General features: G+C 43.8%; 14 protein-coding genes and 1 pseudogene across 29 annotated transcripts in view; 9 read left to right on the top strand and 6 right to left on the bottom strand.

Moving 5' to 3' along the window:
- Positions 1-1,967: 1,967 nt before the first annotated feature.
- Positions 1,968-3,560, top strand: LOC122878798 (olfactory receptor 10J4-like). The gene has a single exon (XM_044202172.1). It carries the CDS (start codon positions 2,269-2,271, stop codon positions 3,193-3,195), a length of 927 nt encoding a protein of 308 aa, XP_044058107.1. The 5' UTR covers positions 1,968-2,268; the 3' UTR covers positions 3,196-3,560.
- Positions 3,561-15,414: 11,854 nt separating this feature from the next.
- Positions 15,415-16,913, top strand: LOC122878796 (putative gustatory receptor clone PTE01). Its single transcript, XM_044202169.1, has one exon. It carries the CDS (start codon positions 15,688-15,690, stop codon positions 16,612-16,614), a length of 927 nt encoding a protein of 308 aa, XP_044058104.1. The 5' UTR covers positions 15,415-15,687; the 3' UTR covers positions 16,615-16,913.
- Positions 16,914-23,966: 7,053 nt separating this feature from the next.
- Positions 23,967-25,908, bottom strand: LOC122878920 (olfactory receptor 6N1-like). Its single transcript, XM_044202437.1, is given in 3 exon segments — positions 23,967-24,920; positions 24,923-25,437; positions 25,440-25,908. Coding segments are annotated over 3 exon segments (927 nt in total). The 5' UTR covers positions 25,615-25,908; the 3' UTR covers positions 23,967-24,683.
- Positions 25,909-29,280: 3,372 nt separating this feature from the next.
- Positions 29,281-30,765, top strand: LOC122879494 (putative gustatory receptor clone PTE01). The gene has a single exon (XM_044203649.1). The coding sequence runs from the start codon at positions 29,540-29,542 to the stop codon at positions 30,464-30,466; it is 927 nt and encodes a 308-aa protein (XP_044059584.1). The 5' UTR covers positions 29,281-29,539; the 3' UTR covers positions 30,467-30,765.
- A 6,672-nt stretch (positions 30,766-37,437) lies between these two features.
- Positions 37,438-39,940, bottom strand: LOC122879411 (annotated as a pseudogene).
- Positions 39,941-41,450: 1,510 nt separating this feature from the next.
- Positions 41,451-43,331, bottom strand: or64g2 (odorant receptor, family 64, subfamily G, member 2). The gene has a single exon (XM_044203476.1). It carries the CDS (start codon positions 42,343-42,345, stop codon positions 41,470-41,472), a length of 876 nt encoding a protein of 291 aa, XP_044059411.1. The 5' UTR covers positions 42,346-43,331; the 3' UTR covers positions 41,451-41,469.
- Positions 43,332-46,060: 2,729 nt separating this feature from the next.
- LOC122878921 (olfactory receptor 11A1-like) lies at positions 46,061-47,579 on the top strand. Its single transcript, XM_044202438.1, has one exon. It carries the CDS (start codon positions 46,566-46,568, stop codon positions 47,553-47,555), a length of 990 nt encoding a protein of 329 aa, XP_044058373.1. The 5' UTR covers positions 46,061-46,565; the 3' UTR covers positions 47,556-47,579.
- Positions 47,580-51,853: 4,274 nt separating this feature from the next.
- Positions 51,854-53,630, top strand: LOC122878922 (olfactory receptor 11A1-like). The gene has a single exon (XM_044202440.1). It carries the CDS (start codon positions 52,028-52,030, stop codon positions 53,015-53,017), a length of 990 nt encoding a protein of 329 aa, XP_044058375.1. The 5' UTR covers positions 51,854-52,027; the 3' UTR covers positions 53,018-53,630.
- A 5,130-nt stretch (positions 53,631-58,760) lies between these two features.
- On the bottom strand, positions 58,761-61,725 carry LOC122878935 (olfactory receptor 10A3-like). Its single transcript, XM_044202473.1, has one exon. The coding sequence runs from the start codon at positions 60,478-60,480 to the stop codon at positions 59,530-59,532; it is 951 nt and encodes a 316-aa protein (XP_044058408.1). The 5' UTR covers positions 60,481-61,725; the 3' UTR covers positions 58,761-59,529.
- A 4,992-nt stretch (positions 61,726-66,717) lies between these two features.
- On the bottom strand, positions 66,718-79,919 carry pgm2l1 (phosphoglucomutase 2-like 1). 2 transcript variants are annotated; one of them, XM_044201732.1, is made up of 14 exons: positions 79,423-79,917; positions 76,320-76,487; positions 75,013-75,119; positions 74,744-74,828; positions 74,544-74,627; positions 74,002-74,198; positions 72,043-72,232; positions 71,850-71,947; positions 71,572-71,752; positions 71,309-71,402; positions 70,409-70,538; positions 69,733-69,922; positions 68,414-68,547; positions 66,718-67,754 (listed from the first exon to the last, which is right to left on the bottom strand). In XM_044201732.1, the coding sequence occupies exons 1-14, from the start codon at positions 79,522-79,524 to the stop codon at positions 67,652-67,654; spliced, it is 1,863 nt and encodes a 620-aa protein (XP_044057667.1). In that variant the 5' UTR covers positions 79,525-79,917; the 3' UTR covers positions 66,718-67,651. The 2 variants fall into 2 exon arrangements, with proteins under 2 accessions (XP_044057667.1, XP_044057669.1); XM_044201734.1 differs by lacking the exon at positions 76,320-76,487 and having other exon boundaries at positions 79,423-79,919.
- A 1,307-nt stretch (positions 79,920-81,226) lies between these two features.
- lipt2 (lipoyl(octanoyl) transferase 2) lies at positions 81,227-86,348 on the bottom strand. Of its 3 annotated transcripts, none has more exons than XM_044201736.1 (4): positions 86,234-86,348; positions 83,748-84,087; positions 83,491-83,674; positions 81,227-82,070 (listed from the first exon to the last, which is right to left on the bottom strand). In XM_044201736.1, the coding sequence occupies exons 2-4, from the start codon at positions 84,054-84,056 to the stop codon at positions 81,811-81,813; spliced, it is 753 nt and encodes a 250-aa protein (XP_044057671.1). In that variant the 5' UTR covers positions 84,057-84,087; positions 86,234-86,348; the 3' UTR covers positions 81,227-81,810. The 3 variants fall into 3 exon arrangements, with proteins under 3 accessions (XP_044057671.1, XP_044057670.1, XP_044057672.1); XM_044201735.1 differs by lacking the exon at positions 86,234-86,348 and adding an exon at positions 84,586-84,713; XM_044201737.1 differs by lacking the exon at positions 86,234-86,348 and adding an exon at positions 84,586-84,713 and having other exon boundaries at positions 83,548-83,674.
- On the top strand, positions 85,466-91,752 carry rnf169 (ring finger protein 169). Of its 9 annotated transcripts, none has more exons than XM_044201728.1 (8): positions 85,466-85,949; positions 86,857-86,927; positions 87,009-87,095; positions 87,249-87,349; positions 87,451-87,541; positions 88,432-89,609; positions 89,706-90,108; positions 90,161-91,752. In XM_044201728.1, exons 1-6 carry the CDS (start codon positions 85,535-85,537, stop codon positions 89,563-89,565), a joined length of 1,899 nt encoding a protein of 632 aa, XP_044057663.1. In that variant the 5' UTR covers positions 85,466-85,534; the 3' UTR covers positions 89,566-89,609; positions 89,706-90,108; positions 90,161-91,752. The 9 variants fall into 9 exon arrangements, with proteins under 9 accessions (XP_044057663.1, XP_044057662.1, XP_044057664.1 ...); XM_044201727.1 differs by having other exon boundaries at positions 85,467-85,949; positions 88,432-90,108; positions 90,161-90,290; positions 90,342-91,752; XM_044201729.1 differs by having other exon boundaries at positions 85,467-85,949; positions 88,432-89,896; positions 90,431-91,752.
- A 3,996-nt stretch (positions 91,753-95,748) lies between these two features.
- spcs2 (signal peptidase complex subunit 2) lies at positions 95,749-99,923 on the top strand. Of its 2 annotated transcripts, XR_006378596.1 has the most exons (6): positions 95,749-95,920; positions 96,940-97,023; positions 97,129-97,289; positions 97,486-97,620; positions 97,776-98,662; positions 98,694-99,923. XR_006378596.1 is itself a non-coding variant. In XM_044202553.1 (5 exons), exons 1-5 carry the CDS (start codon positions 95,879-95,881, stop codon positions 97,960-97,962), a joined length of 609 nt encoding a protein of 202 aa, XP_044058488.1. In that variant the 5' UTR covers positions 95,749-95,878; the 3' UTR covers positions 97,963-99,923. The 2 variants fall into 2 exon arrangements, 1 of the variants encoding a protein (XP_044058488.1); XM_044202553.1 differs by having other exon boundaries at positions 97,776-99,923.
- Positions 99,924-101,378: 1,455 nt separating this feature from the next.
- On the top strand, positions 101,379-129,314 carry abcg1 (ATP-binding cassette, sub-family G (WHITE), member 1). The gene is made up of 15 exons (XM_044202552.1): positions 101,379-101,524; positions 109,068-109,314; positions 116,154-116,271; positions 119,306-119,438; positions 119,657-119,707; positions 119,798-119,943; positions 120,830-120,953; positions 121,575-121,689; positions 122,305-122,450; positions 123,255-123,356; positions 123,471-123,639; positions 125,656-125,756; positions 126,922-127,080; positions 127,167-127,285; positions 128,479-129,314. Exons 1-15 carry the CDS (start codon positions 101,462-101,464, stop codon positions 128,705-128,707), a joined length of 2,022 nt encoding a protein of 673 aa, XP_044058487.1. The 5' UTR covers positions 101,379-101,461; the 3' UTR covers positions 128,708-129,314.
- Positions 129,315-130,896: 1,582 nt separating this feature from the next.
- Positions 130,897-140,301, top strand: part of LOC122878924 (olfactory receptor 52K1-like) — a 58,176-nt gene continuing 48,771 nt past the window's right edge. The window contains exons 1-3 of one of the 4 annotated variants that reach the window (XM_044202452.1): positions 130,909-131,045; positions 131,213-131,265; positions 133,491-133,552. The gene's annotated coding sequence lies outside the window, so the exon portion shown is untranslated. Of the gene's footprint in view, positions 131,266-131,463; positions 131,902-133,490; positions 133,553-140,301 lie in introns of those variants that run through there. The other 3 variants (XM_044202451.1, XM_044202447.1, XM_044202448.1) reach the window with 3 other exon arrangements.

Here is a 140,301-nt window from a genome sequence, read left to right as displayed (position 1 = left end):
ACAAACGGAGCAGCACGTCAAAGCAACCTCTTTATTGCCTTCACGGACTGGTAATGTAACTGGGCATTATAAAGCTTCACATAGCTTAACACTGTACTTGACTAAGCACAGGACTGTTTAGTTTTCGTCAGTGTACATGTTTTGATTTGTTGAGGTTTTATTGTTGTGATCTTCTCCATGGTTAACGTGAGGTTATTATTGTAACCATAGTTCTTAGCCACCGCTAAGTTGATGTTAGTTTATGTTATGCTCCACACATAGTCTTTGCATGCTAACTAACTCCTTTTAACTTTGCACCATTATCTTATAGTACACATACACATACACCTTAATTTGGCCTACACAATCGCACATAGTGGAGAGTTAAACACACAAAGAAAGCTGGAATGGGAGACAGAGGAGCCGGCTTAATGGTCTGGTTAGGTTTTCCGGTCATTTGACATTTGATTTAACTAGAAACATCCCTTGTCACACGAGGCCAAAAAAAAACCCTGAGAATATCGTCGTACATCTTACGGACCCCCAAATGTCCTGAATGATCATGCAATGTTCTCAGCACCTCTTCCCAGGATTTGGACTTGACAACCTGAAAAACTGGATTACCCATGCAACTGGTCTTGCAGCAGATAACCATTCGCGGCACTCTTACCAACAACATTTGAAAGCACTCTGTCAAACAGCTCACCAAGCGTATGGATCAGCCCGTTGCTCTGCCACCAAAACAGACAAGAGAGAGACGGGTATAGACACAGAAAGCCCCACTCTCCTCTGTGCTACTCTGCTCAAATTCAGGTTCTGCCTTCCCATGGCACATAGCCTGTGCAACTGCAGAAGCTGTGAAAACACCAGGAAAACGCTGCACACTCTTCATCCGGTATCTCTGTAACAGATGGGGAGAAGATGTTACTACAGGAGGGGGCCGACCATCAGCCCACACATGGCTACCAGCCAGGTCATTCCCTAGAATGACATCCATGCCCCAGATCGGCAGTGCAGGGCGCCCATAGCCACCTCACCCTGAAACAAACCACAGTTAAGCTCCGATGTATGCACTGGAACAGGCAACACATTAAACCCATTCCCTGCATCAGAATGTAATCCCCGGTATCAGACCCCTTTATCTGCTGGTTTTATTTAATTAAAAACGTAAACATTATACAAGTTATATACAAGTGTGTGTGTGTACACACACATATATATATATATATATATATATATATATATATACCCCGAGGTCAAAGTGGGAAACACCTCCAAAGGTGGTAGAGAATGACCGAGCCAAGATCCTGTGGGACTTCCAGATTCAGACTGACAGAATGGTAATGGCGAACCAGCCTGACATCGTGGTGGTGGACAAACAGCAGAGGAAAGCCGTTGTGGTTGACATGACAATACCAAGTGATGGCAACATCAGGAAAAAGGAACATGAGAAACTAGAGAAGTACCAAGGGCTCAGAGAAGAGCTGGAGAAGGCCTGGAAGGTGAAGGCAACAGTGGTGCCCGTGGTCATCGGAGCACTCGGGCAGTGACCCCCAAACTGGAGTAGTGGCTACAGCAGATCCCTGGAAGAACACCAGACATCTCGGTCCAGAAGAGTGCGGTACTGGGAACAGCAAAGATACTGCGCAGAACCCTCAAGCTCCCAGGCCTCTGGTAGAGGACCCGAGCTCGAAGGATGAGACCACCCGCGGACGGTGAAGGACAAAGTTTTATCAGAAATATGTGCTGTATTCATATATGTTCTTAACAGACAAATGCCAGCTATTTAGAAACATATCATACGGAAATATGACGGTGTAGTCCCTCATTCGTCCAGGAGTGTTCCATCGTAGAAAAGGTTTCAGTCGTAGTCATCTGGACAAAGTATTTATTCAAATATAACTTTTCTGACATCAATTAGATGAATGAGGTCACACTACTGCTGTGGGCGTATGCTGACTTTAAATGGTTTAAAGAAGCAGAAGCAGAGTTTAAGCTCAGTTTCAGCTCAGTTAGGAGGGACTCACAGTATGACTACAGCAGGTAAACAGATAAACGTCAGGATTCACACAATGTCACAAACTGTTTTCTGTATTGTCTTACCTTTTATATAGACTTGATGAATTTATTTACTGTGCTGAATACTATTAGTGTGTTTAATATTTAGCTACACATAGTCCCAAACAAGCGCAGAGCTTATAGTTAGTTTTACTAAAACAAAATGTAACAGTGGAATTGATTCATCCTATGTACAGTGTTATGACTTCTTTATGAGACAAAAGGAGGATCATGATAAATTCTACACAGGTTTCATATTTCACACTTGCTGCCTATTTTGAAACTGGGCTTTTTAAATACTTGTATTTAATGGTTATTATGTCTTTATATATGTTAATTGTTTGTGCAAATGTTTTGCTCATCGTGGTTATCTGTATGAACAGAAGCTTACATGAACCTATGTACCTTTTTCTGTGCAGCCTGTTTGTAAATGAGCTGTATGGTAGTACAGGGTTGTTTCCTTTCCTTCTGGTTCAGATTCTCTCTGACGTTCACACTGTTTCTGCTCCATTTTGTTTCCTGCAGATTTTCTGCTTGTATACATATGGAAGTGTGGAATTTTTCAACTTAGCCATCATGGCTTATGACAGATACCTTGCTATCTGTTGTCCTCTACAATATAACACCCAAATGACATCTAAAAAAATTGCCATGCTTATTGCTGTAACATGGTTTTGCTCTTTTCTACTATCTCTTGTGATGATATCCTTGAGTAACTCTTTACAGCTGTGTGGGACCACTATTAAGAAAGTGTACTGTGACAACTACTCCATTGTGAAAATGGCATGTTCTGACATCACGATCAATAATATCTATGGACTCTTTATCACTTCAATCTCAATCTTTTGTCCTCTAATTCTAATTTTTTACACTTACATTAAGATTCTTAAAGTTTGTTTTTCTGGTTCCAAACAGACGAGACAAAAAGCTGTCAGTACCTGCACACCTCACCTTGCTTCCCTCCTGAACTTTTCTTTCGGGGCCTGCTTTGAAATATTACAGAGCAGGTTTAATATGAACAATCTACCCAATATTTTGAGAATTGTTTTATCATTATACTGGCTTATGTGCCAGCCGCTTTTCAACCCTTTACTGTATGGTCTAAATATGTCCAAAATCCGCATCCTATGTAAAAGTCTTGTCTTTGCTGAAATGTAGGCCACTTATGTAATGACCATCCAACAGATTTCTGTGTTTCCTAGACATTGAAAATGCATTTGTGGTTGTTTAAGGTCTAAAGTATGACACTTGAAATTCTAAAGCTGCCCTGATTAGATAAATTAGCTTGCCATGTCGATTTTAAATTAATGTACATTTTCTCATCATACTGTGTTTTGAAATGCATTTCCACAAAGATGGATGAACAAAAATAACAAATTAAAAGAAGAAATGTTTTTTATTGAAAGCAAAGTGGTTTTGATAAGCTGTAAATAAATCATACATGGAAAACATTGACATTTGCAGTTGTTGCTGCTAAGGGTGGCCCAACCAGTTATTAGGTTTAGGGGGGAATCACTTTTTCACACAGGGCCATGTAGGTTTGGATTTTGTTTTCCCTTAATAACAACCTTCATTTAAAAACTGCAATTTGTGTTTACTTGTGTTATCTTTGACTAATATTTAAATTTGTTTGATGATCTGAAACATTTAAGTGTGACAAACAATAAGAAATCAGGAAGGGGGCAAACACTTTTTCACACCACTGTACATGTAACTTGTAGGATCTCTGTTTTCAGTGTCTTTGTTCAGACCAAACATTTGAAGAATGTTTTCTACTGTGGCTTTTCAGCTACTTGGCTCAGTTCACCTTTCTCTTTGCAAAGTAACTTGTTTGCTGCTTCCAATTTATCTATGCATCCATCTTTCACGTTGCATGCAAATATATCTTCATTAAGCAGATTTAGCTGCAGTTGCAGTTTCTGTTTCTTCTGTAATTACTGAGCAAATCAGAATTCTTGATGGATATCCTCTTCATCTCTCATGTCCATGGCGGTCGCCTGGTCAACAAGACTGATCTATCCTTATTATCTTCCTTGGCAGCATAACCCAATCATTAAAGTTTAATACAACTTTCCTTCACTTTCTTAAGTGATCAATACTGCCAAATCATTATTTTAGCCACATTTCAAGCAAGTTTTGTTGGAGCTTGGTGTTCTCGTTGAGGCATGCTTAGTTTTATTAGTGACTTAGTAATCAAATATGTCCTGTTTCTCAATATATATGTGGCTAGATCTATTTGGTCTGTATGCAAATTGTAGTGGGTCCAGTGAGTCAGGGAGGGAGGAGGTGATGAATGTTTTAACTAACCGCTCGGAGCACTTAATGATGGTGGAGTTGAGTGCTACTGGGCGGTAGTTTTTCAGGCAGAGGGTTTTGGTCTTTTTGGGGACAGGCACAATGGTGGTCTCCTTGAAACATGGGGACTACAGACTGGAGCACTGACATGTTGAAAATGTCTGTGTAGACATTTGCCAGTTGATCTGCATGCACATTGAGAGCCAGGGATACCATCTGGTCCAGGTGCCTTGCGTGGATTAATCCTTTTGAAGGCTTTGCACACATCTGCCCTGGACATTACAAGTGGGCAGAGGTCCTGGGCCTTTTGTACCTCCTCCCTTTTGTAGTCTGTGATCGTTCTTAGTCCAGACCACATGTTACTGGTGTTGGAGCCCTGGTAGTTAGACTCCACTTTGTCCCGGTATTGTCTCTTAGCATTGCTAATAGCTCTCCGGAGAGCGTACCGTTGATCCAGGGCTTCTGATTCAGGAAAGTTCTGTTCAGTAATACTCGGTACAACGTCATTGATGCATTTGCCGATGTAGCCAATGGCCACGTGTATGTGTCAATGTTCTGAAATACATACCACTTTGTAGTGCTGAAGCAGTGACGTAAAGCCGAATCTGATAGGTTGGACCACTGCTGAATGGTCCACGTCATCGGTTTGCCCTGTTTAAGTTTCTGCCTATAGGCAGGCAGAAGTACAACTGAGACGCGATCTAATTTGCCGAAGGAGTGACGAGGGAGGGCCTTATATCTGTGAAAAAGTGTTGTCCACCAACGATCTAATGTGCAAATGTTGTTCTCTGTCATAACAAAATAAAATAAATAAAACAAGAAAACAAAGTTGAGGAGGAGCTTGAGACACAGCAGCCGTCCCCGGCGCCATCTTCTTCATAACATTTTTAATTACATATATTGGAATAGAGGATTTTATTCATATTACCCATTCAACTATAATACGGACAGCAGTAAGGACTCAGCCTTGATACGTGGTGCACGCTGTACCAGGTGAACTACCGGGGCACCGGTTGTGTCAATCTTAAATTTTCCCTGTATTTACAAAAGTGTTTCAACAAAACAAAAAAACAATAACCCAGACTTTTACAGTTTTTCCTTTTGAACGCTGGCAGCTGCTGAAGTTTTTTTTTCCTGATAGACAAAGAAGGTGTCAGGGAGCCAACACAGACACCACCAGCTCCCTCCCTCCCTGCTGCCCTCGAGGAACTCCGTGGGGCTTGCATTTTCACTAAGCTGGATCTGAGAAGTGCCTACAACCTCGTTCGAATCAGGGAGGGGGACGAACGGAAGACGCCGTTCATCACCCCTTCGGGCCACTACGAATACCTTGTTATGCCATACGGACTGTCCAACGCTCCAGCCGTCTTCCAGGGCTTCATGAACGAGGTGTTCCGGGAGTATCTCCATCACTTCGTGATCGTCTACATCGATGATATCCTCATTTAGTCCCGGGACTTGGCTGACCATCGCCAGGGGAAGATCCAAGCCATCCAAAACTGGCCACTTCCTCAAACAGTAAAGGAGCTCCAATGTTTCCTCAGATTTTCAAACTTCTATCGCAGATTCATTAAGAGCTTCAGTTTCAGGTCCTCTCCTCTCACCTCCCTGCTCCGTCGTAAACCCAAGTCACTGTCCTGGAACCCCAAAGCTTGAGCCGCGTTCGAAGAGTTAAAGAGAGCCTTCTGCACTGCTCCCGTTCTCACCCATCCAAACCAGATCTCCCCTTCGTGGTGGAAGTGGACGCCTCCACCACCGGTGCAGGAGCAGTGCTATCCCAACACCACGGAGAGCCTCCTCAACTCCATCCTTGTGCCTTCTCCAAGAAGCTGTCCCCGGCGGAGCGGAATTATGACATCGGCAACCGGGAGCTGCTTGCAATAAAGTTGGCACTGGAAGAGTGGAGGCATTGGCTGGAAGGAGCTAATCACCCGTTCTCTGTCATCACCGACCATAAGAACCTGGAATACCTCCATACTGCCAAAAGACTTAACCCACGCCAGGCCCGCTGGGCTCTCTTCTTCACCCGTTACCACTTCACCATCACTTATAGACCCGGAGACAAGAACATAAAAGCAGACTCCCTCTCCAGAATCCATGCACCAGAGGAATCCCCCACACCAGAACCCATCCTCCCTCCAGCCATACTTGTCAGCCCTATCCAATGGGACCTGGATGACCAAATACGGGCCGCCACAGTTTCTGAACCCGCTCCACCGGGAGGCCCAGAGGGTAAGGTTTACGTCCCGACCAGCCTACGTAAAGACCTTCTGGGCTCAGTGCATGCTTCCCCGGGCTCTGGACACCTAGGCAGCCAGCGTACTCTCTCGCTCCTCCAGGCTCGTTACTGGTGGCCCAGTATGGTCCGGGGTGTCTCCCAATTCGTGGAAGGATGCTCAGTCTGCGCCATCTCCCGCACTCCACATCAACTTCCTGTTGGCAAACTGGTACCCCTTCCTATACCACGTAGACCCTGGTCCCACGTCGGAGTCGATTTCGTCACTGACTTACCCAAATCAGATGGTTTCACCTGCATACTCGTAGCGGTGGACCATTTCTCCAAGGCCTGCAGGCTCATTCCCTTGCGGGGTCTACCTACCACTCTAGAAACCGCAGAGGCCCTTTTCACCTACCGGCTCCAGCTCCCCCCGAGATACCGCATTCACCCCTCATTTCATGTCTCACTCCTAAAACCTGTGTCTCCATCTTCCACAGAACCCGAGGAGCTACCCATACCTCCTCCTTCAGACGTGATCGAAGAACCCCTAATCTACCGGGTGGAGACCATTCTGGATTCCAGGCGACAGGGCGGCCGACTTGAGTACCTGGTAGACTGGGAAGGATACGGGCCCGAAGAAAGATCCTGGGTTCTGCGAGATGACATCCTCGACCCTGCTCTACTGTTGGACTTTCATCGGGCTCATCCAGATTGTCCCGCACCCAGAGGCCGACTCCGTCGCCGTCAGCGGGCGTCAGGAGCCGCCCCTGGAGGAGGGGGTACTGTCAGGGAGCCAACACAGACACCATCGGCTCCACCCACTGAGTACTCACCTGAGTACTGATCACACACCTGCCACCAATCACCAACCCCACACTATAAAGCCACACTCCCCCGGTTCACTCACTGTCTGGTCTCAAACATACTATGAGATTCAACCCGACCGCATCACCTCCAGAAGATTCCCCTTGGACTTTGGACTCCCCTCAGCCTATGTGTTTGTCTTCGTCTCCTGGCTCTCCTGCTTCTCATCTCCTTCAAAGGACTGAACTAACTACCCCTAACCAGATAAGACTCTTAGACTTTCCTAGCTCCAGCCATTCGTATCCAATGCACGTTACTTTACATATACTACTGTCTTGTATTACAATAAACTCCTTCGTCACTGTACTTACCTCTGTCTCCCGTGTCTGCCTGCTGACAGAAGTTTTGGCTGCTTTGTTAAATGTATTCATTAGTGTCTCTGGATTTTCATCTCTTTGCACAGACCACAATCATCTGATGAGCTTTTTCTGACAAGAGTTTGCATTCTTCTAGAACAGGACAAGTAAGGACTGTACAAATACAGAGGCACTAAGGTGCTTACCTCTGCCAGACACACCAGCACAACGTTTGTGCCACCTGGGACGGTGCAAAGGCTTTACTGGAAAGACTGCCGTGACGGGAAACTGGGAGAGCAAAACAAACGGTGCACACACCTGGGCCAAGTCTCGTCTTACCTGGAATTCATATCAGAAAAGTAAATCAACATATTCAACCACAACCACATATGACCACAATCTACTGGCCTGTTTAAAAATAGTTTTCTAATGAGTACAAAGTATCCAGAAACAAGATGGGCATTATGCTTATTTATTGATTGATTGATTGATTGATCTTATTTTGGTGCTCGTAAAATTTGGGGGTCTTGATCTATTTTTGTAGTAACAGTTCACACATTCACAACATAAAGAAAGTAGACGTGTTGTGTGATTGGCTGCCCATGGGGATTACCCTTCACTAGGTGCACAACTTGTACCTGTATAAAATAAAGTCACTTTAATTTAAACAACAGATATAAATAGATGGGAGTGTACTGGTGCAGGGGCAGTGAGTCCATGGGACCCACAGGTCCCCAATAAAATGGTTGTTTCTTTGACAAATTATAGTGTTAAACTAGTGTTTGGGGTATCATTAGGATTTTATCGTTACTACTACTCTAATCTATACTCTTATCGGTTCTTTTTTCTTACTAAATAATTGATATGCCTATTTAGTAATAAATCAGAAAATGATTGGAATTTAATATTTTAAAGACAGCTAAGTGTTTCTAGAGCAGCAACAGTAAAGTTTACAACAGTAAAGTCACTATATAAACTCAAATATCTCACTGGAAACAAATGTAAAATGTCAATAAAATAAATCACATTCCTGACATTAAAATACGGAGTGAAGTCTGTTCTTCATTGTTTCTGAACATCAGTCAGTGTCAGTCCCTCCTCCTGCCCTCTGTCCGCCTCCCTCTGCTGCTGCTGTGACTCACTGCAGGTAAGTTACCTGGCAGAGGGGGGAGGGGCTGCTTTGTCTCAGCCAGCAGGAAGTTTACAAGAATTTGCCAAATTTTAAGGTATGTGGCAAACTAAGCTAAACAGTTAGACATACATACAGACAGCTTTGTTTTAGCTTGTTTGTAACAATTCGCTATTAGCCGAGCTAGCTCGCTGTGCTTGTGTAAACACAGCGCCGCTGGATCAGACTGCGGACAGAGCAAATAAAATAACACTTTCTACATGTTCACCTGTTTTCGCTTGTTGAACAGGTGTATTGATAAAGTATTGGCTTTTAACTAACGAAAGGTTTTATTGCACTTAATTACAGTAACGAGTGTAGTCAACTCGACTCAGTGTGTGTGTGTGTGCACTCAGCCGACACAGAGAGCAGCCTGATAATAAATTACACCAAGTTTTTTGACAGCTAGGTTTCTTTATTTATATGATTTAAACACGTATTTGTTGTTCGCAATGTAGCATTTTCAGATTTTAGAGACACAGGACGCGTACCTAGCAACATCACTGCAGGGGTAAAGTTCTGATCCATCCATCAGAGCTGAGACCTCGGTGTTGCTACCACAATTCAAAAAATCCCCCTTCACAAACTAAACAAAACAAAGTATCAAAAACAAAGTATTGTTTTGACTGCAGGAGGAGTCACTGCACAACTTATTGCTAATCTTACCTTTGAAAACAGAAACAACAAATCTAATTAATATGGATTATAAATGAAATTCAATTTGCCCAAAGTGCAGTCAGTTATAACAAGGATGAAACCTGTGTAGGACTCTCATGTGCGCTCACATGCAACATCTGTTCTGAATTAAGACTTGTGCATAAGGGAAGACTACCACACGTTTTCTAACATATTTTCTAGAGTAATGTTAAAGACTTGTTCAAGAAACTGTTCAATCTTCTGTAAAGAAATATAGTAAAAGTAAAATAAATAGTAAAACAAAACTGTACATAAAAATGTACATAAGTGCTTAAACAGCGACAAAATAATGATTCACAATATAAAGATTATAGCAATGAGTGAAAAGGTGTACGCTGAAGCCATAGCCTATAAGCCCTCCTCACATCCAGAATTTTAGAGAAAAACGTATGTATAAATTTGTTAGACGACAGATGACATACAGTAAGTATTCTACATCATTTTACCAAAAGCAAGACTTTTGCATATGATGCGGATTTTGGACATGTTCAGTCCATACAGTACAGGGGTGAAGAGCGGCTGGCATGTAAGCCAGTATAATGATAAAAAAATGCGCAACATAATGGGTAAACTGCTCATATTGAATCTGCTCTGCACTATTTCAAAGAAGGCCCCAAAAGAGAAGTTGAGCAGGGAAGCAAGGTGAGGTGTGCAGGTACTGATAGCTTTTTGTCTCGTCTGTTTGGAACCAGAAAAACAAACTTTGAGAATGTAAGTGTAAAGGATTAAAATTAGAAGAGCAAAGATTACTGTAAACATGTAAACAATTCCATAAATGTTGTTGACTGTGGTGTCAGAGCATGCCAGTTTAACGATGGAGTAGTTGTCACAGTACACTTTTTGAATCGTGTTCCCACACAGCTGTAAAGGGACACTCAAAGACATAATGACAACAGTTGTAAGTACACTGTATAACCATACGAACACAGTAAGGATTGCAACCTTGCTGGATGTCATACGTGTGTTATATTGTAGAGGATAACAGATAGCAAGGTATCTGTCATAAGACATGACGGCTAAGGTGAAATATTGTACACTCCCATAACAATGTACACAGAAAATCTGCAGGAAACAAAAGGAAGCGGAAACAGTGTGAACTTTAGAGAGAATCTGAACCAGGAGCAAAGGAAACAACCCTGTACTACCATACAGCTCATTTACAAACAGGCTGCACAGAAAAAGGTACATAGGCTCATGTAAGCTTCTGTTCATACAGATAACCACGATGAGCAAAACATTTGCACAAACAGTTAAAATATATAGAGACATGACAATCATGAAATAAAAGTATTTAAAAACCCCAGTGTCAAAATAGGCAACAAGTGCAAAATATGAAACCTGAGTAGAGTTTACCATAATCCTTCATTTGGTTCATTAAGCAATCATAACATTATGAAGTAGATAAAATATTAATTGTGACAAATTTGTTATAGATTTGTAAAGCTAAAGCATTAATCACACACACAACAGAATTAATGGCAATAACAGTAGATCAATTCATCATTATGAAAACAAATAAGACAAATTACCTTAACTTAACATTCCCCTATATAAAATCTAAACGATACAAAGATATACAGTTTGACATTGTGTGAATCCTGACATTGATCTGCTACCCTGCTGTAGACACACTGAGTCCCTCCTAACTGAGCCGACACTCTTTTCAACTCTGACGCCCAAAGCAGCAATGGGACCTCGTTATCAAAGGAACCACTGACTGTTGATGATTCCTGATTTCTGGTAAAATAGCAAACTCTCCTTTGTGTCGATAGATCTAGACATATAAATAGATAACTTACTTAAAATGATGTCAAAATAACTGATATTAATTATCGTCCCGAGCAAATCAAACTTTTGAAAGGAAATTGTAGTTATTGTATATATTATGCATCTTAAAGCGGTTCACCCCAAATAAAAATATATATTTTTCCTCTTACCTGTAGTGCTATTTTTATCCATCTAGATTGTTTTGGTGTGAGTTGCTGAGTTTTTACATTAAAGCATTTTTATTTAACTTTGAATATGTCAATGAAGAAAGAGTTTAATTTTGATACAAACATTATCAACCATGTTTTTTAAAAAACAAAACAGAATCCTTTTTCATCAACAAAATGAACTTTGACTCCTTGACGGCACAAATACTTTTAAGACTTGAACACCAATCTCTTAATTTAATTCATGTATGTATTTAATTTCATTTTAAAGCACAATTTCAAGAATTGATGCTCGACACAATTTCATAAGTCCATCGTAGAGGTGGTGGCAATGCCTTTACTGATTGAACATTAGCCAATCAAGAGGTGTGAGTCGAGCAGCACGGTGCATTAGCTCTGGTTCAGAAATTACACCAATTATCTTTTGCCATGAATAGTAAATGCATTTAGGTTTCTCCGGCCACACAAATATATTCTTCTAACCTTTCTGGATCATGCAATTGATTTGTATCTCATCTCCATGAATCACCACGATCTGGCCAACATATGGCTTGCCATCATATTGCACAATCACAAATTTCCCTTCTGTGCACTTATCTTCTTCCTCAAAGGAGTCATCCAATTTAAGTTGGTGCTGAGTGGCAGCATTATCTCCAATCTTTGAAACACTTCCAAAATCCTTGGTTTGTGGCAAGAGCATACTTTGGGATATGTACAGAAAGAAGTCAGTTGGCTTTCTCCAGTAAACCGATTTTTAAAACTTCATGTAAACGAGAAAGCGTGCTTTCTGTAATGGCGAAGATGATTATAGAAATCTGATTTCCGCAGGTAGACTTCTCCTGGAGATTGCAGATTTCTCTGCCATGTATACGAGAAACCACATTTCTAAGAATCTTAGATTAGATTAGATTATTAATCTTAATGGGCAGAGTCGCTCAGTATGACAACCAGAAGGCAAGGCAGATGGGTGGAGTTGTTCTGGAGGGCGACCACATGGAAGAGGACGTACTGGAGACGGGACCGCTGTGGAGTTCAGCGATGTAAACGGAACTGCTCTGGAGGTCGTGATTTCTTGGGTGGTGGCCAACGGCTATGGCTCAGGGCAGGCAGGTGACTGAACAGCAGACAAGGCCAACTAAAGATCTAAAAGATCTGGCTGGGCACCAGTCACAGCGCTGGGCAGTGGAGGCTCTGTGGCACTGGACAGCGGTGGTAGGGTACCCGAGGCTGGCTGGCTGACTGGGATGTCGAGGAGGCTAGATTGATGGTCAAGTTCTCTGCCAATCCGGGTTGCAACTTCACAGATTGGAAGACACTTTCTGGAGTGCGAGTGACAGAATTGGCAGGCAGGAAGTTAAGATCAAGGGTCAGGTTCAGGTGGCTGGTGTTGAGACCACCGAGACTCCACAGATGAATTTGTTCATTTGTCTGACTTTAATTTAACTTTTATTATGAAACTGAGCCATTGAAGTCAGTTTCTCAAAATCTTCCAGGAATTCACACCTGTGTATGAAGTCTGGTCAGGTTGACCTGTGACCCGTGATGTCACCAGCTCAATAAAAGGATCAGCTGGCCATTGTTCTCTCTCTATTCTCCTGGCTGCGATAGCAGCAGCTGCCACCGCTGTGTAATCTGCTCGGAGCAGAAACACACCAAACTCTCTGATCTTACAGCAGCGCTGCAAGAGCCTGCTGGATCCCTGCAAAAGTTTAGTTAGCGTGAGTGGCTACGACCCAAAGTCTGCCAGCTAACTTTACCAAGCAACAAAGAGTAACGAAGTAGCTTAGCGCCAAGCGGCTCACTGAGGACAGAGAGACCGGTTCCATCATCTGCATATTCGGAACACGGCACAGCAAAATAATTTTCCACAACGGAACCACAATTCTTCCCTGCCTGGCTGATCGACTACAGAACTGCCAACAAACGGAGCAGCACGTCAAAGCAACCTCTTTATTGCCTTTACGGACTGGTAATGTAACTGGGCATTATAAAGCTTCACATAGCTTAACACTGTACTTGACTAAGCACAGGACTGTTTAGTTTTCGTCAGTGTACATGTTTTGATTTGTTGAGGTTTTATTGTTGTGATCTTCTCCATGGTTAACGTGAGGTTATTATTGTAACCATAGTTCTTAGCCACTGCTAAGTTGATGTTAGTTTATGTTATGCTCCACACAGAGTCTTTGCATGCTAACTAACTCCTTTTAACTTTGCACCATTATGTTATAGTACACATACACATACACCTTAATTTGGCCTACACAATCGCACATAGTGGAGAGTTAAACACACAAAGAAAGCTGGAATGGGAGACAGAGGAGCCGGCTTAATGGTCTGGTTAGGTTTTCCGGTCATTTGACATTTGATTTAACTAGAAACATCCCTTGTCACACAAGGCCAAAAAAAATACCTGAGAATATCGTCGTACATCTTACGGACCCCCAAATGTCCTGAATGATCATGCGACGTTCTCAGCACCTCTTCCCAGGATTTGGACTTGACAACATGAAAAACTGGATTACCCATGCAACTGGTCTTGAAGCAGATAAATATTCGCGGCACTCTTACCAACAACATTTGAAAGCACTCTGTCAAACAGCTCACTAAGCGTATGGATCAGCCCGTTGCTGTGCCACCGAAACAGACAAGAGAGAGACGGGTATAGACACAGAAGGCCCCACTCTCCTCTGTGCTACTCTGCTCAAATTCAGGTTCTGCCTTCCCATGGCACATAGCCTGTGCAACTGCAGAAGCTGTGAAAACACCAGGAAAACGCTGCACACTCTTCATCCGGTATCTCTGTAACAGATGGGGAGAAGATGTTACTACAGGAGGGGGCCGACCATCAGCCCACACATGGCTACCAGCCAGGTCATTCCCTAGAATGACATCCATGCCCCAGATCGGCAGTGCAGGGCGCCCATAGCCACCTCACCCTGAAACAAACCACAGTTAAGCTCCGATGTATGCACTGGAACAGGCAACACATTAAACCCATTCCCTGCATCAGAATGTAATCCCCGGTATCAGACCCCTTTATCTGCTGGTTTTTATTTAATTAAAAAACGTAAACATTATACAAGTTATATACAAGTGTGTGTGTGTACACATATATATATATATATATATATATATATATATACCCCGAGGTCAAAGTGGGAAACACCTCCAAAGGTGGTAGAGAATGACCAAGCCAAGATCCTGTGGGACTTCCAGATTCAGACTGACAGAATGGTAATGGCGAACCAGCCTGACATCGTGGTGGTGGACAAACAGCAGAGGAAAGCCGTTGTGGTTGACGTGACAATACCAAGTGATGGCAACATCAGGAAAAAGGAACATGAGAAACTAGAGAAGTACCAAGGGCTCAGAGAAGAGCTGGAGAAGGCCTGGAAGGTGAAGGCAACAGTGGTGCCCGTGGTCATCGGAGCACTCGGGCAGTGACCCCCAAACTGGAGGAGTGGCTACAGCAGATCCCTGGAAGAACACCAGACATCTCGGTCCAGAAGAGTGCGGTACTGGGAACAGCAAAGATACTGCGCAGAACCCTCAAGCTCCCAGGCCTCTGGTAGCTTGAGCTCGAAGGATGAGACCACCCGCGGACGGTGAAGGACAAAGTTTTATCAGAAATATGTGCTGTATTCATATATGTTCTTAACAGACAAATGCCAGCTATTTAGAAACATATCATACGGAAATATGACGGTGTAGTCCCTCATTCATCTAGGAGTGTTCCATCGTAGAAAAGGTTTCAGTCGTAGTCATCTGGACAAAGTATTTATTCAAATATAACTTTTCTGACATCAATGAGATGAATGAGGTCACACTACTGCTGTGGGCGTATGCTGACTTTAAATGGTTTAAAGAAGCAGAAGCAGAGTTTAAGCTCAGTTTCAGCTCAGTTAGGAGGGACTCACAGTATGACTACAGCAGGTAAACAGATAAACGTCAGGATTCACACAATGTCACAAACTGTTTTCTGTATTGTCTTACCTTTTATATAGACTTGATGAATTTATTTACTGTGCTGAATACTATTAGTGTGTTTAATATTTAGCTACACATAGTCCCAAACAAGCGCAGAGCTTATAGTTAGTTTTACTAAAACAAAATGTAACAGTGGAATTGATTCATCCTATGTACAGTGTTATGACTTCTTTATGAGACAAAAGGAGGATCATGATAAATTCTACACAGGTTTCATATTTCACACTTGCTGCCTATTTTGAAACTGGGCTTTTTAAATACTTGTATTTAATGGTTATTATGTCTTTATATATGTTAATTGTTTGTGCAAATGTTTTGCTCATCGTGGTTATCTGCATGAACAGAAGCTTACATGAACCTATGTACATTTTTCTGTGCAGCCTGTTTGTAAATGAGCTGTATGGTAGTACAGGGTTGTTTCCTTTCCTTCTGGTTCAGATTCTCTCTGACGTTCACACTGTTTCTGCTCCATTTTGTTTCCTGCAGATTTTCTGTTTATTCTCTTATGGAGGTGTAGAATATTTAAACTTAGCCATCATGGCTTATGACAGATACCTTGCTATCTGTTGTCCTCTACAATATAACACCCAAATGACATCTAAAAAAATTACCATGCTTATTGCTGTAACATGGTTTTACCCTTTACTACTGTCTCTTGTGATGATATCCTTGAGTAACTCTTTACAGCTGTGTGGGACCACTATTAAGAAAGTGTACTGTGACAACTACTCCATTGTGAAAATGGCATGTTCTGACATCACGATCAATAATATCTATGGACTCTTTGTCACTTCAATCTCAATCTTTTGTCCTCTAATTCTAATTTTTTACACTTACATTAAAATTCTTAAAATTTGTTTTTCTGGTTCCAAACAGACGAGACAAAAAGCTGTCAGTACCTGCACACCTCACCTTGCTTCCCTCCTGAACTTTTCTTTTGGGGCCTGCTTTGAAATATTACAGAGCAGGTTTAATATGAACTATCTACCCAATATTTCGAGAATTGTTTTATCATTATACTGGCTTACGTGCCAGCCGCTTTTCAACCCTTTACTGTATGGTCTAAATATGTCCAAAATCCGCATCCTATGTAAAAGTCTTGTCTTTGCTGAAATGTAGGCCACTTTTGTAATGACCATCCGACAGATTTCTGTGTTTCCTAGACATTGAAAATGCATTTGTGGTTGTTTAAGGTCTAAAGTATGACACTTGAAATTCTAAAGCTGCCCTGATTAGATTAATTAGCTTGCCATGTCGATTTTGAATGAATGTACATTTTCTTATCATACTGTGTTTTGAAATGCATTTCCACAAAGATGGATGAACAAAAATAACAAATTGAAAGAAGAAATGTTTTTTTTATTGAGAGCAAAGTGGTTTTGATAAGCTGTAAATAAATCATACATGGAAAACATTGACATTTGCTCAACCTGAATAATAATAATAAACTTTATTTGTATAGCTCCTTTCATACAAGATATGCAGCTCAAAGTGCTTTACAACAAAGAAAATACATGCATGCGTGCTTCACATAAAAACAGAATGAACATAAATAAAATGCCATTGTTAATGTAAAATAAAGTAAAAATAAGATGAGAATAGAGTACATGCATCATGCAACATGAATGATAGAATGCCATACTTATTGTAAAATAATAATGAGGAATGCATAACATAAGATGGGAAATAAAACCCACTAAGTAATAATAATAAAGTTTCAGTTAGAGGCGTCATTTGGGAAGGCTGGTTTGGGAGCGCTGCAGGCTGGATTACAACAATTCTGCAAAGATGACTGGGCCAATATTCCTCCACAGCGCTGTAAAAGACTCATTGCAAGTTATCGCAAACGCTTGGTTGCAGTTGTTGCTGCTAAGGGTGGCCCAACCAGTTATTAGGTTTAGGGGGCAATCACTTTTTCACACAGGTCCATGTAGGTTTGGATATTGTTTTCCCTTAATAATAACAACCTTCATTTAAAAACTGCATTTTGTGTTTACTTGTGTTATCTTTGACTAATATTTAAATTTGTTTGATGATCTGAAACATTTAAGTGACAAACATGCAACAAATAAGAAATCAGGAAGGGAGCAAACACATTTTGCACACCGCTGTACATGTAACTTGTAGGATTTCTGTTTTCAGTGTTTTTTTTTCAGACCAAACATTTGAAGAATGTTTTCTACTGTGGCTTTCCAGCTACTTGGCCTCAGTTCACCTTTCTCTTTGCAAAGTAACTTGTTTGCTGCTTCCAATTTATCTATGCATCCATCTTTCATGTTGCATGCAAATATATCTTCATTAAGGGGACTTAGCTGCAGTTGCAGTTTCTTCTGTAATTACTGAGCGAATCAGAATTCTTGATATCCTCTTCATCTCTCATGTCCATGGCGGTCGCCTGGTCAACAAGACTGATCTATCCTTATTATCTTCCTTGGCAGCATAACCCAATCATTAACGTTTAATACAACTTTCCTTCACTTTCTTAAGTGATTAATACTGCCAAATCATTTTAGCCACATTTCAAGCACTTAATGATGGTGGAGGTGAGTGCTACTGGGCGTTAGTTTTTCAGGCAGAGGGTTTTGGTCTTTTTGGGGACAGGCACAATGGTGGTCTCCTTGAAACATGGGGACTACAGACTGGAGCACTGACATGTTGAAAATGTCTGTGTAGACATTTGCCAGTTGATCTGCATGCACATTGAGAGCCAGGGATACCATCTGGTCCAGGTGCCTTGCGTGGATTAATCCTTTTGAAGGATTTGGACACATCTGCCCTGGACATTACAAGTGGGCAGAGGTTCTGGGCCTTTTTTACCTCCTCAGCCAGGAAGTTGTTCTTCTCAAAGCTTGCATAGAAGATGTGCAGCTCATCTGGGAGAGATGCAGACATTATCTCAGCACTGCTGGTTTCCCTTTTGTAGTCTGTGATCGTTCTTAGTCCAGACCACATGTTACTGGTGTTGGAGCCCTGGTAGTTAGACTCCACTTTGTCCCGGTATTGTCTCTTAGCATTGCTAAGTTTCTGCCTATAGGCAGGCAGAAGTAGAACTGAGACGCGATCTAATTTGCTGAAGTAGTGACGAGGGAGGGCCTTATATCTGTGAAAAAGTGTTGTCCACCCACGAACTAATGTGCAAATGTTGTTCTCTGTCATAACAAAATAAAATAAATAAAACAAGAAAACAAAGTTGAGGAGGAGCTTGAGACACAGCAGCCGTCCCCGGCGCCATCTTCTTCATTACATTTTTAATTACATATATTGGAATAGAGGATTTCATTCATATTGCCCTTTCAACTATAATACGGACAGCAGTAACATAGTATACTCAATTTGTCCGCTGTGGTAAGGACTCAGCCTTGATACGTGGTGCACGCTGTACCAGGTGAACTACCAGGGCACCGGTTGTGTCAATCTTAAATTTTCCCTGTATTTACAAAAGTGTTTCAACAAAACAAAAACCCAGACTTTTACAGTTTTTCCTTTTGAACGCTGGCAGCTGCTGAAGTTTTTTTTCCCTGATAGACAAAGAAGGTGTCAGGGAGCCAACACAGACACCACCAGCTCCACCCACTGCAATCAACAGATCTCACTCACCTGAGTACTGATCACTGAACCCCCCATTCTGTCGTTGCAGTACGGCCCATTGACCTGCTGCCTGGGGCAACACCGCCTAAAGGACGTGTGTATTCTCTGTCCATCCCGGAGCGCAAGGCTATGGAGGATTACATCGAGGAGGCTCTCCGCCAGAACTTCATTCGAGTTTCCACCTCACCTACGGCCTCAGCTTCTTCTTCGTGGGTAAGAAGGACGGTGGCCCTGCATCGACTACCGGACCCTCAACAGCCAAACTGTCAAGCTCCCCTATCCTCTTCCTCTGGTCCCTGCTGCCTTCGAGGAACTCCGTGGGGCTCGCATTTTCACTAAGCTGGATCTGAGAAGTGCCTACAACCTCGTTCGAATCAGGGAGGGGGACGAATAGAAGACGCCGTTCATCACCCCTTCGGGCCACTACGAATACCTCGTTATGCCATACGGACTGTCCAACGCTCCAGCCGTCTTCCAGGGCTTCATGAACGAGGTGTTCCGGGAGTATCTCCATCACTTCGTGATCGTCTACATCGATGATATCCTCATTTAATCCCGGGACTTGGCTGAACATCGCCACCACGTCACGCTGGTCCTCCAACAGCTCAGGAAACATCAGCTCTATCTAAAACTTGAGAAGTGCGAGTTCCATCGCCCCACGGTCCAGTTCCTCGGGTACATCGTCAGCGCAGAGGGCATCCATATGGACCAGGGGAAGATCCAAGCCATCCAAAACTGGCCACTTCCTCAAACAGTAAAGGAGCTCCAACGTTTCCTCGGGTTCTCAAACTTCTATCGCAGATTCATTAAGAGCTTCAGTTTCAGGTCCTCTCCTCTCACCTCCCTGCTCCGTCATCAACCCAAGTCACTGTCCTGGAACCCCGAAGCTTGAGCCGCGTTCGAAGAGTTAAAGAGAGCCTTCTGCACTGCTCCCGTTCTGACCCATCCAAACCCAGATCTCCCCTTCGTGGTGGAAGTGGACGCCTCCACCACCGGCGCGGGAGCAATGCTATCTCAACGCCACGGAGAGCCTCCTCAACTCCATCCTTGTGCCTTCTTCTCCAAGAAGCTGTCCCCGGCGGAGCGGAATTATGACATCGGCAACCGGGAGCTGCTGGCGATAAAGTTGGCACTGGAAGAGTGCAGGCATTGGCTGGAGGGAGCTAATCACCCGTTCTCTGTCATCACCGACCATAAGAACCTGGAATACCTCCGTACGCCAAAAGACCCGCGCCAGGCCCACTGGGCTCTCTTCTTCACCCGTTTCCACTTCACCATCACCTATAGACCCGGAGACAAGAACAGAAAAGCAGACTCCCTCTCCAGAATCCATGCTCCCAAGGAATCCCCACACCAGAACCCATCCTCCCTCCAGCCATACTTGTCAGCCCTATCCAATGGGACCTGGATGACCAAATACGGGCCGCCACAGTTTCCGAACCCGCTCCACCGGGAGGCCCAGAGGGTAAGGTTTACGTCCCAACCAGCCCACGTAAGGACCTTCTGGGCTCAGCGCATGCTTCCCGGGCTCTGGACACCCAGGCAGCCAGCGTACTCTCTCGCTCCTCCAGGCTCGTTACTGGTGGCCCAGTATGGTCCGGGATGTCTCCCAATTTGTGGAAGGATGCTCAGTCTGCGCCATCTCCCGCACTCCACGTCAACTTCCTGTTGGCAAACTGGTACCCCTTCCTATACCACGTAGACCCTGGTCCCACTTCGGAGTCGATTTCGTCACTGACTTACCCAAATCAGATGGTTTCACCTGCATACTCGTAGTGGTGGACCATTTCTCCAAGGCCTGCAGGCTCATTCCCTTGCGGGGTCTACCTACCGCTCTAGAAACCGCAGAGGCCCTTTTCCACCATGTGTTCCGCAACTTTGGTACCCCGGAAGAAATTGTCTCCGACCGTGGACCACAGTTCACCTCACGTGTGGAAGGCCTTCTTCAAACTCCTCCAAGTAGCAGTCAAGCTCTTCTCCGGTTATTACCCTCAGACCAACGGCCAGACTGAGCGGAAGATACAGGAGATAGGGAGATATCTTAGCACCTACTGTCACGACAACCAAACCAGCCGGAACCGCTTCCTCCCTTGGGCTGAGTACGCACAGAACTCCCTAAAACAGAACACCACGGGTCTCTCCCCTTCCAGTGTGTACTCGGTTATCAACTCCCGTTGTTCCCTGGACTGAGGAACCATTGGAAGTCCCAGCTATTGACCACTGGGTTCGAGCGAGCGAGAGAGTGTGGGACTCAGCCCATATCCACCTGCAGCATGCTGCACGGAGACACAAGCATTCGCAGATGCCCGACGATCCCCTACCCTGGTCTATCATCCGGGGGATCACGTCTGGCTTTCCACTCGGGATCTGCGTCTCCGTCAGCCCTGCCGTAAGCTGAGTCCCCGCTACATAGGTCCCTTCACCATCGAGAGGCAGATTAATGACGTCACCTACCGGCTCCAGCTCCCCCCGAGGTACCGCATTCACCCCTCATTTCATGTCTCACTCCTAAAACCTGTGTCTCCGTCTTCCACAGAACCCGAGGAGCTACCCATACCTCCTCCTCCAGATGTGATTAAAGAACCCCTTATCTACCGGGTGGAGACCATTCTGGATTCCAGGCGACGGGATGGCCGACTCGAGTACCTGGTAGACTGGGAAGGATACGGGCCCGAAGAAAGATCCTGGGTTCTGTGAGATGACATCCTCCTGCTCTACTGTCAGACTTTCATCGGGCTCATCCAGATTGTCCCGCACCCAGAGGCAGAGGCCGACCCCGTCTCCGTCAGCGGGCGTCAGGAGCCGCCCCTGGAGGAGGGGGTACTGTCAGGGAGCCAACACAGACACCACCAGCTCCACCCACTGCAATCAACAGATCTCTCTCACCTGAGTACTGATCACACACCTGCCACCAATCACCAACCCCACACTGTAAAGCCACACGCCCTCTGTTCACTCACTGTCTGGTCTCAAACATACTATGAGATTCAACCCGACCGCATCACCTCCAGAAGATTCCCCTTGGACTTTGGACTCCCCTCAGCCTATGTGTGTGTCTTCGTCTCCTGGCTCTCCTGCTCCTCATCTCCTTCAAAGTACTGAACTAACTACCCCTAACCAGATAAGACTCTTAGACTTTCCTAGCTCCAGCCATTCATATCCACTGCACTTTACTTTACATATACTACTGACTTGTATTACAATAAACTCCTTCGTCACTGTACTTACCTCTGTCTCCCGTGTCTGCCTGCTGACAGAAGTTTTGGCTGCTTTGTTAAATGTATTCATTAGTGTCTCTGGATTTTCATCTCTTTGCACAGACCACAATCATCTGGTGAGCTTTTTCTGACAAGAGTTTGCATTCTTCTAGAACAGGACAAGTAAGGACTGTACAAATACAGAGGCACTAAGGTGCTTACCTCTGCCAGACACACCAGCACAACGTTTGTGCCACCTGGGACGGCAGAAAGGCTTTACTGGAAAGACTGCCGTGACGGGAAACTGGGAGAGCAAAACAAACGGTGCACACACCTGGGCCGAGTCCCGTCTTACCTGGAATTCATATCAGAAAAGTAAATCAACATATTCAACCTCTGTTATGATGGACACTGTAATCAAAACTCCCCAGGAGCTGCACTGCTGAATGGACAGCGGCTGGCCAAAGCTCCAGGCTGATTAATGAGATATATGACCACAGTCTACTGGCCTGTTTAAAAATAGTTTTCAAATGACTACAAAGTATCCATAAATAAGATGGGTATTATGCTTATTTATTTATTTAATTAATCTTATTTTGGTGCTCACAAAATTAGGGGGAGGGGGTCTTGATCTATTTTTGTAGTAACAGTTCACACATTCACAACATAAAGAAAGTAGACGTGTTGTGTGATTGGCTGCCCATGGGGATTACCCTTCACTAGGTGCACAACTTGTACCTGTATAAATGGCAGATAAAGTCACTTTAACTTAAACAACAGATATAAATAGTGTACTGGTGCAGGGGCAGTGAGTCCATGGGACCCACAGGTCCCCAATAAAATGGTTGTTTTTTGACAAATTATAGTGTTAAACTAGTGTTTGGGGTATCATTAGGATTTTATCGTTACTACTACTCTAATCTATACTCTTATTGGTTCTTTTTTCTCACAAAATAATTGATATGCCTATTTAGTAATAAATCAGAAAATGATTAGAATTTAATATTTTAAAGACAGCTAAGTGTTTCTAGAGCAGCAACAGTAAAGTCACTATATAAACTCAAATATCTCACTGGAAACAAATGTAAAATGTCAATGAAATAAATCACATTCCTGACATTAAAATACGGAGTGAAGTCTGTTCTTCATTGTTTCTAAACATCAGTCAGTGTCAGTCCCTCCTCCTGCCCCCTGTCCGCCTCCCTCTGCTGCTGCTGTGACTCACTGCAGGTAAGTTACCTGGCAGAGGGGGGAGGGGCTGCTTTGTCTCAGCCAGCAGGAAGTTTACAAGAATTTGCCAAATTTTAAGGTATGTGGCAAACTAAGCTAAACAGTTAGACATACATACAGACAGCTTTGTTTTAGCTTGTTTGTAACAATTAGCTATTAGCCGAGCTAGCTCGCTGTGCTTGTGTAAACACAGCGCTGCTGGATCAGACTGCGGACAGAGCAGATTCAAATAAAATAACACTTTCTACATGTTCACCTGTTTTCGCTTGTTTAACAGGTGTATTGATAAAGTATTGGCTTTTAACTAACGAAAGGTTTTATTGCACTTAATTACAGTAACGAGTGTAGTCAACTTGTCTCATAGTGTGTGTGTTTGTGTGTGCACTCAGCCGACACAGAGAGCAGGTGAGAGGCTGCAGCCTGATAATAAATTACACCAAGTTTTTTTGACAGCTAGGTTTCTTTATTTATATGATTTAAACACGTATTTGTTCGCAATGTAGCATTTTCAGATTTTAGAGACACAGGACGCGTACCTAGCAACATCACTGCAGGGGTAAAGTTCTGATCCATCCATCAGAGCTGAGACCTCGGTGTTGCTACCACAATTCAAAAAATCCCCCTTCACAAACTAAACAAAACAAAGTATCAAAAACAAAGTATTGTTTTGACTGCAGGAGGAGTCACTGCACAACTTATTGCTAATCTTACCTTTGAAAACAGAAACAACAAATCTAATTAATATGGATTATAAATGAAATTCAATTTGCCCAAAGTGCAGTCAGTTATAACAAGGATGAAACCTGTGTAGGACTCTCATGTGCGCTCACATGCAACATCTGTTCTGAATTAAGACTTGTGCATAAGGGAAGACTACCACACGTTTTCTAACATATTTTCTAGAGTAATGTTAAAGACTTGTTCAAGAAACTGTTCAATCTTCTGTAAAGAAATATAGTAAAAGTAAAATAAATAGTATAACAAAACTGTACATAAAAATGTACATAAGTGCTTAAACAGCGACAAAATAATGATTCACAATATAAAGATTATAGCAATGAGTGAAAAGGTGTACGCTGAAGCCATAGCCTATAAGCCCTCCTCACATCCAGAATTTTAGAGAAAAACGTATGTATAAATTTGTTAGACGACAGATGACATACAGTAAGTATTCTACATCATTTTACCAAAAGCAAGACTTTTGCATATGATGCGGATTTTGGACATGTTCAGTCCATACAGTACAGGGGTGAAGAGCGGCTGGCATGTAAGCCAGTATAATGATAAAAAAATGCGCAACATAATGGGTAAACTGCTCATATTGAATCTGCTCTGCACTATTTCAAAGAAGGCCCCAAAAGAGAAGTTGAGCAGGGAAGCAAGGTGAGGTGTGCAGGTACTGACAGCTTTTTTTGTCTCGTCTGTTTGGAACCAGAAAAACAAACTTTGAGAATCTTAATGTAAGTGTAAAGGATTAAAATTAGAAGAGCAAAGATTACTGTAAACATGTAAACAATTCCATAAATGTTGTTGACTGTGGTGTCAGAGCATGCCAGTTTAACGATGGAGTAGTTGTCACAGTACACTTTTTGAATCGTGTTCCCACACAGCTGTAAAGGGACACTCAAAGACATAATGACAACAGTTGTAAGTACACTGTATAACCATACGAACACAGTAAGGATTGCAACCTTGCTGGATGTCATACGTGTGTTATATTGTAGAGGATAACAGATAGCAAGGTATCTGTCATAAGACATGACGGCTAAGGTGAAAAATTGTACATGTGCATAACAATGTACACAGAAAATCTGCAGGAAACAAAAGGAAGCGGAAACAGTGTGAACTTTAGAGAGAATCTGAACCAGGAGCAAAGGAAACAACCCTGTACTACCATACAGCTCATTTACAAACAGGCTGCACAGAAAAGGTACATAGGCTCATGTAAGCTTCTGTTCATACAGATAACCACGATGAGCAAAACATTTGCACAAACAGTTAAAATATATAGAGACATGACAATCATGAAATAAAAGTATTTAAAAACCCCAGTGTCAAAATAGGCAACAAGTGCAAAATATGAAACCTGAGTAGAGTTTACCATAATCCTTCATTTGGTTCATTAAGCAATCATAACATTATGAAGTAGATAAAATATTAATTGTGACAAATTTGTTATAGATTTGTAAAGCTAAAGCATTAATCACACACACAACAGAATTAATGGCAATAACAGTAGATCAATTCATCATTATGAAAACAAATAAGACAAATTACCTTAACTTAACATTCCCCTATATAAAATCTAAACGATACAAAGATATACAGTTTGACATTGTGTGAATCCTGACATTGATCTGCTACCCTGCTGTAGACACGCTGAGTCCCTCCTAACTGAGCCAACACTCTTTTCAACTCTGACGCCCAAAGCAGCAATGGGACCTCGTTATCAAAGGAACCACTGACTGTTGATGATTCCTGATTTCTGGTAAAATAGCAAACTCTCCTTTGTGTCGATAGATCTAGACATATAAATAGATAACTCACTTAAAATGATGTCAAAATAACTGATATTAATTATCGTCCCGAGCAAATCAAACTTTTTGAAAGGAAATTGTAGTTATTGTATATATTATGCATCTTAAAGCGGTTCACCCCCAAATAAAAAATATATATTTTTCCTCTTACCTGTAGTGCTATTTTTATCCATCTAGATTGTTTTGGTGTGAGTTGCTGAGTTTTTACATTAAAGCATTTTTATTTAACTTTGAATATGTCAATGAAGAAAGAGTTTAATTTTGATACAAACATTATCAACCATGTTTTTTAAAAAACAAAACAGAATCCTTTTTCATCAACAAAATGAACTTTGACTCCTTGACGGCACAAATACTTTTAAGACTTGAACACCAATCTCTTAATTTAATTCATGTATGTATTTAATTTCATTTTAAAGCACAATTTCAAGAATTGATGCTCGACACAATTTCATAAGTCCATCGTAGAGGTGGTGGCAATGCCTTTACTGATTGAACATTAGCCAATCAAGAGGTGTGAGTCGAGCAGCACGGTGCATTAGCTCTGGTTCAGAAATTACACCAATTATCTTTTGCCATGAATAGTAAATGCATTTAGGTTTCTCCGGCCACACAAATATATTCTTCTAACCTTTCTGGATCATGCAATTGATTTGTATCTCATCTCCATGAATCACCACGATCTGGCCAACATATGGCTTGCCATCATATTGCACAATCACAAATTTCCCTTCTGTGCACTTATCTTCTTCCTCAAAGGAGTCATCCAATTTAAGTTGGTGCTGAGTGGCAGCATTATCTCCAATCTTTGAAACACTTCCAAAATCCTTGGTTTGTGGCAAGAGCATACTTTGGGATATGTACAGAAAGAAGTCAGTTGGCTTTCTCCAGTAAACCGATTTTTTAAAACTTCATGTAAACGAGAAACGTGCTTTCTGTAATGGCGAAGATGATTATAGAAATCTGATTTCCGCAGGTAGACTTCTCCTGGAGATTGCAGATTTCTCTGCCATGTATACGAGAAACCACATTTCTAAGAATCTTAGATTAGATTAGATTATTAATCTTAATGGGCAGAGTCGCTCAGTATGACAACCAGAAGGCAAGGCAGATGGGTGGAGTTGTTCTGGAGGGCGACCACATGGAAGAGGACGTACTGGAGACGGGACCGCTGTGGAGTTCAGCGATGTAAACGGAACTGCTCTGGAGGTCGTGATTTCTTGGGTGGTGGCCAACGGCTATGGCTCAGGGCAGGCAGGTGACTGAACAGCAGACAAGGCCAACTAAAGATCTAAAAGATCTGGCTGGGCACCAGTCACAGCGCTGGGCAGTGGAGGCTCTGTGGCGCTGGACAGCGGTGGTAGGGTACCCGAGGCTGGCTGGCTGACTGGGATGTCGAGGAGGCTAGATTGATGGTCAAGTTCTCTGCCAATCCGGGTTGCAACTTCACAGATTGGAAGACACTTTCTGGAGTGCGAGTGACAGAATTGGCAGGCAGGAAGTTAAGATCAAGGGTCAGGTTCAGGTGGCTGGTGTTGAGACCACCGAGACTCCACAGATGAATTTGTTCATTTGTCTGACTTTAATTTAACTTTTATTATGAAACTGAGCCATTGAAGTCAGTTTCTCAAAATCTTCCAGGAATTCACACCTGTGTATGAAGTCTGGTCAGGTTGACCTGTGACCCGTGATGTCACCAGCTCAATAAAAGGATCAGCTGGCCATTGTTCTCTCTCTATTCTCCTGGCTGCGATAGCAGCAGCTGCCACCGCTGTGTAATCTGCTCGGAGCAGAAACACACCAAACTCTCTGATCTTACAGCAGCGCTGCAAGAGCCTGCTGGATCCCTGCAAAAAGTTTAGTTAGCGTGAGTGGCTACGACCCAAAGTCTGCCAGCTAACTTTACCAAGCAACAAGAGTAACGAAGTAGCTTAGCGCCAAGCGGCTCACTGAGGACAGAGAGACCGGTTCCATCATCTGCATATTCGGAACACGGCACAGCAAAATAATTTTCCACAACGGAACCACAATTCTTCCCTGCCTGGCTGATCGACTACAGAACTGCCAACAAACGGAGCAGCACGTCAAAGCAACCTCTTTATTGCCTTTACGGACTGGTAATGTAACTGGGCATTATAAAGCTTCACATAGCTTAATACTGTACTTGACTAAGCACAGGACTGTTTAGTTTTCGTCAGTGTACATGTTTTGATTTGTTGAGGTTTTATTGTTGTGATCTTCTCCATGGTTAACGTGAGGTTATTATTGTAACCATAGTTCTTAGCCACTGCTAAGTTGATGTTAGTTTATGTTATGCTCCACACATAGTCTTTGCATGCTAACTAACTCCTTTTAACTTTGCACCATTATCTTATAGTACACATACACATACACCTTAATTTGGCCTACACAATCGCACATAGTGGAGAGTTAAACACACAAAGAAAGCTGGAATGGGAGACAGAGGAGCCGGCTTAATGGTCTGGTTAGGTTTTCTGGTCATTTGACATTTGATTTAACTAGACACATCCCTTGTCACACAAGGCCAAAAAAAATACGTGAGAATATCATTGTACATCTTACGGACCCCCAAATGTCGTGGATGTCATTCCCCAGAATCAGCCCACACATGGCTACCAGCCAGGTCATTCCCCAGAATCAGCCCACACATGGCTACCAGCCAGGTCATTCCCCAGAATGACATCCACGCCCCAGATCGGCAGTGCAGGGCGCCCATAGCCACCTCACCCTGAAACAAACCACAGTTAAGCTCCGATGTATGCACTGGAACAGGCAACACATTAAACCCATTCCCTGCATCAGAATGTAATCCCCGGTATCAGACCCCTTTATCTGCTGTTTTTTATTTAATTAAAAAACGTAAACATTATACAAGTTATATACAAGTGTGTGTGTGTGTGTGTGTGTGTATCAGACATATGTGCTGTATTCATATATGTTCTTAACAGACAACTGCCAGCTATTTAGAAACAAGTATTTTCATACGGAAATATGACGGTGTAGTCCCTCATTCGTCTAGGAGTGTTCCATCGTAGAAAAGGTTTCAGTCGTAGTCATCTGGACAAAGTATTTATTCAAATATAACTTTTCTGACATCAATTAGATGAATGAGGTCACACTACTGCTGTGGGCGTATGCTGACTTTAAATGGTTTAAAGAAGCAGAAGCAGAGTTTAAGCTCAGTTTCAGCTCAGCTAGGAGGGACTCACAGTATGACTACAGCAGGTAAACAGATAAACGTCAGGATTCACACAATGTCACAAACTGTTTTCTGTATTGTCTTACCTTTTATATAGACTTGATGAATTTATTTACTGTGCTGAATACTATTAGTGTGTTTAATATTTAGCTACACATAGTCCCAAACAAGCGCAGAGCTTATAGTTAGTTTTACTAAAACAAAATGTAACAGTGGAATTGATTCATCCTATGTACAGTGTTATGACTTCTTTATGAGACAAAAGGAGGATCATGATAAATTCTACACAGGTTTCATATTTCACACTTGCTGCCTATTTTGAAACTGGGCTTTTTAAATACTTGTATTTAATGGTTATTATGTCTTTATATATGTTAATTGTTTGTGCAAATGTTTTGCTCATCGTGGTTATCTGCATGAACAGAAGCTTACATGAACCTATGTACATTTTTCTGTGCAGCCTGTTTGTGAATGAGCTGTATGGTAGTACAGGGTTGTTTCCTTTCCTTCTGGTTCAGATTCTCTCTGACGTTCACACTGTTTCTGCTCCATTTTGTTTCCTGCAGATTTTCTGTTTATTCTCTTATGGAGGTGTAGAATATTTAAACTTAGCCATCATGTCTTATGACAGATACCTTGCTATCTGTTGTCCTCTACAATATAACACCCAAATGACATCTAAAAAAATTGCCATGCTTATTGCTGTAACATGGTTTTGCCCTTTACTACTGTCTCTTGTGATGATATCCTTGAGTAACTCTTTACAGCTGTGTGGGACCACTATTAAGAAAGTGTACTGTGACAACTACTCCATTGTGAAAATGGCATGTTCTGACATCACAATCAATAATATCTATGGACTCTTTGTCACTTCAATCTCAATCTTTTGTCCTCTAATTCTAATTTTTTACACTTACATTAAAATTCTTAAAATTTGTTTTTCTGGTTCTAAAGAAACCAGACAAAAAGCTGTCAGTACCTGCACACCTCACCTTGCTTCCCTCCTGAACTTTTCTTTCGGGGCCTGCTTTGAAATATTACAGAGCAGGTTTAATATGAACAATCTACCCAATATTTCGAGAATTGTTTTATCATTATACTGGCTTACGTGCCAGCCGCTTTTCAACCCTTTACTGTATGGTCTAAATATGTCCAAAATCCGCATCATATGTAAAAGTCTTGTCTTTGCTGAAATGTAGGCCACTTATGTAATGACCATCCAACAGATTTCTGTGGTTCCTAGACATTGAAAATGCATTTGTGGTTGTTTAAGGTCTAAAGTATGACACTTGAAATTCTAAAGCTGCCCTGATTAGATAAATTAGCTTGCCATGTCGATTTTAAATGAATGTACATTTTCTTATCATAGTGTGTTTTGAAATGCATTTCCACAAAGATGGATGAATGAAAATAACAAATTGAAAGAAGAAATGTTTTCTTTATTGAAAGCAAAGTGGTTTTGATAAGCTGTAAATAAATCATACATGGAAAACATTGACATTTGCTCAACCTGAATAATAATAATAATAATAAACTTTATTTGTATAGCTCCTTTCATACAAGATATGCAGCTCAAAGTGCTTTACAACAAGAAAATACATGCATACGTGCTTCACATAAAAACAGAATGAACATAAATAAAATGCCATTGTTAATGTAAAATAAAGTAAAAATAAGATGAGAATAGAGTACATGCATCATGCAACATGAACGATAGAATGCCATACTTATTGTAAAATAATAATGAGGAATGCATAACATGAGATGGGAAATAAAACCCACTAAGTAATAATAATAAAGTTTCAGTTAGAGGCGTCATTAGGGAAGGCTGGTTTGGCAGCTCTGCAGCTAATCCAGTGGCTTTAGGACACATCCAGTGGCGCGTGTCAGCCACGTCTGTGACGGGATGCTCTACAGATGTAATTCCATGCATAAAAGTCTGTCCGTTAGAATCTGGTGGCTCTGCACCTTGTACAATAGCTGCTACAGAGTCAATGAATTGCTCACTCTTACGTATTTGATACAGCATTTCAATCTTCTTTTTAAGCTGTGTTATTCTCTCAGTCAGTCGCTCACACTCTGTGCAGCTCACAGACTTTGCCATCTTGTCCTTGTACTAATCCCAGGTTTCCAGTCACAGACATAGAAAAAGGCTTGTGCTGGTTGTAGGACGCGCGCAACTGTACTAAGGTTTTTATGTCCTTATGTCCTCTCTGTAATAGGATGTGATGCTCAATGGTGTCGAACGCAGCACTAAGATCTACCAAGACAAGTACAGAGACAAGTCCGTTGTCTGATGCAATTAAAACGCCATTTGTAATTTTCACCACTGCTGTCTCTGTGCTATGATGCACTCTAAATCCTGACTGAAAATTCTCAAATAAACTATTGTTATTTAGAAAGTCACACAACTGATTGGCGACTGCTTTCTCAAGGATCTTAGAGAGAAAGGGAAGGTTAGATATAGGTCTACAGTTGGCTAACACCCCTGGATCAAGAGTGGGCTTTTTAAGAAGCGGTTTAATTACAGCTACTTTAAAGGATTGTGGTACACAGCCTGTTAATAAAGACAGATTGATCATATCCAGTAAAGAAGTGCTAACTAAGGGTAAATCAGAATCAGAAATACTTTATTGATCCCCGAGGGGAAACTCTTTTGTTACAGCAGCTCAATGTCACGTCAGTGCACACAGGGATAGAAGTACTAAGCAAAAAATATAATACGCTATAATACAGGTCAGAAAATAAATTAAGTACCAAGTGGGTATAAGTATAAAATAAAATAAATGTGAAGTACAAAGTGGGTTTACCGGTTGATGATAATAATACGGTATAAAGTAATAGTGCATGAACTGTCAAGTTAAGTGTAGTTTATTTATGAGACGGAGGATATTGCACAGCAGAAATAAATTTCCAGTATTGCAGTGATGTTAATGATCAATGTCCAGTTTAGTGACTTCGGGTCGTACAGACTGACACTTAGAGGGAGGAGTTAAAGAGTTTGATGGCCACAGGCAGGAATGACTTCCTGTGGCGCTCTGTGGTGCTTTTTGGGGGGATGAGTCCTCGGCCTCCCTCGTTCCGCTTAGTGTACAGTCTCAGGGTGCTGTATTTGGGGTGAAACTCTTCGTGCATTGTGAGGAGCTTCTTTGTTTTAGTATCAGTGGCCTCTATCTCCTCCTTTGGCGGTTTATTATACCAGCGGAGTATCTGATGACTGGCGGGGCGTATGTGTTGATGGCTCGGATCTTGTTCTTCCCAATCAGCTGACTTTTCAGGACCTGCCTTACTCTGTGTAGGTATTTGGCTGTGGCTGCCTCCTCATGGTTTCCGTTTGCTTGTGGGATCCCAAAGTATTCGTAGCTGTCCTGAACATCAGCAATGTTGCCTTCTGGTAGTTCAACCCCCTTGGTTCTGATCCTTTTCCCTCGTTTTGATACTATCCGACCGCACTTGTCCAGTCCAAATGACATTCCAATGTCGTTGCTGTAGATCCTGGTGTAGATCCTCGATGTCTCGCTCATTCCTGGCATACAACTTGATGTCATCCATGTAGAGGAGGTGACTGATGGTTGCTCCACTTCGGAACCGGTATCCGTAGCCACTCTTTGTGATGCTCTGGCTGAGGGGGTTCCGGCCTATGCAGAACAAGCAGAAATAGCGCAGCACTTGATGGCGGCTTGTGCAGTTGGCTTTGAGTTGGATGTAGACTTGTTTTCCACAGCCCCACTGTGTTCTTGATGAAGACTCTTAGTTTCCTTATGATCTTGTACATTTCCAAGCATTCCAGTATCATGTATGTGGCACTGAGTTGTTGACTTTCTTGTAGTCAATCCAGGCCTGCCTGGCCTCGCAATCTCGAGTGACTGCTCTATCAACCAGTAGCTGGTGCTTGGCTCCCCTGGTATTACTACCAGTTCCCTTTTGAGCCCTGTCCATGTATTGAGCCATGTGGCTACTCATCTTAGCCGCTATGATGCCTGACAGGAGCAGTTGGTTCATTTGTGCTTCCTTGCATTCATGGAGTGCAGTTAGTTTCTTCAGCCAGTAGGTGTGGATCATGTCAGGGCCTGGTGCTGTCCAGCTCCTTATACCTGACACTCTTTCTTGGATGTCTGCCATTGTAATGGTTACTGGATCTTGTTCTGGGAGATTGGTGTGGTTTGTTCTTAGATCCTCTAGCCACTGAGCATTGGTGTTATGTGATGCCTCCTTCTCCCATATGTTCTTCCAGTACTGTTCAGTCTCAGCCCTGGTTGGATGTGTTATTACCCTGCCACTGAGAGTACACTTTGGATGGTTCGGTGGAGAACATCTGGTTTATTCTACTGGCTTCTGCTTCACTCATGTATCTCTTCAGGCGGGTAGCCAGAGCCATGAGTCTTTGTTTGGCAGTCTCCAGTGCCTCAGGTATAGACAGCTTGTTGTATTTCTTACTTAGCCCTTTCTTCCTTGCACCTTTCTGTAATCTGAGAGCTGACTAACTTCTCTCTGTGTTGCCTTGCTCTTGACCTCTAGCCTTCGCCTCCATGGGGGATAATGCTCTTTGTGGCTTATGGTGTTCATCTCTAGGATCACTGTTGCTGTGGTGTATATCAGCTTATTGGTCTCAGTTATAGTATTTAGTGTTGCATTCATATCTCATAGCAGACTTTCAGAGGATACTTTGTCACTTAGCCTTGGTAACTGTGATCATTGTAATTGGGGGTGCAAGGTGTCCAGCTTGGTCATGATCTTCAATCTCAGGTCAGTCGTCCTTGTGTTAAGTGAGTCTGTGCCGTAAGAGCTTGTTACTGGGTCTTGGTAACCAATCTTGAAGTGAGGGGATGATGATGATATCTCCCCCCTGACGTCCTGGCTCCCCCTTGCCATAGCATGTTTGTTGTACCTTATCAATCTCTAGTTGTGATAGCAGTTGCCACATGCAGATGTTAGAACACTGAGCTAGGAGTTCCGTATATCCCCTGGCCTCTGCACATATCCCCTCTCACCGGGTTTGCTTGTATAGTAGCATTGCAACAGTTCCATATTTTCTGCTCTAGTCCATGAATGTCTTGTTCCAGTAGCCCATTTCTCATCAGGTCGCCCTGGTTCCCGAGCACCTGACGCAGACCTTGTTGACCCGGGTTGTTGCAAGGAAGTTGTCTTCATCTGAAATGCCAAACATGATGTGTGCCAGATCCTGCCCATCCTCTGACACAAGAGTAAAGGGCCGGAGAAGCAGTTGCCTCTTTAGCCAAAGGGCAGGACCTTGCATCCCTTTCTTGACAGCAAGGTCAGGGGGTAAGAATAGATGGGGACCCCACACCCACTTGGTTATTCCAGACCTCTACCTATACACTACTTAGCGTATTGGGGCTACGCAATAGGAGTGGCTTGACTTTTCTGAGAAAAAGCTAGGACTTTAGCTTCCCCTAGCTAGCAGAACAAACCAATCCTTGCCAGAGGCCGTGTCCCTACGAGCCATGCATACATGGCTGAGCCTTACGCATTGCACACAATGATCGTGACCATCCTCGACTGGCCTTTTTACCCGACAACCTTATTTCTCAATAACATTAAATAGTCATGACTAAATAACTATAGTCTAAGTTAAAGTTCATAATAAAAACATCCTTAGGTATTTATTAAAAATTTGATTTATTTAAATATTGTTCTATCCTTGTGGTGCATGAAAGCGCTTGATGTCACCATTTTCCAACTGAGCCCCACCCACTTCAAAGCAGTGAGAAAAGCAAAAGACAAAAACAGAAATACAGAAATCTCTTATATGAAATAACCAAAACTGTTGGTGTTCATGAAGGACCCCATCACTCATAGTATGAAGCTAATTTAGAAAATACGTTTTCAGGGCCTTTAACCAGTGTGGCCTCCTGGGCTTGCTATGTTCATTGTTTATCCAACACTTCATATAAAAATGTGTAGCAAAATAATGTGCATTTAAATCTTGTGCAACCAGAGGATAATATACACTTTAATATACACTATGCTTTTGCTCTGCTGCTTGTATTATTTATGTGTACAGTTATATAAACAAGAACATAAACAATCAACACTTCCTGAACAAGAGGTCAGTCCCACCCTCCTCTTCTATGGAATATTAAATCATTCATAAAGTTGTGCCTGAAAATAGTTTTGTACCTGTAATGTTGGTTTTGTAAGCTTGAACATTTAGTTATGTGTAATTTCAAAGGGTGTGCTTGAAAATACAGTTTTGCTGCTTTAATCCTAGGTCTGTAAATGCGTACGTTTTAAATGTTTGTATATTCAGGTCATTGCTTGCAGGTTTTGTTTTGTCTGAATATTTAAACTGTGAACTTTGCTTCACAAATTTGAGCATTCAGATCCATGCCTTCAAGCTTAATAAACTTAAGCTGCGAAAAATCATGCACGAGCGTCTGTCTGCGTGCACACACACATTTGACAGGTTTACTAAGTTTTAATGTTTTGCACATAGTGTGTTGCAAAAGGAGAAGGTTAGCCACAAGGGAGAGAGGGCGGGATCTTCAGCTTCTGACAAACCTGTGTTTTTGGAATCGCTATGAACAACACAGTTGGGTGCACAACCCTATCAATTGCCTACCGGTCAGTTTGCGCTTAGGTAGCCTCCCAGCTCACCTGGCGTCCAATAGGTTTGCATTACTCAGGCAAACTGAATAATGGTGGACTCTTCCACAACTTTGTGACTGCCAGTAAGTCAACAAAATACATGAACTTGTGCCAGGTGTAAGGATAACTTTTTTGAACAGACAGAAATCAAATGTACATGTTTACAAAACAAGAATTACAGCGACTAAACGGTATTTTTCAGCACACCCTTTGAAATTACAGATACAAATCAAAATGTTTACAAAACCAACATTACAGGTACAAAACTATTATCAAGCATGACTTTATGACCCTGTCATCAAACTGGCCTCCGTCGGTCGTCCCAGTCCAGCCGTGTTCACTGGGAGGCTGCTGAGCCGTGTTCTGTTGCCCGCTCGCCTGGCTCTGGTTCTGGTGCTCATTCCGGCCCCGCTCCCCGGCAGCATCCCCGGCTGGGTCCCCCACCACGGGCCTCAAAACTTCCTCCTCCCGGTGCTCCAAAGCTCCTGTGCTAGCGTTGTTAACAAACACCAGCACTCCCTCGGTACTCCAAGCTTTCAGTCTGGGTAGATTCAGCTAATAGGACTGCTAAGTGAGCTAACTAGCTAAAGGCAGTTAGTACAGTTAGCAGCAGTGCGTTGGTAAGGCTCCTGTGTTACAAGAGAAAATGTCTGTGTTTTAACAATCGCCTGATATGTTTGTCTTGGTGACAAGGCAAAGCTACCGAATGCAGTTTGAGGGTCTTTTTTTTCTCAGCGACTACCCGACTAATGAAAACTTGGTTGACTAAGACTCTTCTCATCGACTAATGGTTTATTTATTAGGGGCCAGCACTGTCATATTAACCTCTTAAACAAACTATTACTGATTCTACATTTTGCAACCTACAGCAGAATCAACCAATAAATCGTCGTTATTATTTTGATTTATTATTTAGATCACTAACGTGGTGAACCTCGCACCGCCACGGCCCTGTGTGATGATGGGGGGTAAAAACTTGTGGTTTTGGTGGTTTTGGTCCCAGGCAAGTGGTCACACCAAGAGCGATTCCAGAACCCTTATGAAGCGACAGTATCGAAAGCAAGATACCTCGCCCAGATTAGGCAGACCAAGGCCCTCTTCAAATCCTAGTAGTTAATAATAATCTCATAAAAGTAGGCGGTTCAGTAACATTTATATAGCCACGGTATAAAATCTCTCAAGGTAAAAATACTCAAACGAAACAACGATTCATTCCCTTTATTACTTTATTTTATAACTTACTTCATGTTCAGTAGACAATGTCAAATTACTCGGCTGAGAATGCAGAGGTTTTAAGATTTTAGATCATGTGCCTTTGCTTCATATAGAAGATTAAAACATAACAATGTGAAATTAAAACAAGAATGTCATCAGACAGACTAAAATCAAGCCAAACCTTTTATTTTTGTTTTGTAAAACTTGCATGATAAATTTCCTACCTTTTTGATACAACACGTTAACTGAAGAAATTATTATTATTGACACTAGTGAGCCAAAGGCATTTATTGTTTTCTCTTGTCTGGGATGATCTACACTTCGAGGAGGAAATATAACAACAAGGTCAAAGACAGAAAAATACTTTAATAAAAAAGTCTTTATACAAATCTGTTTATAGTCGAGACAGAATGATGTCTTCTACACTTCCCAACAGAACATAAAAGCAGACTTTTGCATTTAATGCGTATTTTGTTGAAGCCGTAAATTAAAGGGTTGAAGAGCGGTTGTGTTGAAATATCACAATATAAAACATGTGTTTTCTGTTTAAAAAGTACAAGCGTAAATAGCAAGTAGCCTACTCACCCATCTTTTACTTGAGGGGGTAACGCCTCCAGTCTGATCTCGAGCGCACAGCTGATAGATAGATAGTTTGTTTACATGCCAACAGACGTGTATATTTAACAGATTCAGTGTGGACAGAAAGCATCCGATGTTACTCGATGCGACGCGATAGTTGGACGCTTGCGTTCAGTTAGGACATGGTGTTACATAATTTAAAATTTCCATGAAACATTTAGCCTAATAAATAATTTCTAATGTTAAAGACACCATAGTCATATTCTGGGTTATTCAATAATAAATTCACAATCAGAATATCAATAAATACAGACGCAACTGAACGGACGTTACTTCACGTGACGCTTCAGAGGAAAGGACGTCTCATTTTTCTAAAAACTTATTTCCTTGTTTCTTTTCTCCACTGTTTACTTGCATCTCTCCATACATCCCTGGTGGGAGGGACTAATGCTGCGTTCCAGACAACTCGGAGCTCAAAACTTTCCGACCTCCTACTAGAAAAAGTACAGTGGATCGCCACTTAAAGTCGGAGTTCCTAATTGTGAACTCGGGGCAAATCCATCTACCCCGACTTCATGAAGAAGCTGTCTTACGTCACACAACAATGGCAGCACCATGGAAGCCACATTAGGCTACATTTCAATCAATGGGGGAGGGAGGTAGGATGAATTGTAGACTACAGTGTTGTATTAGGCTAGTGAATAGGTTATGAAGATACGTTTCTGAGTATAAAAGTGCGGTAGAATAATATGTATAATGGTGTCTGTTCATGCGTCGTTGATTCGTTTATTTATGCGAGGAGGCCGCTCTGCTGAGAGTTCAGTTTTGTGTACACTTGCCGTCAGTTTGTCACCTGTCAGCCATGTTTTTTGATTACGTCTGACGTTGTGCACCCCGAACTCTTGGAGGTCGGAAGTCGGGAATTTCAGCTGGGAGATTCCGACCTCCGACTTCGACTGGAATGCAGCATAAGACACAAGGAAAAGAAGCAAGTGAGGGAAACGTGGATGAATTTGAGAGACTTGGGATGTACCCAGAGACTTGTTTTCCCAGCTTCTCGTGCTGCCTCCTGTCAGTCAGGAAGTCTGTGATCCACCTGCAGGTGGAGTCAGGCACACTCAGCTGGGAGAGCTTGTCCTGAGCAGATCCGGGATGATAGTGCTGAAGGTGGAGCAGAAATCCACAAACAGGATCCTTGCGGTTTCTGAGGAGGCCAGGTGCTGAAGGATGAAGTGTTGGGCCCTGTTTACTGCATCGTCCACAGGCCTGTTGGCTCTGTGGGCGAACTGCAGGGGGGCCAGGAGTGGGTCTGTGATGGATTTGAGGTGGGACAACACAAGGCGCTCAAAAGATTTCATTAGAGGGCGACGGGTCTGTAGTCATTAAGTCCTGTGGTCCTTGGTTTTTTGGGGACGGTGATGATGGTGGAGGACTTGAAGCAAGCTGGTATGTGGCATGTCTCCAGTGAGGTGTTGAAGATGTCTGTGAACACCGGATACTGTACACTGTTCATGTTAAACCTGCTCTGTAGTATTTCAAAGAAAAACCCCAAAAGAAAAGTTCAGGAGGGAAGCAAGGTGAGGCGTGCAGGTACTTTTTGTCTCGTCTCTTTGGAACCAGCAAAACAAATTTTAAGAATCTTTACGTAAGTGTAAAATATTACAGAGCACAGACTGTGAGAGAAGCAGCAATGAGTTCATAGACATTACTTACTCTGGTGTCATAGCAAGCCAGTTTAATGAAGAGTAAACTTTATTAATGATGTCCCCACACAACTGTAAAGAGGCACTCAAGGATGTTGTGACAAAACATATAACAGCAATAAGCATGGAAACCTTATTAGATGTCGTAGGTGTGTTATACTGTAGAGGACGACAGATAGCAAGATATTTGTCATAAGTCATGACGGCTAAGTTAGTAAATTCCACACTTCCATTTGTATACAAGCAATAAATCTGCAGGAAACAAAAGGGAGCAGAAACAGTGTGAACGTCAGAGAGAATCTGAACCAGAAGGAAAGGAAACAACCCCGTACTACCATACAGCTCATTCACAAACAGGCTGCACAGAAAAAGGTACACAGGTTCATGTAAGCTTCTGTTCATACAGATAATCACAATCAGCATTGGCACAAATCATTAACATATGTAAAGACATAATAATGATTAAATATAAGTATTTAAAAAGCCTGGTGTTTAAGTAGGCAGCAAAACATGAAACCTGTGCAGAGTTTACCATGATCCTCCCAGTTCATAAAACAATCATGACACTTTACCAAGTGCCCTGAGATAACTTCTGATTTGGTGCTGTATAAATAAAATTGAATTGAACTAACTTACAATTTGTTACAGATTTCCAAAAGTTTAGTTAAACCTTTAAAGCTTTTCTTGCTTTAGGACCGTGTGCCGCTAAAGCATTAAACACACACAGGAAAGAAATTCATAATCAAGAAAACAACATTAAAACATTCACCAAATTTACCATTCCCAATTGTACTGTATAATACTAAGGTAAAACATTACACACCACGACTGTGAGTCTCTCCTATCAAAACCTACACTGTAGGTATCTACAGCGGGACTCCCGTTGAACCCTTGCATCAAGCAGGAATCCAGCTTTGTTAAGGTCAGGTGTAAATGCAAAGGTGTCCAGTTACAGATGAGATGGAAATGGGGTCATAGTGAGGCCTTCAGTATCATCATTCTCCTGAGCTTCATGATCTCGGACAAAGTGCAGAAAAAAAAAGAACAGCCGAAGGAAATCCCTGTAGATTTTGGGAGAACAAGCACAGGCCACACACATAACACCGACTATGTCTGCAAACACCAAGGCGCTGATGTGCTGCTCACATGATGCCAGGGCTCACTACAGCATCAACTGTTTGATAGTTTTGTAGTGTTAGATTCTGCAAAGTATTAAAAAAGCCCCAACACTCAAATAGTATCAGTGGTGTAAAAAGTACTGTTAACCTAATTTATTTTCAAAATCTCAAAAAATGTATTGGTGCTTCTAAATTACACCAATTTTACTTCATTACTTTGCACTTTTGTTTGTGAAAAACAAGTGTATTGTTGATTATAATCCACAGTAGCACAGACAGAATCAAGATCAGTGCTGAGCATTTCCTCGTTCCACCCTCTCCAATGTGAGGATTCACTGCTTTTCTCTGTTTTATATTATTACACTATTAAATAACTTTGCCTTTTTGGACTGTTGGATGGACAAAACAAGACATTTAAAAATGTCACTTTAAATTGTGAAAACTTCAGAAGGGAATTTTCACCATTTTGTTTTGACATTTTAAAGTCCCAACAATTAATTTAATAACAAAAAATGTTGGTAGATAAGTCATAAACAAGTAAATATATGTTCATAACTACAAGGTTACCTTTGCTTCTAACTTCAATTTGAAATTTTAATGTCATGTCTTGTGTATTCGCAGTGATACCTTTTCAGTATTCACCTTAACTGCCCGTGCACAACTACTGACATCTCATTTTCTTTTAAATAGAAAAACTAAATCTCAGCACCGGTATCGTGATCTTAGTTGTTTGCATCCAGCTCTAGTTCCTATGTGAATTGAATGCACTTATTATAAGTCACTTTGGAAGAAAACATCACACACCAGACCATGTTTCTCAGATCAAGTGTGAAAGACAGAAACATAAAGCAAAATAAAAATCACAACAAGATCACTTTATCATTAGCGTTGACACCGGTGAAGTCAGGGGATGTATTTATTTGTTGCTTTTTCATGTATGTAAAACTGAACTGAACTAATCTGTTGGATGGCCGACACTTAACCACACAACAGACGTTTACATATGTTGCGGATTTTCGACATTTTCAGCCCGTATAGTGCTGGGTTAAAGAGCGGCTGGCATGTAAGCCAGTATAATGATAGAAAAATTCGCAATATATTAGGTACACTGTTCATATTAAATCTGCTCTGTAATATTTCAAAACAAGAACCAAAAGAGAAGTTGAGCAGGGAAGCAAGGTGAGGTGTGCAGGTACTGACAGCTTTTTGTCTCGTCTGTTTGGAACCAGAAAAACAAACTTTAAGAATCTTAATGTAAGTGTAAAGGATTAAAATGAGAGGAATGATGATCGAGATAACAGTGTAAATAAGTCCATAGATGTTATTCACTCTGGTGTCGTAACATGCTAGTTTAACAACAGAGTAGTTTCCACAGAAAACTTTGTTGATGACGTTCCCACACAGCTGTAAAGGTGCACTCAATGATATCAAAACAACAATAGCAAGAAAAGGGAATAACCATGTTACACCAATAAGCGTGGCGACCTTTTTAGTTGTCATACATGTGTTATACTGTAGAGGATAACAGATGGCAAGGTATCTGTCATAAGCCATGATGGCTAAGTTTAAAAATTCTATATTTCCATAAGAGTACACACAGAAAATCTGCAGGAAACAAAAGGGAGCAGAAATAATGTGAACGTCAGAGAGAATCTGAACCAGAAGGAAAGGAAACAACCCCGTACTACCATACAGCTCATTTACAAACAGGCTGCACAGAAAAATGTACACAGGTTCATGTAAGCTTCTGTTCATACAGATAACCACGATGAGAGAGGTGTTGGCAATAATAATTACAATGTAAAGCAAAGCAGTTATCATGAAATATAAATATTTCAAACTTCCAACATACATATAAGCTGCAAGAATGAAATAAGACAAAGTTGATGAAGTTGAATTTGCCATAACTCTTGTTTAAATGACAAAACAACTACAGTGTGCTTTGTTCAAAAGCATAATTTGTGAACAAAATTGATCTTATTTTAGTTTTTTTCTGGATTTTAAACCTTACTAACACTGTTTCAGTGAACTTTTGAAAAATAATCAAGTGAAAGATTAAAAAAAGAACTCTAAACTCACCATCGCACCACCTTCATTGACCTTAAACCTGTAAATGGGCTGCTGCAACATCTGCAGCTTTTTATACATTTTCTGAACAGAGAGAGAGAGAGAGAATATCTCTGTCGGGCCTTAGGCCTGTACATAGTTAACGGTAGGTTCAGAGGGGATTCTTTAGGGAGATTCACATACTCCTCAGCTCCTGGGTTGACTGTAGTAGACTATGCAATCACTGACATGGACCCTCCACTATCAATGCATTCACTGTCAGACAGCAATCCCCCCCCTTTCAGACCACAACCAAATAAATGTGTTCTTTAAACTGTCAGGTCAAATCAGTGACACAGAAAGGGAAACCAGTAAGCTGTTTAAATTAAATCCTACTTACAGAAGGCTATTGATGATATCAATATGATATTTCATAAGGCAGCTATTAAAGCTGACCTTATAAAAACAAAAACGGAAGCCTGACAGCAAACGGTGACGCCAAGGAAAGCTTGTGGTCCGGACTGCATTAAAAACGAAATGCTCAAATGCAGCACCCCAGAGATGCAGGGTGCCGTGTTGAAGCTGTTCAGTATCGTAAAATGGTAAGATATTCACTTGTTTTATTGACTTAAAGAAAGCTTTTGACTACATGAAGGACTCTATTACAGACTTCTACATTGTGGTATGGGGGACAAAATGTGCGATCTGGTTAAATCAATGCATTTGGAAAATGATGCGTTGTTAAAACTGGAGACAAACAAACTGAATCCTTCACCCAGAGAAGAGGTGTTCGTCAGGGCTGCAACTTAAGCCCGACTTTATTTAATGTGTATATAAATGAACTTGCTGTTCAGTTGGATAAGTGTGCTGCTCCTGGCCTCTAACTCTTTACGCTGATGACCTTGTTCTACTGTCTCCTACTGAACAAGGACGACAGCAACAGCTGGACACAGTAGGAAAGTGCTGTCAGAACTGGGCCCTGGCCGGAAATATGAAGGAAACTATTCAATTCAATTTATTTATTTATATGGTGCCATTTTATAATAGAAATTATCTCATTGCACTTTTCCTATAGAGCAGGTCTAGACCATACTCTTTATTATGCCAGAAGAACAAATACTAGTTTTCCATAAATAATCAATGAACACAGTATGAGTTATACCTACCTTGGTGTAACCATAACAGCATCAGGGAGTTTCAACATGGCCGGGAACGCACTAAAAGAAAAAGCTCGAAGAGCTCTAAATGCAATTAAGAAAACATTTTATAATTTCCAAATTCCAATAAAGATTTGGCTTAAAATATTGATAGTGTTATCCATGGGGTCCATTCATTCATCATAGCTTTACCCGTTGGGACAAACATCCAACAGAATTGTTACATGCATTTTATATTTGTTTACATTCAGTCAGATATTGACAGTATATGGAAAGTAGGTGACTGTTTATGGGTTGAATGCTTAACAAAGAAACAGACTCGGTGTTGTGTATTGACCGTTCTGAGAGTCGGTGTGGACTGAGATATTTACAGTGATGGTCAAGAATCTATTCTATTAGACAACTAAAAAGTAAAGAAATGCTTCAGAAACAGAGTCTCTGGATTGATGTGAGTTTGCTGTTAATGTGATCATTCACTCAAAAAAGGAAATGTAGCTGGACACTGTGGACGGACTATGGACAAACACTGAACAAACTTCAGTATCTGTCCATCCTGAGGCGTGTTGTCACAGAGTCTGAGGGGAGGTCATTATCGTCCTCCGCCCCCAGTGGACCAGTGAAACCAGTGCTGAGGTCTGCTCAGGCTGATTGGTCTCACTGGTTAACAGCTCTGACTGTAATTTGCTTCAGAGGGAATTCATGGAAACTGTGGCTAATGTGAAGATGCCTCAGGGACAAACATGTTGACAGGATGAAATGACCTTTGACCTGAGGGACTTGGTACAGTGATCTAACTTTCCCCAACAACAGCAGCCTCTGTGGGGTTTACATTAGCTTCAGCTGAGAATAAGCTTAGTTTGTGCCAAAGTTTTGATTCATGAGTATCACTTTGGATGCAAACCCCAAAAGAAAAGTTCAGCAGAGAAGCAAGTTGAGTGGTGCAGGTACTGACAGCTTTTTGTCTGGTCTGTTTCGAAACAGAAAAACAAACTTCAAATATTCTCATGAAAGTATAACGGATTAAAATGTTGTCATGACAACAGCTACATAAAAAGGGTGTAGCCATGTTACAGCAATAAGTGTGTTATATTGTAGAGAATAACAGATCCAACCCACACAGCCACATAGGTTGTTTGTTCTTACCCTCTAGTAGACCCACAGGAGCATTACCTAAATTAGCGCCCCTACTGGTGGCAGTTGAGGACGGGCTGCAAGTATACGTTACGTAAATCACGTGCTGTAAGTCACCAAACGAGAGAAAACGTGCCTCAAAGCCTGTTGCACACCGTTTGGAGCAAACATGTGATTCAACCTGGAAACCATAGCAAATTGGTGCACATCGTTTTCACATTGAATGTGCCGCTGGTTAATGTTGTGAAACTGTCTCAGTTTGGTTAGGTTTGGGCAAAAAAAACTACTTGGTCAGGCATGTTATGCAAGTTGCGTACGTAACGTTATGTAACTTAAAACTTTAAATAAGTCAATGTTGACTTTTGGTTTCACACAGGACACGAACCCTAATCTCCAGGAAAGATCCATCCATCCCACCACCTACATAAGTAGGCTTTCTAGCTCTTTATACTAGGTCACCTGACTTCCTGGTTTGCTCCCGTCATAATTACCACGACCACTAGAAGTTGCATCCTACAATAAACGTAAACATGGGTCGTAATAAGCTGCTTTCACAATCTGCCATAAGATAACAACAGTAAAATATGGTGGTGGTAGTGTGATGGTCTGGGGCTGTTTTGTTGCTTCAGGACCTGGAAGACTTGCTGTAATAAATGGAACCATGAATTCTGCTGTCTACCAAAAACTCTTGAAGGAGAACGTCCGGCCATCTGTTCGTGACCTCAAGCTGAAGCGAACTTGGGTTCTGCAGCAGGACAATGATCCAAAACACACCAGCAAGTCCACCTCTGAATGGCTGAAGAAGAACAAAATGAAGACTTTGGAGTGGCCTAGTCAAAGTCCTGACCTGAATCCTATTGAGATGCTGTGGCATGACCTTAAAAAGGCAGTTCATGCCTGAAAACCCTCCAATGTGGCTGAATTACAACACTTCTGCAAAGATGAGTGGGCTAAAATTCCTCCACAGCGCTGTAAAAGACTCATTGCAAGTTATACGCTTGATTGCAGTTGTTGCTGCTAAGGGTGGAGCAACCAGTTATTAGGTTTAGGGGGCAATCACTTTTTCACACAGGGCCATGTAGGTTTGGATTTTGTTTTCCCTTAATAATAACAACCTTCATTTAAAAACTGCATTTTGTGTTTACTTGTGTTATCTTTGACTAATATTTAAATTTGTTTGATGATCTGAAACATTTAAGTGTGACAAACGTGCAAAAAAAATAAGAAATCAGGAAGGGGGAAAACACTTTTTCACACCACTGTATGGCCTAATGATTCAGTGATTACATAACATCCACAAAAGTGGTGACATGTTCCTCCACTATGAATCTTTTCATATTTCTTTTTATCTCTTTTTACTGAACAATTTTTAAAATACCAACAAATATTTGGTCTGCAATTTTTTTTTCAGGCATCAATTAGAACATTAGTAACAGTGGTTCCTTTGATAATGACATCACTCTGCTGCTGTGGGCTTTAAAGGTTTAAAAGAAGCAGAGGCGTTACAGGTCCGTTCAGAGGAGGATTAGTCATACAGTGTAATTAACTATGTTCTGTAGTTTTTAACAAACATTATATTGACTTGAAATAACTTTGGGATGTAAGTAAACTAAATATTGTTCATATATGTGCTTGATGTGTTATTTTCACACTCTAACAATCATTAATGTAAAGTTTAGATTAGTTTACCTTCACAAATTTGTGACAAAATGTAACATATTGCAGTAGTTTGTCCTGTGAATGTGTTATAATTGCTTGATAAACCAAAAGGGGATCATGATAAACTCTACACAGGTTTCATATATCACACTTGGTGCCTACTTTGACAGTGGTCCTATAAAATATTTGTTTTTCATGATTCTTATATCTTTATATACTTTTATCATCAGTGCCAATGTTTTGCTCATCGTGATTATCTGCATGAACAGAAGCTTACATGAACCTATGTACCTTTTTCTGTGCAGCCTGTTTGTAAATGAGCTGTATGGTAGTACGGGGTTGTTTCCTTTCCTTCTGGTTCAGCTTCTCTCTGACGTTCACACTATTTCTGCTCCCTTTTGTTTCCTGCAGATTTTCTGCTTGTATACATATGGAAGTGTGGAATTTTTCAACTTAGCCATCATGTCTTATGACAGATATCTTGCTGTTTGTTATCCTCTACAATATAACACACTCATGACATTTAACAAGGTCGCCACGCTTATTGCTCTAACATGGTTATACCCTTCCCTTGTAGTTGTTGTCCTGACATCTTTGAGTGCCTCTTTACAGCTGTGTGGGAACGTCATTCACAAAGTTTACTGTGACAACTACTCTGTCGTCAAACTGGCATGTTATGACACCAGCGTGAATAACATTTATGGATTTATTGCCACTTGCTTTCTAATCTTTGGTCCTGTAATTTTAATCCTTTACACTTACATTAAGATTCTTAAAGTTTGTTTTTCTGGTTCCAGACAGACGAGACAAAAAGCTGTCAGTACCTGCACACCTCACCTTGCTTCCCTGCTCAACTTTTCTTTTGGTTCTTGTTTTGAAATATTACAGAGCAGATTTAATATGAACAGTGTACCTAATATGTTGCGAATTTTTTTATCATTATACTGGCTTACATGCCAGCCGCTCTTTAACCCTGTAATGTATGGACTGAAAATGTCTAAAATCCGTACCGTATGTAGGAGTTTGTTTTGTTGGAAAGCGTTGAACATCCAAAAGATTTGTGTAGCTTGACTAACAATAAAAACAATAAATGTATGCTTCTGGATCCATTGTACTATTGTCAACTGTGCCATTGTATATTCCATTAAACGGCGATAAGCGAGCTACCATCCAAGCAATTTGGGGGTCAGTGTGTTGGTCTTGCCCAAGGACACTTGTGGACAGGAGAATTTGGGGATTGAACCCTGTGATCAGTGGACGACCTGAGCTTCAGCTGCCCCACTGATACAGAAGATCGCTTCCCTTTGCTACCAAAGTGTGTTTCTTCTCACAATTGTGTCCCATCAAACACAACTCCTTTGGAATCCAGGTTTTCTGTTAAAGGAACAGAATGATATTGGATTATCAGAATCAGAATCAGAAATACTTTATTGATCCCCGAGGGTAAACTCTTTTGTTACAGCAGCTCGCCTTTATGACAGTGCACACAGGAATAGAAGTAGTAGCAAAAAATATAATACACTATAATAGAGGTCAGAAAATAAAGTAAGTACCAAGTGGGTATAAGCATAAAATAAAATAAGGGTGAAGTACCAAGTGTGTTTACCGGTTGATGATGATAATACGGTATAAGGTAATAGTGCAAACTGTCAAGTTAAGTGTAGCTTATTAAGGTTATAATGAGACGGAGGATATTGCACAGCAGTTATAGGAGCATGAGTAATATCAATATCAATAAATAGGGAATTTTAAACTAAAACATTGCACAGGAGTATTACACAGAATATCACACAATTATGTCCAGTATTGCAGAGATGTAATGATCAATGTCCAGTTTAATGACTTAGGGTCATACAGACTACCCTTAGAGGGAGGAGTTAAAGAGTTTAATGGCCACAGGCAGGAATGACTTCCTGTGGTGCTCTGTGGTGCTTTTTGGGGGGATGAGTTCTCCGCTGAAGGTGCTCCTTTGCTTGACCAGCACGTCATGGAGCGGGTGGGAGACACTATCTAAGATGGCATGTAGTTTGGCCAGCATCCTCATCTCTGACACCACCGCCAGAGAGTCCAGCTCCACCCCCACAATGTCACTGGCCTTACGGATCAGTTTGTTGAGTCTGTTAGCGTCCGCAACCCTCAGCCTGCTGCCCCAGCATGCAACAGCATACAGGACAGCACTGGCCACCACAGACTCATAAAACATCTTCAGCATTGTCCGGCAGATATTGAAGGACCTCAGCCTCCTCAGGAAATAGAGGCGGCTCTGGCCCTTCCTGTAAACAGCTTGAGTGTTATTAGCCCAGTCCAGTTTATTGTCCATGTGTACTCCCAGGTACTTGTAATCCTCTACAATGTCCACACTGACCCCCTGGATGGAAACCGGGGTCACTGGTGCCTTGGCCCTTCGTAGATCCACAACCAGCTCCTTAGACTTTGTCGCATTGAGCTGCAGATGGTTCTGCTCACACCATGAGACAAAGTTCCCCACCACAGCCCTGTACTCAGACTCATCACCACCGCTGATACTTCCCACCATCTGCAGAGTCATCAGAAAACTTCTGAAGGTGGTGGGACTCTGTGTGGTGGCTGAAGTCCATGGTGTAGATGGTGAAGAGGAAGGGAGAGAGGACAGTCCCCTGAGGGGCCCCAGTGTTGCTGACCATGCTGTCTGACACACGCAGGAAGATGATGACATCCTCAACTCCCAGCTGGGGCTGGTAGGCGAACTGAAGGGGGTCCAGGAGGGGTCTGACCATGGGCTGCAGCTGTTCCAGCACCAGTCTCTCCAGGGTCTTCATTATGTGGGAGGTCAATGCCACCAGTCTGTAGTCCTTGGAGCCACTGGGACGCAGCATCTTGGGCACAGGAACGAGGCAAGATGTCTTCCACAGAACAGGGACCCTTTGAAGACTCAGGCTCAGGTTAAAGAAATGTTGAAGGACTCCACATAGCTGGGGGGCACAGGCTTTTAGCACCCCGGGGCTAACTCCATTGGGGCCTGCAGCCTTGTTTGAGTGGTGTTTCATCAGCTGTCCTCTCACCTGGTCAGCAGTCAGGCACACAACAGAAGTTACAGGCGGGGAAGGGGGGGAGTCATTAGTAGTGTGAAGAGGGCCGTTAGCCTGATAGCCAGTTGAGGGGGGAGCAGAGGACTCAGAGGAGTCTGAGGGTCGACAGCAGGTGAGTTAGAGGGGGGATGAGCAGGAGCTGGTGTGTCGAATCTGTTAAAGAACAGATTAAGTTTGTTGGCCCTGTCCAAGCTGCCTTCAACTCCTCTGCTGCCAGTCGGTCTGAAGCCAGTGATGCTCTTTATGCCGCTCCAGACCTCTCTCATGTTGTTCTGCTGGAGTTTCCGCTCCAGCTTCCTCCTGTACTTCTCCTTGGCCTCCCTGATCTTCACCTTCAGGTCGGCCTGGATTGCCCTCACCTCCTCCCTATTATCATCAGTAAAGGTCCTCCTCTTGGCAGTCAGGATGTCTTTGATGTCCTTTGTTACCCACGGTTTGTTATTTGGATAACAATGGACCATCTTAGTTGGACCAGCCTGTGAATGGCGTTGCACGCCGATGCCGGGTTAGCAGAGGGGGGGATGTAAACAGCAACAACAATAGCATGTGAAAATTCACGTGGAAGATAATATGGCCAGAGTACCACAGCTAACAGTTCAATGTCTGGGCTACAGATACTCTGCTTGATAGTAATGTGACCAGGGTTACACCATCTGTTGTTAACCAGAACAGCAAGCCTGCCGCCTTTCCGCTCACCGCTCCCGGTGTGATCCCTGTCGGCCCGAACAGCCTGGAAGCCGTCGGTGGAAATGTTATGGTCCGGGATATCCTGGTGTAGCCAAGTCTCAGAGAAGCACATCAGACTACACTCACGGAGCTCCGTCTGACTCCGGGCTAACGCCGTTAGCTCGTCCATTTTATTCGCCAGCGATCTCACGTTGCCCATGACGAGAGAAGGCAGACACAGCTTAAATCTCTTGTTCTTAAGTCTCTTTTGTCTGCACCCCTCTCTCTTCCCTCGAGCTTCGTTCCACCTCTGCATCCTCGGTGTGTCCTCTTCCAAATCTCAGTGGGGACATCGGTTGTCCTGGGCGCCATGCCGCTCGGCTTCAGCGCGATCAGCTGTTCTATGGTGTAAACAACGCGGCCAAACAGCTGATCTGCAGCGGTGCCCTGACCGAGTAGCAAGAGAAGAAGTTCCACGGCAAAAAAAAGTACTAAAACACTTTCTACTCTCATTTTCGTAAAGAGCGTAGTTTAAGTTATACTTAGACACAAGTTACTCAAGTTCGGAAGAAAAAGGAATGCTAAAAGTTGGAAAAAGTATCTACAGTAGCGTTGGCTTCATTTAAATTTAAGTTTTAATAAAAAAGAACATCATACCAACAGTAAAACATGGTGGTGGTAGTGTGATAGTCTGGGGCTGTTTTGCTGCTTCAGGACCTGGAAGACTTGCTGTGATAAATGGAGCCATGAATTCTGCTGTCTACCAAAAACTCCTGAAGGAGAACGTCCGGCCATCTGTTCGTGACCTCAAGCTGAAGCGAACTTGGGTTCTGCAGCAGGACAATGATCCAAAACACACCAGCAAGTCCACCTCTGAATGGCTGAAGAAGAACAAAATGAAGACTTTGGAGTGGCCTAGTCAAAGTCCTGACCTGAATCCTATTGAGATGCTGTGGCATGACCTTAAAAAGGCAGTTCATGCCTGAAAACCCTCCAATGTGGCTGAATTACAATAATTCTGCAAAGATGAGTGGGCTAAAATTCCTCCACAGCGCTGTAAAAGACTCATTGCAAGTTATCGCAAATGCTTGATTGCAGTTGTTGCTGCTAAGGGTGGAGCAACCAGTTATTAGGTTTAGGAGGCAATCACTTTTTCACACAGGGCCATGTAGGTTTGGATTTTGTTTTCCCTTAATAATAACAACCTTCATTTAAAAACTGCATTTTGTGTTTACTTGTGTTATCTTTGACTAATATTTAAATTTGTTTGATGATCAGAAACATTTAAGTGTGACAAACATGCAAAAAACTAAGAAATCAGGAAGGGGGCAAACACTTTTTCACACCACTGTATGGCCTAATGATTCAGTAATTACATAACATCCACAAAAGTGGTGACATGTTCCTCCACTATGAATTTCTTTGTATCTCTTTTTACTGAACAGTTTTTAAAATACCAACAAATATTTGGTCTGCAATTTTTTTTCCAGGCATCAATTAGAACATAAGTATCAGTGGTTCCTTTGATAATGACATCACTCTGCTGCTGTGGGCTTTAAAGGTTTAAAAGAAGCAGAGGCGTTACAGGTCCGTTCAGAGGAGGATTAGTCATACAGTGTCATTAACTATGTTCTGTAGTTTTTAACAAATGTTATATTGACTTGAAATAACTTTGGGATGTAAGTAAACTAAATGTTGTGCTTGATGTGTTATTTTCACACTCTAACAATTATTAATGTAAAGTTTAGACTAGTTTACCATCACAAATTTCTGACAAAATGTAACATATTGCAGTAGTTTGTCCTGTGAATGTGTTATAATTGCTTGATAAACCAAAAGGGGATCATGATAAACTCTACACAGGTTTCATATATCACACTTGGTGCCTACTTTGACAGTGGTCCTATAAAATATTTGTTTTTCATGATTCTTATATCTTTATATACTTTTATCATCAGTGCCAATGTTTTGCTCATTGTGATTATCTGCATGAACAGAAGCTTACATGAACCTATGTACCTTTTTCTGTGCAGCCTGTTTGTAAATGAGCTGTATGGTAGTACAGGGTTGTTTCCTTTCCTTCTGGTTCAGATTCTCTCTGATGTTCACACTGTTTCTGCTCCCTTTTGTTTCCTGCAGATTTTCTGCTTGTATACATATGCTAGTGTGGAATTTTTCAACTTAGCCATCATGTCTTATGACAGATACCTTGCTGTTTGTTATCCTCTACAATATAACACACGCATGACATTTAACAAGGTCGCCACGCTTATTGCTCTAACATGGTTATACCCTTCGCTTGTAGTTGTTGTCATGACATCTTTGAGTGCCTCTTTACAGCTGTGTGGGAACGTCATTCACAAAGTTTACTGTGACAACTACTCTGTCGTCAAACTGGCATGTTATGACACCAGCGTGAATAACATTTATGGATTTATTGCCACTTGCTTTCTAGTCTTTGGTCCTGTAATTTTAATCCTTTACACTTACATTAAGATTCTTAAAGTTTGTTTTTCTGGTTCCAGACAGACGAGACAAAAAGCTGTCAGTACCTGCACACCTCACCTTGCTTCCCTGCTCAACTTTTCTTTTGGTGCTAGCTTTGAGATATTACAGAGCAGATTTAATATGAACAGTGTACCTAATATGTTGCGAATTTTTCTATCATTATACTGGCTTACATGCCAGCCGCTCTTTAACCCTGTAATGTATGGACTGAAAATATCTAAAATCCGTACCGTATGTAGGAGTTTGTTTTGTTGGAAAGCGTTGAGCATCCAAAAGATTTGTGTAGCTTGACTAACAATAAAAACAATAAATGTATGCTTCTGGATCCATTGTACTTTTGTCAGCTGTGGCATTGTATATTCCACTAAACAGCGATAAGCGAGCTACCATCCAAGCAATTTGGGGGTCAGTGTGTTGGTCTTGCCCAAGGACACTTGTGGACAGGAGAATTTGGGGATTGAACCCTGTGATCAGTGGACGACCTGAGCTTCAGCTGCCCCACTGATACAGAAGATTGCTTCCCTTTGTTTCTTCTCACTTGCTGAATTGTGTCCCATCAAACACAACTCCTTTGGAATCCAGTTTGATGTTAAAGGAACAGAATGATATTGGATTATCTACAGTAGCGTTGGTTTAATTTAAATTGTATTTTTGGATTATAACCCCATTGTTTTGTTTAATAGTTTTATGGACGGTTGCAACTTTCTGTTGATCTACATTGATTTCCATTTTATATCCTCAGCTGTTTTGGGGGTCTTTCTCTGAATGTCCTCTCATAAGGTTTCTTCTCTTTTCTCTCATATGTGCTTTTTGGAGAGCTTGGGCTCAGTCAGGAACTGATGTTGTGGGCCTGTAAAGCCCATTGAAAGATATCTGCACATACAAATAAACTTGATTCATGTTACTAAGTGGTGCAGTCTGATCAGCAAAAGCAGTTAGAAGGCTGGTCATACTGGGATTGCATGCAACTGGTACATGCATGCAATTCTAGACAGGGATGTACCAAGACTACAATTTGGCCATGGACATTTACCACAGTCGACTCACCCAGTTTACAGGACTGCCCCTGTTTTCATGAGGGCCTGAAAAAGAACTTGTAACATCAGTGTTCTGTGTTTTTTGTGTTTTACACATGTAGGAATCTTAATCTTTGCCTGCTTTTAAACTGTTAATGGTATGTACTACTTTCTGTTTGTATGCCTCTGTTGGGCCATATACAGAGTACACTGTATATGACGCTCCATCAGTATGCACACTGCAGGGCAGTTAATGACGCAATGTCAGGGTCACACATTACAAGATGCAATGTTTTTGCAGATTCACACGTCTAGTCAAAAACTGTGTATGCTTTGTAGAAGGTGTAAGCTAGAGTAGAGAGTGGGCAATAACACGTCAGTCACACAGGTGGTGTTTCCACAGTGACAGGGTCTGCAGCACATTGCAAATATCAAGCGTTCTGATAGTTGTGGAGCCGACCCTCACAATAGGTCAAGAATGGGCACTGCCAGACTGGTATATCAAAATAGCACCTCCACAACTGGAACCTGTCGTATTGACTAGTGTGAGGCTGTTATAACCACTTCTGTTGTTCGTGCTGTTCCACTCAGGAAGATGTCACACTTCTCTCATCCACTAGAGGCCTCTATAAAAAGTGACAACACACATTTAGGGGAGAGTACAGTGTTCCCCAGTGTACACTCCACCACTCCAGTACATGCAGGAGCACAAGTGTGGACAGTGACAACCCACACAATCCAGCCTCACTGTTCAATACCAACTGTACCAGAGAGAACTGTTAACCACACTGGACAGTTCAGCCTTTTACAGGCTTCTGGGAAAGTGTTTGCCCAAACTTAGAGGAGCAATGCTAATTCTTTCCTGCTCATGGAACAGTTGACCAGCGCTTTACCCTCACACAGATTTTGGGGTCATCCAATATGCTTTGTGGACTTGCAAGAGGCTTGTCTCTGTCAAATTATGTTGATGATATTCATGGAGAGAATCTGGAATGTGTCCCTTTGCCAATATGGAAAGCTGCCCTGATCAACAATTGCTCTCAACTTACTCAAGATGTCTGGACAGATGATTCAAGAGTATTAAATATGGTGGACATCTGTGAAATTGAAGGTTATTGGCCTTCTTTCCGATGACCTTGGCCACCTCCCCACCAAAGAACGCAGAGCATGATAGAGACCCATAGTGGGCACTGTGGACCTTCAGGAGAACTGTCCAGTGTGGTTAATGTTTCTCCCAGGTACAGTTGGTATTGACCGGTGTGTTTGCCGGAGGCTTGTCTGTTTCAGCAAGTTGCAAATATTGTTGGACGCAGCCCCCTCAACTCCAACGTTGGAGGTGTGGGGGAGGAGGTTTCACACACCATTCAGCGATCCGATAAGCACTTAATTTGAAGCATACTGAACCTTACTGAGAGGTAGGACTGGGTATCATTAAAAATTTTGATACCAGTACCAAAATCAGTACCCTTAAATGGACACCGATACCAATAGAGTACATTCAGTTGCGTAAAATGCCACCATTCCTCCCCATCCAAATGATTTTTATACAAATACATTTTGAAAGTGGTCTTTCATTTGATTTTAATGAAAGCGATAAGTGTGTTGAGTGCTGAGTAATGGGAAACGTTTATTCTGGAGGACTATAGTTAATAGTTAATAGTTTGAGTCAAGCATAGAGCCCTGGTTGTGTCTGTTTTACAAACCAACCGCAAACAAACACGCCGGCAGTGCTGATACGGCGGATTGCGAGCTGTAGTTTCCCCGGTAAACACACCGACCTCTCCGGCTGTCGCAGTCCCTCCTGCCCGGCCTGCTGCTGCTCCTCTCACGGTCACTCCTGCTCCGGAGCCGCTCTTTGCTGCCGGAGTGTCTGTTGGTTAGGCAGAGTGGACAGACCGGGTGTCCGCAGGGTGGGCTGCCACACACTGGCACACTCCACCAGCACTCCCCACACTGGTCCGGAGCTGGGTCCGGGTCCAGCCTGCCGGAGAACAGGGTGAAGAAGTGCGCACTGTCGATGGAGGGGCAGCCTGTTGTGTGTAGCTGCTAGCTGTAGCTGTGGTATGTAGCTGCGGTAGTGGGCCAATCACATGTCGCATTAAATCAATAAGCAAAACCACACATATAGTTATTTTTTCTAGATCTGGGTACAAAAAGGATCGAATGCAGGTATCGTTTGACTTGAGACGTTTCGATACTACTTGGTACTGGGTTATTTCGGTCAATACCTTAAAGGTATCGAGTACCGATACTCAGCCCTACTGAGTGGTACAATGTGATCAGCAAAAGCAGTTAGCCACCACCTTCTTGCTAGTCAGACTGATTAAGCATGTTGGCAATGGCTTCGTCATCCTGGGATTGTGTCTCTGGTAGTGTTTAAGGTTTCCCTCGGCATGGTGTATTGTATTAGCATCCTAGTGTTGCATGCTCTGAGAAAGATGTGCGGTGGACTCCCCCACCCACCCTGCCTGCCTTGTTTTATTTCATATGTGTGTGTGGACAGCAGATAGCAAGGTACAGTGGTGTGAAAAAGTGTTTGCCCTCTTCCTGATTTCTTATTTTTTTGCATGTTTGTCACACTTAAATGTTTCTGATCATCAAACAAATTTAAATATTAGTCAAAGATAACACAAAATGCAGTTTTTAAATGGTTATTATTATTAAGGGAAAACAAAATCCAAACCTACATGGCCCTGTGTGAAAAAGTGATTGCCCCCTAAACCTAATAACTGGTTGCTCCACCCTTAGCAGCAACAACTGCAATCAAGCATTTGCGATAACTTGCAATGAGTCTTTTACAGCGCTGTGGAGGAATTTTAGCCCGCTCATCTTTGCAGAATTGTTGTAATTCAGCCACATTGGAGGGTTTTCGAGCAAGAACTGCCTTTTTAAGGTCACGCCACAGCATCTCAATAGGATTCAGGTCAGGACTTTGACTAGGCCACTCCAAAGTCTTCATTTTGTTCTTCTTCAGCCATTCAGAGGTGGACTTGCTGGTGTGTTTTGGATCATTGTCCTGCTGCAGAACCCAAGTTCGCTTCAGCTTGAGGTCACGAACAGATGGCCGGACGTTCTCCTTCAGGAGTTTTTGGTAGACAGCAGAATTCATGGCTCCATTTATCACAGCAAGTCTTCCAGGTCCTGAAGCAGCAAAACAGCCCCAGACTATCACACTACCACCACCATATTTTACTGTTGGTATGATGTTCTTTTTCTGAAATGCGGTGTTACTTTTACACCAGATGTAATGGGACACACACCTTCCAAAAAGTTAAACTTTTGTCTTCGCATTCCACAGAGTATTTTCCCAAAAGTCTTGGGGATCATCAAGATGTTTTCTGGCAAAAATGAGACGAGCCTTAATGTTCTTTTTGCTCAGCAGGGGTTTTCGTCTTGGAACTCTGCCATGCAGGCCTAGTCTCTTTCTTATGGTGGAGTCATGAACACTGACCTTAACTGAGGCAAGTGAGGCCTGCAGTTCTTTGGATGTTGTTGTGGGGTCTTTTGTGACCTCTCGGATGAGTCGTTGCTGCGCTCTTGGGGTAATTTTGGTCGGCCGGCCACTCCTGGGAAGGTTCACCACTGTTCCATGTTTTCGCCATTTGTGGATAATGGCTCTAAATGTGGTTCGCTGGAGCCCCAAAGCTTTAGAAATGGCTTCATAACCTTTTCCAGACTGATAGATCTCAGTTACTTTCTTTCTCATTTGTTCCTGAATTTCTTTGGATCTTGGCATGATGTCTAGCTTTTGAAGATCTTTTGGTCTACTTCACTTTGTCAGGCAGGTCCTATTTCAGTGATTTCTTGATTGAGAACAGGTGTGGCAGTAATCAGGCCTGGGTGTGGCTAAAGAAATTGAACTCAGGTGTGATAAACCACAGTTATATTTTAAAAGGGGGCAGGGGGCAATCACTTTTTCACACAGGGCCATGCAGGTTTGGATTTTGTTTCCCCTTAATAATAACAACCTTCATTTAAAAACTGCATTTTGTGTTTACTTGTGTTATCTTTGACTAATATTTAAATTAGTTTGATGATCTGAAACATTTAAATGTGACAAACATGCAAAAAAATAAGAAATCAGGAAGGGGGCAAACACTTTTGCACACCACTGTACATGCTTGCAAATATGGACGAGACAGAGATGAAGTCTGCAAACTGGCAGGATGGTGTACAGAAAACAGTCTATCACTGAACAACAAAAACCCAAAGAACTCATCATAGACTGCGAGGATCCTTGAAACATCAAAGGAGAAGAAGTGGAGAAGGTTTCCAGCTTCAGGTTTCTACGAACCCACATCACAAAGGAACTCACATGGACAGTCAACTCCACCGCTCTGGTCAAAAAGGCTCAACAGCGGCTCTACTTCCTAAGGACACTTAGGAAAACCAACCTGTCTGTGAAGCTGCTCGTGTCCTTCTACCGCTGCTCTATAAAGAGTGTACTGACACACTGTATTACAGTACGGTATGCCAACTGTTCAGCAGCAGACAGAAGAAATAATCGGACCTCCCCTGCCCTCACGGGAAGACACCTTCAGACCACGCTGCCTCCAGTACTCACCCCCGTCATCTTCTCTTCTCTCTGGACAGCGCTACAAGGCCTTAAAGACCCGCACCTCCAGGCTCAAAAACAGCTTCTGCCCCAGAGCCATCACTGAACTGAAGCCCCCTCCCCCACCATCATCACAACGCTCCACACTGCAGGACTAACAACTGGAACAGTATTTCCATACAATAAGGAAATGTGCAATAATGTCTGTAAATATCTATATATAACGTGCAGTAATATCTTTATTAGGTGCAATGCACAATAGTAACTTCTGACATGCCACTTCTTTTAATACTCCTTTTTATCTTTTTGATCTTTTTATTATTATTGTATATCTGTAGGAGCTGCACAGCAAATTTCATTGTACAATGTCCAATGACAAAAAATGGATTCTGTTCTAAAGAAGTGGCCGGAAACATCATATCAACATCAACACAAATGTGGAATAAAAGAGAAGAAACCAGAATTGAATTTGTTTTTTTTTTAATATGAAGTTGATGAAATATAGTAGAAATATTGAAACTGCAGCAATAGAGTGTCCTTCGACTGTACTTGTGTTGTAGAAAAGATCTATTTTCTTATGTATTTTGTTGTGCAAGGTTTGGTCCAGTGAAATCTCTTAGAAAGACTGAAGTTCATTGCCACAACACAAACCAGGCCTTTAACCTTCAGGCTACTTTTATGTAATCTGAGCATCTTTCAAATATGAACTCATATATAATTCTCGTAATAATGAAATTCACTTTCAGTGGGTGGATAACAAGTTACGTCCATACAGTCAACAGATAATTCTGCTGAAAAACTTTCAATGCACTTTTGCACTCTGCAGCTTATTACCCTAAATATTTACTCACTATTATATGTTTGTACTAAATATAGTCATTGTGTTTCTCCACATTGCATGGAGTCTGTCTACTCTGTGAAGATGACACCTATTGCCATGCCTCAGAACCTTCCCGAGGTTTCTACCCTGTTTAAAATAGTTTCTTTTTTAGTGTTTTTACTTGTCTGGATCGAGGGTCTAAGGACAGAGGGTGTCGCATGTTTCACTAACTTAAAGTTTTCACAAAGTTTCACAGTGTATTTGATGTTAGTTTAGTTATTTCCCACCAAATACTGTCTGAACTATTAACTTTCCATATTTTGTTTAAATTAATTACCAGTTATTGCAACAAACCACTCTGGATTCTGCATGTTTTATTTAAAGAAAATCTCTACTGATACTTGTCCTAAAACTACAGCGGATCTCTGTGACCGGTGACCAGAAAGCGACAGAAAGCATATTTATATGTTTTTCGTATTTTTGACATTTGCATTCCATACATGATAGGATTCAAAAGTGGTTGCAGTATTGTAAAATATAATGAGAAAATGATTCGTAACACATTGGGAACATCGGTCATATCAAGTCTGGTCTGCAGTATTTCAAAGAAAGCCCCAAAGGCAAAATTCAGCAGAGACACAAGGTGAGGTGTGCAGGTACTGACAGCTTTTTGTCTGGTCTGTTTGGAGCCAGACAAACAAATTTTAAGGATTTTTGTGTAAGAGAAAAGGATTGGAAGCAGAGGGACTAAGAGGGAGACGGTAGTAGCAAAAAGTCCATAAATGTTATTCACTTTGGTGTCAGAACACGCCAGTTTTACAATAAGGTAGTTATGACAATACAAACTGTTCATGATGTTTCCACACAGTGTCAAACGGATGTTTAAGGACATATTGATCACACATCTTACAACACAGTACAACCATATCACTATAATGAAGATAAACACCTTGTTCATTGTCATATATGTGTTATATTGCAGAGGACAACAGATGGCAAGGTATCTGTCATAAGACATGACGGCTAAATTATACAACTCCACATTAGCATATGTATACAAGCAGAAAATCTGCAGGTAACAAAATGGAGCAGAAACAGTGTGAACGTCAGAGAGAATCTGAACCAGAAGGAAAGGAAACAACCCTGTACTACCATACAGCTCATTCACAAACAGGCTGCACAGAAAAATGTACATAGGTTCATGTAAGCTTCTGTTCATACAGATAATCACGATGAGAGAGGTGTTGGCAAACACTATTAAGACGTACAACAGTGCAGTCAACATGAAATAGAAGTATCTCAGATTTCCTACATGCACAAAAGCTTCAAGAATGAAATAAGATGAAGTTGAATTAACGGCCATTCTTGTTTAAGTGTCAAAACAACTACAGTTTGCAAATTACGAGACATTTACTTCTCAATGTTTACCCCAAAATAAAAACAAATAGTTCAAAGGCATCATTATGAAAAAGTACTTTTTGTATTTGCTGAGCTTTACCTTGACACCTGCTTCACTGGTCTCAGGTGAGATTTAAAAGAATCTCACAAGCAGCCTAAACGTAGCATTTACTCCCCTGCTTTGCTGACTGGCCAATGAAAAACAAGTTCACATGTTGCACACAACATTTGTCATCTTCATGTGTGTCGGCTGCAGCCTCATATATTTTCTGGACAGAAGAATCCCAGCAGGGTTGCCACGTCTGTGTGACAAAACCAGCCCGAAGGCCAATCAAAACCAGCCTAGGGTCCGGTCCAGACCTGCTCCATAGGAAAAGCGCAATGACATAACTTCTGTTATGAACTGGCGCTGTATAAATAAACAGCATTGCTATCATTTCCAAATATATTGTAACATCTACAAAGTAACACCATAAACGTTTAGTGTTAAAAGCAGTTTTCATCTAGGTCCTAAAATGGCCTTGTGTAATTAGTTACAGTATATTATCATAAATAAAATATAACTCTGTAAACGTGTAGACCAATTCACTGACGCACAAACTAACCTGCTGCTTTCTTCCCTCTTCCTCCCTGCCTGTTTCGTATGTGTTTGCTTTATTTGAACTGAAACACGTCATCGTGTGGCTTCACTGTACTTTACTCATATACTTACGTCATGTTTCTGCCTGGGGTTGCTAGCTAGCTCGCTAGTTGCATGAGGCACATCGTGTGTGTGTGTGACGTGTCCATGTGTGCTGGTCTGGAGTCAGTTTGGTGGGATTTGGGTATAAATAAATCATTTAATTTAAAATATGGATTTTTATTTGAAGTTATTTGTATGTAATTTGCATGCAAAATAGGTCTAACCAGCAAGCGGACAAAATATTCCACCTGCGGCCCCATTCCGCGGGAAAACTGCGAACCTGCAAGCCAGTCCCATTTTATTGCCGAGGCCCATATGGGTTCATTGATCGACAGATTCAGTGATTGACATGTATAAACTAAAATGTATCCACAAAAGCTACAAAGGCTCTTAATGTGTGTTTAGAGTTCAGTTCAGACTTCAGATGGAGTTGCAGTTCTGCAGATATCTTCTTCTTCTTCTTCTCCTTTCAGCTGCTCCCTTTCAGGGGTCGCCACAGCGAATCATGTGCCTCCATCTAACCCTGTCCTCTGCGTCCTCTTCACTCGCACCAGTTAGCTTCATGTCCTCTCTCACTACATCCATAAACCTCCTCTCTGGTCTTCCTCTAGACCTCCTGCCTGGCAGCTCCAGCCTCAGCATCCTTCTACCAATATATTCACAGTCTCTCCTCTGGACACGTCCAAACCACCTCGATCTGGCCTCTCTGACTTTATCTCCGAAACATCTAACATGAGCTGTCCCTCTGATGTCCTCGTTCCTGATCCTGTCCGTCCTCGTCCCTCCCAAAGAGAACCTCAACATCTTAAGCTCTGCTGCCTCCAGCTCTGCCTCTTGTCTTTCCTTCAGTGCCGCTGTCTCTAAGCTGTCCAACATCGCTGGTCTCGCCGCCGTCTCCAACACCTTTCCTTTCATTCCTGCTGAGACTCTTTTATCACACAACACACCTGACACTTTCCTCCACCCGCTCCAACCTGCTCGCACTCGCCTCTTCACCTCTTCTCCACAGTCTCCATCGCTCTGAACCGTTGACCCTAAGTACTTAAAGTCCTGCACCTTCTTCGCAGTTCTGCTGATATAATTTGGATTTAATCCAAATCTGTCTGGTTCTATTCAGACATGCACTCTGCATGGACCATCGCGGACACAGGAAACAACGAAAGATTTAAGTAATGCCGACTCTCACGTCCTTGCAGATGTGGAAAGTATAAATTTGCCTTAAACGTCTCTGTGGATCTACGAAGAACAGGGTGTTACGGGTAACCGCAGGTTGGAGACGATTCAACACGCACACCTATCAAACGTCAGCAACGTGTCATGCGGCCCGGCACGTCACAAAAGCTGATCGTAGTCTAGCGTTCTGTGGTGGAACAAGTTCGGGCCGAGTCGGCTTCTGGATTCATATAGAAATTGAACAACTCGCTGAACACTGAACCTGCTGCCAAGACCACGTTTCCCTCTTCTGTCTGTGGGGGGCACTTGACTTTCTTACAGCGTGGACACCAACCTGATCGATCACCGCCGTGCGATCAGCGAAGGACATCAATCAGTGAACTGCAGTATGTGCGGTGCAACTCGTCCTTTACCTTCATTAAAAGCTGCATTCACCGGCTCTACCTGGCCGAGGTCCCCGCCCGCTGAGCTCTGATTCAGCTGTTTGCGGCCTACTGAAAGTTTTTTAAGAAACTCTCATTCATCACAATGTTTTGTGTGTTTTCACTATAGACACTATATAGGAAGTGAGGTCAATCCTCCTGACCTTCAGGCTCAAACTGTCTTGATCGAAGCAGCTACGAAGCAACGCAGAAAAGAATCACCTCATGAGTTTTACAGTTGGTTTAGGAAAGCTTAGATTATGTGCAGGAACGAAGCATACAGGGGAGAGGATCTTTAAAACGATCTTCCTCCAAAACCTACATGCAAGCATGAAACCTTTGCATGTCCCCAAAGGACAGACGAAGCCCCCCAGGCTGTCGCTTAAACTCAAATTTACCACAGCAGAGCTCCCCACAGTGACGTGCTCGGACCTCTGGAAGACCTCAAAGCTGTAGGCCCTCGTCAGCATATGCACACAAGCCTCCTTGACGTCTCAACGGCACTTATGAAAGGTCTCCTGGATGCTCGCAGGTCCCCCTTTCCAAGGAAGTGGTGATAGACACTGACCTCCGAGCACAGGCCACTCAGAAAGTTTGCAGATCTTTGAAGCTCAGGGCTTCGCCTTCAGCCCCAGGTGCTCAGGAGCTCCGCCTTGGTCTGAAAAATCTGCCTTTCCTGGCCCCCATAGTTTTGTCCTTCAAATCGCAAGCAAGGCCCAAGCTTGTGCACAGACAGAGAAACTTGACTGAGCAGAGTCAAACCCCCATAGGACACGTCAGCGATTCCAACGATCCTTCATTGCTTGAACCAGTGTAGCTCCACCTATGCAGGCTCCGACGCGACGCCTCAGTTCATGTGCGCCTCTCCAACAGTGTAAGCGCACATCGGGGGACAGCAAGATCTGTGTTCGGTCAGCTTGGGCTGCTTGTGTTTTCTGATGCCGGTGGAGATCGTGGTCTATATTAAGGAAGCTGAAGAAAGACTCAGTCGTCTTCTCCTCTTCACACGTCTAACAAAGACCCTCTGCTCACTGCGCGTCGCTCTCTGTCAAGTTTCCATCCAAATGCAGCGTAAATCCTACAGTAACAAATTTCCCAAAAGAAAACGTGACTCGCTGCTCGTCTCCGCCCGCTGCTGCTGCTGCTGCGAGAACGCGAGCTCATTGGCTGACGGAGGTGAACGGCCGGTGGAGCTGATCCCCCAGCCGCTGCCGTTAAAGCGTCGCAGAAGAAGAGGACGCAGCGAGACGACGTCATTAAAAGGGAAACCATGTGGGAAACATGATGGAAACGAGACGTTTCTGTCGGCTTCATGTGTTCGTGTGAGGAAGGCTCCAGCCTCCTCATCGCTCCGCACACAGCTGATGCTCTCAGCTCTTCAGGCTTCGTGACGTCAGCAGTTATTCTCTCCGTCTGCTTCTGGTTTCACCCACAAACAGCTTCCGCGCTTCAAACAGGAAACACATTTTTGTGAAAATGCACATAAAAACAGGTGGATGGAAACGCACTCATTCTGAAGGAACCAGCGTAACCACAGCGACTGTAGTCTCAAATTCAGTAATGAGACAAGGACAAACACAAGTTGCCTCAGAGTTTCTCTGTGTAATATAGCGCAGGATGTGGCCCAGTCATCAGCGTTGTGGTGGTTTTATCGACGGCGGGACGGCTTGCGTCCAGTATAAATCCAGCTTTACGCTCAGCGTTCTGTATTTACGTCTCAGAGTCGGCGTAGAAATGAAAGACGACTAAAAACTCTCCAGAAGTTTCAGGAAACGTTGGTGTACACTTTCTTTGGGAGTTCGCTGTTAACGTCATCAGTTAGCGTCTGTCCATCCTGAGGAGTGTTGTCACAGAGTCTGAGGGGAGGTCATTATCGTCCTCCGCCCCCAGTGGACCAGTGAAACCAGTGCTGAGGTCTGCTCAGGCTGATTGGTCTCACTGGTTAACAGCTCTGACTGTAATTTGCTTCAGAGGGAATTCATGGAAACTGTGGCTAATGTGAAGATGCCTCAGGGACAAACATGTTGACAGGATGAAATGACCTTTGACCTGAGGGACTCGGCCCAGTGATCTAACTTCCCCCAACACCAGCAGCCTCTGTGGGGTTTACATTAGCTTCAGCTGAGAATAAGCTTAGATTGTGCCAAAGGTTTCTTTCTTGAGTATCACTTCGGATGTTTTATTGGGGGTTTGAGAACTTACTTTCTTTTTTTACAGGAACAGTCGGCAGTCGGTTCATTATGTCATGAAAAGTGACAATCAAACCAGTTCCATATTAAACATGCACTCTGTAAAGTCTCTGCTAATGTTGACGGCGTGTTATTCTGCCAGTTTTCCTGCTCACGCTAAATAAAACGAGGCATGGGACAGTCGTCAGTCGAACATTTGTAACATTTAAAACTTCACAAATGGCCGGTAAAAAAATGTTTTCTAGGATTTATTAGTTGACATAACTTAAAGCTCCAGCGTGGAACATTCAGGAGCAGCTGTCGGCAAAAATATAATATTCATATGTATGTTTTCATCAGTGATTAATCCCCTGAAAATAAGAACCGCTGTGTTTTCGTTACCTTAGAATCAGCCTTTATATCTGCAGAGGGAGCGGGTCCCCTTCCACGGAGGCCGCCATGTTGCACCGCCATGTTTCTACAGGAGCCCAGAACGGACAAACCAGACACCGGCTCTACAGAGGGCCGTTATCGAGTTTCGCTTCACCGTAGTTTCTCCTCCACGCCTGGAAGGGGAGGGCGAGGCGAGCGGTGTTCAGATGGTTGCAAACTGCAGTTTCACCACTAGAGGCCGCTAAATCCTCCACGCTGGATCTTTAATGTCTCAAGCATGTTTTAATTTTTCACTGTACACTCTGTGAGCATTTCTGTGTGTTGCTTTATGGGACACAACAAGCCCTACCAGGTAACGGACCCCTCTTTGAAACTTTAAAGGGACCACCGGAACGATGAGTTAATGTTAATGAGTCACTGAACCGACATCTCAGCTGTGAATCTGGCCTCCGTGCCGTCACTAGGAACCTTCTTTTGTCTTCGATCGAGTCGACGTGACGGTGAATCAGTTTCTGTGCCTCTGATTGGTTTAGAGCGAACAGCTGAAGCACATTCGATGTCTTTTCTTGTGGCTCGGAGGTGCTTTTGAGGATTTATGTCATTTTAATTCGCGGCCGAACTGTTTTCCGGCTTTATCAGTGTAAGTTTTTTAATGTGGTGAAACTTGAGTGAACCCCTGAGGACAGACTGCCAGAGGGTTTCAGTTGTTTCTCTGAAGCTTTGATGAATCTGATCCTTCATCATAAATACGTTCGTAGACATGTTTGACTGTAAAATCACGAAGCGTTGGACGTGTTTCCCGTCCTTTGCACGTGAGCAGAAAGCCGACACACGATGTTTGCTGAGTTTCGATGTCTGTTGATGTTTTGCGGTTGAAGACAGATTCTGTTTGCAGATTTGCTGCTTTTCTGTTTCTCACCAGAGAAAAACTGAAACTCTTACGACCTTTCCTCATAAAATTACGACACGATTGTCAAAGTTTTAACATTTCTTCTTGTACAATTGTGTATTTTCATCAAAATACGTCTTATTGTAAAATTCTGACTTCTTGAAATATTAGTTTGATTTCATAAAACTACAACTTCACTCTCGTACGACTTCTTTTTCAATTACGTCTATTCTTGAAATGTTGTAACTTCTCCTGAAACTGTCCGAGTTTCAGCTACAACAAACTGAAGATAACTCAAATTGTAATATTTCAAGAAAGTTCGTACGACCACGAGATCCATCGAACACTAAAACATTTCACCGCGCAGCCGATTGTTCTTTGTTTAAACATAATTATTTTTATGCTGATTTAATTTCTTCCTGTCGACCGACGCTGCAGAACTTCCCGATAATGAATGAATGAATGAATACTAATCCACATTTTAAAGTTTTATTCAGTATTACTGAACCACATTAACAGCAGTCTTTATTTGCGACAGTAAAAACAGTCCAAACAACCAAAGTGCCTCCTCGTGGAGCCGAACGATCCTTTAAGACGACAGCAGCTTCACGTCCTCCGTACAACACGAACTCAAACATAAATAGCTTTTATCTCCGAGTATAAAAATAAATAACATCCAGAGCCTGAAAGGAAACTTCAACATTCAGCTAAACATCAAAAACACAAAGATAAATATTAGAGAACATTTCTCCTTTCAGTCCACGTATGGAAGTTCATTAACCACAAAACTGTGGACCAGAAAAACTAGATTGAGGACTAAACGACGATTGTTTTCACTAACGATTAATATCGATTATCTTCAAATGTCTCGTTTAGTCAGACCAACAGTTTACTATCACAGCGATTCTTACATACAGTCTTTCACATCTTTTTAGCATTTTTGCTAAATAAAATGACTCAAACGATTAATTGATCATCGAAATTGGTGCAAAATGATTTTGATGACTAATAGTTTCAACTAATAAGTTTAATGAGCTTCAGTCGTTTTGTCGTTAATTAACTTCCATATAACTGAATTTATTTCAAGTCAGAAATACTTCGGAGTTCCTGCAGCCTCCGTCCCGATAACCAATCAATCACTCTTTGGTTGGACTCTGTTTACCCATCATGCTCTCTGCTGTGTGATAATGAAGGAAGGACACAGAATATCACAGTTCAGACCTGCGGCTAAATATTGATCTCTATTGATTATTTTGTTTATGAATCTGTTCACAGCTTATTTTCTAACATGAACTTTATCGACACCACGGAGCGAAGCAGCAGCCGCTCCGATTCGTCTACAAACGCGACAGGATGTGACATCAGCAACAGGAAACAGCTGTGGAGGAAGAGGTACGTGGGAGGCGGAGCTAGACGCAGCGGCGAATCAGGTTGTTCCTCTCGGGCTCCAGGAACTCGTCCAGCAAAGCGGCCGTGATCCTCCGGAGCTCGTCCTCCAGACCGGACGCCTCACTGCAACACAGAGACACACTGATGACGTCACTGAGGTCACGATGTCATTTACATACACGAGGAGAGGGACGAGGGCGTAGCCACGGTAACGCCGAGGTGTCGTTATTAAGAACCGGCTTCAACAAACGAAAACCTCACGAGATCAAGGTGGCTGCAGGTTTCAGACCCCAGTGCATGATGGGAAACACCTGGCTCCTAGAAACTGGTCTAATAACATCTGATTCAATCTGGATCCAACGGGACGTAAACACTCCTTTAACTTCCTGTTTGTGGCGGCGGCGCTGCTGGAAACGAAGTCGTTATTTATCTGAATGACTCGATGTTTATCTGTGTTTTAAAGAGGAAACTGGATCTGCAGTGAAGACAGAAAGTGACTTCACATCAAATGTGAGTATATTTTATATAATAATAATAATAATAATAATAATAAATGTTATCAAACCAGTTTTATATGTCGTGCTTTTCAATGTGCTCAAATTCAAGCTAGTACAGACAGAAGACGTGTATTTTTATGACTTTTTCCTCCTGAAGTCTAAAATCTGTTGAAATGGAAACATCAGTCTGGTTCTGGTCTTGGTTCTGGTCCTGGTTCTGGTTCTGGTTCGGAGTCGTGCTGAAAATAAAGCAGAGCAGTACTTAGTGCGTCGCAGTCAGCTGACCTGCTCCCCGGTGCGGCGCAGTACTCGGTGTAGTACTTGATTTTGGGTTCGGTGCCGCTGGTTCTCAGCGTGGCCACGACGCCGTTCTGCAGACTGAAGGTGATCATGTGACTGCTCCTCGTCACAGGAAGTACCTCCACAGGAAACACACAGAGGACAGAGTCACCGAGTACATTCACTCACACTGTACTTAAAGAGGCCATTTTCATGCTTAATGTTCAAAAAACACAGTATTTTCTCTTCCTGTACATTGATCCCTGAAAAGCCCAGTCTGCTCTGATTGGTCGGAAAAGGCTTCCTGATCAGCTGGAAACACAGCCGTAGCCATGGTAACCGTGGCAGGCATTATGGGAATGTCAGTTATAGTGACATACACGAGTAACGGCGTACGGAGCAGAGACTGTGGGAGACACTAAAGGGGCGGAGCCAAAAAGCGTAATATGGCCACTTTATACTTCGACTCCACTTTTTACTGCAGACACTTTTCAGATTTCACAAACAAAACGCGATCGGCTGTGAAGGTTAACAGATGAAACCTCCGAGGGGATCCGGAGCGGTTCTAACGCTTAATAAACGGCGTGCGTCCATGTTGATGCGTCAGAGCTGACACAATGAAACGCAGAGAGAAGCCGGTCTGTTGGCGGCGATCTGAAAGGTTTTAAACACGTGGAGCACTTTACTTTGTTTTGAAAAGTGCTGTTTAAATAAAGTTTATTATTATTATAATAAAGGTTTTTTAAGGATTTATGAAACTGTCGGACTCTGGATTATCTCTACGGCCGAGCGTTCTTTACGGAAACGACCACAACGACTAAAACACGAATGTGTCAGCAGCTATTTCACACGTTAGCTGATGAAACTGCTTTTACTTCAGCAGCGTTTTGTAGCGACTTCAGGTCGTTTCACAAACCGTGAATCCGTTTGTGTTTTCTGAATTTCAGAGTCGGTTTTTTGAAACTTCCACAGACTCGTAACCAATGAGCTCAGAGCTGTCGGAGAGCGTCCAATCAGGATGGAGTATTTGGATGTTCCCGACGTTCGGTCAGCAGTTTAAATCGGCGCTGCCACTTTTATCAAACGTACTAATGATTCACCATTTTAATATGTTTTTGTATTTCTGTGTTCAAACAGACAAAAACACGAACGATCACTTTCATCAGCTGATTGATCGATTGGTCTATAAAAGTCCCAGATGACGTTTCGTCCAAAAACACAAATATCTTCAGTTTATTAACGCGTCTGAGAAAGAAACTCATATTTCACGTTTTTACTTGAAAACTGACTTAAACGATTAATCGATTATCAAAATAGTGTCTTACAGATCTGAGGTCAGGCCGGCTGCTGTCGTATCCCGTGGTAACGTCTCTGACGTGGACGATCCGGACGCCGCCGCACGTCTTCGGGTACGAACCTTCGCCGTCAAAGTTCCTGATCCGACTGAAGATCTTCTGGATGGTGGGGGGGTCGTTGCAGACCACGTAGGAGGTTTTAGACAAGTGATAACCATACCTGGAGACAGGAAGTCACAACAGAAACAACTGTCAAAATAAGAGAAGAAGAAACGCTTTAACACATTTTCATCATCAAGAAAACTTCAGAAACAGGCTCACAGCTGTAACTCTGAAGACGGAGGAATCTAAACCAAGAAGCTCCACTTTAAAGTCATGGAACCTTTTCAAGGACCTTCAAAACCTCCTCAAGGGCCGTCTAACCTAAAGACTAAAGTACAGACTGAAGCCCCAGCGTGTGCCGCCCTCTGGTGGTGGAAGTGCCGAAGTACAGACTGAACTTGATTTTTGTAAACTGGATCTTAAAGTTCTGATTACAGTTCTTCATACTGTGGTTATTATTTTAACTTTGTCACTCGGCTCTAATCGTCAGGACAAACTCTTCACGAGTGTACAATAAAATACTTTTGATACTTTAAGTATATTTTAATTCTAAAGTACTTCTACTGAAGGGAAGGATGCGAACGCTTCCTCCGCTGTAACGTACGTCTGGTAGATGTTGTGCAGCTGCTGGTTCAGACTCAGGTTCTGGTTGTGGAGGTAAGCGGCCATTTCAGCCACGACGGCGGCCGAGCTCACGCCGTCTTTCTCAGGGACCAAAGTGCCGCACAGGAAACCTGGAGACACCAAACAAAACCACGTTTCTGTACACTTTTACTGGTTGTTACTACTTGTTTCTGGTGTCAAACCTGAAATCGCATAATGAGAAAATGTGCACTTTATTAAGTTTCTGCTCCACGTGAAATCTCTTACTGGGATCAACTCACATCTGGAAGAAATGTATCTTCCAAATATCTGACAACTAATAAGTATTGATTTACGTGACACGTTTTATTTCTGGTGCGCATTAATCTCAGTGATGAGTCAGGTGTGCAGCTCTCACCTGTCCGAAGGTTAGATTAATATTTTGGAGAGATGTTTATTACTCAGCATACTGACTCGATGTCACCTTTCTGCCGAACATCTGTTTGGTTTTACTCATTTCTCTGGTGATGCAATAATCTCATCTCTCGCTGTGTTTATTCCCGTTACAGAAGCGTTTCTGTGCGGTTCGGCTCTGCTGAAAACGGATCCGACTGTCGCTTCTGTTGGTCAAATAACCATAAAAATGTTACTTTATTCTACAAACACCGAGTCTCCGTTAACAAGACAAACTAGGAGGTGAAAAACAGCGAGAAACTGACTTCTTCTGTTGATTCAACGTCACAAAAACTACAGGCGACGTGAACCACAACGTCACCTGACCGTCAGCGCGGTGTGTCAGGGTCCTTCGAGTCTGCACTGAGGGTTTATACCAGAGAGACTCTGAGAGCCAATCAGCTGGGCTGACACGACGACTGAGGAGTTTCTCTTTAAATGAAATACAGTAAATAATAAACTTGGTTACCGATCGACTCCTCGAAGGCAAATATGACCGTGTTTCCTGTTTTGGAGAGTTCGTGTATTCTGTTCCCGATCCATTTAAACCCGGGAAGAGTTTCCTGTTGAACACAGACAGACAGACAGGAGACCATCATCATCATCATCATCATCATCATCATCACCACTGACGGCACAGATGTAGGAACATCTCAAACAGTCCTGACAGAACGATTAGTCACATTAAAGATTAGTCGTGTTTCTGATATTTCCGGATTCAAACCCTCGGACCTCGAAGTGGAATCCCTCGATGCGAGCGAAGGCCTGCAGGATCTTAGACGACACTGTGGTGGCCAACATGAAAACCTTCTGAGAGTCTGCGGGATCTGGATGAGCCTCCTTCCAATTGAAGAACATCCACCAACCCAACAGAGCCGCCAGCTCGTTACCTGTGAACACCTTCCAACTGCACCTGTAAGACAGGCAGACACAAGTCAACTGCACCCGTAGCGTTGTAGTCTGCTTTAACAGTCTCTGCACTCGAGTGCCTTTGAGCAAACGTCAGTTACCCGTCAGACTTCTCCGCTACAGCCAAACGGTCGGCGTCGGGATCCGTCGCCAGAACGATCCGAGCGTTTTCTTTCTCGGCCAGAATGAGAGAGAGCTCCTGGAGAACACGCGAACAGAAGAACTGATGATTACAACCAAATAATAAAATACTAAATTAAGGAATCACGTGAAGAACGGGGATCTGTGTCCTACCAGGACTGACTCTCCCTCCTCGGGGTTGGGGCAGCGGACGGAGGAGAAGTTGGGGTCGGGGTCTTGCTGCTCGGGGACGGGGATCGGTGGAGCGAAGCCGAAGGCGTGGAAGGCCTGCTGGACGAAGGCGTGTCCGACACCGTGGAAGGACGAGTGGACAAACTTCAACGGACAACTTCTGTTCAGATCCCTGAGAGACACGAGAGAAGCAGAGGGAGGTGAACGCCTCATCACATTACAGTCCAAAGCGACTCACAATAAGTGCTGAGGTGTGCAGTGATCCCGACATCAGTGGGGATCTCACTCCACCACTGTAGGACCAGAACAGAGAGGATCATGGTTTAGAGGAGTAGAATGGAGCAGTTCCTTTCACTGCCCTGCAGACCCCGTATCCCTGGGGTCTGGGGGCTAGCTGCAGAGGTCTGGGGTCTAGCTGCAGAGGTCTGGGGTCTAGCTGCAGAGGTCTGGGGTCTAGCTGCAGAGGTAGAAGGACTAGCTGCAGAGGTCTGGGGTCTAGCTGCAGAGGTAGAAGGACTAGCTCCAGAGGTCTGGGGGCTAGCTGCAGAGGTCTGGGGTCTAGCTGCAGAGGTAGAAGGACTAGCTCCAGAGGTCTGGGGGCTAGCTGCAGAGGTCTGGGGTCTAGCTGCAGAGGTAGAAGGACTAGCTGCAGAGGTCTGGGGTCTAGCTGCAGAGGTAGAAGGACTAGCTCCAGAGGTCTGGGGACTAGCTGCAGAGGTCTGGGGACTAGCTGCAGAGGTCTGGGGTCTAGCTGCAGAGGTAGAAGGACTAGCTGCAGAGGTCTGGGGGCTAGCTGCAGAGATAGAAGGGCTAGCTCCAGAGATAGAAGGGCTAGCTCCAGAGGTAGAAGGACTAGCTGCAGAAGTCTGGGGGCTAGCTGCAGAGGTCTGGGGGCTAGCTGCAGAGATAGAAGGGCTAGCTCCAGAGGTAGAAGGACTAGCTCCAGAGGTAGAAGGACTAGCTGCAGAAGTCTGGGGGCTAGCTGCAGAGGTCTGGGGGCTAGCTGCAGAGATAGAAGGACTAGCTGCAGAGGTAGAAGGACTAGCTGCAGAGGTAGAAGGACTAGCTGCAGAAGTCTGGGGGCTAGCTGCAGAAGTCTGGGGGCTAGCTGCAGAGGTCTGGGGTCTAGCTGCAGAGGTCTGGGGGCTAGCTCCAGAGGTCTGGGGGCTAGCTCCAGAGGTCTGGGGACTAGCTGCAGAGGTCTGGGGACTAGCTGCAGAGGTCTGGGGACTAGCTGCAGAGGTCTGGGGACTAGCTGCAGAGATAGAAGGACTAGCTGCAGAGGTAGAAGGACTAGCTGCAGAGGTCTGGGGGCTAGCTCCAGAGATAGAAGGACTAGCTGCAGAGGTCTGGGGGCTAGCTCCAGAGGTCTGGGGGCTAGCTGCAGAGGTCTGGGGACTAGCTGCAGAGGTCTGGGGGCTAGCTCCAGAGTTAGAAGGACTAGCTGCAGAGGTCTGGGGGCTAGCTCCAGAGTTAGAAGGACTAGCTGCAGAGGTCTGGGGGCTAGCTCCAGAGATAGAAGGACTAGCTGCAGAGGTCTGGGGGCTAGCTCCAGAGTTAGAAGGACTAGCTGCAGAGGTCTGGGGGCTAGCTCCAGAGTTAGAAGGACTAGCTGCAGAGGTCTGGGGTCTAGCTCCAGAGTTAGAAGGGCTAGCTGCAGAGGTCTGGGGGCTAGCTCCAGAGTTAGAAGGACTAGCTGCAGAGGTCTGGGGTCTAGCTCCAGAGGTAGAAGGACTAGCTGCAGAGGTCTGGGGGCTAGCTCCAGAGTTAGAAGGACTAGCTGCAGAGGTCTGGGGGCTAGCTCCAGAGTTAGAAGGACTAGCTGCAGAGGTCTGGGGGCTAGCTCCAGAGTTAGAAGGACTAGCTGCAGAGGTCTGGGGATCAGCTCCAGAGTTTTGGTTCCTAGTTGTAGAGGTTCAGGGACTCACTTCGTCCTCTTACCTGTGGAAGCAGAGGGAGGTGAGCTCGTCCATGTAGCAGCTGTTGATCTGGGTCAGGGGGTCGGTCCTCAGGGAGCAGCTCTCCACCAGCTCCTCCTCCCAGCAGGAGGCGCTCCAGGGCTCCAGCTGCTCCTCAATACTCCGCAGGATCTCCTTGTCGTGAGGTGAGGAGATCTGAGCGCCGTTACACCAGTACACCTGCAGAGGGCGATACGGTTACAGACCCGAGGCCTCTCACCGGCCGTCAGGAGTAATTTCAAAACTCACACAAGAAGAAATTGATTAACGTGCATCTGTTCATCGATTTCTTCGTAAAAATGGTGTGAATTTAGACGCACTCCTGACCGCGAGAATGCAGGAACCCCTGGTGGCAGAAAAGGAGTATAACTACAATCGCTGAGGCCTCAGGTGCGCTGTGTGGATTCAAAGATCATAAAAAGCTTTCCTGCCGTCTACCAGCAGGAGGCGTAGGGATTTTTCCTAAGAAGCATGAAACTTCCTGTCCAGTGTGCGGCGTCAGCCTGACTCGCGGATCTTTCTCACCTTGTATCCGTTGTCTTCTTTAGGATTGTGTGAAGCGGTGATCATCACTCCGGCCGCCGCACCCAGCTTCTTCACAGCGTACGGCTGGAAACAAACACACACATGTAATAACAACAACAACAACAACTACGCCCTGCTGGTGCCGATTCTGCTCCATCAGCTGCCTGCTGCAGGAAGTGATGCGTTAAGAGTTTCCTCACCACGTACGGCGTGGGCACGAACGTGGAGAAAAGATGAACAGGAACGTCTCTGCTGAGCATCACAGCCGCCGTCAACTTCGCCAAACTGAAAGGCAATAATAACAAAAACACAACAATTTTAACGGTTTTAAGTGAGTGCAGGAACGTCGCGTCCCCTCAGACGGCGTCCGTCCAGCCAGACGGCGCCACGTGTTCAGGTTTGGCCGGAGACGGAGCTGCTGTGACCGTATTTAATACTTACTGAGAGTATTATCATGCGTTATAGTTACCGCTGACTGCTGCAGCCGCTCTCTTCCTGTCCTCTGGAGTCAAAGCCAACAACCACTCCTCTGCTGCCGAAGTCTGCGAAATACCTGCACAGGTACGAATACAAACCCTGAAGACAGACACAGAAAAACTATTTGTAAAGCTTATTTATTTGCACACGTGACAACAAATGAAAGGATCAAAAAAGAGGATTGTGCTGTGAGATTAATAAAAGAAACCGAACGGGCTTCTCGTCAAGACGGCTTATTAAAAAAATAAATAAATCATCACAACAAACAGAAGGAAATAAAGCCAGTTCATTATACGTGCTGACAGTAAAAACGTTCGGCTCATTAAATGAGAAGCTGAACCGCAAAGACGCCACTGAACGTTTCTGCCATTACTGGACAACAACAGAGACACAGAGGACTCGAACCGGAGCCGCCTAGTCAGAGTCCAGACCTGAATCCTATTGAGATGCTGTGGCGTGACCTTAAAAAGGCAGTTCATGCTCGAAAACCCTCCAATGTGGCTGAATTACAACAATTCTGCAAAGATGAGTGGGCCAAAACTCCTCCACAGCGCTGTAAAAGACTCACTGCAAGTTATCGCAAACGCTTGATTGCAGTTGTTGCTGCTAAGGGTGGAGCAACCAGTTATTAGGTTTAGGGGGGAATCACTTTTTCACACAGGGCCATGTAGGTTTGGATTTTGTTTTCCCTTAATAATAACAACCTTCATTTAAAAACTGCATTTTGTGTTTACTTGTGTTATCTTTGACTAATATTTAAATTTGTTTGATGATCGGAAACATTTAAGTGACAAACATGCAAAAAAATAAGAAATCAGGAAGGCAAACACTTTTTCACACCGCTGTAAGTAATTATAGATAGATAGATATCTGCTTCCTGCTTCTCGTCTCTGTAGAAATATTAATGATCGCTGCTGTTTCTTCTCCACACAGCAGGTTTCAGGTTCGAGTCTGCGTTACGTCTTCACATCCTGAAGCCTCTCTCACTACTTTTGCTTGAAAAATGACAAACGGTGAATCGATTATAAAAATAGCTGCTGATTAGTTTTCTGTCGATCAGCTAATTGATTAATGGACTAACAGGTACAGTCAGCTCACCTGCAGAGCAGTGATTCGCGTCAGCGGCGTTGAGGCGGCAGCTCTACATAAAGTCGTGGTTTCTAAAAACTAAATATAAAATAGGTGAATGTAAAAGTAATTAACTGGCAGAGTTACCGGGACAGGTTCCTAATCTGTGTGTGCAGCTCCCTGCAGACTGGACCAGCATGAACTGAACTGGTTCTTACGAACTGGTCTGACCTGAGTGGACTGGATGACGGTGAGGTCGTTGATCCGGTTGAACCCGGCGCCCATCGGCGCTCTGAGTCCCGCCGTGCCGAAGCTCATCCTGCTCCCGAGTCTCATCCTCAAGTCCTGCAGACGACCCGCCGCCACCAGAGACTCCACCTGAGCCCGAGTCCGCCGGTTCTGCAGGAGAGGAAATCCATCACAGCCTGACGTATCGTCTTCCTCTGAGCCGCCGTTGTTATTAAAACACAACGGGCGACATGTTGCTTCATCACCACGAACACACACACTGTAGTTTATTCTGCCTCCGCCCCACACACACCGTCCTGCTGCCCCAAACACTCACTACAGCACCACATGTGGATTCATCCGCCGCTGGAAATAGTCCCCAACAGATGCTCTGTTTCCTCCTGTTGGTCTGATAGAAACTACAGCGAGCAGCTGTTTGAGGAAACTACTGAGCCTTTTTAAACAGGAAACTACAGATCTGTGTTTTTAAAGATCTTCAGCAGGAACCAACGGGCTCGCAGCTGAGAGCCGCAGACAGGAAGTGAGACGGACCGACGTGTTGCTGGTCTGAACGTGAGATTTATTTACTGTAAGAACAATATAGAATAACAGCAGACGGATACTTTAAAGTGTTCTGAGCATTTTACAGCTGAAAATAAGAAAAATAACATCTAATATTTTCAGATGCAGCCTGCAATTAATTTTTAAAAACCACAACAATAACATGAATGAAAGTGTTGAAGCAATCCGTCGATCGACAGACGTTCATCCGAGGACGTCAGCGTGGACTCTGACAAACTGAGACGGACGTTCAAACTGTTTTCTGTCATTTTATAGACGAAACAATTCACCGAATAACGATCAGCGCACCGATCAGTCGTGAAATCAATAGTTAACTGGAACTAAATCCTGTGAACTTACGCTAATAATATTTCTGCTGACAGTATTTCAGACTGTTAGTGATAATAAATGAATATTAATATTAATAACAAACACAGCCTGCTGTCTGTCTGTGTGTGTGTGTGTGTGTGAATCTGTTCCAGGCTGCTGACATTTGCAGCGCAGGTCAGCAGCCTGGACGACCTTTAAAACTGCACCGCTCTGAGGTCACGGGGGGGCGGGGGGGTTCAGGTTCAGACCACAGACCCGTTAACGGGGGACAGAAGCCCCGGCTGGGGGAAAAGCTGATTTTTGGGCCCCCGGTCGATCAAGCTTCGATGTTTCGCCACGAGACAGGAAGTGGTTGTAACATGACGGCCCCATCTGAAGCGGCGCCCTGAACACACCTGTGTTACTGTCACAGCGCCACCTACCGGCAACAGGAAGTCAGCCGAGTTACATCGAGCTGACGCGGCGTGGTCGACACCTGATACGCAGCGTTATTAGTGCGTGTTCTCTCTAGCGCCACATAGTGGACACAGGAAGTGACGTTTAAACAGGAAGTTGCTGGAACTTGAGTTCACGCCGTCCAATCTGCCTCTAATTCCACACGTTTGATAAGCAGGAACATTCAACGCCGGCTGCTGACGCGTTTTGTTCACTGCGCGTAGGAGTTAAACGCCACTTCCTGTGTCCACTATGTGGCGCTAGACAACACACTTGATGCGTAGACCACGCCGCGAGCATTTCATGCACGTCGGATCTTCCTGTTGCCGCCAGGTGGCGCTACTTCCCGTCATCACTGCAGATGTGACCGGTGGGACTCAGCCGCAGTGATGCAACGGATCTCGCCAGGTGCCGATCACATTTACACCTGCTGCTGATAAGACGTCTAGACAATAAACTCCTCAAACTAACGTCATCTGACTTTAAGGCTCCCGAGTTTCTGGTCCGAGAGCAAAACGGCGCTTTAGCTCTTCCTCCGGCTCACGGCTCTGACGGTCTTCAAACATCGCAGCCGTCTGTCAAACACAAAAATCCTCTTTAGACCAGTTTTTAAAAGTTCATTAAACAACCAGCCAGCAGAAAACAAACACACAGAGGTGATTTCATGGCCGAAAAATCGCTGCTTCACGCAGAATTATCACGTCACAGTCTGACGTCAGACGCTAAATCCTGAACGACGTCAGCGTTTTGTTTCCTGTCTGGAAGCTGTGACGCAGTTTATAAAAACGCTGATGAATATTTTATTTTATTTGACACAGAGTCAGCTGTCAGCGAGAGAAGATCCTTCAGCAGCAGCACGTGATGCTGCTTACACAACGAGAATCAGTCTTTTATTTATTTATATTTATTTATTTATTATACATCAGGATGGAGCTTCTATATGTTCACTTAGTCTGCCATAAAGTTTGCTTAAATACTAAAGTTTGTGCTGTATAAATAATAACCCACATCAGTGTGGACATGGACTCAGTGATGGTTGAACATCCAGCTGCTTCAAACTGATGCTCAGGGGGAAATAAATTATCTGGAAGCTGATAGATAAGGATGCCATTGCATTAATAATGTAAACACATTATTAAAACATGAGAACTGCACAGGCCTTTTTATGGCTACTTGCTACCTGTAAAGCAAAACAGCTGAGTCATGCTGCCTTTTAATCTCCATCACGACCCAGACAGCCGGCCGGCCTGCTGAACCGCACTGCGGGCAACACACACTCACTCCCCCCGGTGAGACACCCAGCCCACAAACACGCCGCTTGTCGACACTCAGAACTCCCATTTAAAACCTCGCCATTTTATATTTTCTTGCATATTGACCAAATGAATTACAATTTTAATCATGATTTGGCGGGTTGTCTTCAGTGGTTGGTTCTAGTGAAACATTCGGCCCGCAGAACTTCAACCCAGACGCTCTTGTTTAAAATAAATTTGACTTTTTTACAGCCGCTGCGCCAGCTCACAAAGTTTCTGTTTAACGAAACGAACTGCTACTGTTGTAAGTACTTTTTGTGCCGATTTGACCAGACGATCATAATTATCTATAATATACAGCACCTTAAACCAGTATTACCACATGTGTTCGCCAACATGCTATGTCATTTTAAAATGGTAGATTTTTCAGGGAAGTTTTGTGTGGCGTTCCCTCCACGCAGTCGGGCTCGTAAAGCAGCACAGACAGGGCTTAAGTTGACTTCCCAGCTGGACGGACAGACACTCACCTTGTCCCAGGTCAACCACTGGTGCACCGCCTTGTCCAGCTGCGGGTCGCCGGTGCTCCGGCACCTCGAGTTGGCATTCAGGTCCCCGTTATCGTCTCCCATGGTGACAGACAGAGCCAGGCTAGCTAACGCTCAGTGACGCTGCCGCAGGGCCATTGAACCGCCGGGTAAAGTAGCAGGCGGCTAACAGGCAGCTAGCCGGCTGCTCTGTGAACTGACACTGTGTTAGCTCCCTGCTGTTAGCCAGGCTAACGTTAGCTAGCACATGCTAACCGTGGCCGTAAATGTTCCGCGGTGAAGTTACACATGACAGAATAAACTCCAAACAAGTTCTGAACTTCCGGTCTGCTATTAAAGTGAAAGTCCTTTGCTCGTGCGCACTTCTTTGGAAGGATAAAGGATGAACAAAACACTAGTTTTTAACTTTATTTGGACCTATAATGTGTTTTCACACCTATATTATGGGCGGGGCTCCGCGGGTCCGACATGCAGGTAAAGGTGGGTCATAAAGAGTCAGGAAGTACGGAAGCCCGTTGCTGCCACGTTATAACGCGAAAAGTTTGTTATAATAAGACGTTTTCGCGTTATTACGACATGCTGAAACTTGAAACGTTTCGTGGTATAACAAAATAAATATTATTTAATTTTTTGTTATAACGTGAAAAAGTTCGTTATAACAATAAACTTTTCGCGTTATAACGTGAAACAGATTAGTTTTTATGAAATAAAATCCTATTTATTTACTAATTGAACCATACTGACTAATTTATTTACTTCATAGCCATATTTATTTATGTGTTTAATATTGAATATAATGGCAGTCCATACACGGAGTGTAGCATTAGCTGGTGTGAACGAACGTTGTACTGGACGGGTGCAAACACTAATAATGACGACTAATAAGCGTTTGTCCTTCAAAATTTCATGTGTGCTAAAATTTCAAGAACACAATTCCCAACTTCCGGTCTAGCTTATAGTTGTTAGCTTGTAGTTGTGAGCTGCAGTTGTTAGCTTGTAGTTGTTAGCTGCAGTTGTTAGCTTGTAGTTGTGAGCTGCAGTTGTTAGCTGCAGTTGTTAGCTTGTAGTTGTTAGCTGCAGTTGTTAGCTTGCAGTTGTTAGCTGCATTTGTTAGCTTGCCTGATAGACAGAATCCATCAGTGAACTTGGTGGATTCATTCAAAGGTCTGGACCCAGGAAAGTTGTTAGCCACTTTCCGACAAAAGAAATTTAAACCTGCATTAATTGCCGTTTTTGTCCACATTTTTTGATAAACACTGTCATATTATCAGGTTATAAGGTAGTTGTGGCTAACATGTTAGCAAACAGCGGCCTGTGATCCTTCATCAGCTCCTGAGGGAAACATCTGGCTCTTTAGCTGCTAGATGCTCCGCTATGTTCAGCGGCTGCTCTCTGACTGCGTCTGTCGGCTTTTTACAGCTTTTTGATCTATTGTCAATGTAAAAAATAATAATTAGCACTACTTTAATTAAAGGAAGCACATAACACGTAGTGAAAAGAACCTCTGAGCTAATGTCCACTAATCACAGGGTTGGTGGTTCAATCCCCGGCTCCTCCAGTCCACATGCCAGAGTGTGCCTGGGAAAGACACTGAACCCCAGTTTGCTCCCGATGGTCAGGCATGGCAGCTCGCTGCCATTGGTGGGTGAATGAGAGGCAAACTGTATAGCGCTTCTGGATTAAAGCGATATGTAAAAGCAGCAATTTCCCATTTTACCATTTAATCAGACTCGAGTAGATCTAGTTTTCTGTAGTAACCTGATTTCTAAAATTCGCGTAAACCAGATCAGACTGTAGAAACCATATTTTAATGTTGCTCATTGAACAGGTGTAGAAACAGAAATGTAAAGATGATGCATTGTGGTTTTAGCAGCAGTTAGAACTGGAGCTATTTGTTCTCATCACTGTCAAACTCCCTTATCTTTTACCTTAAAATACCATTAATTAACCCATTCATGATGATGTAATCAGGGTATTCTTATGGAAATTTAAGGGGATATTGCTGTTAAGGTGTAAATGAGGGATAGCTTTAATGATTTTTTGGATGTTTTACCTGTTTAAAATCCCTTAACGTGAAGAAAACCCCTTATGAGAACCAAATAATTATCCTTTAATTATCCCCAAAAACAACATTTACCAAGTAACAAAGCCAACACTGAATCTGAACCTTAAATTAAAAATTAAGGTAATTTCAAGGTACGAATTCAGAGCTGCTTTTTAAAGGTAATCGGAAACTTTTAAAGGGCTTTAAGGGCTCTTTAGCTAATAAGACAAAACATGTAAATCAGACAGATTTAGCTGAATGCATCCTCTCTGTCACACAGTGTTCAAACAGAACGTGTGTCGTGTTTTAATCTATAAAGTCAGTTTCTACGCTGATGATGCTCCACTGTCCGGATCCGTTTCAGGTGTTTGTCCGTCTGTCAGCTGACAGTTGAACTGATCTCTGAAGGCGTCCAGCAGGTGAGGGATGGCGTCCTCCACGCCGACGTCTCTCTGCAGCTCGGCGCTCACCGACGTCACTCCTTTACCTTCGATGCCGCACGGTACGATGTGGCCGAACCACGACATGTCGGTGTTGCAGTTCAGAGCCAAGCCGTGAGACGTGACGTATCGACCGCAGTGGATTCCTCCGAAAACACAACAAGAAGAACAACATTAATACAAGGAACCGATCGCTGACGCTGAGGAAGTTCAGGTAGTTTAACTGTAATACTAACAACAGTAATTAAAACTACTTTACAAAAACACATCCGGCCTCATGCGAGAACAACTCGTACAAACAGATTTGTTCTTAAGCGGAACTTGCGAGTGATTTGGTTTGAATGAGATCCAGATCTGCGTACCGGTCGTGTAGTTGGACTCATAATGACTTCGTCCAGTGAATCTTGAGCGTAATTATTTTACTAAAATCAGCTAAAATAAACACGAATAACTAAAATAAAACTTGTTGCAGAACTTAAAGATTTTATTGAGTATTTTTTGACAGTTGTATTAGTTGGAAAATTAGCTTTCTGCAGGTGTGTGTGCGCGCAGGTGAGCTTCCTCTGTGGCCAAATTTCTGCCAAATCGTTGTTCACTTTAAGGTCACGACATTGTGATTAATTTCCTCATCGATCGGTGATCTGGTTCTCGAACGATCAGCTGGAAATTCATCTGTCTGCGGTTTGAACGGTTGTACGGTTTCCGATTTCCCAACATGGCTGCTGCAGCGAGCTCGTGGTAATATTTCTGCCGTAGTTATAAACCTGAGCTTCACCACAGATCAGACCTTCAGCTTTCTGCTTCTCACTTTCAGTTCTTCTTTATATACAGTCTACTGCACGAAGTAACGCTGCCTTTCTCTCTTTTTGAGGACGCGGCTGTCGTCTTGTTTCAATAAACTTTATTAGAATTGTCACTGGACAAAACCGACGCGCCGCGTCGCGTCGAGGCCGGTCGGTTGGTTCGTGCGGAGCGAACATAGAAGTCGGAGGTTCTGGTGAAAACAACAAGCAAGACCGGCTGTGGGTCAGGAGGTAGAGCGGGTCGTCCACCGATCGGCGGTTCGATCCCCGGCTCCTCCTGTCCACATGTCGAAGACACTTTGGATAAAAGCGCTGCGTTTACCATTTCAATAGGAACACACAGTGTCCGCACAGCTTTACGAGTCGGAGAAATCCGTCTTGTCCGCCTCCGAGTTGTAACGTGTCATCAGTGCTGTGGCGAAATGGCTGCAAAGCCTCCATCGCCGACAGTTACATCGAAATAACATCCAGTATACGCTAACACACCAGTTGATTCAGCTACTTTAAAAAGGAAGCTGCACACAGTTCGCATCTGGCTTCACTTGTTAACAAACCGCTATAAATACGCAACACTGCAAACGCAGCTAATTCAGGCCGCGGAGGAGAATAATGAGCGAAGACTCACTTTTCCTGTTCTTCCCATTCTGCCGCCATTGTGAGGATTATGCAAATGATCTCACACATGCACGAACAGCTGACATTTATCAAGTTGAAACGAGTCCGTAAAGGACGAGTCCGACTTGGAGCGCTGGTACGAACGAACCTAAAGCAGGAGTTACGAAAGTGTTCCCGCACGAGGCCCCGGGCGCAGAAGTCGTACCGATGGCGCAGATCTTCCTGTCTCCGACCCAGACTCCAGTGTGAGGAGACGTCGACGCTTCTATACCAAACCTGCCGCAGACGGAGATGACGGTCTTCTCCAGCTCGCAGACGTACCAGCGAACACTCTGAGGGACCAGATCAGGCGTTAACACGCGGCACGTTAAACTGCATCACACTCAAGGATCAATCAGGTCAGACCTTCTTGAAGCTGGTCAGGTTGAGGACCGGGTAGCAGACCAGCTGTCCCGGCCCGTGGAAGGTAATGAGTCCTCCTCGGTTGGTTCGGTGGACGTCCGCTCCCAGCAGGCGGAGGCGGTCCAGCAGCGGGGCGGGGTAAGGTTTGTGGCGGATGCCGGTGGTGTAGACCGGCGGGTGCTGACACAGCAACAGAGCGTGAGCTGGACCGGACCGGTGCCGGTTCACATAGACCTGCTGCAGCCGCAGAGCCTCCTGGTAGGAGACCAGGCCCAGACGGACCACCTCCACCACCGGCCTGCTGCCCTGCATCCAGGACCGGGACCAGACCAGGAGACCGGGACTGGAACCAGGAAACAAAACCATAATACACAAAGCTTCAGTTGAATCAGGCGTGTTAACGGGGGTTTAAATCGCCCTAATCGTGACCAGTTAGAGGTCTAAGGTTTGGACTGCTGGTCCCTGGTCTACATCAAGATCTCAACAACTACCAGTTGTGTTTCCATGACCATTTTTCTGGATCTCACTCTGGTTCCAGAACTTTAATTAACGGATTACAATATAATATTATAAAGGTATTTTTAACTGATTATCTGCACAGTATAAAACACAACATACCAAACAGCATTACAGCAATCCTCGAAAGTCCACCTTAATTGTTTTCATGTTATTTGGTCAACTTCAAGGGAGCTTTACCCCTTAAAAACTGCCTTAAATCGTGCAGATAATACATTAAAACATTACAATTAGCCTATTCATTTATCCACGAATTACCGCCTTACAGTCCCTCAACTGCATCATCATCATTACTGGGTAAATTACTCAAGTTTAAAGGTTTCACCTGTCCTTCCCCGCTCAGCTCCTCGGCGCGCTGCGCGCCGCCATTGTTGTTAGCGCTTCTTCTTCTTCGGTGGTATCGGTCTACTTCCGTTTTTTTTTTTTTTTGCAACGCTCTGCTGCCACCTGCCGACCGGAAAATAAAACCTTTCACAGTAAAGCTTAACTTTAAACTCTAATTTTTTCCTTTATAAATGAATATTAATGAGCCCCTCTGTGTGTTTATTTATTAATTCATTAATTTAATTAATTAGATTTTCTCTTATAAGTGTGTAGCACGTGATCTGTCAGATGTAAACTGACACCAGATCACTTCAGCAGACTGAACCGACTGTTGTTTGAGTCTCGTTGTTGTGTTTTTTACTGTATGTTCACAGTAGGACCTTAATACTGCTATATATATTATTTATAATATTATAATATAATTATATTTATATAATTATAATGACATTTCTCATGTCAACTAACCAGAACTGACGTTTTGTTCACAGTAAATACCCATTCTACACTAGAAATACATATACGCTTAGAGAAAATATAAGAAACGTTGCATCTGATAACACCTGCTCACGTCTCATGTTAATATATGAACCCGTTTTATTTTGAAGTCTACACCTGAGCCAATCATCAGGGGGACTCGCGGCCCCGGACACACCTGGGCAGGTGTGTGAGAGACCTGTGGAGGTTCGGTAGGTGTGATGAGGGAGAGAGTCTGGACGGTGACCTTGATTTTACCTGGACGGAATAATGACGTTTATTGCAAAATACAAGGTCATGTGATGTGTGTTGACACCTGAGGCTGACCCCCGGGCCCCCAGACCCCCCGGTCCCCCCCGGACCCCCCCTTGCCTACAGACAGCTCACAGGTGTCGTTAGTGCAGCCAGGTAAATACGTCACTCGGCCAGCATCCGAAGTTCCCGCTTGTCCTGAACGGAGCGCGGTGACGTGCCGGATGTGGGCGGGGCCACGCGGCCCTCCCCGCCTGCGCGCGGGACGGGCTGGTTTCGGCGGCAGGGCGGGGTTTGTTTTGAGAGCGGACCGGAGAGAGAAGACTCACCAGGGAAGATGGCGACCGCAGGGTCCGCCGAACGGCCTGGTAGACCGGCCAGCACCGCCGGCGGCAGGTACCGGTCCGGGCCCGGAGCTGGGCGCGGCTCCGGGTCCAGCCCGCCGGAAGAAGCGGCGAAGAAGTGCTCGGCGTGCGCGGAGGGGCAGCCCGGCGGCAGCCCGCCCTGCGGACACCCGGCCTGCCCGCTCCGCCTCACCGACGGACACTCCGGCAGCGAAGAGCGGCTCCGCAGGAGGAGCGACCCCGAGAGGAGCAGCAGCAGGCCCGGCAGGAGGGACTGCGACAGCCGGAGAGGTCGGTGTGTTTACCGGGGAAACTACAGCTCACGATCCGCCGTATCAGCACCGCCGCCGGCTGTCTGCTTTACAAACCAGCCGCAAGAAAAGCCCAGACACCAGCAGAGCTCAGGTCTAACTTCAGTATAAGTTTAACTCCGGCAGCAGGAGGCCCGAACAGCTTATTACCGTCCGACAGGTGGATTAGCAGCTCTCCCAACAGCTGAAGTAACACGAGTGTCACTCTTATTGTGGAGATAATTAAAGTGTGCTTTATTCCTATGGAGTTCTGTAAGAAGCTGCTGACCTGCAGTCAGCTGAGCTGGATCAGACGTGGGTCGCTGTCCCGCTCTCTGAGGTGGACCGGTGGTGGACAGCAGGTCCAGGCTGGGTTAGGGGGTCGTTCCTGGTCAGATCTGTACTCAGGTCTGGTGTTTGGAGGACTTGTCCGGACTTGTCCAGCTGTAGGAGGCGCTGGTGTGCTGCAGCAGTCTTTATCTGACTTCCACTGTTTGTCTTTGCTGTTATTGATCTGTTGTGATCGTTAAACCTTCAAACTGAGTTATACCTTTAAATCGTCCCCCGGATATGTTCTCTTGTTATCTGTAGTTTACGTCATTTAGACAGATTTATCCGTGCATCGGTGTGAGGAAGTACTTTGATCTGTCAGGTATTTAATTCACTAAATCAACCAAAGAAAGACATTAATGCTTATTTAATCTAAAAACTCTCAGTAGGTTTTCCAGAACATGACGAATACGAACGTTTCCATGTGAAATCACACATACGGTGATTTTATCCGTCCTCCTAGTTTCCGCGTCTTTTTACGATTTAAAAGTGTTCTGCTTTCTGTTTCCGACCAGCTTCAGTCGCACGCTGCGTTCGGGCGCTCGCATAGACGAGGAAGTAACTGTTGTTTTGTGTCTTCAGAGTTCTTCGTCTCTCCCGCTCTCGTCCCGAAGTGTTCGGACGCCTCATCGGGAGCGACCGGCAAACACAAGGTGCGTCCGATTTTCACCGGCAGGTTTGTCGAAGCGCCGGGACTACCGCTGTTCTCCGACTGACTCTGGTTTGTGTTTCAGCTGCTGCCGTCGGAGGACCGAGAGGAGGCGAAGAGGAGGAACGCTCTGACCTGCAAAGACGAGTCGGTCCGACGTGCCGAAGAGCCCGTAAGTCTGAATTAAACCGGCTCTTCTAGTCTGCTAGAGGTGTTTCTGAACCTGAAGGAACATCAAGTTGTTCAGAACTATATCAGACAGACGGTTGTGATTTCATGTGAATGAAGCAGCGCGGGTGTTTTTTAAAGTCGTTGTTTTTCTCAGGGAGTTCTGTCCGACTCGGAGAACGAGGAGCCGATCAGCAGGAGGATCAGAAACATCTCGGCCTTCATCAGGAAAACCAAAAACTGCGCCGCCTTCGCTGGGTGAGCGGGAGGAGTCGCGCTCTATATGCCGACTGACAGCAGTTCAGGTGTTGAAGCCCCCCCGTGTGACCTCTGACCTGTGTGTGTTTTTTCTTCTTCAGTGGTTCCCAGAGGAGTCAGAGCTGCACCGACTCGGTGGAGGACAGAGGAGGGAAGCCGAAGGTCGCCGCCCAGCCGGCCCTGATGGACAGAGTACGTTAGACAACCTGTGGTGCTGATGTGGAGAATCATTACGCGCCGAACTGGATCTTCTTCCTGTAGTCGGAGGTCGTAAAGCGTCTTAAACGTAGCGTAACCGTAACGGGCGCCGTATCTTCTTTTAAAAGTTAGCGTGTCATCGTTAAAGTTGTTTCCGTGTCCGTCTCAGAACAACAGTCCGGCGTCCGTGTGAACGCACGAACAGGCCTCTCTCTCTCGCCGTAATCGTTCGTACCGGACGTCTACAGATCTCTTCCTGACGTGTTTCCAGTGAAAGTGACGGAGAACAAAATCCACAGTTGTTGTTGTTTCGTGTATAAAAATATATTCTGAAGTTTATCTGAAACGGGAAATACAAAAAGGCAAGTTGGTCCTAAAAACACGATTAGATTTGTCCAACGCGGCGTGCTAAAGCTTCATTTTAGCTTCAGATAAACTGGACTTTGTCCTCCATCACTTTCGTGTGAGGAAGAGTTAACGTACGAGCGATCACAGCGGCTCGTGGGCTTTGTTGTTGTTGTTGTTGTTTTAAGACAAACGGGAAAAACTGTGAACCTGAAACGCGACGTGAGGACAAACGAAAAGCTTCGGGGTTCATACGAGGCGGGGAAAGTGGAGGAAGTGTCACAGAGTCAGTCTGATAATCGCAGCGTCTGCTTCAGCTCAGTATCGACCCGTTGAACCCGTAGATTCGTGAAGCCTTCGGATAAACACAAGCTCGAACATTTAAAATTCCCGTGGCCGCGTTTTCGCCCTAAAACACACGAAGAAGCTCTTCTTGGATACGTGTTTCAGTTTAGAGCGAATCTGTCTGTTCGCTGCTCGACGTCTGAACGCCTTTTTAAAAGCTCGTCTCTCTCTGTTTTTCTGTTCCCGTCTGCCAGGTTGGTATCAGTCACAGCTACACAGCAGGGATCCTCCTCTCCTCTGAGAACAGTCGCTCGGTCTCGGCCCCCATCACCGCCCCGGACCGGAGGCTCACCTGGCGAGCCGTCGTCTCCTCGTCGTCGACTCCTCTGGGCCTCGCTCCGCCCCGACCCGAGCGCTCCATCAGCCCCGAGAGCAACGACAGCATCTCCGAAGAGCTCAACCACTTCAAACCCATCGTCTGCTCGCCGTGCACTCCGCCCAAACGCCTGCCGGACGGCCGTCTGATGGAGCCCACCATCGTGAAGTCCACGCCCAGGAATCTGACCCGCGGCCTGCAGAAGGCCACCAGCTACGAGGCCAGTCCTGCCGTCCTGCAGAAGTGGAGGCAGATCGAACTCGACCGCCAGAGCCTCAAAGTGAACTCCAAGGCTACACTAACGAGCCCCGTCAACGAGCTCCACAACAAGACCGGCGTGGGCGACGACGGCGGGGGGGGCGCCGCCGCCGCAAAGACGCATCGGGACGGAGATGGAGTTGTGGCCGTCAACAAGAGGAGGCTGCTGTTCGACCCTCCAGCCGCAGACACGGACGCCTTCCAGAAACAGTCTGTGAAGATCCGGGTCCCTGCGATCCGCTACAGCAGCGAGGCGGCTTTCAGAGGAAGCTCAGACTTTGAGTCGACAGTCGGCACTCCTGAATCCTGCAGCGGAGGAGCGCTTTTCAGTCGAAAACAGTCGTTCTCGCCGTACACTAAGAACTCTGGTTTCCAGTCGTGTAAATTAGTGCCAAAGGACTCGCAGAGTCCAAAGAAGGAGTCCGACAGTAGCCTCCACAACCAGTCTACCTCAAGGAGGGGCAAGAAGAGGGAACAGAAGACCAAACACCTGGACTCAGACCGGGACTCGGACCTAAAGAGGAGCCGGTCGGTCAGCCAGGAGGCCTTCGACGAGCGGTACATCCGTCAGATCCAGCAGGAGCGTCGGGACCGAGCGCTCGCCCTGAAGCTGCAGAGACAGTTCGACCTGGAGAACCAGACCGTCAACCGCAGGAGGAGCCCCGACGCGTACTTCCTGCGGTCCTGGATGTCCAATCAGAACCGCCGGAGGCGCGGCCTGAGGAGATCCCGACGAATCAACAAGAAGCACTAGAGAGGAGTCTTCTGCCGACTCGGCACAAAGACGGACAGGAAGAGGTTCATATATGCAAAGAGACGAAGGGTTAATGAATGTTTTTACACAGAAAAACACTTCTTCCAAACATTCGTCTGATTTTCACATCTTTTCACCAGCAAACCACCAAAACCAACGCAGCCAGTGAAGTCGTCGCGTCAACGGAGGACAACAGACGGATGTTTGACTTTGCTTTCATTTCAGATCATTCGTCATCAAATCAAAGCCATAAATGCTGAATAAATCGACATAAAAAGGGCGAAAACTTGGCCGGATGAACGCGCTGGAGGCCATCGGAGCTGCGCTGCAGGTTTTCTGTTCGTCGCTTCGATTGTGTTAATTCATTAATTGTTAAAAATTAAAGCTCTTCAAACTAGATTCGGACTGTGGGACGTTTTGAAGCAGCAGTTATGGAGGACAGACAGAGTAACAGATTTCACGAGCTGCTGGACGTTGAAAGGTGGCGATGACCAACTTGAATTAAAGATCGCTGTTGTTGGGGGGCTTCGGGGGCCGCCGGAGGTCTGGGGCTTCGGGGGCCGCCGGAGGTCTGGGGCTTCGGGCGGCGCCGGAGGTCTGGGGCTTCGGGGGCCGCCGGAGGTCTGGGGCTTCGGGCGGCGCCGGAGGTCTGGGGCTTTGGGGGCCGCCGGAGGTCTGGGGCTTCGGGCGCCGCCGGAGGTCTGGGGCTTCGGGCGCCGCCGGAGGTCTGGGGCTTCGGGGCCGCCGGAGGTCTGGGGCTTCGGGCGCCGCCGGAGGTCTGGGTAATTTAGCTTTGCACAAGAGGAGAAGGAGGAAACCCTCCCCAGCATGTCAGAGACGTCATCCTGTGCTTTATTTCTAACAGTGACAGACTGTCGGAGCTGCAGGACTCTGTCGAACCCGCCAACTGGTCCAGTTCTCCTCCGATGAGGCCTTCTGCTGCTCGTCTGCTCCCAGCGTGGTTACTGGTCTGTCAGACCCTCTTTGGGCATCGAGCTCTGGAAGGACTCTTCTCCGTGAGCGGCGAGGCTCATGGGTACTGGAGTCTTTAGAGCCGTCCCGCAGACTTTCTACCTGAAGACCAGAACAGACCTGCACAGCCTGGATCAGGGGGCTCTGTGGCCCGCCTCGCTACTCGCCAGGGGAGGAAAGTCGTGTGATTGGACGAGTTTTATTGATGTTTGGAGTCCAGTTTTTTAAAAACCGCAGCTTTCAGGAAGGAAACACGGTTGTGCCTGTAGGAGAAGCACGAGTCGGTGTTTCTTCAGTCGCAGTTTTAACCTGGAAAGTTCTGGATCAGGACCTCCAGGATGAAAACAATCGTCAGTTGCTAAACTATAGAAATGTCAAACAGTTTGAGACGAGAAACAAAAATGTAAAAGTAAAAGCAATGCGACAGATAAAAGACAATAACAAATAAAACAGACACGAGGAAACATGAATAATGGCGGAAGAGGTCCGGGGCTCCTAAACACCTGTGAGGCTCAGTAACGGTACTTCCACCTGTCCGAGACCCGAGGGTCTGCGGCCTGAGAGTAGAGAGCCGTCGCTGCGCTACAATTATGAAAAGTTGATTTTAAAGTAGAAAATCCACCGGTGGATTTATTTCATTTTATAAGAGAAAAGAAAAGTTTTCGGCTTCGGACTGTTTTTCATTCCCCCGAGCAACAAGAGAAGAAACTACAGACGCCGTGAAAGACTAGAGTCCAGGGTTTCCCCCCCGAAGCGTCCAAGGAAACTCGCGTTGTTTCCCGTTCACGTGAGTTCGGCTTCACTCCGACTGTAAATCATTCACTTGACATTCCTGCAGATTGCGTTCCGGTTTGCAGATGGATTTCCTTCCCGGCAGCTGCTGTTTCCGCTTCAGTTGTGTGAACGTTTGTTCCCGTCAGTTATTTAACCATCGCGTCGTGAAGCGTCAGGACGCGTTCGGCGGCCATGTTCCAGTGAGACGGCGCTCTGAAGGGCTTTTTTTTTTTTTTTTTACTGACGCCACACGAGCTTTACTCGCTGCAACACTGATATGCACATTTTATAAAGTTGTACTGAAGCTTTCATCCTTCGGGTGGGGGGGTGCTGAGTGCCAAATGATCAGACTGTCTGATGTTCATAGTTTCTACTTTAGTGGTTTTGTATGAGGAGATCTGCTGAAACCAAGAACAACCTGAAACACCTGAGAGACTCTCAGCACGCGTCCTGTCGTCTTTTCGTCCTCTGTGTCTCTGTCTGTACGAGAGGAAGCCAGAAGCATCAGTAATCGTTTACTCGATTGACAGAAAATTAATTGCCAACTATTTTGATAATCAAAAATCCCCCAAAAACATTTGATGTTTCTCAGATTTGCTGCTTTTCTCGCTCTGAAATCGCAGCAGACTAAACGAGAGACGTGCAGATTGATCGATCATCTAACAGATATTTTATTTATTATGAGGAGAGAAGTTTCTTGCTTTAATGTGATTTGTTAATAAGTGTCTCGATGTAAGAGGATGAGATGATTTTGAAAGGATTCTCATTAAAACATAAATTTGGCTCATGGTAACAACTAGATTCGATTCAACTTTATCGTCGTTACACATGTACGAGTACAAGGCAACGAAACGCAGTTCAGCTCGAACAGAAGTGCAGGATATAAAGTGTGAGCAGGATTATGAAAATGTTTACAGGTGGTGCTGTGGACATTATACACAGATGGTGTTACTACGAACAGAAGTATACTGATGGATCTGTACAGTAATGAACTGTGCAGGACAGCAGTGCAGTGAGTATAAAGTAGTGCAGTAGATGAGTTACTGCAGTATTCAGTACTGGAGTGCAGACGATGTGAGGAAACTGACAGACACAACGTGAAAATGTCTCGTTATAACGAGAAGCAGCTCGTTACGTCTCAGCAGCTGAACTTCAGCTTCAAGGATTAAACTGCTAATAACAAGCAGCGGTGCAAAGTAACTACGTACGTTTACTAAAGTATGTTTACTAAAGTACGTTTACTAAAGTACATTTACTAAAGTACATTTACTAAAGTACTGACTAAAGTACGTTTACTAAAGTACATTTACTAAAGTACGTTTACTAAAGTACGTTTACTAAAGTACTGACTAAAGCGCGTTTACTAAAAACGCGTTTACTAAAGTACATTTACTAAAGTGCGTTTACTAAAGTACATTTACTAAAGTACTGACTAAAGTACGTTTACTAAAGTACGTTTACTAAAGTACATTTACTAAAGTGCGTTTACTAAAGTACATTTACTAAAGTACTGACTAAAGTACATTTACTAAAGTACTGACTAAAGTACGTTTACTAAAGTACATTTACTAAAGTACGTTTACTAAAGTACTGACTAAAGTACATTTACTAAAGTACGTTTACTAAAGTACTGACTAAAGTACGTTTACTAAAGTACGTTTACTAAAGTACATTTACTAAAGTACGTTTACTAAAGTACATTTACTAAAGTACTGACTAAAGTACGTTTACTAAAGTACATTTACTAAAGTACATTTACTAAAGTACGTTTACTAAAGTACATTTACTAAAGTACATTTACTAAAGTACGTTTACTAAAGTACGTTTACTAAAGTACATTTACTAAAGTACATTTACTAAAGTACTGACTAAAGTACGTTTACTAAAGTACATTTACTAAAGTACGTTTACTAAAGTACGTTTACTAAAGTACTGACTAAAGTACGTTTACTAAAGTACGTTTACTAAAGTACATTTACTAAAGTACTGACTAAAGTACGTTTACTAAAGTACGTTTACTAAAGTACATTTACTAAAGTACGTTTACTAAAGTACGTTTACTAAAGTACGTTTACTAAAGTACATTTACTAAAGTACATTTACTAAAGTACTGACTAAAGTACGTTTACTAAAGTACGTTTACTAAAGTACTGACTAAAGTACATTTACTAAAGTACGTTTACTAAAGTACATTTACTAAAGTACTGACTAAAGTACGTTTACTAAAGTACATTTACTAAAGTACTGACTAAAGTACGTTTACTAAAGTACATTTACTAAAGTACGTTTACTAAAGTACGTTTACTAAAGTACTGACTAAAGTACGTTTACTAAAGTACATTTACTAAAGTACGTTTACTAAAGTACTGACTAAAGTACGTTTACTAAAGTACTGACTAAAGTACGTTTACTAAAGTACTGACTAAAGTACGTTTACTAAAGTACATTTACTAAAGTACGTTTACTAAAGTACGTTTACTAAAGTACGTTTACTAAAGTACGTTTACTAAAGTACTGACTAAAGTACGTTTACTAAAGTACGTTTACTAAAGTACATTTACTAAAGTACATTTACTAAAGTACTGACTAAAGTACGTTTACTAAAGTACGTTTACTAAAGTACATTTACTAAAGTACGTTTACTAAAGTACATTTACTAAAGTACATTTACTAAAGTACATTTACTAAAGTACGTTTACTAAAGTACGTTTACTAAAGTACGTTTACTAAAGTACATTTACTAAAGTACGTTTACTAAAGTACGTTTACTAAAGTACATTTACTAAAGTACTGACTAAAGTACGTTTACTAAAGTACGTTTACTAAAGTACATTTACTAAAGTACTGACTAAAGTACGTTTACTAAAGTACATTTACTAAAGTACGTTTACTAAAGTACGTTTACTAAAGTACTGACTAAAGTACGTTTACTAAAGTACGTTTACTAAAGTACTGACTAAAGTACGTTTACTAAAGTACATTTACTAAAGTACGTTTACTAAAGTACGTTTACTAAAGTACGTTTACTAAAGTACATTTACTAAAGTACGTTTACTAAAGTACATTTACTAAAGTACGTTTACTAAAGTACATTTACTAAAGTACTGACTAAAGTACATTTACTAAAGTACGTTTACTAAAGTACGTTTACTAAAGTACGTTTACTAAAGTACATTTACTAAAGTACTGACTAAAGTACGTTTACTAAAGTACGTTTACTAAAGTACATTTACTAAAGTACGTTTACTAAAGTACATTTACTAAAGTACGTTTACTAAAGTACGTTTACTAAAGTACATTTACTAAAGTACGTTTACTAAAGTACATTTACTAAAGTACTGACTAAAGTACGTTTACTAAAGTACATTTACTAAAGTACTGACTAAAAGCACGTTTACTAAAGTACATTTACTAAAGCACGTTTACTAAAGCACGTTTACTAAAGTACATTTACTAAAAAGCACGTTTACTAAAGTACTGACTAAAGCACGTTTACTAAAAGTACATTTACTAAAGCACGTTTACTAAAGCACGTTTACTAAAAAGTACTGACTAAAGCACGTTTACTAAAGCACGTTTACTAAAGCACGTTTACTAAAAAGTACATTTACTAAAAAGCACGTTTACTAAAGTACGTTTACTAAAGTACATTTACTAAAGTACGTTTACTAAAGTACATTTACTAAAGTACTGACTAAAGTACGTTTACTAAAGTACATTTACTAAAGTACATTTACTAAAGTACTGACTAAAGTACGTTTACTAAAGTACATTTACTAAAGTACGTTTACTAAAGTACATTTACTAAAGTACTGACTAAAGTACGTTTACTAAAGTACTGACTAAAGTACGTTTACTAAAGTACATTTACTAAAGTACATTTACTAAAGTACTGACTAAAGTACGTTTACTAAAGTACTGACTAAAGTACGTTTACTAAAGTACATTTACTAAAGTACGTTTACTAAAGTACGTTTACTAAAGTACTGACTAAAGTACGTTTACTAAAGTACTGACTAAAGTACGTTTCCTAAAGTACGTTTACTAAAGTACTGACTAAAGTACATTTACTAAAGTACGTTTACTGAAGTACTGACTAAAGTACGTTTACTAAAGTACTGTTTTGAGGTACTTTTATTTCATTTCATGCTACTTTATACTTCTACTGCACCACATCACTAAGGGGTTTGATAACTTTACTTACTTTACAGATTCATATATATATATATATATATATATATATATAACCAACAAATAAATTATGATGTAATATTATAAAGATAAAACTTTATTGACAAGGAATATTATGGCATTCAATGCTTCTATTTTTTCCTGTTTAAATTGATTCAAAACTCAAAGTGGGTAAGTGGACATTTTCTTTTCCAGTCGAAGTTTAAAATAAGATGTGTGTGTTTTTATTTTGTTTCTTTATTGTTTTTGTGTATTTTTCAAAATTTTTTGAGCGATTACGTAGTCACACGTGGTCTGTCGCTCAAATGTCGGCGAGAGCCAATCAGATGCGTCCAGGTCACAGCTTCCGTATTTGTAGCGGAAGTCGGAAGAGAAGATGGCGGCTGCGAGAAACGGCAAGAGCGGACTGCTGGAGAAAGTGAGAAATAAAGTTTTATTCTTTTCAGTCAGCTGTGAAGCAAAGTTCAGGGTTTTATTATCGTACAGAAGTCAGACTGTAGCAGCGGAGAGTTCAGCTCTGTGAGCCGGAGAGTTTGAACTCTGCATCGGTGCTGCTGTTAGCGAGCTAAGCTAACGTTAGCAGGCTAACGTACATGTATTTTGAATTAATTAAAGTGAAAAACAGAGTTAATACAGAAATGAAGCTAGGTTTGTGTCTGCTGTGTGCATTAATCAGTGTTTAGTGTTGAAACTGCAGCGGTTTGTTCAGTTTCCTGTTTCCAGCTGTTACAGACAGACAGCTGCTGCTCAATCTGCTGCACCAAACTCCATTCAGAAAACAGGCAATTTAATTTAAATTGAAGTTAAGACCACACAGTCATTCTGTGACTACAGGAGCAGAGGTTAATTTAATCGGCCATGATTTTAAAGTTACAACTCAACTCCATCCTCCGTAGATTCTGTATGAAAAATGCAATGAGAGAACTTATGTGATGAACTGGCGCTATATGAATAAAACTGAATTGAATAGACACGTTAGTGCATGAACTCCTCTTGTGTTTTGCACGATTTTACTTTATTAAAAGAGGGATGCGGAAGCCGCTCAGTCAGCAAAGTTTTTAAGTTTCAGTTTCGGCTCACTGGCCCGAAACCAGAGCTTATTTTTACCAGTTAAAATAACAAAGATGGCTCTGTTTGTCTGTCGGTGTTAAAGTGAGCGCACAGTGCAAGACTCCTTTAGTGTTTTAAACGTTTTTACTTCAGGGTGAAAAAGGCAAAGGTCGGACATTCAGAACTCCAATGCAGTGGCTTTTTAAAAATGTAGATCTTAAATTCGAACATTTTTCTTTCTAATTTTGAACGTGAGAGTTCAGAGTGTGCAGACTGAAACCATCAGAGCAGCAGACAACACTGGAATTGATCAGAAAGAGTCATAAAGGTGACATCACGCTCGCGATAAAGTAATAATCGATCAGTCTGGTGATCGGTGTGTTTCAGTGGAGAATCGACGAGAAACCGGTGAAGATCGATAAATGGGACGGAGCCGCTGTGAAGAACTCTCTGGATGATGCTGCGAAGAAGGTCGGCGTTTACTCTGAAGGATCATTAAACTCATATCTTATACAGTTTCTGTCATCAATAATCAGTAATCAGTAATAATCAGCTGTCCTGCTGCGCCCCCTTCAGGTGCTGCTGGAGAAGTTCGGTTACGTGGAGAACTTCAGGCTGGTTGACGGGCGTCTGTTGATCTGCACCGTCTCCTGTCTGTTCGCCATGTTGGCTCTGGTCTGGGACTTCCTGCACCCCTTCCCCGAGTCCAGACCGGTCCTCGCCTGCTGCGTCATCTCATATCCTTCGACTAGCAGGAGACAGGAAGTTCACCTGAGATCAGCCGGTGTGACGCTATTGATCGGCTGATCGGTTAACTGTGTTTCTTAGTTAGAATGAAATCCTCTCGTGTCCTGCAGCGACCGCAGGACGTGGATCGGTTTGTGTCTGTGATGGTTTATGTTCCCTAACCCGCCCCCCCTCCTCCGGCATCACGTACTTCATCATGATGGGCATCCTGACTCTGTACACCTCCTACCAGGAGAAGAACATCTTCCTGGTGGCCTTGCAGAAAGATCCAGCTGGGATGGATCCAGATCACGTCTGGCAGCTCTCCTCCTCCCTCAAACGGTCAGTCAGTCCCAGTCTTTACCCAGCATGCACTCTGATGGAGTCCACCAGCCACATTACTCCTGTGCTGTCATATATTCTGTCTTCATGTTATTATTCCTCGTGCATTAGTGCGAAGCAGGATGTTGCTGCTGACGCTGTTTGTTGTCTCTCAGGTTCGATGATCAGTACACTCTGAGAGTCTCCTTCACTGACGGAAAGTCCAAGACCTGGAGGGAAGCGGAGTTCACCAAGTCCGTGTCGGTGTTCTTCGACGAGAACGGGACGCTGGTGATGGACCAGTTTGAAAAGTCCGTTTCTAAACTGCACGACTCGCTGGCCTCCGACAAGAAAACCAAGTAACCAGAATATTCATCGGTACATCAGAGCAGCTGCCTTCTTTCCACGCAGCTCGTTGCTTTCAGTTTCGTTTCAAACGCCAGAGTCGGCCCGCAGAGAGAGAATCCACCGCAGCCCGTCTGCTCAGGTGGTCGCGGCCTGCCAACGCAGCAGGAAGCTCTCCTGCTGCTGCTGCGTTCGAGGACGCTCGGAGATCTGAGAGTCGGCTGCTGAGCAACAGGAGAGCGGGAATCACCTGAGACTCGACTGAAGCGAAGCTTTGTGCGCTGAGAACAGGTGCGCGTGGTCCAGGTGTGTGCGTGTGTGTGTGTAGTCCAGGTGTGTGTGTGTGTGTGTGTGTGTGGTCCAGGTGTGTGCGTGTGTGTGCGTAGTCCAGGTATGTGTGTGTGTGTGTGTGTGTGTGTGTAGTTCAGGTGCGCGCGTGTGGGGTCCAGGTGTGTATGTGTGTGTGTGTGTGTGTGTAGTTCAGGGTGCGCGTGTGGGGTCCAGGTATGTATGTGTGTGTGTGTGTGTGTGTGTGTGTGTGGGGTCCAGGTATGTATGTGTGTGTGTGTGTGTGTGTGTGTGGTCCAGGTATGTGCGTGTGTGTGTAGTCCAGGTGTGTGTGTGTGTGTGTGTGTGTGTGGGGTCCAGGTATGTGTGTGTGTGTGTGTGTGTGGGGTCCAGGTATGTATGTGTGTGTGTAGTCCAGGTATGTGTGTGTGTGTGTGTGTGTGTGTGTGTGTGTGGTCCAGGTGTGTGTGTGTGTGTGTGGTCCAGGTGTGTGTGTGTGGTCCAGTGTGTGTGTGTGTGTGTGTGTGGTCCAGGTGCTGATGGGATCGTCGGCGCCTCACGTTCTCTCTCTATAGGCTCTTTATTTTAAAGTGAAACTGAAACCAACGAACTCTCTGAAAGGAAGGAAGTCCGTCGCTGCGCCGGGTTTCAGCTTGAAGCCGAGCTCGCTCTCCTCGCAGCTTTTACTTCCCGCAAGATATCCAAACGGTCTCATCACAGAATAATTAGGAAATGTTCACAGGAAAATAAAGACATTCGAAACAACAACGTGCAGTTTTCTGTTCTGCTGAATTAAACAACCCTGATGTTATTTCACCTGTTTCACCTGAACGGTCCGAACGGTTTGATTCGTTCTTTTTTTTTTTTTTTAATTTTCCATTGTTTAAATATTCACAAAGCGTCGCTGCAAACTCGTCGCGGTTCCAGTGAAAGTATTCGTGTCGAGTTTTAAACAGTTTGCTGTAAAGTTTTGTGCTCAGCAGACGTGATGGCGCTCTGTGACATCACAGGGAGGGAGGGGCCAGAGAGACACAAGAGTTGCTGTTATGTGACAATTATTCAGCAGCTCGTCGACCGTTTTTATGAATGAGTATTAACTCGCCCTGGTTAAACGTAGCGAGCAGGTGACGTGCTGGTTCAGCGCAGCTCGGCAGCGTTTGTGTGAAGTTTAACTTCCTGTTGAAGGTGACGCGTCGCGTTGTGACTGGCTGGTTTTTCTAACGGCGTCGTTTTAATCACCAACTAAACACGGCTTCAGAAGCGCTTATCTCTAACAGCAACGGCAACTAGCCTTCAGACGCGTCGGTTACCACCAATCACAACGCGCCATGTCACTGGTGGGCGGAGCCGTGTGAGGGAAACACCTGTGACGGTCACACAGGTGAGAAAGGTGGAGGAAATGGTTTCTGTGATGGAGGGAAAAGATCAGGAATAAATACATTTTGGGTCCAGACGCTGCAGCTGTTTCCCTCCACTGCTTGAATCTTTAGTTTACATTCACTGATCCAGAATCAGGAGTGTGACATTAGCGACAGATTAGCATTTAATATTGGGAATGCTAACAACAACAGGAAGTGGACTGAACGTGTGAATGTTTCATGAGTATTTTTCTCAGAGCCTTATTCTCTGTAACTTCTGTCAGTGAAAACACGATTGTGGAAATATTAAAGATGGATATTGTTACCGAAAGACTTCAGACATCCTGAGTGACTTTATAAATGTTTTGTTACTTCTGCAGTTCCACAGTTCAGCCAGCAGGTGGCGCTGATGCACTGTTCACACATCAGCATTGAGCTCTGTGACTTTCCTCTTCATCTGGATCAGCTTCCACAGAGGGAAGAAGAAACAGCTTCTAATCAATCAGTTAGATCAATAAAACAGGAAAAGACCATCAGAAAATGAGTGAAATGAAAAGATCAACAATAGAAAATCTGTGAGTTTTAGTTCAAGTTTTATCCCAGATGATGTTTTTCACGAGTAACACATTTTAATTCAGCCGCCGCAGTCGGACAAAATGGTTTCTGCGTCTCGCTGTTCTGTCCGAGCTGAAGGTGAAGAACATTATAATGCCTCCGGCTGTGCGTCGTCCGTTTCCACTGAAAGAATCCAGCGTTTGATTGAAGAAGATCTCGGCACGGTGAGTTTAGCGGGTCCGCAGCTGGAGCTCGTCCCTGTTCGGGTGAAGGTCTGATTCTTCTAAAACCAGGAGGGCAACGCCACCTCCGCCGTGTCCCGGTTCACCCGATCGGATGCAAAGCGGCGTGTTGAGGTGACGTCACGTGAGATGTTGAGCTGTCAGAGGTATTCGCCGCGTCACGCGGGTCGTTTGTTCTGATCGTTAGAATATTCTTTCTTTCTGATGTTTAAGACGTCGCCATCTTGTTTCTCAACTTGCACAAAAGACCCTGTGAAGCATTCAAGATCAGACTCGGCTCATCGGGCTGTTCGTTCAGGTTAAAAACTCTGACGCTGTGAACCTTAGACACCATCTCGCCCTCCTGTCCTCTTTTATTTGTGTTGCTCGGAGAACAAAATGTCCCGCTGACGCTGAGAATTTCACTTCATGTCACAGATTAATTCCACACTCAAATGTTAACACCAACTTCACAACAGTGATGGAGCTGAAAAAACAGGTTCCAGTTTTACAGGCTGAAACTTCCACCAATCACACAGGGCCGGGTCAGTATGCATGAGGGTGGGTCAGAATGCAGGAGGGCGGGGTCAGTATGCAGGAGGGCCGGGTCAATATGCAGGAGGGCGGGGTCAGTATGCATGAGGGTGGGTCAGAATGCAGGAGGGCGGGGTCAGTATGCATGAGGGCCGGGTCAGTATGCATGAGGGTGGGTCAGAATGCAGGAGGGCGGGGTCAGTATGCAGGAGGGTGGGTCAGAATGCAGGAGGGCGGGGTCAGTATGCATGAGGGCCGGGTCAGTATGCATGAGGGTGGGTCAGAATGCAGGAGGGCGGGGTCAGTATGCAGGAGGGTGGGGTCAGTATGCAGGAGGGCTGGGTCAGTATGCAAGAGGGCGGGGTCAGTATGCAGGAGGGTGTTTGGAGTCAGCAGGTCGGTGGGCGGGGCCTGTATACAGATAGGCAGGGTCAGCAGGTAGGTGGGCGGGGCCTGTATGCGGGTGGGCGGGGTCAGCAGGCTGGGCTGCTGTCCGTCAGTGAGCAGTGATCAGATGTGTGTGAGGGAAGCAGAGCGTCAGAGTGTTGCTGTCTCTCGGCGATGGCCTGTCTCATGGCCGCCTGGTCCGTCCACAACCCCACCGTCACCAACTCCATCATCATGGTGAGTACTGACAGCACAGACTGGGGACACTGGGCACAGACTGGACATAAATCAGTTCCCCTGCTGCCATCAAAATGTGAGTTCGGATCAATAGTTCAGATTCGTCTTATGAGTTTTGAAAATGTGAAACCAACTTTCACTGAACTTTAGAAAACAAGTTGAATATTGTTAAAATATGAAGTTAAATCAGCAGCTGCTGACAGATGAAGGAGTTAAAGCTGCTCCTTTGTCTCAGACCAGACTGTAACTGTAAGTGTACATGAGGACTGACACTAACGCTCATTATGAAAGAAACAACCAGGACTTCATTTAATGTGTATTAAAGACTAACAGAACGTTTCCATCATGTCTGTTTCCTTCAAACTACAAGCAGAGTCTTAACTCTCAAACAGTGCATGCTGGGAAATCTGCTAATACGGCATCACGTTTCTTTAAAAACTTAATTTAATGAGTCAAAAACTTTATAAGTTCTGATGTCTGAAAATAAAAAAATAATTAATTTGAAATTAATAAAACATTTATGTTAAATTAATGAGAAGTTGATTTCACTAAATTCCTGTATGATGATGTACAGTGTAAAGGAGACATAGTGGGAACAGTGGAGACATGGTGGGAACATAGTGGAGACATAGTGGGGACATAGTGGGAACATAGTGGGGACATAGTGGGGACATAGTGGAGACATAGTGGAAACATAGTAGAACATAGTGGAGACATAGTGGGAACATAGTGGAGACATAGTGGGAACATGGTGGGAACATAGTGGGGACATAGTGGAAACATAGTAGAACATAGTGGAGACATAGTGGAAACATAGTGGAATATAGTGGAGACATAGTGGGAACATGGTGGGAACATAGTGGAGACATACTGGAGACATAATGGAAACATAGTAGAACATAGTGGAGACATAGTGGGAACATAGTGAAGACATAGTAGGAACATAGTGGAGACATAGTGGAGACATAGTGAGAACATAGTGGGGACATAGTGGGAACATAGTGGAGACATAGTGGGAACATACTGGAGACATACTGGAGACATAATGGAAACATAGTAGAACATAGTGGGAACATAGTGGAGACATAGTGGGAACATAGTGAAGACATAGTAGGAACATAGTGGAGACATAGTGGAGACATAGTGAGAACATAGTGGGGACATAGTGGGAACATAGTGGGGACATAGTGGAGACATAGTGGGAACATAGTGGGGACATACTGGAGACATAATGGAAACATAGTAGAACACAGTGGAAACATAGTGGAACATAGTGAGAACATAGTGGGAACATAGTGGGGACATAGTGGAGACATAGTGGGAACATAGTGGGGACATAGTGGAGACATAATGGAACATAGTGGAGACATAGTGGGAACATAGTAGAACATAGTGGGGACATAGTGGAGACATAGTGGGAACATAGTGGAACATAGAACATAGTGGGAACATAGTGGAGACATAATGGGAACATAGTAGAACATAGTGGGAACATAGTGGAGACATAATGGGAACATAGTGGGGACATAGTGGAGACATAATGGAACATAGTGGAGACATAGTGGGAACAGTGGAGACATAATGGAACATAGTGGAGACATCGTGGGAACATAGTAGAACATAGTGGGGACATAGTGGAGACATAGTGGGAACATAGTGGGGACATACTGGAACATAGTGGAGACATCGTGGGAACATAGTAGAACATAGTGGGGACATAGTGGAGACATAGTGGGAACATAGTGGAGACATAGTGGGAACATAGTGGAACATAGAACATAGTGGGAACATAGTGGAGACATAGTGGGAACATAGTGGAGACATAATGGAACATAGTGGAGACATCGTGGGAACATAGTAGAACATAGTGGGGACATAGTGGAGACATAGTGGGAACATAGTGGAGACATAGTGGGAACATAGTGGAACATAGAACATAGTGGGAACATAGTGGAGACATAATGGAACATAGTGGAACATAGTAGAACATAGTGGGAACATAGTGGAGACATAATGGGAACATAGTGGGGACATAGTGGAGACATAATGGAACATAGTGGAGACATAGTGGGAACAGTGGAGACATAGTGGGAACATAGTGCAGACATAATGGAACATAGTGGGGACATACTGGAGACATAATGGAAACATAGTAGAACATAGTGGGAACATAGTGGAAACATAGTGGAACATAGTGGAGACATAGTGGGAACATGGTGGGAACATAGTGGAGACATACTGGAGACATAATGGAAACATAGTAGAACATAGTGGAGACATAGTGGGAACATAGTGGAACATAGTGGAGACATAGTGGAGACATAGTGAGAACATAGTGGGGACATAGTGGGAACATAGTGGGGACATAGAACATAGTGGGAACATAGTGGGGACATAGTGGAGACATAATGGAACATAGTGGAGACATAGTGGGAACATAGTGGGGACATAGTGGAGACATAATGGAACATAGTGGAGACATAGTGGAAACATAGTGGGGACATAGTAGAACATAGTGGAGACATAGTGGGAACATGGTGGGAACATAGTGGGGACATACTGGAGACATAATGGAAACATAGTAGAACATAGTGGAGACATAGTGGAACATAGTGGGGACATAGTGGAGACATAGTGGGAATATAGTGGAACATAGTGGGAACATAGTGGAGACATGGTGGGAACATAGTGGAGACATAGTGGGAACATAGTGGAACATAGTGGAGACATAATGGAACATAGTGGAGACATAGTGGAGACATAATGGAACATAGTGGAGACATCGTGGGAACATAGTGGGAACATAGTGGAGACATAGTGGGAACATAGTGGAGACATAATGGAACATAGTGGAGACATCGTGGGAACATAGTAGAACATAGTGGGGACATAGTGGAGACATAGTGGGAACATAGTGGAACATAGAACATAGTGGGAACATAGTGGAGACATAATTGGAACATAGTGGAGACATAATGGAACATAGTGGAGACATCGTGGGAACATAGTAGAACATAGTGGAGACATAGTGGAGACATAGTGGGAACATAGTGGAACATAGAACATAGTGGGAACATAGTGGAGACATAATGGGAACATAGTAGAACATAGTGGGAACATAGTGGAGACATAATGGGAACATAGTAGAACATAGTGGGGACATAGTGGAGACATAGTGGGAACATAGTGGAACATAGAACATAGTGGGAACATAGTGGAGACATAATTGGAACATAGTGGAGACATAATGGAACATAGTGGAGACATCGTGGGAACATAGTAGAACATAGTGGAGACATAGTGGAGACATAGTGGGAACATAGTGGAACATAGAACATAGTGGGAACATAGTGGAGACATAATGGGAACATAGTAGAACATAGTGGGAACATAGTGGAGACATCGTGGGAACATAGTAGAACATAGTGGAGACATAGTGGGAACATAGTGGAACATAGAACATAGTGGGAACATAGTGGAGACATAATGGGAACATAGTAGAACATAGTGGGAACATAGTGGAGACATAATGGGAACATAGTGGGGACATAGTGGAGACATAATGGAACATAGTGGAGACATAGTGGGAACAGTGGAGACATAGTGGGAACATAGTGGAGACATAATGGAACATAGTGGGGACATACTGGAGACATAATGGAAACATAGTTGAACATAGTGGGAACATAGTGGAGACATAGTGGGGACATAGTGGAACATAGTGGAGACATAGTGGAGACATAGTGGGAACATAGTGGAACATAGTGGGGACATAGTAGAACATAGTGGGGACATAGTGGAACATAGTGGAGACATAGTGGGAACATAGTGGGAACATAGTGGAACATAGTGGGAACATAGTGGGAACATAGTGGAACATAGTGGAGACATAGTGGGAACATACACTATAATACAGGTCAGATAAATTAAGTACAAAGTGGATATAAAGTATAAAATTAAAATAAGTGTAAAGTACAAAGTGGATTTACCGGTTGATGATAAGTATGTACGGTATAATAATACAATGTAATAATATATGAATCCTGTCAAGTTAAGTGTATCTTATTAAGATGATAATGAGTATGAAGTATGAATAAATATCAATAAAATTAACTGAAACAGAGTATATTGTACAGGAGTATTAAACAGAATATTGCACAATATTTCAAGTATTGCAGAGATGTTAATGATCAATGTCCAGTTTAGTGACTTCGGGTCATACAGACTGACACTTAGAGGGAGGAGTTAAAGAGTCTGATGGCCACAGGCAGGAATGACTTCCTGTGGCGCTCTGTGGTGCATTGTGGGGGGATGAGTCTTCCGCTGAAGGTGCTCCTTTGTTTGACCAGCGCGTCATGGAGCGGGTGGGAGACGCCGTCCAAGATGGCGTGTAGTTTACCCAGCATCCTCCTCTCTGACACCACCGCCAGAGAGTCCAGCTCCACCCCCACGATGCCGCCGGCCTTACGGGTCAGTTTGTTGAGTCTGTTGGCGTCCGCTACCCTCAACCTGCTGCCCTCAGCCTGCTGCCCTCAGCCTGCTGCCCTCAGCCTGCTGCCCCAGCATGCAACAGCGTACAGGACAGCACTGGCCGCCACAGACTCATAAAACATCCTCAGCATCGTCCGGCAGATGTTGAAGGACCTCAGCCTCCTCAGGAAACAGAGGCGGCTCTGGCCCTTCCTGTAAACAGCCTGAGTGTTCTTGGTCCAGTCCAGTTTATTGTCTAAGTGTACTCCCAGGTACTTGTAGTCCTCTACAATGTCCACACTGACCCCCTGGATGGGGTGATGGTGATGATGGTGATGATGGTGATTCAGTCCGCAGTGTGTTAGTCCTCGTCAGTCGGTATTAACCCTTGGTGACTAAGCTGTTCTCTGTCCTACAGTTACCTCCTCCTCCTCCTCAGTGGAGGCAGATTAGCGTCTCGGACGGCAGCAGGATGCTCTCACGCTGTCTCACATACCAGCGGTGCAAAGTAACTTTTACTCAAGTACTGTACTTTTCAGGTACTTGTACTTTACTTGAGTATTTCCATTTTCTGCTACTTTCTACTTCTACTGCACCACATCTCAGAGGGAGATATTGTACTTTTTACTCCACTGCATTTGATAACTTTAGTTACTTTACAGATTCAGATTATTTATACAAAATATGATCAACTAATAAATTATGAAGTATTATTACAGGTTAAGACAAGCTAAAACTGTATTGATCCCTGATTCACGAGCGACCCTGCAGTATATGAAGTGATTATAATTGAGCTGCACCTTCACCAGCTGCAACATTAAAATGATGATCACATTAATCATCAATAAGTATAATCCAATAATATAATATATATTATTCTGCATAATGAGTACTTTTACTTTTGGTACTTTAAGTATATTTTGATACTGATACTTTTACTTACTTTTACGTAAATTAAAATTTTGAATGGAGGACTTTTACTTGTAACAGAGTATTTCTACACTGTTGTGTTAGTACTTTTACTTCTTCCACCACTGTCACAAACACAACAGACAGCTGATCTGACGACATGTACTGACAGTCCGGTCCAACTGGTTCAACAGTCAGTCCAACAGTCCGGTCCAACAGTCCGGTCCAACTGGTCCAACAGTCAGTCCAACAGTCTGGTCCAACAGTCCGGTCCAACTGGTCCAACAGTCCGGTCCAACAGTCCGGTCCAACAGTCCGGTCCAACGGTACGACAGTACAACAGTACAACAGTCTGGTCCAACAGTCCGGTCCAACTGGTCCAACAGTCCGGTCCAACAGTCCAACAGTCCGGTCCAACAGTCTGGTCCAACAGTCCGGTCTAACAGTCCGGTCCAACTGGTTCAACAGTCAGTCCAACAGTCCGGTCCAACCCGGTCCAACAGTCCGGTCCAACAGTCTGGTCCAACAGTCCGGTCTAACAGTCCGGTCCAACTGGTTCAACAGTCAGTCCAACAGTCCGGTCCAACAGTCCGGTCCAACTGGTCCAACAGTCCAGTCCAACAGTCCGGTCCAACAGTCCGGTCCAACAGTCAGTCCAACAGTCCGATCCAACAGGTCCAACAGTCAGTCCAACAGTCAGTCTAACAGTCCGGTCTAACAGTCCGGTCCAACTGGTTCAACAGTCAGTCCAACAGTCCGGTCCAACAGTCCGGTCCAACTGGTCCAACAGTCCAGTCCAACAGTCCAACAGTCCGGTCCAACAGTCCGGTCCAACTGGTCCAACAGTCAGTTCAACAGTCCGGTCCAACAGTCTGGTCCAACAGTCCGGTCTAACAGTCCGGTCCAACTGGTTCAACAGTCAGTCCAACAGTCCGGTCCAACAGTCCGGTCCAACAGTCCAACAGTCAGTCCAACAGTCCGGTCCAACTGGTCCAACAGTCCAGTCCAACAGTCCAACAGTCCGGTCCAACAGTCCGGTCCAACTGGTCCAACAGTCAGTCCAACAGTCCAACAGTCCGGTCCAACAGTCTGGTCCAACAGTCCAGTCCAACAGTCCGGTCCAACAGTCTGGTTCAACAGTCTGGTCTAACAGTCCAGTCCAACAGTCCAGTCCAACTGGTCCAACAGTCCGGTCCAACAGTCCAACAGTCTGGTTCAACAGTCTGGTCCAACAGTCCAGTCCAACAGTCCGGTCCAACAGTCCAGTCCAACAGTCCAGTCCAACAGCGCTAACAGTCCGGTCCAACAGTCTGGTCCAACAGGTCCAAAAGTCCGGTCCAACAGTCTCTAGATGCAACACTTATCCACCAGTTTCTGGAGATTGCTCAACTCTATCAAGGCTGCCAACATTATTAAAATGATAGTCCAACATTTCTTATGTCTGAGAACTGAAGTTTTGCATCAGCGAGGTCTGAAACAACAAGTAAATACTGACGTTGTGAAATAATCATGTGATCATTTACTGCATTGAAAGGTTTCTGTTTAGCAGCCAAATCAAATTTCAGATGTCAGAGAGTCCTTGAACGCACACCAAAGATGACTTTTTAAAATAGTCCCACTGAACAATCAGCGCTGTTACTAAAATGTATCACTTATGGCCGCTAGAGGTGGAGCAGGTTGTCCACTAATCACAGGGTTGGAGATTCGATCCCCGGCTCCTTGAGCAAAACACTGAACCCCAAACTGCTCGCTGTCGTCAGTGTGTGTGTGAATGAGAAGCAAATTGTACTTTGAATAAAAAGTACTAGATAAAATGCAACCATATGTTTTGTGTCTCACACCAAAATCAGTCTGAATTAATTTAATCCTGTTTCAGTTTCTCTGTTTAATACAGAAACATTTTACAGTGCATTTTACTGTGATGAAAAACAGAATTAAAGGAGCATTTTGATTGTTTTGGGGGTGAGAATTATTATTGTACTTTCTGAACTTTGATTGTAGACACATACATGCACATGCACAATATTATTATTACAATTATACGTGTACAATATTATTTTTAACAGAATGTGTTACAAAAACAACATATTCTGAACATCCGGCAAATGTTTGATGTCCACTGTGCACTTCTAAAGACATCAGGGGTCTCTGATCTAACCCTCAGAACACCAACGGGCCCCCGGATCTGATGCTGGACCCCCGGACGGTGTGCGTTTGTATGGAAGAGGGGGTCAACAATCGGCTGGCGGGCAGCCAGCACACGCCGCTGCTGCAGGGACACCTGAAGAAGGTGGACAACAACCTGACGGAGGCCCAGAGGTTCTCCTCGTTACCACGGAGACCAGCGGTCAACATCGAGTTCAAAGACGTCTCGTACTCCGTCAGAGAGGGACCCTGGTGGAGGAAGAAAGGTACTGAAACACACCTGATACAGAATCTACATCCCTCTGATCTGACAACATGAGATTTTAAGCAGAGCTGCAACAAACGATTATTTTCATCATTGATTAATCGTTCGGTCGATAAAACATCAGAAAACAGTTTAAATATGCATCACAACAAAGCCCGAGGACATGTCGTGATGTCTTCTTTTGGCTAAAAGTCCAACATCCAAAGAGACTCAGTTTACTGAAATATTAAAAACACAAAACAAAGCCAACTTGAACATTAGAGAAACTTAAAAAATAAAAAATAGACTGTTTGGATTTCTTACTTTAAAAAATTACTTTAAAAATTAATCAATTATCACAATAGTTGCCAATGAATTTTCTCTTTTTGTCGACTAATCGATTAATTGACTAATTGTTGCAGCTGTAATTTGAACAGTTTTAGAAAATCCATCATGAATGTTTATACGTGTCGATGGTGTGAAAGCAGTTGAACTTCCTGCAGCTCCTTCACAGTAAAAGTTGTTTACACTGCAAGAAGTGCTGAGTCTGCATTAACATCACACCTGACAAGATCAAACCATAAAAACAAATCATCATCACATGACAAAACATTAGAGACTTTAAGATGTTAAGTTTGTCCCGAGAGTGAAGAGCGTTCACACATACAGACTCAAAGACTGGGACTCTGACGGGGTGATGCTGATTGTGAATGGGAGCTGGTGTTGCGGCCCGGCGTCACCGGCTGAGCTACAGAGATTTCAAAAGCATCCAGTGAGAAAAACTCAACTTTATGCAAATCCTCCGGTGCAAAGCAAGCGATGTTTTCATTAGTGTACAATCACCTGAAAATAAGAATCATTGTGTTTTCGTTAACTTAGAATAAGTCCTTTATATCTACAGCGGGAGCGGGTCCCCTTTCACGGAGGCCGCCATGTTGCACCGCCATGTTTCTACAGGAGCAGAACAGACAAACCAAACACCGGCTCTAGAGAGGGCAGATCGCGTTTTTCGGGAGTTTCAGGGCCAACGTAGTTTCTCCTACACGCTTGGAAGGGGAGGGTGAGGCGAGCGGTATTCAAATGGTTGCGAACCGCAATTTCACCGCTACATGCCACTAAATCCTCCCCACTGGACTAGCTAACTGTGTTTAAAGCAGTTAAACTAGCTAACTGTGTATAAAGCAGTTAAAACCAGCTAACTGTGTTTAAAGCAGTTAAACTAGCTAACTGTGTATAAAGCAGTTAAAACCGGCTAACTGTGTTTAAAGCAGTTAAACTAGCTAACTGTGTATAAAGCAGTTAAAACTAGCTAACTGTATATAAAGCAGTTAAACTAGCTAACTGTGTATAAAGCAGTTAAAACCAGCTCCACCTCGAGCAGCTACAACAGTAAAATGCTGCTCTAACGTTGGTGCATCAGTTATTATATCAGTCACAGAGACCGGTTTACTGCTAAACAGGTACTTTTTAAATTTTGAATACTTAAGCTGATAATACTTCTGTACTTTAACTTACTTAAGTAAGTTTTTACAGTGTGGTGTTGGTACTTTTATTTAAGTAAAAGTTCTGAGTACTTCTTCTACCACTGTCAAAGTCATTATGACTCATCGCCTGTGGACCATCAGTTCGTCATCAGTGTAAAGACGTTTTCAACCGGTGCGCGAGGCTGATCTGAGGTCTGTTTACTGTCTCCTGTATCAGTCAACAAACTGCAGTCCCCTCACTGTGTTACAGACCAACACATCCTTTACAGTTTGAACACTAATGTGGACATAAAACACTTTATCAGATCGAGAAGAAGCAGGAAAATATGTAATATAATTTATCTCACAATAAATAAAGAGCATAGATGGACTCATCAAACACACACACACACACAAGAATAAATAGATTAGTTAGAAATCGGTTTCTGTCCGATAAAGTTTGGATGTTAAACGTCTGTGTAGTGACTAAACTGCTAGTTTATGAACACGAATCAAACTCACAGTCAGTTATAATCCTCCGGTCTGCCGCTCTGAACACAAACATGAGGATTTAATGCAGATTAATTGAAGTGAAATGGATTTCATGTAGCAGAGGATTGTGGATTTTGCTTCAGCTCCGAACGGTCCGAGTGGTTTTTTTGTGATTTGCAGACGTCTAAATGTTTGATAAAATGGGGACCGAACTAAATGTTTTAGGTTCTGGTTTTTATTTCGATGAGTTATACGTTCAACGTGTAAAAGCTTCTACTGGATCTCTCGGACTCATTTCTGGGAAAAAGCGTTAAATCCTTTCATACGTCGCGGTGTTACTGCACAGGTTTGAGAGCGAGGTGACACACGAAACCTTACAGTAACTGACGGGTCAGTTTAGAGGAGTTGAAGGAACATAACGAGGAAATGTAAGGAAGTACAAGTACCATAACAGCAGTACTGTAAATGTACTTAGTTACTTTCCGCTTCTGTTCTGTTTCAGTCGTCAGGGTTTCCTCGCAGAGCTTCAGCAGCAGTTTATTATCATCAGTGTGTGTGTGTGTGTGTGTTGGATTACCAGGCTGTAATCTGTTAATCCCTGTCAGGGTCTCCTGCTGTAAATAGCTGCAGGTCAGATTAGAAGCAGCTCTGTCGCTCAGCGCCGTGAGAAAATAAAAAACAGACGACAGAGAAACCACCTGATGATGTTTGTGACCGAAGAGACGAAGCTCCTGTCAGTCTGAGCGCAGGGTTCGCTGCTCGACACGATACTGCGCTGCTACTGTAATCTGTGAACAACATCACAACATCCAACTAACACCAACATCACAGATGTGGTTCAGCCAAAACTGTCACACTTCAAAATGTCCACCTTTAATGTTTGAAACCACAATATTCTCATATCAATATATAGCTTTTGTTCCTTATATTGATTATATATTACAAATATCTCATATGTTGCACGGTTCACAGTGTTGATCCACCAACACGAGGGGTTTGATAACGCTGCTAAGACTCATGGGAGCTGTAGTTGTTGGAAAAACAAACTAAATGTTTCTCATACGTTTGTTAAAATGACAGCATGTTCAGTAGTTTAGAAAATGAATTTATGTGGAAATGTTTAAAAGCTGCAAACGACGCGGAGACAAACAAGACAAATAACAGAATAGCAGTTAAAACTCAGCAACACAAAATGAATCTTTCAAAGGGCTTTTTAAAAACGTTGTCTTCGAGCAGCTGTGACAATAAAACCACATTCAGAGAATCTGGACCGAAAACGTCGTATCGAGTTTCGGCTTTTCAGGACGAAAGAAAGAAAGAAAGAAAGGTCTGAAGAACACAAAGAGTTCAGTCTGCAAACAGGAAACATGATGAGTCCGGCTCAGTTCTGCTGTTGATGTGACACGTTTCAAAGGAATCAGAGCAGCGTTCGCTCGTTCACGTTGGACGGGACAGCGTTTCATTCCTGCAGCCGAAAATCACAGAAAAACAACAAGCTTTAAAGCTTCAAACGTGTCGCTGTATTTTATTCCAGTCGCTGACGGCAGGACATTTTTCTCTCTACTTTCTTTTCTTAATACTCGGCTATAATAACATATATATATTATACAGCATATACGCAATATATTTATGTATGTATCAGTATAAGCAGAGTTTATGTATATATATATATATATATATATATATATATATATATATATATATATATATATATATATATATATATGTATACACAGTGAGGACAATAAGTATTTGAACACCCTGCTATTTTGCAAGTTCTCCCACTTAGAAATCATGGACGGGTCTGATGTCCACTGTGAGAGAGTGTTCAAATACTTATTTGCAGCTGTATCATACAAATAAATAGTTAAAAATCATACATTGTGATTTCTGGATTTGTTTTTTTAGATTATGTCTCTCACAGTGGACATCAGACCCGTCCATGATTTCTAAGTGGGAGAACTTGCAAAATAGCAGGGTGTTCAAATACTTATTGTCCTCACTATATATATATATATGTATATATACATACATATATACATATATATACATATATTTATATTAGAAATGAAATATAAACGTATTCTTGTACAGTTTTCGAAGCTAACTGTGAAAGTTTGATGTCTCTGCTGTGGACATCGTGCTCGTGTTATGATATCTTTAAGACTCAGGAATGAATAAATTAAACGCATGAAGTGCGTCGTGACCTCGTCTCTGAGACGTTTTGACGGAATGAACTTAAGGCTGAAAAGTAAAGCGACAGCGTGTCAAACGAACGGTGACGTTTCAAGGCGCTTCGGGTACGTTCACCTCGCCGTCAGTACTCGTGCACACCGTACTGCAGTTTAACGGCTCAGTGTAAACGTCTGTAATGAGACGCTGTCAGAGGCTTTAACGCCTCAGGTTTCCTCTTTGTTCTTGTTCATGTTAGAAAACTGAGAGCAGTTCACACCTGCTCAGGTGCGACGGACACGCCTCCTCCTGATGATGATGATGATGATGATGATGATGGTGATGGGGTTCAGGTGAACTGCATTCAGAACTGAGAATACTGAAACACTGAAAAAGTGCTAAATGCCGGATGAGTCGATGTGCTGAGAGGTGATGGACAGGTAGTCGATCCCGATGCATCGTGGGTATTCCTAGAGTGCAGACGGAGTTAACGAGGTTACTGCAGGTCGTCGTCACTAATCTGACTCGGAGCTGCTGCTAATCGTCCAAACCGCAGTTCAATGAATGTGATCGCCGCTGAACTGACCTGACAGTCAGCACTGAGGGAAACTGAGCACGTGCATCTTCACCTGTCTGTTGTTGCTGCAGCGCCACCTTCTTTAGGAAGAAGAAGAAGAAGAAGAACGATATTTAGCTCGAAAGTTAATTGTTGACTTTGGAAACAGCAGTTTGACCACAAAACAAATCTAAACTCACCGTGCACTTACTACTAGCTTTATCCGGAGCTTTCAACTGCATCTCACAGCCCTCATCAGTCCCCATATACGACCTGTTATCACATGACTGAGGTCACGTGATGATGACTGAAGCATCTCCACGACACCTGACCTTTGACCTTTGAGTTGTGGTTGAAAGCTCTGGAAAAAGTCAGTAAGTGAACCTTGAGTTAAGAAGAAGAGTTAAGTTTTGTCCATCGTTTCCCGAAAAGAAGGAAAGAAAATGATTTGATTCTATTGAACAGCTGAGAGTCTGAAGTCAGCTGATCATTAAAATACGTGAAGCGTGTCGACGAATATGACGAATAAAGTTTTGAATGATACGGAAATAACGAAATTCAGAAATTACTTAAAAAAACAGGAAAAAACAGGGTGTCCCCATATATGACAGTGTGTATTACTGCAGTACAGTGTGTATTCAGTGTGTATTCCTGCAGTACAGTGTGTATTCAGTGTGTATTCAGTGTGTATTCCTGCAGTACAGTGTGTATTCAGTGTGTATTACTGCAGTAAAGTGTGTATTCAGTGTGTATTACTGCAGTAAAGTGTGTATTCAGTGTGTATTCAGTGTGTATTCCTGCAGTACAGTGTGTATTCAGTGTGTATTACTGCAGTAAAGTGTGTATTCAGTGTGTATTCAGTGTGTATTCCTGCAGTACAGTGTGTATTCAGTGTGTATTACTGCAGTAAAGTGTGTATTCAGTGTGTATTCCTGCAGTACAGTGTGTATTCAGTGTGTATTCCTGCAGTACAGTGTGTATTCAGTGTGTATTACTGCAGTACAGTGTGTATTCAGTGTGTATTCCTGCAGTACAGTGTGTATTCAGTGTGTATTCAGTGTGTATTCCTGCAGTAAAGTGTGTATTCAGTGTGTATTCAGTGTGTATTCCTGCAGTACAGTGTGTATTCAGTGTGTATTCCTGCAGTACAGTGTGTATTCAGTGTGTATTCAGTGTGTATTCCTGCAGTAAAGTGTGTATTCAGTGTGTATTCAGTGTGTATTACTGCAGTAAAGTGTGTATTCAGTGTGTATTCCTGCAGTACAGTGTGTATTTAGTGTGTATTCAGTGTGTATTCCTGCAGTACAGTGTGTATTCAGTGTGTATTACTGCAGTACAGTGTGTATTCAGTGTGTATTACTGCAGTACAGTGTGTATTCAGTGTGTATTCAGTGTGTATTACTGCAGTACAGTGTGTATTCAGTGTGTATTACTGCAGTACAGTGTGTATTCAGTGTGTATTCCTGCAGTACAGTGTGTATTCAGTGTGTATTACTGCAGTACAGTGTGTATTACTGCAGTACAGTGTGTATTCAGTGTGTATTACTGCAGTACAGTGTGTATTCAGTGTGTATTACTGCAGTACAGTGTGTATTCAGTGTGTATTACTGCAGTAGAGGTTACTGTCGTTCAGAGAAGTTTAAATCAGCTTCGATCAGATTAAATCTGATAATCTCATTAAAGAGCGTTCGGCCTCCATCAGCAGATAAACACTGCAGCGGTTACTGCAGGGCGTCGTCTTCATCGTCATCATAATCATCATCATCATCAGTCGCTCTGGTTTCCATGGTAACCCCATTTCTATAATTAATGTGATGCCATTTCCCCAGTTGTTGGTCAACGGAGCAGTGTTGTGGTTTCTGTTTGAAAACAAACCTCAGATAGTTCTCAGGCGGTCTCGGTCCGGGTGTTTGGTCCAGACCAGTTTCACTGGTCTCACTCACTTATTTTGATTTTGAAATAAATCTGTGAGCAGGAAGAAGTCCAGGTGAGTCCAGGTGAGTCCAGGTTTGTGTGTTTCTCTGAGTTTTATTTGTGAATCTGAGCAGATTCATGTGAAACCAGACGGAGAGAAAAACCTCCAAACAGATCTGAAACCCGACTCGTGGACTCGAGGACAAAGACCTGTTCCCAGACCGGCTGGGAACCTGCGGACTGATTGTTTCTGTTCTGTCTCAGGTTACAAAACTCTGCTCAAAGGGATCTCTGGGAAATTCACCAGCGGGGACCTGGTGGCCATCATGGGGCCCTCAGGAGCCGGAAAGTCCACCCTCATGAATATCCTGGCCGGGTACAGGTGGGTACCAGCCTGCTGGAGCCGGATTCAACAGGACCAGTGTTTGCAGTTCCTGTCAGCTCGTATTAATGTGAATATTATGACGAGCATGTGACGCGATGACATCACTAAAGGAGAGTCACGTGATATTTAATGAACTCGCGGCGGCTCGAACGTTCGGAGTCACCTGTTACGTCGACGTGGCCGTTTTAACGTATAAAAACAGCTTAATTATTCACCAGATGTCTCATTTCCCTTTGAAAGAGTTTTAGAACGATTCAACGATGCCGATGTTCCCACAGTGTTGCATGATGGGAGAATACTCTTTAAGTTTTAAATCGTTTTCCAGTCCAGAAAAGTGAAAGTGACCCGGGATCATTATTGACCCTCCACTGGCCTGCTGTTTCTGTTAGAAGAACAGCTTTGCTAAAGCAGCCTGTTGTTGTGCTTTGACACTGAAACAGGAACCGGTTCCTGTTTAAATCTGCACAGATTTGAACCGGTTCCTGTTTAAATCTGCACAGATTTGAACCGGTTCCTATTTAAATCTGCACAGATTTGAACCGGTTCCTCTTTAAATCTGCACAGATTTGAACCGGTTCCTATTTAAATCTGCACAGATTTGAACAAGAACCGGTTCCTTTTTAAATCTGCACAGATTTGAACCGGTTCCTCTTTAAATCTGCACAGATTTGAACAGGAACCGGTTCCTCTTTAAATCTGCACAGATTTGAACCGGTTCCTATTTAAATCTGCACAGATTTGAACCGGTTCCTGTTTAAATCTGCACAGATTTAAACAAGAACCGGTTCCTTTTTAAATCTGCACAGATTTGAACCGGTTCCTCTTTAAATCTGCACAGATTTGAACCGGTTCCTCTTTAAATCTGCACAGATTTGAACCGGTTCCTATTTAAATCTGCACAGATTTGAACCGGTTCCTGTTTAAATCTGCACAGATTTGAACAGGAACCGGTTCCTTTTTAAATCTGCACAGATTTGAACCGGTTCCTCTTTAAATCTGCACAGATTTGAACCGGTTCCTGTTTAAATCTACACAGATTTGAACCGGTTCCTCTTTAAATCTGCACAGATTTGAACAAGAACCGGTTCCTTTTTAAATCTGCACAGATTTGAACGCCCAGCTTCAGGAGACTCCAAACTTGAGCGTTGGTGTTTATAAGAAACAAACTCCACAAAACGCTAACGGGACGAAGTTCAGATCAACAGGAGGGGTCGCTTTCTGAGGCAGACGAACAGGAAGTAGACAGTTTATATGTGAAGAAATTCCTCGTGACGACCAACTAATTAATCACATGGGCCAAAATATATAAATATAAAATAAACCTGCCGATGTTTTATCACAGTGGAAAATATATAATAATAACGTACGTTTATTCTGACGTGGCAGAATGTTTGTAATTTGAGGTTTAATGTGATATTTGTGTGAAATGTGATGATACTTCTGCAGTTAGTGGACGTAAATATTTAAATAAGAACCAGTTTGTGTTTTAATTTAGTTTGAATGAAGACGCTGTCGCACAGAAACAGACAATAAACTACAAAGTGACACAATAACCAACGCTAACTTGAACTTTAACGTTCAGTCGGGGATCAGGGTCTAATAATCGGAGGTGAAGGAGCACGCGGAGCTTTTACTGCAGAAAAAGTACTAAAACCACAGCGTAGAAATACTCTGTTACACGTAGAAGTCCTGCTTTCAAAATTCCACTTTAGTATCAGCATCAAAATAAATTTAAAGTACCAAAGTCAAGACGTCAAAGTAAGAAGTGTCTCCCTCTACTATACGAATACTCAAGCAAAGTACAAGTACCTGCAAATTGTACTGAAGTACAGGACTTGAGTAAATCTACTTAGATCAGCAGTTCAGTTTCTCGTTACGACAAAATGATCCTTTTCACTTTAAAACGAGATATTTTTCATACTGAGACACGTTTTCAGTTCAGTTTTATTTACACGTCAGCTACAAATATTAACAATGACTGCTTTATAGGTTTAATTATGTTTTTTATTGGTTTAGATTAGTTTTTATTGTGTAATAACATGATCAATACTGTGTAACGTGGTGGTGGCAGCAACACGCTGCTGTGCTCAGTTCACCCTGTTGCTCCTCCTGAAGTTTTCCACGTTAAAATCTAAAGAAAAGTGACTGGACTTCAGCATCAGTGTAGTCCAGAATGAGTCCAGTCCAGTATCAGTGGAGTCCAGAATGAGTCCAGTCCAGAATCAGTGTAGTACAGAATCAGTGTAGTCCAGTCCAGTATCAATGTAGTCCAGAATGAGTCCAGTCCAGAATCAGTGTAGTCCAGAATCAGTGTAGTCCAGTCCAGAATCAGTGGAGTCCAGAATCAGTGTAGTCCAGAATGAGTCCAGTCCAGAATCAGTGTAGTCCAGAATCAGTGTAGTCCAGTCCAGTATCAGTGTAGTCCAGAATGAGTCCAGTCCAGAATCAGTGGAGTCCAGAATCAGTGTAGTTCAGAATGAGTCCAGTCCAGAATCAGTGTAGTCCAGAATGAGTCGAGTCCAGAATCAGTGTAATCCAGAATGAGTCCAGTCCAGAATCAGCTTACTCTGGAATCTATGTAGTCCAGAATCAGTGTAGTCCAGAATCAGTGGAGTCCAGAATCAGTGGAGTCCAGTACAGTATCAGTTTAGTCCAGAATCAGTGGAGTCCAGAATCAGTGTAGTCCAGTACAGTATCAGTTTAGTCCAGTCCAGTATCAGTTTAGTCCGGAATCTATGTAGTCCAGAATCAGTGTAGTCCAGAATGAGTCCAGTCCAGAATCAGCTTACTCCGGAATCTATGTAGTCAAGAATCAGTGTAGTCCAGAATGAGTCCAGTCCAGAATCAGTGTAGTCCAGAATGAGTCCAGTCCAGTATCAGTGTAGTCCAGAATGAGTCCAGTCCAGAATCAGTGTAGTCCAGAATGAGTCCAGTCCAGTATCAGTGTAGTCCAGAATGAGTCCAGTCCAGAATCAGTGTAGTCCAGAATGAGTCCAGTCCAGTATCAGTGTGTTTCTGTGTTTCTGAGCAGAGAGACGGGGATGAAGGGGGAGATCCTGATCAACAGTCAGCCCAGAGACCTGCGCTCCTTCAGGAAGGTTTCCTGTTACATCATGCAGGACGACATGCTGCTGCCTCACCTCACCGTGCAGGAGGCCATGATGGTACGCGCCCTCATCTTCATCACCACCGCCGCCCGCAGAGTCATGTGACTGTCCCGTCTATAACACGTGACGCAGTGATGTGAAAACACACGCGTGTGCATTTACACATGCAAACAAAATGGCGGACGGTAAATAAAGATTTCAGAGTGCTGATCCTGGATTACAGAGTCCAGGATCAGTGTCTCTCTGTGCTGCAGTGATGAATCTTGTTTCTGCAGGTTTCGGCCAACCTGAAGCTGCAGGAGAAGGTGGAGGCTCGCAGGGAGATGGTGAGTTCTGACCCCTGACTACTTCCTGGTCACATATTGATCGCCGCAGAGGTTAAAGCATTCTGGTTTCTGGTCTGTGTGTGTGTTCAGGTCCGGGAGATCCTGATGGCTCTGGGTCTACTGGACTGTGCTAAAACCAGGACGTCTCACCTGTCGGGGGGGCAGAGGAAGAGAGTGGCCATCGCGCTGGAGCTCGTCAATAATCCCCCAGTCATGTTCTTCGACGAGCCCACCAGGTCAGACAGTCTGAGAACCTCATTCAGGTTTAGTTCAAATGTTTTTAAAAGACGAGTTTTCCTCAGATATTTTAGTCTTACTTTCATTTTCTGTTTTCTAATCTTCGTTGAAGAGAACTGTTGCACTTTTTATTCGGGCCAGTTGTAGTTGAGGATGGAGGCTGTGGTATGTTGTACCGACTGTAAAACCTGATGTGAGGTTTTGGGCTCCACAAGTAATCCTGACTTGGCTGCAGCTCAGACCCTTTACCTGTCCTCACACTGAGCAGGTGTGTCCTGAAGCCAACTGATTGGGTCGGCTTCAGTTGAGACATTGTTCTAGTCTCTTTACTGTTTGGTGTCTGAAAATCTGCTCCTCGTGGTGGTTTTTAAAGTCCTCCACGGATTCATCACCTCACTCCCGTAACTCTGTCGGACTCATGATGGACTATTACTTCCTTGTCCAAACCTGGTGCCTACATTACCCACAATGCAGCTCAACCTCCGACAGCTGTGTGTGAGATGGTGGTGTGTTATGCTAGTAGCGGCTAACGTAGCCTGCGGGCTGCAGAGGCCTGCTGAGCTCGCTTCTTTCTAACGCCACACCAACAGAAACTTGCCGTCTTCAGCCCCGGCCGACACCGACTCAGGTGACATCACTTGAGGACGTTTATCAGACTCCGCTCGGCTCCCTCTGAGACTCTGAAGGCTTTATGCTACTTTAAAAACAGTAGTTCAGTAGTAGACACCTGGAAACACGCTGAGGTGGAAGACCAACCTTCAGCTTGGACTGGAACAATGCCTCTGTTCTGTTTTCACTCTCGCTGTTCAAAAGCAAGTGTCTAAAAAATTGTGTCCGAAAAACCCAACAAGATAAACCAACTTCCTGTGCGTCTCTTTGTCTCAGTGGTCTGGACAGCTCGTCTTGTTTCCAGGTGGTCTCCCTGTTGAAAGCTCTGGCTCAGGGAGGACGAACCGTCATCTGCACCATCCACCAACCCAGCGCCAAACTGTTCGAACTCTTCGACAAGGTGAGCACACTGCACTACATTACCCAGCAGCACCGGAGCGTCACAGATCTGTAACTCACATGTGACTCCAGTGGTGGGAAGAAACTAAGCAGCCTACATTCTCTGAAGTATTGTACTTAAGTACAATTTTGAGGTACTTGTACTTTACTTGAGTATTTTCTTCTTCTTTCTCTGGCAGCTTTAGTTACTTTACAAACATATGAGAAGCCGATAAAACACAACGCGTTGCCAAAGATCAGTGTGTCCTCGTCACGTTTCTCTGAGCTCACCTGGTAGAGCGCGTACCTTTCAGTCCTTCCAGGTGAAGTAAAATAGCTTTCTAGCCAAAAGAAAGACATGACAGTAATGCTACTTGCGTGTGTTGAGAGTTCATGGTGAAATTAAAACTCACCTGGAAGAAAACATGAACGCTTCTCGGCCCGTTTAGAACAGGGGTCGTGGTGCACTGCAGCCTCTTGTGGCCGAAACGAGTATTACAACAACAAACACCTGTGACTGATGTCTGATTCTGTCTGACGTGATAACACTCGTGTGCTTTTACTGCTGATACCGGCTTAACTGCTCTTCATCCTTCATCGCGTTCATGGTGTTGAATCTCGTGACTGTGTTTGTGTGTTTCAGTTGTACGTTCTGAGTCAGGGTCAGTGTATCTATAGAGGGAAAGTCTCCAGTCTGGTTCCTTACCTGAGGGACCTCGGACTCAACTGCCCCACCTACCACAACCCTGCTGACTTCGGTAAGACACTGATGTCCACATGTCCAGGAAGCGTTTGAGGGTTCAGGACTGTTTACGTCTGTGATGGATGTCTGTAGTTTTCTGTAGTGTCCTAGTAATATTTGTTGTACTGAGGCAGAATATCACATAAGCGACGTTTTAGTCAAAAAATGTTAGAAATGCAGTTGCAAGAACAAAACCTTCCACTGAAATCTGAAGACGTTTGATTTGAAAGAGAACTTATTAACTCTGCCTGCTCTTTCATTCCTGTCTCTTGCTTTTCTGTGACTTTTCTATTAATGGAGCTGTAACTCCCTCATGCTGCAGTCTAACTAATTGTGATTGGTCCTGGTGCAAATATTTTTTCTGATTCCTCCAACCATCAAACACCCGAAACAGCTTTAGCCAGCCTTCGCTGACAAGCCAACACCAAGGTAGCTTGGTGTGTCGATCAGCACGAAACAAATATCCATCAAGAAAAGCAGAGCAACTCATTCCAGGCCAACACAGAACGAACGAACGAACGGACGACGGCAGCCGATCACTTGCATTTCTAGACTTCATCATCGATGGCACAGCGGCCGAATGTTATCACAGCTTCTGAGGAACGTGCTCTCGTGTCTCTGGTGTCCTCAGTGATGGAGGTGGCGTCTGGAGAGTACGGAGATCAGATGGTCCGACTGGTGAAGGCCGTCCAGGACAGGAAGTGTGAGAAGGATTATCAGACTGAGCTGAACGGAGCGTCAAACCTCCACCCGCTGCTGTGGCAGCGCACAGAGGAGGTAAAACACTCAGTCGACCTACAGCGAACAAAGCAGCGTGAACTCTTCAGACGGTCCACTGCTGCCAGCTGTTAGAGGTGTCTTTCCAAAGTGACTTCGAATAAATTCATTCGACCGCCGCAACAGCTGGATGTTGCCCCCCCCCAAACAAACAAACAAACCAGGAGGCTACATTACATATTTTACAAAGGAAACACACCATATACATAAATGTAATAATACATACAAGTACCAATTTAATCAACTGGATAAAAGACATATGCACATTTTCTTCTGATAACGTGAATATTTCCAATTTAGCACATTATTATCTATATATTATATTATATTGATATTTAGAAAGTAAAACCTCTTCATCAGCCTGATGTGATGATTCAGTTTCTGCTGAATATAAACCTGCTGTGTGTCTATTATTTAACATTTTTTATTATATTAAGCTTTTGATTTATTATTGGATCCTTTATCATGTATATTTATCGATTCATTTACTGATTATTTTAATCATTTGGTTTATAGAAATCACCCGTCACAGATCAAAGTGACGTCTTCACACGTCTCGTTTTGTCCAAAACACAAAGAGTTCTGAGACACACACACACACACATACATATATATATACATATATAAGAGTTGGCAATAAGAGATATGTATGTATATGTGCATATCAATATACGTATCATGAGAGAGTAAAAATCAGTTTGAGAAACAGTTTATGGATGAAATAGAACGTCTGTTTTTGGTAAATTTAGTACAAACTTGACAAATCAAAGTGCTGTGATCATCACACTGCTGTGTCTTTCTCAGGAGGGTTCGTCGTCTGAAGGTTGTCACAGTTTCTCAGCCAGCTGCATGACTCAGTTCTCCATCCTGTTCAGGAGGACTTTCCTCAGCATCCTCAGAGACTCGGTGAGAAAACACAGCGACGCCTGCTGGACACCGTCCGCTACTGCAGCCCAGACACAGACAGAACATAGTGAGGACACACTGAGTAACACATCCATGTTCTCGTTGGTCGAGCAGGTGCTGACTCACCTGAGGATCTCCTCTCACATCGGGATCGGCGTTCTGATTGGTCTGCTGTACCTGGGCATCGGGAACGAGGCCAAGAAGGTTCTGAGCAACTCCGGGTTCCTGTTCTTCTCCATGTTGTTCCTGATGTTCGCTGCTCTGATGCCCACAGTGCTCACATGTGAGTGCACACAGACACACATCCGGTCTCTGTCAGTACAGTCTGATGCTAAACACATGATCCAACGCCACACGCAGAGCAATACAATCAGGCAGATACAGTGGTGTGAAAAAATGTTTGTCCCCTTCCTGATTTCTTATTTTTTTGCATGTTTGTCACACTTAAATGTTTCAGATCATCAAACAAATTTAAGTATTAGTCAAAGATAACACAAGTAAACACAAAATGCAGTTTTCAAATGAAGGTTGTTATTAAGGGAAAACTAAATCCAATCACTTTTTCACTTTTTCACACAGGGCCATGTAGGTTTGGATTTTGTTTTCCCTTAATAATAACAACCTTCATTTAAAAACTGCATTTTGTGTTTACTTGTGTTATCTTTGACTAATATTTAAATTTGTTTGATGATCTGAAACATTTAAGTGTGACAAACATGCAAAAAAATAAGAAATCAGGAAGGGGGCAAACACTTTTGCACACCACTGTATGTGTTCAGCCGTCATGAGATTCAAACTCAATCAACTGTCTGCCAACAGAAACACTCTTTATGTAAGGACCACTGACTAACAACAGAGAGCTTGTTGTATCTTTTATTTATTTATTTAGCACAAATGATTCCATTACAGCACAAATAAGGTCCCGTCTTTACTGCACGGATTCAGCTGCCTCACAGTTTGTCACAGTAATGAATCAGAAATGCTGCAGTTTGCTTTAATAGGCTTTTTTGGGGCCATTTTTGCAGAGTAAAGTGCACAAAATGCAACACAAACCTACACATGTTCACTTTACAGCTACAGAGAAAGAAAAACACAGCGCTGGTCCTTTCTGCTTTTCTGCTCATCCACATCACACCTGATGTCATCTCCTGTAAATTTACCTGCCCCCCCTCCCCACCTGCCCCTTCTCCTCACCTGTCCCTCTCCTCACCTGCCCCTCTCCTCAGCTGCCCCCTCTCCTCACCTGTCCCTCTCCTCACCTGCCCCTCTCCTCAGCTGCCCCCTCTCCTCACCTGTCCCTCTCCCCACCTGACCCCCCCTCCTCTCCTCACCTGTCCCTCTCCCCACCTGCCCCCTCTCCTCACCTGCCCCCTCTCCCCACCCACCCCCCCTCTCCTCACCTGCCCCCCTCTCCCCACCTGACCCCCTCCTCTCCTCACCTGTCCTTCTCCTCACCTGCCCCCTCTCCCCACCTGCCCCCCTCTCCTCACCTGTCCTTCTCCTCACCTGCCCCCCTCTCCCCACCTGACCCCCTCTGCCCACCTGACCCCCTCCTCTCCCCACCTGCCCTCCTCTCCTCACCTGTCCTTCTCCTCACCTGCCCCCCTCTCCCCACCTGACCCCCTCCTCTCCTCACCTGTCCCTCTCCCCACCTGCCCCCCCTCTCCCCACCTGACCCCCTCCTCTCCTCACCTGTCCCTCTCCCCACCTGCCCCCCCTCTCCCCACCTGACCCCCTCCTCTCCTCACCTGTCCTTCTCCTCACCTGCCCCCTCCTCTCCTCACCTGTCCCCTCTCCCCACCTGCCCCTCTCCTCACCTGCCCCTCTCCCCACCTGCCCCTCTCCTCAGCTGCCCCCTCTCCTCACCTGCCCCCTCCCCACCTGCCCCCCTCTCCTCACCTGCCCCTCTCCTCATCTGCCCCCTCTCCTCACCTGTCCCCTCTCCCCACCTGCCCCTCTCCTCACCTGCCCCCTCTCCCCACCTGCCCCTCTCCTCACCTGCCCCCTCTCCCCACCTGTCCCTCTCCTCACCTGCCCCCTCTCCTCACCTGCCCCCTCTCCTCAGCTGCCCCCTCTCCTCACCTGCCCCCTCTCCTCACCTGCCCCTCTCCTCACCTGCCCCCTAGATGTAGCAGAATGGAGCAAACTTCAGTCTAAATACAGAAACTTTTTGTTATGTTTGGTTTTGAACGTAAATTGAAAGTTCTGCATGTAAACGTGTAAAATGGAGTGTAAGTACACAGAGGTTTGGTGGTGGTTGAGTTTGAGTGAGAAAACATTTGAAAACTGTGTGCTTCAGTTCCTCTGGAGATGGGAGTTTTTCTGAGGGAGCACCTGAACTACTGGTACAGTCTGAAGGCTTACTACCTGGCCAAAACCATGGCTGACGTCCCCTTCCAGGTAACTTTATATAATCCATCCTGCCACACAGTCCTCAGCAGGTTTACAGTCTGTGGTGGGTTCACAATAGAAACGTGACTAAATGCAGTTCAAGAGTGCCGTGGATGTTGCTGCACAAAGGAAATCTGAGTCTTTACTCGCAGCTGAAAAAGTTCAAGTACATATTGGTTGGTGGTCAAAACAAGTTTGATTCACAAAGCGAATCAAACTTAGTTAGTATGAAGTGTGCTGATTTACCTGCAAAGCAGAAAACAATTCAATTCACTGAGCTTTATTGGCCTGAAAGTTTAATAACAGCAATATGAGCATCAGCACAACATTAATATATATATATATATATATATATATATATATATATATATATATATATATATATATATATATAAATATGAATATATACTGTGTACAGCTGGTGAATTGGGACACAGCTGCTGTTACATAGTGACTGCATGATCATTATATTCAGGCTCAAGCTTTTAAATCAGATTATTTCATTGATTCTGATATATTAATACAGTATGTTTGTGTGTCTGATTATTGTTCCAGTGGAAACAGAGGAGAGCAACTTTAAATTGAATAGTTTAATGCAGCATTTTAATCCTGTTCAAACTGTAAATTTGTAAAAGTGAGTTCACACTGAATTTCTGTGAGACCCTTCAGTCGGTCTGCTTTTAAAACGTCGTCCAGTTCCTCCTGCTGTTTCTCCTCTTTCTCCCGAGTTCAGATTCACTCCAAACACAGTCAGTTTACATCACTTTCATCCAGAAATGTTCCAACAGAAAGAGATCAAATCAGAAGAACGTTTGTGAATTCAAGTCGCTTTTATTCTTCTGGCCCAAAATCATCCGACTCCCTCTGTGTTTAGAAACAGACTCAGCGTGCTGAGATGGATTCTGCTGAAAATCACATTTGTCACGAAGCTGCTTTGAAACAGAGTTTAGTACCTGAGAAATTAGTTTTATCTGAACGTTTCAGGTTCTGCCTGTAAACTTTGTGCGTTCAGTTTCAGGATTAGTGAGTTTTCACGCACAGAATAGAAACAGATTTATATCTTTAGAATATAACAAACCTAATGTAGAAGCTTAAGAAACGAAGATTACAGCTACAGAACTCCAGCTAGTATCCTGCTGGTGTACTTCACCTGTACTACCTGTCCTCTGTACAGGTAGTATTCCCGCTGGTGTACTGCAGTATTGTGTACTGGATGACGGCTCAGCCTCCAGACGCCGGGCGGTTCTTCCTCTTCCTGTCTCTGGGGGTTCTGACCTCTCTGGTGGCCCAGAGTCTGGGTCTGCTGATCGGAGCTGCCTCCACCTCGCTGCAGGTCAGTTGCTCTAAACTCACCTGTGTGAGCTCACAGACAGGTGTGTCCACCTGCTGAATTCACTCAGGTGTGTTTGTTTCCTGCAGGTGGCGACGTTTGTCGGCCCGGTCACAGCGATCCCCGTTCTGTTGTTCTCGGGGTTCTTCGTCAGTTTCGACACCATCCCCTGGTACCTGCAGTGGATGTCCTACATCTCCTATGTCAGGTGGGGGCGCTGTTTGATTACAGGAGAGAACATCAGGTGTGATGTGGATGAGAAGTGTGTTTCTTTCTCTGTAGCTGTAACGTGAACATGTGTAGGTTTGTGTCGCATTTGATTAACTCTGAACAATCCTTTAGATCTTTACCTTAAAATATCATTCATTTACCCACTAATAATGATCTAATTACTGTATTCTTATTGAGATTAATTAAGGGTTTGTATTATAATTTTGATTGTGCTTTAATTTTCTAATTAAGAAACTTCAGAGCTAGTTTTAATGATTTTTTAATCACCCTCTAAAACTCCTTAATCCACGAAGAAAACTCATTAACTCCCCAAATTTGGGGATCAACCACATAACTTTGACTTACTCACGAAGCCAACGCTGAATTTAAAGGCAGAATAAGTAGGATTTTCCTAAAAACAAAGTATAGCCTCATACAGAAATAATCCCTCTCAGTCATCACTTACGACCCACTAGGAGTGTGTGGCGGCGTCTGTATCTGCAGAGCTGCCGCCCTCTGCCCGAATGTTCTTAGTTTGCTGTGTTCGGGACGTTTCTGGACGTCAACCTTTGGGCAGCGGTGTGTAGCCCCCAGCCAATAACAGCGCAGTGTGTAGCCCCCAGCCAATAACAGCACGGTGCGTAGCCCCCAGCCAATAACAGCGCAGTGTGTAGCCCCCAGCCAATAACAGCGCAGTGTGTAGCCCCCAGCCAATAACAGCGCAGTGTGTAGCCCCCAGCCAATAACAGCGGCACGTAGCCCCAGCCAATAACAGCGCAGTGTGTAGCCCCCAGCTAATAACAGCACGGTGTGTAGCCCCCAGCCAATAACAGCGCGGTACGTAGCCCCCAGCCAATAACAGCGCAGTGTGTAGCCCCCAGCCAATAACAGCGCGGTGCGTAGCCCCCAGCCAATAACAGCGCGGTGCGTAGCCCCCAGCCAATAACAGCGCAGTGCGTAGCCCCCAGCTAATAACAGCGCGGTACGTAGCCCCCAGCCAATAACAGCGCAGTGCGTAGCCCCCAGCTAATAACAGCGCAGTGCGTAGCCCCCAGCTAATAACAGCGCAGTGTGTAGCCCCCAGCCAATAACAGCGCGGTGTGTAGCCCCCAGCTAATAACAGGTCTAAAGGTTTTAAATACATATTCCTCAGATGATCACGTTATAAAGTCCTCCTGTGTTGTGTTTCAGGTACGGTTTCGAGGGCGTCATCCTGTCCATCTACGGTCTGGACCGAGAGGATCTGCACTGTGATGAAGACGACACCTGTCACTTCCAGAAGTCTGAGGCCATCCTGAAGGAGCTGGACATGCTGGACGCCAAACTCTACCTGGACTTCATCGTCCTCGCCATCTTCTTCTTCTCTCTGAGGCTCATCGCTTACTTTGTCCTCCGCTACAAGATCAGCGCTGAGAGGTAGACCAGGACCAAGACCAGGACCAGGACCAGGAGGTGGACCAGGAGGAGAAGCGTCTGGCGTTTAGGACAAAACCTTTAGGCCAAAGTTAGCATGTAGCTGTGGAGTTTGTCTACATGTGAACACTGAATCTACTTTGGCTCGCTGTTAAAAAAATGACACAAAGACGAGACGACGTGAGGAGATTTGAAACAAATTCGGACAAAAAACAAAAACAAAGGTTAAAGGTCTCTGAGTGTCATTAAGGATGAGGTGAGACACATCAGGTCCTGCAGGGACGGGAGCTGGTCTCCTGATTCCTGAAGGTTTAACTGTGCCAAAGCCTGAAGGACCACAACAAACCAACAGAACTGGAGAACACCTGATCGATATTCACGTTATCAGAATAAAAGCCTCTGCAGGCCGGGTGAGGAGGTGGGACAGACTCTGGACGCTCATGATTCAGTATGTTTTTAAAGCGTCTCGGGACGGAGACGACATGTTAATTTAGTTTATCTCTGCGGCGAGGACACTTTGGACTCTGTCCACACAAACACTGTGTATCTCAGACTGTTTATGAATAAAGTAAAGACCAGTTATTTCCTGAATAAAAACTTTATTTACTCCCACATTACTGAGAGACTTCTTTAACAACACTGAGCTGGTAACCAGACCGAGAGTCTGCAGACATGATTTAGTTTTAGTCTTTTGATGAAAATGTATATAGTTAGTATATATATATATATATATATATATATATATATAGCTGTCTCTGTCTTTGTATAGAGTTACCGTGGTTACAGCTGTGGAGATTCTGAGTAGAGAGAAGAGTTGGTTTGAAAGAGGAGTCAAAGAAGCCATTTTTGTGAAAAAAGAAAACCCCTCTTTGAACAGAAATGGTGGTCTGAGATTCAATCTGCCCAAAGTTTACCACAGTGTATTAACACCGTGGTCAAGCCAATCACATGCTAATCAGGTACTTAACAGTGATGAGGGAGGTGCAGCCAGAAAACAATAGGCCTGATTACTGATTACTGGGCCATCATGGAAACTATTAGGTCAGTTTCAGGTGAAACTAGCTAATCAACAGATACTCAGGTAGACTCCTCCCTGGGGGCGGGGCTTAAGCAACACAGAGTAGCTTAAATTTCTGAGTTCTCAGACCATTTTCACAATTGAGAATGACTTCCGGATGGAAACGTCTTGATTCTGAAAACAGTGTCCAGACGACTACGACTGAAACCTTTTCTACATGTGTTGTATACAGTTACCGTGGTTACATGGTGACTCTGCAGTAAATCCAGTTCTCATTATAAACTCTGAGCCGCTCTCTCTCTCTGTTTCTCTTGCTCACCTAGCATTAGCATTAGCACAGCTAGCTGCAGAGCTGCTGATCGTTCAGAAGCTGATTCACTAAAACGCTGTCTGGGTTTATCTTGAGAGGAGAAGCTAACTGTGGGATAACGTGCTGATGTTTCTTCAGTGAACATCTGGAGGAAGATTTAGATGTTTGGCTGTCGACGTTAATCCTGAACTGACTCGTTCCTTCTGACAGCAGCATGAAAGATGGCCGACCGAAAGTAACGTTAACGTTACATCCACAGCACCTGCTAAAGTTACGTTAGCTTAGCTTTTTAGAAATGTCGACGTGCTGCTGCCTGTTTTCCCATCTGAGCTGTTTTGTTGCTGCTTCCTGTCGAACTCTCAGTGGACTGTAGATGGATTCATAAATCATCAGGAAACATTACCGACAGAGACAGAACGTGACTGTTATCAGCACAAACTACACCCTCCAAAATGATTATACAGTTGACATAAACACTGATGAAGTGTCCCTTTTTCTTCTTTACATTTAGCGCACTGGTCTGCGATGTTTGGATTGAACTTATGTGGAGTAATAAAGGTTCTCATTAACCACTTATACTACAAAAATATGAACCTCGTGTTAGTATTTAAAACCGTAAACAAACATATTTCCACTCTGCTTTTATTCCTTCTTCTCCAGTCTAAAAACAAAATGGCTCCACGTTGACACTATTAAAGTGCTGCTTACATTCATTAGTAATAATATTCAGTAATGTAATAAGAGCACTTTTACTTTAGATACTTTACGTACATTTAGCTGATAATTCTTATGTACTTTTAAGTAAAACTTTAAATGCTATTTTCACTTGTGATGACATCATCACAGGTGAGAGGTCAGCCCCGCCCCTTCCCTCAGGTTAGGAGTTCTTTCCATTGATCAGAGAAAGTTTCTCTCTTGGCGGGTTTTTTTTTTAAATATCTGAAGAGGAAACTGGAGAGGAGTGAGCTGAAGTTAGACGTTAAAGATCTGGATCTGTAACCACAAAACCAGCTTCCGGTCAGCGGTCACCTGGCGGCTGTCTGTATTTATCTTTTAAGTGATGAATGGCAACAATCACATCATCAAAATGGCGGATGTAGAAATAGATATTTGAGTTCTAGCTAACGTGTTAGCTAGCTAGCGTGTGATAAGTGATTTAAACTTTTTATTTCTACTTTAAAAAGCTGCTAAAAAGGAAAACGGAGGGCAGGTTGTATCTCCCAACAACAGCCCAAATGTGAGTAACAAGTTAACTACATCATAAGAATATTTAGTTGTTTAGTTCAACAATTATGAACTACAACTTGAATAATGTTAGCTAGTTGTTTTAACCTAGCTGCTATGCTAGCTAGCCTGTTTATTTCTCAGGTGGGTTTTGGCCGACTTTATATCCGGTTGCAGTGACGCAGCGTCTCTGACGCGTTAAAAGGACGCAGTGACGCACCGCAGTTTCCCCTGATGATGCTAACGGACAACTTTTGAACAACAAATCTGTGTTGAAATCATAGAAATAAACAAAAGAAACCTCGCTGTAAAAAAAAAACCTGTTTGTCACCGTCTGCACACATACTGTGTCTCTCCAGCACCAAACGCGAAGCAGCAAACCGGGTAGTTACTTTGGTAACGACCGAAAAAACTCCTCAATACCGTCTCACACACATGAGAGACGGTGAATTAACAGTGTGATGAGTCGGTGTTTAATTCGGCGGGTATCTGATCCACCAACCAGCACGTGTTTTAGTGAGAAATCTTCATTTCTGAAACGCTCGCCTCTCATTCCCACGGCCTTCTCCCACTAAAATAGCGCAGCTAAACAACGGAGGCTGGTAGCGAGTTCAGGCGCAAAATCCAAAATATGAAGTACGGAAAGTATGTAAGTACGAAAATACAGTTTATCTTTATGGATTATATTGATGCCGAACTGACAAGAAGTCTGTCGACATATGACGCCTTTTATCTCGTGATTCTAGAGTTACGTGTTTTTGCGGACACGTAATTAATTGTTAATATGTCATATTTCTTAAAGGGAGTCTGGTGTAATGTTTTCCCCGGAGCGCGCAGGGAGCTTCAGTTTAATTCTAACTGCTAACACTGTATGTGGACTATATTAATGTTTTGTCACCACCACAGACACACTGGTTAACTGCTCCGACGTTGACTGCGGTTAGTTATTGGTTTGATTAATGGTTTACAGTCTAATAATGTGTGTTTGTATTGATTACTGACGGTGGCTGATCAGGCTCATTATCAGCTAATTGAACTCAGTTTCTAACGGCTGTGTGCAGTAAATGGAGCATTCTCGTTGCCCTTCAGCTTCACTTTCTAACATTTATTCATATTTCTCTGTATAATGCGAGCTCCTCTTCCTGTCAGCTGCTGTGTGTCTGCAGTTCACAGATTTTATTTTTCATTTTCAGATACATTTTCAACATAAACAAATAACCATAATTATAACCATATAACATCAAACAGAGTTTAACACTACAGTTTGTCAAAAAAGACACATTTTATTGGGGAGCCACTCCAGTGACCCCCTGTGGGTCCCGGGGACTCACTACATTGAACACCTGTCAACATCACTGCTGTTGGGTAGTTTAATCTATAATAATACTCATACTCATTCATTATTATTATGAATCTGTAAAGTACCAAGTACTCAAATTTGTACTTAGGCACAGTACTTGAGTAAATGTACTTAGTTACTTTCCATCACTGGAAACTAGGCCTGTAGTGAAAGAGCATCCCATAATAGTAAAGTGTGATTCATTTGTGTATTCTTGTATAAAAATGTTTTAAATGTTAAACATGCTGTTATATGAATATCGTTAAATAATTAAAGCTTTGTTCGAAGGTTAGGGCAAGAGTAGGTTTAAAAACTAAAATGAAATGCAATTCGTTACGATAAATGTTATTTAATATACGAGATGAGACGCAGTGGGATAAACGGGGTCATTTGGTGTATCGGGTGTTTACAGCAACATCTCAAATATTCGGTCCGCTGCAACACAGAAATGTCCCAGTTCACTGACAGTAGCTGGCATGTTCGACTGGAAAAACATCAAATTAAAATTATGTTTTGTCCTCCGGCAGCATCGAGCTGAAATTTAAATCACCTGTAAACTTCATTTAATATGTTTCACTAAACAGTCGCTGATTAAATCTCAGGATTCAGCTGATCAGGATCAGTTCTTCTGGCGTTGAAACAGCAGCAGGTCACTGAGGTCTACGCTGAGGAATACTTTGCAGACGATGCAGTGATGTTGAGTAAAGTGTCAGAGTTATACAGTTCCTTATAAAAATAATTTTAATGTATTTTTATCACTGAGAAAGTAACGAGAAAGTGTTCAGAATAATGTAATTCTGCGATAGAAGCAGGCTCCGTCATTGTATGATATGTTATTAATGTGAACATTATTTATGCTCATTAATCTGATGTGTTTGTGTTCTGCATCATTTTATCAGCTGAACTCTGTTCCGGCTGAATTATCAACGTGGAACCAAAACCCGAAGCTTCAGGATCTCAGGTGAGCTTCCTAATAATTTACTGTAACGTTTGTGCTGCGGCTAAAATCCTCTTCAACAGTGGAAGTAAAGAACATTTTCACATTCTTCTCCTAAACCTCTCTTTCTGTGAGGTTTGTTCATGAGCAGGTGGATATTCGCCCCTTAAACGGTTATTTAAGCTGCCAGTTCTGCTCTGTTTGTTTCATTCACTACAATGTTACTAAAGATAAGTTTAGTGTGTCTACAGTCGTACTAGGAAACCATCTTTTCTTAGCAATTAGAAAATATTAATAATACAGCTGTCAACGACGCGTCATCAGAGCGGTGACAGAAATACACGGAGAAAGATTTAACAGGAAGTTAGATCACTGATGTGAGAGGTCATGTGACTGATGTGAGAGGTCATGTGACTGATGTGAGAGGAGGTCGTGTGACGTCACAGAGATGTTAGTCCGATCATATTATAGTCTATGGCAGGTGATGTTACACCTGGACTGAGACCTGCAGAAAGACTCTCAAACAAGGGTTTTTTCCTCTGTGGAGGCGTACGACAGGTGTGATCACTCGTTTGCTTCGTACCTCAGAGAAAATTGCTGAATGTGACAAATTCTTGTTGAGGTCGTTGAGGTCGCTGAAGTTTCTGAAGTCACTGAGGTTGGTGAGGTCGCTGAAGTTGTTGAGGTTTCTGAAGTCGCTGAGGTTGTTGAGGTTGCTGAAGTTGTTGAGGTCCCTGAAGTCGCTGAGGTTGTTGAGGTTTCTGAGGTTTCTGAAGTCGCTGAGGTTGTTGTAGTCGCTGAAGTTGTTGAGGTCGCTGAAGTTTCTGAAGTCGCTGAGGTTGTTGAGGTCCCTGAAGTTGTTGAGGTTTCTGAGGTTTCTGAAGTCGCTGAGGTCGCTGAAGTTGTTGAGGTCGCTGAAGTTGTTGAGGTTTCTGAGGTCCCTGAAGTCGCTGAGGTTGTTGAGGTCGCTGAAGTTGTTGAGGTTTCTGAGGTCGTTGAGGTCGCTGAAGTTTCTGAAGTCGCTGAGGTTGTTGAGGTTTCTGAGGTTTCTGAAGTCGCTGAGGTTGTTGAGGTCGCTGAGGTTGTTGAGGTCGCTGAGGTTGTTGAGGTTGTTGAGGTTTCTGAGGTTTCTGAAGTCGCTGAGGTTGTTGAGGTCGCTGAAGTTTCTGAAGTCGCTGAGGTTGTTGAGGTCGCTGAAGTTTCTGAAGTCGCTGAGGTTGTTGAGGTCGCTGAAGTTTCTGAAGTCGCTGAGGTCGTTGAGGTCGCTGAAGTTTCTGAAGTCGCTGAGGTCGCTGAGGTCGCTGAGGTTGCTGAGGTCGCTGAAGTTGTTGAGGTCGCTGAAGTTGTTGAGGTCGCTGAAGTTGTTGAGGTTTCTGAAGTTGCTGAGGTTGTTGAGGTCGCTGAAGTTTCTGAGGTCGCTGAGGTTGCTGAGGTCGCTGAAGTTGTTGAAGTCGCTGAAGTTGTTGAGGTTTCTGAAGTCTCTGAGGTTGTTGAAGTCACTGAAGTTGTTGAGGTTTCTGAGGTTTCTGAAGTCGCTGAGGTTGTTGAGGTTGCTGAAGTTGTTGAGGTTTCTGAAGTCGCTGAGGTTGCTGAGGTTTCTGATGTCGCTGAGGTTGTTGAGGTTGTTGAGGTCCCTGAAGTCGCTGAGGTTGTTGAGGTCGCTGAAGTTGTTGAGGTTTTTGACGTTGTTGAGGTTGCTGAGGGTTTTGAGGTCCCTGAAGTCGCTGAGGTTGTTGAGGTCGCTGAAGTTTCTGAAGTCGCTGAGGTTGTTGAGGTTGTTGAGGTCGTTGAGGTCGCTGAGGTCGCTGAAGTTGTTGAGGTTTCTGAAGTCGCTGAGGTCGCTGAAGTTGTTGAGGTCGCTGAAGTCGTTGAGGTCGCTGAGGTTTCTGAAGTCGCTGAGGTTGTTGAGGTTGCTGAGGGTTTTGAGGTCCCTGAAGTCGCTGAGGTTGTTGAGGTCGCTGAAGTTGTTGAGGTCGTTGAGGTCGCTAAAGTTTCTGATGTTGCTGAGGTCGTTGAGGTCACTGAAGTTTCTGAAGTCGCTGAAGTCGTTGAGGTCGCTGAAGTCGCTGAGGTTGTTGAGGTTTCTGAGGTTTCTGAAGTCGCTGAGGTTGTTGAGGTTGCTGAGGTTGTTGAGGTCCCTGAAGTCGCTGAGGTTGTTGAGGTCGCTGAAGTTGTCGAGGTCGCTGAAGTCGTTGAGGTCGCTGAGATCGTTGAGGTCGCTGAAGTCGTTGAGTTCGCTGAGGTTGTTGAGGTCGCTGAAGTTTCTGAAGTCGCTGAGGTTGTTGAGGTCGCTGAGGTTGTTGAGGTTTCTGAAGTCGCTGAGGTTGTTGAGGTCGCTGAAGTTTCTGAAGACGCTGAGGTTGTTGAGGTCGGTGAAGTTTCTGAAGTCGCTGAGGTTGTTGAGGTCGGTGAAGTTTCTGAAGTCGCTGAGGTTGTTGAGGTCGCTGAAGTTTCTGAAGTCGCTGAGGTTGTTGAGGTCGCTGAAGTTTCTGAAGTCGCTGAGGTCGTTGAGGTCGCTGAGGTCGTTGAGGTCGCTGAAGTCGTTGAGGTCGCTGAAGTCGTTGAGGTCGCTGAAGTCGTTGAGGTCGCTGAAGTCGTTGAGGTCGCTGAAGTCGTTGAGGTCGCTGAAGTCGTTGAGGTCGCTGAAGTTGTTGAAGTCGCTGAAGTTGTTGAGGTTTCTGAAGTTGCTGAGGTTGTTGAGGTCGCTGAAGTTTCTGAAGTCGCTGAGGTTGCTGAAGTTGTTGAAGTCGCTGAAGTTGTTGAGGTTTCTGAGGTTTCTGAAGTCGCTGAGGTTGTTGAGGTTGTTGAGGTTGCTGAAGTTGTTGAGGTTTCTGAGGTCGCTGAGGTTGTTGAGGTCGCTGAAGTTGTTGAGGTTTCTGAGGTTGTTGAGGTTGCTGAGGGTTTTGAGGTCCCTGAAGTCGCTGAGGTTGTTGAGGTCGCTGAAGTTTCTGAAGTCGTTAAGGTCGCTGAAGTTTCTGAAGTCGCTGAGGTCGTTGAGGTCGCTGAAGTTTCTGAAGTCGCTGAGGTTGTTGAGGTCGTTGAGGTTTCTGAGGTTTCTGAAGTCGCTGAGGTTGTTGAGGTCGCTGAAGTTGTTGAGGTTTCCTAGGTTTCTGAAGTCGCTGAGGTTGTTGAGGTCGCTGAAGTTGTTGAGGTTTCCTAGGTTTCTGAAGTCGCTGAGGTTGTTGAGGTTGCTGAAGTTGTTGAGGTTTCTGAGGTTTCTGAAGTCGCTGAGGTTGTTGAGGTCGCTGAGGTTGTTGAGGTCGCTGAAGTTGTTGAGGTCGCTGAGGTCGCTGAGGTCGTTGAGGTCGTTGAGGTCGCTGAAGTTTCTGATGTCGCTGAGGTCGTTGAGGTCACTGAAGTTTCTGAAGTCGCTGAAGTCGTTGAGGTCGCTGAGGTCGTTGAGGTCGCTGAGGTTTCTGAAGTCGCTGAGGTTGTTGAGGTTGCTGAAGTTGTTGAGGTCCCTGAAGTCGCTGAGGTTGTTGAGGTCGCTGAAGTTGTTGAGGTTTCTGAGGTTTCTGAAGTCTCTGAGGTTGTTTAGGTTGCTGAGGGTTTTGAGGTCCCTGAAGTCGCTGAGGTTGTTGAGGTCGCTGAAGTTGTTGAGGTCGCTGAAGTTTCTGAAGTCGCTGAGGGTTTTGAGGTCCCTGAAGTTGTTGAGGTTCCTGAAGTCGCTGAGGTTGTTGAGGTTGCTGAGGGTTTTGAGGTCCCTGAAGTCGCTGAAGTTGTTGAGGTCGCTGAAGTTGTTGAGGTTTCTGAAGTCGCTGAGGTTGTTGAGGTTGCTGAGGGTTTTGAGGTCCCTGAAGTTGTTGAGGTTCCTGAAGTCGCTGAGGTTGTTGAGGTTGCTGAGGGTTTTGAGGTCCCTGAAGTCGCTGAAGTTGTTGAGGTCGCTGAAGTTGTTGAGGTTTCTGAAGTCGCTGAGGTTGTTGAGGTTGCTGAGGGTTTTGAGGTCCCTGAAGTCGCTGAAGTTGTTGAGGTCGCTGAAGTTGTTGAGGTTCCTGAAGTCGCTGAGGTTCCTGAAGTCGCTGAAGTTGTTGAGGTCCCTGAAGTCGCTGAGGTTGTTGAGGTCGCTGAAGTTGTTGAGGTCGCTGAAGTTGTTGAGGTCGCTGAAGTTGTTGAGGTCGCTGAAGTTGTTGAGGTTTCTGAAGTTGCTGAGGTTGTTGAGGTTGCTGAGGTTGTTGAGGTTTCTGAGGTCGCTGAGGTTGTTGAGGTCGCTGAAGTTGTTGAGGTTTCTGAGGTTGTTGAGGTCGCTGAAGTTGTTGAGGTTCCTGAAGTCGCTGAGGTTCCTGAAGTCGCTGAAGTTGTTGAGGTCCCTGAAGTCGCTGAGGTTGTTGAGGTCGCTGAAGTTGTTGAGGTCGCTGAAGTTGTTGAGGTCGCTGAAGTTGTTGAGGTCGCTGAAGTTGTTGAGGTTTCTGAAGTTGCTGAGGTTGTTGAGGTTGCTGAGGGTTTTGAGGTTGCTGAAGTTGTTGAGGTTGTTGAAGTCGCTGAAGTTGCTGGGGTTGCTGAGGTTGGTTGTTTAATGTCGTCATTAAATGTGTGTAAAGATTTTATGTTTTTATTTTTTTATGTTGTCTTGCAGCAAAGATAATTTGTTCTTGTGGGACAATAAATATCTGAAGTAAACATTTAGCAGCATCAGAAAATATTGAATCTGAGTTAGTTATTCTCCGTTGTTTCTACATTAATACAGACAGGTCTTTTTAAATAATTGCGTTTAAAAATGTCAAGTTAATTTCATCACACCCTTGATCTTCACAGCTTTGATTCAGGTAAAGAAAAACTGCAAGATAAAAACATTTTAACAGAAAAAAAGGCCAAGGTCAGGATATGAAATCAACTTTTTTCACACGTCATCATTATGTGATACTTTACGCAGTTACTTCCACTTGTATGGCGTTTTAATTTGATCAGAGTGGTAAAAATCAGAACACTTTGTTACTGTCAAACAGTCTGTAAACTGGTCTAAACTGCAGCAAAACAGCAGCTTTTCTATCACTGGAAGCCGCCAAAGCCGCTATTTTCATCTACACTGAAACTATTTCAGATGAATTAGCTTTCTTAATGCCTGTATTATAATGTCATATTTTAGAATTTACTGTGTCAGTTGCTGTAGTGCAACATATAATAGTGCGGTTTGGAGAAGGCGGCTGTGTGTGAGTTCGTGCAGTAGTCCACACACAGACAAAAACAACACTGGCTTCCTGAAGTTAATTTTCTACATGAAAAGGAATTAATTTAGCTGAGAAATCACAGTGAAATGAGAGATTGCACTCATAAAACTGTGAGCATGATCTCCTGAGTTATTTACAAGTTTCTCTGATAAAAGACTCATAATAATGCACATAATTTACTGTGTTCCACAGTACAAAATAATAAATCAGCCATTTGTAACGTTATTAACAATTGTGTGACTTTACAGGCCTGTGTTCCTGCTGCGATTATAAACCTTTCTGATGTGACGAAACATTTCAGAGAAACATCTCTTTTCTTTGCTTTTACCTTTTATTACATGTGTCGTGCCAGCGCATTTAATGTTGTCATTTGTCTTATTGCGTCTTTATTGTATTAAGGTTTTATGTTTTGCAGCTGTTTATTATCTGTGGGATAGTAAATATCTGAACCAAACATTTAACTGCATCAGAAAACATTAATAACTTACAGACAGGACTTTTAAATGATACAGGTCAAGTTCATTTCATTTCTACAGCCCAGAATCACAGATTTGTGTCAGAGGTCTTTACAGTGTGTGCAGCATACGATAGACAAGGAAAAACTCTGTTTATCGGAACACATCATTAATGCTAAAAACCAAAAAGTGTAGCAAATTAATATTAACGGTCCAGCGTGGAGGATTTAGCGGCATCTAGCAGTGAAACTCCAGTTTGCAGCCATGTGAACGCCGCTCGCCTCGCCCTCCCCTTCCAGGCGTGGAGGAGAAACTACGGTGAAGTGAAACTCGATAAAGGCCCTCTGGAGAGCCGGTGTTCGGTTTGTCCGTTCTGGGCTCCTGTAGAAACATGGCGGTGCAACATGGCGGCCTCCGTGGAAGGGGATCCGCTCCCTCTGTAGATATAAAGGCTGATTCTAAGTTAATGAAAACACAACGGTTCTTATTTTCAGGTGATTAAACACTGATGAAAACATACTTATGTCCCTGTCTCAAGCAGCAGCTTGACCAGAAATGACTTGAGCTGGAGCCACAGGACTCTACTCTCTTAGTAAGTAGAAATATACAATAGAAATCTCAGTGGGTTCACAACTATTAGTCATTTGATTGTTAATATGAAAACATTACTGGAGCGTTAAACTCCTGACAAACAATAAAAAGTAAGCTCCTAACTGAAAACCTTTGCACAAACTAACTTTATTCTCATCTGTAACTAATGTAAACCTCTCAAAGGCCACCGTGTCCTCAGGTGACAGGGGAAGTTAGATCAATGTAGCTCATTAATGAAGTCCCTCAGGTCAAAGGTCATTTCAGCCTGTCAACATGTTTGTCCCTGAGGCATCTTCACATTAGCCACAGTTTCCACGAATTCCCTCTGAGCAAATTACAGTCAGAGCTGTTAACCAGTGAGACCAATCAGCCTGAGCAGACCTCAGCACTGGTTTCACTGGTCCACTGGGGGTGGAGGACGATAATGACCTCCCTCAGACTCTGTGACAACACAGGGCCATGTAGGTTTGGATTTTGTTTTCCCTTAATAATAACAACTTTCATTTAAAAACTGCATTTTGTGTTTACTTGTGTTATCTTTGACTAATATTTAAATTTGTTT

The sequence above is a fragment of the Siniperca chuatsi genome, linkage group LG7 (genome assembly GCF_020085105.1).
Source record: "Siniperca chuatsi isolate FFG_IHB_CAS linkage group LG7, ASM2008510v1, whole genome shotgun sequence".
In the NCBI taxonomy this organism is placed as follows: Eukaryota; Metazoa; Chordata; class Actinopteri; order Centrarchiformes; family Sinipercidae; genus Siniperca; species Siniperca chuatsi.
The sequence above is the reverse complement of the archived record's forward strand: the minus strand, read 5'-3'. Positions and strand labels throughout refer to the sequence as shown.

Bases quoted from the DNA above. Each gene is read 5' to 3' on its own strand.
- LOC122878798 (XM_044202172.1), top strand. From the start codon at position 2,269: ATGATAAATTCTACACAGGTTTCATATTTCACACTTGCTGCCTATTTT.
- LOC122878796 (XM_044202169.1), top strand. From the start codon at position 15,688: ATGATAAATTCTACACAGGTTTCATATTTCACACTTGCTGCCTATTTT.
- LOC122879494 (XM_044203649.1), top strand. From the start codon at position 29,540: ATGATAAATTCTACACAGGTTTCATATTTCACACTTGCTGCCTATTTT.
- or64g2 (XM_044203476.1), bottom strand. From the start codon at position 42,345: ATGTATGTTGGAAGTTTGAAATATTTATATTTCATGATAACTGCTTTG.
- LOC122878921 (XM_044202438.1), top strand. From the start codon at position 46,566: ATGTGTTATAATTGCTTGATAAACCAAAAGGGGATCATGATAAACTCT.
- LOC122878922 (XM_044202440.1), top strand. From the start codon at position 52,028: ATGTGTTATAATTGCTTGATAAACCAAAAGGGGATCATGATAAACTCT.
- LOC122878935 (XM_044202473.1), bottom strand. From the start codon at position 60,480: ATGGCCGTTAATTCAACTTCATCTTATTTCATTCTTGAAGCTTTTGTG.
- pgm2l1 (XM_044201732.1), bottom strand. From the start codon at position 79,524: ATGGGAGACGATAACGGGGACCTGAATGCCAACTCGAGGTGCCGGAGC. The intron at 72,233-74,001 runs GTAAGAGGACGA...CGTGTCTCTCAG, and splicing joins ACCTCCCTCTGCTTCCACAG to GGATCTGAACAGAAGTTGTC. The intron at 67,755-68,413 runs GTCAGCTGACTG...TCTGTGTTGCAG, and splicing joins TGCGCCGCACCGGGGAGCAG to TGAGGCGTCCGGTCTGGAGG.
- lipt2 (XM_044201736.1), bottom strand. From the start codon at position 84,056: ATGCAGGGCAGCAGGCCGGTGGTGGAGGTGGTCCGTCTGGGCCTGGTC. The intron at 83,675-83,747 runs GTCTGACCTGAT...CTGGTCCCTCAG, and splicing joins ACCTGACCAGCTTCAAGAAG to AGTGTTCGCTGGTACGTCTG. The intron at 82,071-83,490 runs GTTCGTTCGTAC...GTGTTTTCGGAG, and splicing joins TTTCGTAACTCCTGCTTTAG to GAATCCACTGCGGTCGATAC.
- rnf169 (XM_044201728.1), top strand. From the start codon at position 85,535: ATGTGGGCGGGGCCACGCGGCCCTCCCCGCCTGCGCGCGGGACGGGCT. The intron at 85,950-86,856 runs GTGTGTTTACCG...TTGTGTCTTCAG, and splicing joins TGCGACAGCCGGAGAGGTCG to AGTTCTTCGTCTCTCCCGCT. The intron at 86,928-87,008 runs GTGCGTCCGATT...TTTGTGTTTCAG, and splicing joins GAGCGACCGGCAAACACAAG to CTGCTGCCGTCGGAGGACCG.
- spcs2 (XM_044202553.1), top strand. From the start codon at position 95,879: ATGGCGGCTGCGAGAAACGGCAAGAGCGGACTGCTGGAGAAA. The intron at 97,024-97,128 runs GTCGGCGTTTAC...CGCCCCCTTCAG, and splicing joins TGGATGATGCTGCGAAGAAG to GTGCTGCTGGAGAAGTTCGG. The intron at 97,621-97,775 runs GTCAGTCAGTCC...GTTGTCTCTCAG, and splicing joins CTCTCCTCCTCCCTCAAACG to GTTCGATGATCAGTACACTC.
- abcg1 (XM_044202552.1), top strand. From the start codon at position 101,462: ATGGCCTGTCTCATGGCCGCCTGGTCCGTCCACAACCCCACCGTCACC. The intron at 109,315-116,153 runs GTACTGAAACAC...GTTCTGTCTCAG, and splicing joins ACCCTGGTGGAGGAAGAAAG to GTTACAAAACTCTGCTCAAA. The intron at 119,439-119,656 runs GTACGCGCCCTC...TTGTTTCTGCAG, and splicing joins CCGTGCAGGAGGCCATGATG to GTTTCGGCCAACCTGAAGCT.